Below are 106870 nucleotides of genomic sequence, written 5' to 3' on the forward strand. Positions count from 1 at the left end.
ATGGAACCATGTTTGGGGTCATGGAACCATGTCTGGAGTCAAGGAACCACGCCTGGGGTCATGGAACCATGTCTGGGGTCATGGAACCATGTCTGGAGTCACAGAACCATGTCTGGGGTCATGGAACCATGTCTGGAGTCACAGAACCATGTCTGGGGGTCACAGAACCATGTCTGGGGTCATGGAACCATGTCTGGAGTCAAGGAACCACATCTGGGGTCATGGAACCATGTCTGGGGTGATACCACGTCTGGGGTGATAGAACCACATCTGGGGTAACAGAACCACATCTGGGGTGACAGAACAACCCCCTGGGGTGACGGAACTGAAGAGAAGCTGCCAAATTAACGTATACTGTGTTGAAGTTGCAAAGGACGTACCCATCGTTAACCAACAGACATGGTAAATGCTTCCTGCCTGCCTGCCAAACGAAGGGATGTTTTCCAAGCCTTAGATTCTCTTGCATGACGAGCTAGAGACACGAGATGAAGGGATATATTGTTTAGAAGCAGAGCACTTGGCTTATGTGTAACTAGAAATTAATAGGTGCATTTGAAGTAAGAAACTAATCAATTACTTATGTAAGTGAGCACTAATTGCACTTGTGCGAAGAGCTGTCAACGTGGAGAAGTCAATGAGCACACCTCAGAGACCCCCAGAAACCCCCGAAAGAGCCTGTGGTACCGGTCAAAGGACGTGAGATGGCAGCAAAGACTATGAAATAACTCTCTCCATCTGATGTTTATGTAATCATTGCCTGGTACAGGTGTGTTGCGTGGTAAAGATTCCCCAAAATTGTAATGAATATGCAATAATTGTGTGGATAGAAGCAACGCAAGAGCATCCAGGTGCTGGAGCACTTAGAATGGATGATCCCTAGAGCTCCCCAGCGCTGTCAAATAAAGGATGAGCTTAACAGTAGAACTGACTCTGCTGTTCTTTCTCTGTTTCAGAACCATGTCTGGGGTGACAGAACCACATCTGGGGTGATGGAGCCATGTCTGGGGTGACAGAACCACATCTGGGGTGACAATCCCAGCTGTGACCTCAGCAACTCCCGGCCTGTTCCCGAGCACCAGACCCACCGCAGCCGCCCCATGACGGCTTCTCCGAGACGATTTCCCAAGGAATGCGGCGCCGGTGCCGGCGCTGCAGCCGTGCCCTCTTTTTCGGTCAGGGGTAAACGCCTGAAGCGTTTCAGGATTTCTTGCTGCAAATTCGGCGTTAAATTAAAGCTCCTGCACTTTGAAACACTGAAGCACGTGCTCAGCTGGATGCCGGTAGCACCACGCTGGCTCGTAACACAAGGTTCAGTGTCCTGGGGTGGTGGAGGGGACAATAGGAGCGGAGGGGACAGCGGGAGCAGAAGGGACAGCAGGAGCGGAGGGGACAGCAGGAGCGGAGGGGACAGAGTAGTAGAGGGGACAGTGGGAGTGGAGGGGACAGTGGGAGCAGAAGGGACAACGGGAGCGGAGGGGACAGGGGAGTAGATGGGAGAGCGGGAGCGGAGGGGACAGCAGGAACAGAGGGGACAACAGGAGCAGAGGGGACAGGGGAGCCAAGGGGACAGCAGGAGCGGAGGGGACAGCGGGAGCGGAGGGGACAACAGGAGCAGAGGGGACAGTGGGGGGACAGGGGAGCCAAGGGGACAGGGGAGCAGAAGGGACAGCGGGAGCGGAGGGGACAGGGGAGTAGAGGGGACAGCGGGAGCGGAGGGGACAACAGGAGCAGAGGGGACACTGGGAGCAGAGGGGACAACAGGAGCAGAGGGGACAACAGGAGCAGAGGGGACAACAGGAGGAGAGGGGATAGGGGAGCCGAGGGGACAGCTGGAGCAGAGGGGACAGCGGGAGCGGAGGGGACAACAGGAGCAGAGGGGACAACAGGAGGAGAGGGGACAGCAGGAGCAGAGGGGACAGTGGGAGCACAGGGGACAGGGGAGCCAAGGGGACAGGGGAGCAGAAGGGACAGCGGGAGCAGAAGGCACAGCGGGAGCAGAGGGGACAGCAGGGGTGGAGGGGTCAGCCGGTGCCCCAGCCCCGCTGTCCCCTGGTTGTCCCAGCACTTGGTCCCTCACCGCGGGCTCAACCAACGCTCCCCGGCCTGGGCACGGAGCCCGTGACCCCGTCCGTGCTTCCCTGTCTGTGGAGACGTTGGGACGGATGCTCGGGTACCCGACAGCTGGAAAACACCCAGAATTATCACCGCTGGGTCCTGCCAGGGCCACCGCCACCGATTCCAGCCACGGGGCCCAGGACACCGGGGAGCAGCACCGTCCTCTCCACGGCGTTTTTCCGTAACTCCAAACAACCAGCTTTTTATCCCAAGCGCGCAGCACCGAACCCACCTCGCTCCCAGCTTTCCGGCAGCGAGACAACACGGCAAACGGTTCTGAGGCCGAATCCGCAGCGCGGGGACAGCCGGGGCCGCTGCCAAAAGCCACTTTCTGTGTCACCAAACAGACGGGCACTGAGCGAACGGGTCACCGGGCGACACCGACGCGCTCGTTCATGTGCAGGAACACAGATTCTCCTCTTTTCCCTCTCAAGGTCTGACTTCCCGAGTTTAGAGATTGCTTCTTTTTATGAAGCGATTGTTCTTGTCACTGAAGAGCAATTCGCACGCAGAAAGGCACAGTCAGCACCGACTGACTCTATGACACTAAACAAGGTCAAATATATATATTCAAACACCCCTCTCCGCTCGCTCACGGGTTCTGCTGGAAGAAAAGAAGCCGTCTCACTCAGACTGGAGTAATCCACTGGATTTAATAGGGTTTTTTCTTCCAAAACCAGAGAATGACAACACAAACCCGAGTTCCGGTCAGTATTTTTTGCCCAAAAGTCCCTTCTGAAGGTTTATTCCGGACGTTAAACCAAAGCGAGAGAGCATTTTAAGGTAATGCACGGATCGTTTCTTTGATAGGAAAAATCAAGCCTGATGCTTTGGAACTGAAAACACAGCCAGGAACATGTAGAGCTTGAACAGACATTGTCTACCAACAACAAACACTCAGAGAAAATGTGCACTTGATACACAATTAAAATGAAAAGCAACAAGTAGTAATAGAAACAGCTCCATTACTTTGTATTTTCGGAATGATTTCAGCGCTGGGATGGGGATATTCTACACACTCTGCTCACTAATGAGAGGATTCTTATTTTTATGTGGGCAAAAGCCGGCAGGACTGACCTGAGATGGTAATTTAAGCGGGTGATGGGTTAGGTTGTTAATTGGGAAAGGGCTGATGCGAACGAACTGGGTTTCTTTGAAGCCACTTGTAGAAAATTGCTGCGGTTTGCCCGGGGAGCAGAGAGGGGACGGGATTTTCACTTCTTGCTGTCCCAAAGCACCGTGAAGGATCCAGAGCAACGTGACCCCCAGGGAAACTGTGACCGATGGGGACAGTGGGAGAGGAGGGGACAACAGGAGCAGAGGGGACAGGGGAGTAGAGGGGACAGTGGGAGGAGTGGGGAGAGTGGGAGGAGAAGGGAGAGTGGGAGCGGAGGGGACAACAGGAGCAGAGGGGACAGGGGAACAGAGGGGACGGGGAGCAGAGGGGACAGCAGGGGTGGAGGGGACAGGGGAACAGAGGGGACAGCGGGAGTGGAAGGGACAGTGGGAGCGGAGGGGACAGTGGGAGCGGAGGGGACAGGGGAGCAGAGGGGACGGGGAATAGAGGGGACAGGGGAGCAGAGGGGACAGCAGAGGTGGAGGGGACAGGGGAGCAGAGGGGACGGGAGCAGAGGAGACAGGGGAATAGAGGGGACAGGAGAGCAGAGGGGACAGTCAGGGGTGGAGGGGACAGGGGAGCAGAGGGGACAGTCAGGGGTGGAGGGGACAGCCGGTGCCCCAGCCCCGCTGTACCCTGGTTGTCCCAGCACCGCGACCGGATCCTGCGGCTCCCAACACCCCGCGCCCTGGCACTCTCAGACACCTTCTCCACCCATTTCTCCATCGCACCCCCAGCTTTCTGCCAGCAAAGCCCACTCGCTTTTCTCTCCCGACTGCTGTTTAATTAGAGCAGCGCTGTTAATCAACTCCCTCTCACCCCATCTCACTAGTGAGCTGTCCCTGCCCTCCAGCTTTTAAAAAATCACTATTTACACACTGCGCTACTTAAACTGACCCCACGGACGGCACCCTCAAACTTCTCTGGGTAAAACAAAGAGGTCGCTCCCCTCCCGAGCGGCTGCCACGAGTTCCTGCTGAACAAAAACCACAAACTTGGTTCGCAAGCTGGAGACGAAGCGGAGAAGCTGGGGCTCAAAAGGGCAGGTTTGGGTCTCTAAAGCAGAGCTGGGATCACACCTGGGGTCCCAGAGCAAAACCACACTGCGAACAATGCAACAGAACCCCTTGCTTGCAACGGCAAGAGCGCGCTCGCATCCGCTTGGTTTAAATTTAAGGTCAAGCCTGGGCTTAGGAAAGAGTAGGGTTCACCTGTGTGCTCCTCAATCCCGCTCCCGAGCCGGCGAGGGCACCAAGGACTGAGGTAGCCTCGGAAATGAACAGTCCCGCTTCCAACAGGCCCTCCGAAAGAGATTAAAATGCATGAAAGCCTAAAAAAATAAAGAGAGCGGAGCAAGGTCCTGAATAGATTATAAATAGTAGCAAAACATACCCAGTTCTCAGCATCTCTCGAACATTAATGCGCGTCCCTGCCAAGAAGACGCCGCCAAAGGCAGTAAATACCGCGTTCTCCTGTTCTAATTATAAATTCAAGTTTAATGCCAAAACCACAGAATGCCAAATCGGAGCGGTCTCTCAAGCAGAAATCTAAATTATACATATTGCTCTGTCTGAAGGAAATTCCTCGGACATAATGGAAGGGAGAGGGGTCTGGAATAAGGCGATTTCAGTGATATTCGGCGAGGGCTTGGCGAAAACTCTTCCAGACAGCTCGTGTGTCCTGGCTGGGGGGAGGAAGGTTCTTCCTCCAGTGGAACAAACTCACCGTGACTCCATCGCAGCGGATTATTTTGGAAAAGACAGCAATCTTCTCCAAAAGGTACGGGAACGGCGCCGTGCCCTCGGGGAGCGGGGCGTTATGTAACGACAGGCCTCAAAAAACAGACACCGCATACATCTGCGGAATTACCGAAGCCAGTAGTTTCCGTTTACTCTTTGTTTCTGGGTGTTTTACAAGAGTTTGAAGTCTCTTTTCCCTCCTGTTGCATAAAGCTTGCAGGGAGGTCTGAGCCCTCCCCGCGTTACGCTGGTTCTCTGAACACAAATCATCTCACAAATGTATGTTTTTCCTGGAAATAATTTTCCACACGGGGGGAAAATAACCCTGTAATGCATATTAGCTATAGTACGACACTTGCATTTGATAAGGAGCACGTCATTTTTGTAAAAGACAGAGTCAAGAGCAGCGCTCACAGATGGTTTCCAACGCTCTTCAGCGACCGGAGTCTCCTCTGTGCTGTGTGTTCAAGGCACTTTGGAAACGCAGCATCGAAAACGAGGGAGAACAAGGACGGAACTGCGGAGCACAGTAATAAAACTAGCAAAACGCTACCAGCTACCCATTGCTTTCTCCTCCTGAATATAAAAAAGTGGAACATCAGAGATCCAGTGTACAAATACAAAAGAATTGTGCATAATAAATGTACTAGAATACTGTACATACAGCATAAACCGTTCAATGAGAATGATTTAAATATACCTATTTGTCTCCTGACTTGGAAGGCAGAAGAATCAAGTTCTCTAATCCCAGAATACGCGTATAAACCCTTTTCTGAGAGGTCGAATCACTAGCCAACGGTATCCCTGAAAATAAGCAGAGTCAAATATTTACTGAATGGAAGCCATTATTCAAGGGGTTGCTGGTTACGATAAACTAGGAGCAAAAAAAAACCCCACAACATCTCAACTGAGCCAACGTTAAATCCAGACAGAGTTCTTGCCGTCCCCGGACTTGCTGCTGGCGCTGCTTTTGTTGGAACCCGCTTTGGATTTCTTCTCTCTGGCAGCGCCGGGGTTGTTTTGGTTGTTGTACGCCTGGATCGCCATGTCCAGGCGCTCCTGAGCCACTTTGATTTCCCTCTGCAGGTTTTCCAGGTCGGCGGGGATGTTTTCTTCGTTGCTGCCGTACTGCTGTTCCTGAGCGATGTTGGCTTTGTTCTGCTTGTAGGCCATTTTGGCGTTGGATAATTCAGTGTATTGCATTTGCTCCGGCTTCACCGCGATGTTGTAGCCGGGAGGAGCGGACGGTGTGTTCCAAGTGAAAGGGTAGTTGTAGGTACCCGAGTCTTCCAGCTCTTTCCTCTTGTTGTTCAACGTGTCCCGGATTGTGCCGAAGCCCAAATGGAGCATCTCCCAGACATTCAAAAGTAAACACATGCAGCTCACCCCGTACATGATCAGCAGGAAAATGGTCTTTTCGGTCGGCCTGGAAATGAAACAATTGATTTTGTGCGGGCACGGCCTCCTGCTGCACACGAACACGGGGCTGACCTCAAAGCCGTACAACAGATACTGACCCACCAGAAAGCCGATTTCAAACGTGGTCCTCGCCAGGAGCTGCAGGACGTAAATCTTCATGAGCCCGTCCTCGCGGATGCGCCGCCTGCCGTCGTGCTTGGCCTTGGCCGCGGGCTGCTGCTCTTTGTTCTCCCGCTCGCTCTCCAGCTCTATTTCGGGGTACATCATGGGGTCCTCCTCGTGGTCCTCCTCGGTCTCCTCCAAGCCGCGGTGTTGTTTCCAGCGCGTGGAAAAGCTTTTGCTTCGGATTCTTCTATCGGCTTCGCTGTGTTCCACCATCCGGGCGATTTTATGAATGGCGTAGCCTAAATACATGACGGACGGAGTGGCAACCAGGATGATCTGGAACACCCAAAACCTGACGTGCGAAAGGGGAGCGAAAGCATCGTAACAGACGTTCTCGCAGCCGGGCTGCTCCGTGTTGCACACAAACTTGCTTTGTTCGTCGTAATAAATGGATTCTCCTCCCACGGCGGTCAGGACGATGCGAAACACAATCAACACCGTCAGCCAGATTTTGCCAACAAAGGTTGAGTGATTGTGGATCTCCTCTAACAGACGGGTCAGAAAACTCCAACTCATGGTGGTCAAATAATTTTAGCTGGAAAACAAACCAAACCCCCAAAGATTTGTGAGTTTATCAGCTTGAGCCCAAATGTGCACATGTCAATCAGAAAACTCTAGTGTTTTACAACCAACACACCACTGTGTTCATAGCGTTACCTGTTATCGGGAAACTCCAGCAGCCAGAATTTGCTTGAAGATGCGACGTCTCTTCCGCAGGCTTTGGAGAAGTCTGCTGCAAAAAAAAGCAGCAGTTAAATGCCATTTCACAAAAAAAAACCACGTTCCCAAAGCTGCTCCCAAGCAGAAGAGAAAGATGCAGTTGCTCTGTATTCCAAATGTTAATAAAGATATTTACACTCAAGCCATGACCATGAGCCAGCACGGGGCCCTTGTGGCCAGGAAGCCAATGGTACCTGGGGTGGGTTAGAAGGGGGTGGTCAGTAGGTCAGAGAGGTTCTCCTGCCCCTCTGCTCTGCCCTGGGGAGACCACACCTGGAATCTTGTGTCCAGTTGTGGCCCCTCAGTTCCAGCAGGACAGGGAACTGCTGCAGAGAGTCCAGCGCAGCCACCAAGATGCTGCAGGGAGTGGAGCATCTCCCGTGTGAGGAAAGGCTGAGGGAGCTGGGGCTCTGGAGCTGGACAAGAGGAGACTGAGGGGGGACTCATTCCTGGGGATCAAGATGGAAAGGGGGAGTGTCAGGAGGATGGAGCCAGGCTCTTCTGGTGACAACCAGTGACAGGACAAGGGGCAATGGGTGCAAACTGGAACACAGGAGGTTCCACTTAAACTGGAGAAGCAACTTGTTCCCGGTGAGGGTGGCAGAGCCTGGCCCAGGCTGCCCAGGGGGGTTGTGGAGTCTCCTTCTCTGCAGACATTCCAACCCGCCTGGACACCTTCCTGTGTAACCTCATCTGGGTGTTTCTGCTCCATGGGGGGATTGCACTGGATGAGCTTTCCAGGGCCCTTCAACCCCCGACATTCTGGGATTCTCTGTGATTCTGTGAGGCTGAAGTCTCCAAAACAGAGAGGCTGAAAACTAAACTCCTTAAGATTTTATGGGCACTGTTGGCCACGTCCCGCCGCTAAAAACAAGATTTATTTTAACTGCACCGGGGAGGCCAAGCCCTGGTAAAGCCCGAAGCTCCAACTGTTCTGTGCATTCAGTCTCTTCGGGAAGCTAAAAATCTCCCTTCTGGGATCAGAAAAGCCTTTAGTATGCATTTCATGGTGGTTTTTTTTGGAGAGAAGGGAAATCTAGTTTAAAAAAGTTACCTGTCAAACATCTGAGAGGAGAGATTAGATGGAAATCAATATACATTTGCAATCGTAACAGTGAAAAACCCATCCCAGGGCTGGCAAGGCTGTGAGGTGTTGGAGTGAAGGGAAGCAAGCAATGCTATGGGCCCACCTGGAGCAAAATATTGAGCACAGAACTGCTTGATGTTTTTATAGCGCAGGAGATCAGACATTTTCCAGTCCTCTGATAACGTCAAACATGCGCTAGTAATAAAGATTTGTACAGAGTAACGTGTGGTCAAAGGTCTCTGACCAGAACTGGACGAATCTCTCGCACTCTGACCTGAAAAGTGATTTATTCTTCACCTGGAGGAGTTCCAGGAGGACGAAGGAAAAGAGGTATTTGCAACTATTTGGCTTTTCCACACAACTCCAGAGCTGTTCGCAGGGAAAATAATGAAATTTGGCTGGATGCAATCAATACAGAATTAAAGGATCTAAATGTAATCTCCTCCTGGTGAAATTCAATGTTTCATTGAAAAGGCAACAGCACACACAATGTGGATGGGCCGCGTAGGACATTTGATTTATTACTTCATGAAAAAAAAGAGCGCAGCGGAGTATTAAAAAAGCCCATGTTAAGTGAATGAAAAGTAACAAAGATCTTGACAAATGATTCGCATATTAAAGCAATTGGATGTAATGACAGCAGGTTCTGCGAGGCCCAGGGACGGGCCTGGTGACGGGGCCGCGTTCTCCCCGGACGGATGGAAAACGGCTGCGGCCAAAACCTGCGAAGGGCACAGAAGTTTGCGGCCAAATAAAGATCAGAGACACAGATTGCTCGAGAGGCTGCGTCCAGCACAACAACCCACAGCTTCAACTGAGCTTCGTACAAGAAAAGCAGCCTTTACTTTGTGTATTAAGGACAGAGCAAGGAGACCGATCTTACCTCCTCGTTAGCAACACAGCACTCGGCGCCCGCATCCTTCACAACTTGCTTAAACATCCGACGGGGAATCTATTTGTCTCAAAACCAGCCGAAGAACGGGGAAGATGCCTAAAAGTGAGAGATTGAGAGTTCAGTTTGTTTAGCTGGGAAACATGGGATGAAAAGGAAGGATGATGGGTCCATCAATCAATCTAGCGGCTGTGAACCGAGCAGGCAATCAATCCAAGGCTTACGGTCAAAGCTGTTCTTTCTATGCAATCGTAACATTGTGCTGTAAACAGGATTGGCTGAAAAAAGACTTATTTTAACAGGAAAAAAGGCCAGAGGGTTCCAGTCTGCACACAGCACGTGGCTTCGCGCTCTGAACCCCCATTTCCAAAAGGCACCCGAGTCCAGCTCTGCACCCCCGAGTTCTGCACTGAGACGACAGACGGAGCTTCAGACGCTTGTGTGTTCGGTGTTTGCGGGGGGTCCCTGAGACGAGCCTGGGGTGCCCTGTGCGCCTACAGGCTCCGAAACGCCGAACGAAAGAGGCAAGTAAAGCCCAAACCCGGGTCACACCAAGCTGAGCCACCTGTCCCATCGCCAACCGCAGGCGGGTAACGGGACACACGGTGTAACTCATCAGTTAATAACGAGACAAAACCCGCATGAGCTTAAGAAGGGGTTAATTCTCACCCACTGGATACATTAGGGGTGAACTCCTTTCTAAAAGTAAACTACGGAGTAAAACTGAAATTAATTCGCTACCGTGGCCAGTGTGAATTTGGAACAAAGGCAGGAACCAGCCTTTACATTTTCAGATTCTATCCGTGTTTATTCATTCACAGTTCACAACAGAGAAGCCCCAAATCAGCGCCAGTTTCAATAAGAGAGGGGACAGGAAATCTCTACTTTTAGACGAGCTGCTGCCTTGACATCTAATCTCATAAATACCATTTTCCGTTGTGTTTATCAGCTTCTCAAGGTGTGTTTTCTACCTGCACCCGCACACCGGTGCCTGGCACATACCGAACTTCGCCGCCCGTACCGAGGGAGACGTGGGGGGCTCAGAGCGGGATATGGGGAAACGTGGCCAGTTTTGGACCCGGCTTCGGGAGAAAGACAGAAACACACACCCTGATTGCACCGGTTATATAAATACAAGCATGACAAACCCACGGACAGACGCTGGCCGCACCGTCACACGCATTTGGGTTAATCACAGCCTTCAGACGCAGCAGACGGCGTTATCAGACACGTGCTGGAGAACCAAGGCTTCTGTCAATTAGAGAGTTCCGGCTGCGGAGATAAGTTGCTGAAAAGCTCTGATTCTCTTCAATGAGAAAGTGTCACTTATTCTAAATTTAGTTTCAGCCCGGAGCGGAGCTACAGACACAAATATGGGCGAATTCACCGGCAGAAGAACTTGTCTTTAAGGAAATGTTTTGGCTCAACCTGCCATCAAACCTTTATTTCGCTGGGAATGTCCAGCCCATCCAAATGAAACACAATAGGAAAGCAGAAAGTTCCAGGCAGAATTATTGAAGTGGTGATATCCCTCAGTTGGGTACGATGACCCAAGGTTAGAGGCCGCACGTTTCTGCCTTTACAACACACGTACCGCAGGACGCAGACACCGAGTCACCTTCACCCAACGTACACTCGGCGGCTCCCGGAGTTGTTGTTCCGGCAACATTTAACTCAATAATTTTCCATTGTTTGAAATAAAAGCCTATGGACACTGACACGCGTCTGAGAAAGGCAAAATGTCAGCAATTTCAGCTAATTTAAGTCATGCCAGGAAGTGCATTTGAAACTTTCATTCCTTGTATTTGTCATAAGTTCATCCCGGCACTTCCAGCCGAGGAGGCTCCTGTGGGAAATCTCTCGAGTTATTTGAACGTGGCTGTTGTTCACATACCCACACAGCGGACAGTTTCTCACACGTGGGGCTTCCCCACTCCAGCCTGTGTGTGGGTCTGAATGTGAATTTAAACAGGGGACTAATCTCACCTCGTTTCGGTTTTCCCATGTAGGCGTGATGGGCAGTCGGGGAGGGAAGAACCGCACCTCGGAGGAGCTGTTTGCTGCAGCAGCCTTCAAATCCTGCCCCGGGATGAGACGGTGGCAGCGTGAGAGGGACAGACAGCGGGACAGGATCAACGGGAGCGGCTGGAACCTGGTGAAATGTGCCCAGCAATGTCTTTACTCAGAGATGTACGGCACCTATAGGGCAGCGCAGCGTGCAATCACCGAGTTTTAAGAGCAGCCTCACTCCATCTGTCGAATCTCAAAAGACTTTGGAATGTACGACATCGGGACTCGTTTCACATCATTCCATCAATGATATGACCAGCGGTGCTGAGCGCAGCCTCAGTGAGTTTAGGGGTGACACTGAGCTCAAGGGTGCGGCTGATACAAGGGAAGAGACACCGTCCAGAGGGATCTCCAGGGGCTGGAGGAGCAGGACGTGAAATCCATGAGGTACAACAAGGCCAACTGCAACCCCAACATCAGCAGAGTGGGGATGGATGGAGCGGCAGCAGCCTCGTGGAGAAGGACTCGGGGTACCAGAGCTTGAAGAACTGGACAAGACGTTCACTTGCAGCCCAGAAAGTCAGTCCTGCCATGGGCCAGGTGGAGGGAGCGGATTCTGTGGGGTCCCCAGCACAGGACACACATGGAGCTGCTGGAGAGGGGCCAGAGGAGCCCCAGGAATGATCCGAGGCTGGAACAGCTCTGCTGGGGGACAGGTGAGAGAGTTGGGGTGTTCAGCTGAGAAAAGAAGCTCCAGGGGGACCTTAGTGCGGCCTTTCTGGACTTAAAAGGGGCCCATAAGAAAGATGGGGACGGACTTGTGAGCAGGGCCTGTTGCCATAGGGCAAGGGGTGATGGTTTGAAACGAAAGGAGGGAGATTCAGGCTGGCCATGAGGAAGGAATTGTTGTCGCTGAGGGTGGTGAGAGCCTGGCCCAGGTTGGCCAGAGAGGTGGTGGCTGAACCATCCCTGGAGACATCCCAGGCCAGGCTGGACGGGGCTCTGAGCACCCTGAGCTGGTGAAGATGTCCCTGCTCATGGCAGGGGGGGCACTGGGGGCACTGGGAACGTCCCTTCAACACAAACCATCCTGTGCTGTCCCTCCGGCTCGCAGGACTCTCCAAGTGACCTCCCCAGCACAGCTCACTGGTCACCCCCTGCCCAGCTCAGCCCTGGGGGGTTTGTGCTCCAGCCCCAGCCGAGCTGTCCCTGACCAGCAGCGCCCGGCGGCGCCGCAGCCGGAGCTCTCGCCTGTCTGAATTTCCACAGTTCACCAGCACTTCCTGTGTCAAACAGCATATGTAGGAGAAAGACCTTGTAGCCAAAAGGCAGCCCCTAAGGGGAATATATTTACATGAAGGCTTGTTTTCCTCCTTCAGAGATATCCTACTGTGTCATGCTAATGAAATTTGATTAATTTATTAATGATCTCTTTGTTTTGTTTTTAAGCAGTTTAAAGAGATGTTTGCCGAGCAGAAAAAAAACCAATTCAAGAATACATGGCAATTCTGTTGATAATCAAAAGAGGTTTCATGCTGCGTGAAACTGAAATTGGGCCCACAGGCTAATTAAAATAGGATTTAAATTAGGATGAATGAATAATCAGCATTATTCATTCCAGTCTCATTTACATTGAAATGTAAGAAAGTGCATGATTTTCAATTATTTTTGAGGAAGCACAGGGCTTGTTTTCAGTATTTTTTAACCTGAAATAATGAGTGAGACTTTAGTGCTCAAGACAGAAGGTTGTGGCCAGAGCCAGGATCAGCGCGGATCCTGAGCACCGTGCCGCAGGAATTCCAGCGTCCGACCTCTCAACAAGAGAAAAAGGACGCGGGATCTTCCCGAACACGACAACTCATTGCTCCCACCTTTCCGTCCTTGGGGATGGCGGTGGGTTCAATCACCACCAACTTCATTCTGCTTTTCAGAAGTGCTTACAGCAGCTGGGACTTTCTGGATGACACGCAGCGCTTTTTCAAGGAAATATTCCATCATCCGGCATTTCTCACGTGGCAAACAGCACAGAGTGGTTCTGAAAAAGCCCCTGCGTCAGTGTCAATTTGGAAACAATCTCTGAACGGTGCATTCAAATACCAGGCTGGCTAATGAGGTTCTGCTGATCCCCCCGAGTCTAAAAAACCCTTGTTGAATTATGAGACCGCAGATCCTGTGCAGCATATAAATAGAACTCTAAAAAATACGGGTAAGAGGTAGAGAAATAATAAGATTCTTGCGCTGTCAAAAAAATACAGATGTCAAATACGTATGTTTTTGAAAATCAACATACATATACCCACCCGAGCATCCAGCTCCAAGATAAACTGGAATTTGTAGATAAGACACGAACCTCCAGCAGCCTCAGCGTGCCCTCTAGGTAACGCTAACATGGAAAGCCAAGTGACAATTTTAGCAACACTCCCCCGCAGTGACACGATTCAAATGAAATCGCGGCGTTTCGTGCTGGCCAGAACCGGCGTTTACTGCACCTCCAGCAATGCTGCTCCCGCACGAAGCGTCGTCCCCAGGGCAGACACCCCGGAGCTCGTGAGACCCCGACTTCGGAGGGGCAGCGACCGTGGGGACAGCGCGGACACCCCGAGGACACGAGGAGCTGCAGGGTGACGCGGGTTCGTCTGCGAGCCTGAGCTTGTAGAGACAAGAGGCTGGGCCGGAGAGTCTCTGTTAGCTCAGGAGATTTTGGGAGCCCTGCTTTGGGGTCTGTGTCAGCCCGAATCCCTTTGTACACGCTCAGCAGTCAGGATCCCTTCGGATCACTGGAATGAGGTGTACCAGCTCGGAGGCTGGTACCGAGTGCCCGAGTTTGGCATTTCTGGAGTGACTCCTTCTCTGCAGACATTCCAACCCATCTGGACACCTTCCTGTGTAACCTCATCTGGGTGTTCCTGCTCCATGGGGGGATTGCACTGGATGAGCTTTCCAGGGCCCTTCAACCCCTGACGTTCTGGGATTCTGTGACTCGCGACAGAGCTGTCAGACGCTCAGCAAACCTGAGCAGGCTGCTCTTCAGCCCTGTCCTACAGACGTGAGGTACAGAATTACAGAATCCCACCCTGGTTGGGTTGCAGGATCCCTGTAGATCCCCAGCCCTGCTCACGCAGGGTCACAGAGCAGATCACACAGGTGGGCCCAGGGGGTTTGAATGTCTCAGAGAAGGAGACTCCACACCCGCTCTGGGCAGCCTGGGCCAGGCTCTGGCACCGCAAAGGGAAGAAGTTTCTCCTCGAGAAGCAGAAGCCGCAGGTGATGCCTGTGCTGGTGATGTGAAATGTAATGATGGAGAAAATAAAGCGGTCAGCAGATCACAGGGTGAGACGCGGTGTGCTGTTTGACAGTCTTTGCAATGAAACCCTCGATCCTCAGGGTGGCAAACAGCCTCAAACTCCACCAAACCTCGGTGGTACCAGCACAGAACTGGGACTCCTGTTTTGTGGCACAAATGATCCCTGACCCTTCACAGCTCAACCTGTGGGGTGGGAATAACCCACCCAGTGAGGAGCTGCTACCCTAGAGCTCAAAACCAACCTGTGAGTTAACTGTGCCCAGGATCTGCAGCCCATTCCCTCTCCCATCTCCCTTTTCTGAAGCCTCACACACCTCAAAGTATTTCTCTACAATGTAGTTTGACCCTGCTAAGCCCAGATGGTTTGAGAAGCCCTGGTACAAACTGATCTTATCCAGCACGACTCACCAACCCAGCATCGCTGCACTTGTTCCTCGCTACGCAAGAGCCGGTAACGTACAGCAAAACTCCTTCCTCACGTAATTTAGCCGGACACTGAAAACAAGGAATTACACAGTAGGTATATGGCAATGTATTTTTTTTTTTGCAAAGAGTTTGCATCTGAACTTCAAGTCATACTAGAGAAACCATGCAACACGGCTGTTTAGAGACCAAGGCCATGTGTTTAACCAAAACCTGAGCTCTCAGCTTGTCAGCCCAAGCTGTGTGCAGCCAGCACGGCCAGGGACTGCTATCTGTACCCTTAAAAAATAAAGAGCAGGAGGGTATCCTCGAGAAAGACTGTTCCTACCAGGTGCAGCGACCATCAGACTGGGGGAGCGCGGTGTCCACAAACCCCTCCCGACGGTGAGCTGTCAATTCTCTCTTCCACTCCGAGCGGATCCCGCAGGCTTTTCCACGAGGTGATCGTACACGTACATCTCCCAAACACCAAGGAGTTCTCTCTCTTATCCATCTGATAAGACACCGTGTGCTCCTTAGCTCGGGGCTACTAAACCCTGGTTCAGACACACTAAGTGTCACCGCTTGCCAAAATACCATGGAGATCGAACACACCAGACGCCCAACAAGTCCCATGCTGTGACAGCATCACCCATTTACTTCAGTCACTTATTTATATTTTGAAGATTCTTAACCTCTAGGTACCCTAAGAAACGTAGAATATTTTGCCAATCGGTAGCTTAAACTAGGCCAAAGTACCAATTCTCTCTCCTGCAGGTTGGCAGCTCCATGTCCAGCTGGGTTTTAATACCTCTGAGGACAGAGACTCCGCAGCTCTCCAGGTAACCTGCTCCTGCGTCTGACCACACTCACACTAAACCAAGTTTTTCTTCTGTTTAAGTGGAATTTCCTGTGTTTTAGTCTGTGCTCACCACAATTCCCTGGGTACGACTGAGAAGAGTCTGGGACAACAGCAGCAAAGCGATTTCTCCTCTAAGAACGAACATAATAGAGGGGGGACAGGTTACAAGGAGTTGAAAGACATGGAGACCTGAGATCCTGCATGTTCACAGCACGGGACGACTGCCCGAAACAGTGCGGGCTGCTGCGGGGTACTCACCCTCCCACTAACATCGGCATGATATAAACACAATATATTATTAAACTATTAAAAATGTTGTACTGTCAACTATCGCATCTGTGTTCTCAGCAGTGATTTTAACAACTGTGGGCAACGGAAGGGTAAAGACGGAAAAAATACAGTGACGATGACAGCAAAAAGCAGGTTATTAAGTGACCAGCACCACTGCGAAGTGACGGAGCGCGATGGAGAGCGGGGCCGGGGTTACTGCACACACGTACCAACAAGTCCCACCGATCCGGCTCATTTCAGGCTTTTCAGGCTTGCAGACAGCAAAGGGACAGGAACCCACTATCATATTATGACAGTCAAAAGAAACTACGATAGTGTTTGCTTCACAGATAAGCCTCCAAAACGAACATGAATGGCTTGTAAATGAAACAGATACCACGCACCATGACACGCTCTGCCACAACGTCCCCACTCACCCATTCTGCAGGACGGTGTCCGGCTTCAAACTCTGCAACACCTGAGACACGGGGGACAGCACAGCCCGGGCACAGAACAACCCGTGCACTCTAAGGCACCCGCAGCGCGATGCCCGCCCTGATGCCCCAGACACACGGACGGGGACATCTGCACCGAGACCCGGAGCACGGCAGCAAGAAAAGAAGGAAAAACCCTATTTTCCCAGCCAGACCTAAAAGGCCTCCGGTGCAAACCGCAGGACACACAAGCACTATTGTGGGTGACACGCACAGCAAAGCGGAGGAACACGTGCTCCTGGAGAGCAGCCGCCGAGCGCTCGGGCGCTTACCTGGGTCCCCGTCTCTCGCAGCGAGTCTCGGCGAGGCCGTCTTCCCTCGCGCGCCGTTGCAGTCAAGCAGCAGAGATTTCCCTGTCTTGACGCGATTAGCGATTTGAATAACCACAACACCCCTTTAACTACTCCTGACTCCACTGCAGCCAACAGCACCTCGGCGCTTCCCCATCGGGCTCCTCCTATGTGCTCAGAGGGATGAGCATCAAAAGAAAATGACACTCCGGAGGCAGCTGACCCAAATATCACTCTCGTGGCCATTTCGGGAAAGGAGAGAGAAGCCAAAAGAGAGCAATTCTGTCGGCTCCTGTACATCAAAATGCTCTCACTCGGCTGAGCTGGATACAATCTAATGGAGATGAACACCTAATTCACCCACCACCATATTATGACAGTCAAAAGAAACTATGATAGTGTTTGCTTCACAGATAAGCCTCCAAAACGAACATGAATGGCTTGTAAATGAAACAGATACCATGCACCATGACACGCTCTGCCACAACATCCCCACTCACCCATTCTGCAACGTGGCAGTCGTTTCACTGTGACCCGAATTCAAAAAGACTTTTATTTCCCAGCTCTGTGATCTGGTCTAATAGAAGACACTGCCTCACCTTACAATTATAGCAAATTCATATAATCTTTTCTTCAAATGAATGTAACCTTTTCTTCTCCTGCAAGGACAGCCTGAGAGAGTTGGGGTGTTCAGCTGGAGAACAGAACCTCCAGGGAGACCTTAGTGTGGCCTTTCCGGACTTAAAAGGGGCCCATAAGAAAGATGGGGACAGACTTTTGAGCAGGGCCTGTTGCCATAGGACAAGGGGCGATGGTTTGAAACGAAAGGAGGGAGATTCAGGCTGGACATGAGGAAGAAACTGTTGGCCCTGAGGGTGGTGAGAGCCTGGCCCAGGTTGGCCAGAGAGGTGGTGGCTGAAGCATCCCTGGAGACATCCCAGGCCAGGCTGGATGGGGCTCTGAGCAACCTGAGCTGGTGAAGATGTCCCTGCTCATGGCAGGGGGGGGCACTGGGGGCGCTGGGAAGGTCCCTTCCACACAAACCATCCTGTGATTCTCTGATCTGAACACAGCCCAGGGTTTCCAAAGCTCAGCTGATGTCCTGTGGTTTGAGGAGTGCCGCCTCCAGAGGTGCCAAATGGTGCAATAGCAGCAATGAGGCCGGGAGCCAACACACGCGGTGCGGCAGCTCCTTGTCTGCGTAGGGAAGATCTCCGATCCCTAACATAGAACCCACCTGCTGAGATATGCAGGAGCAGAACACTTTGCAGACCCCTGGGACTTTACACAACTCCGCATTTCTTTAGGAGGAGAGCACTGAACTCAGGAGGACAACGGCTGCAACATCTCACCGCCGGTTACCTGTACGGCACAACAGCCTGTGAGGACGGCGCTGGGAACACCGACAGCCAAGGACAAGTGTCTCGCCATCGGAACCACTCTGGCGGTGACAGCGCACACGGCCACACGCTGCAGACACTTGTTCCAGGGGCAAGGGGTCCGCTACAACACGAGAGCCGCGAACGGGAGCGTGCCAGGCGAGCGCTCGCTCTCCTGCTGCTTCAGCTCCTCTCGAGTGCCACTAAACTGCGGAAATAATTGAAGAGTTTCGTTTCAGTAAAGCGGTTTTAGGTACAATTTGTGTTGAGAAAGGGAGCGTAGTAAATCAGAGCAGACTGCTACACTGGCATGAAAATGTGACTCCAGCTTGAGTTCAACAGACTTAACAGCTTTATTTTGCCCAAGATAGAATTTAGAATATAAATACTCACGTAAATTCACTAAGTTAATTATTTGCTGAAAAAAGAAAAATGATTTCCTAGAGTGAAATAAGAAACTCAAAATGGTGATTTTCTGAAAGACGTGAATAGTTTTCTCGCTGACTGAACTCCCTCCGCTCCGCCGCACAGCTGGGAGGACACACAACCAACGGGGGTTTTGCCTTCTGAGAATTGCTGCAAATAATTCTGTTTTATGAGAGGAAGCTGCAAGGCCTTTTCCCACCACGCCTCACGGCACAGGGCACCGCACACTTCACCAAGCACAACGCAGCAGCAGGGTCGGCTTTTGCCACCTCACTGCTTTCCATGGCCATGGATTTGGGACTTATTATCAACATAGATTATTAAAATGAGCAACAAATTGAAGGAAATTAGTCTCCAAAATGCATATAAACTGCTTAAGCCAGGCATGCGACTTGATATGAGGGTACAAAGGGACGGGGCGACGGTACATACGGCTCTTTGGTCCTGCTGAAGATGGAAAGAAACACACCGAGATACTCCAGGGACAACTCTGGGCAACGTGACAGAGCCAAGTTCCCTCGGGTTCTTATTTCCCAGCTTTCAAGATTTTAGGAGGGTGGTCACATTTTGTCTGTCACCAAATACTTTCACGCTTGTTCTGTGCGTGTTCTCTTCAAGCTCCAAACAGAGGGTCACCACCATTTAGCACGACCACGGGAAAATCACGACTCACTGTCTCGACACGAAGCGGGAATTGGTATAAATGGGATCACAAAGCGCTGGCCAGGTCAGTGGTAAGGCCTTCAAATATCTTACTTAGAAAAACGGCTAGAACACCAAAGATTGTAAAAAAAGTCTTATATAACAGAACCTGCATGAACAAAATCTCCTTCCAGGGAGCAACTGGTGGCCTCTGCTGGCTTTGGACAACCCAGTTCGGTCCCAAGCCTGGCGAAGGCCATGCTGCGAGTTTGGATACAAGTGATTTCCCACCTGCATTACCAGAATAAAACATTCATGGGAAAATGCAAACTAGAGACAAAAAAACGTTAACGGTCTAGATTGCATTAGTGCCAAATGCAGACAGAGCACATATTCAAAGATAATCACCGACTGTCGCTTCACCAGTTCTCTGATGGGTTAAGTCACTGGTATGTGGAAGGCGCTTGAGCATTTTCTAAGGGAGAGGTGAGTAGGTCTGCTTGCAAAAATACTCTTAACACAAAAGATACTAAAGCATCTGCTGTATGGCATCACATTCAGAGAAAGAAAAGCAAGGTAGTTCCTACCAGGGAAGCACTGATTGATTGGGGGATTCCCTCACTAAGGCAACTCGTGAATTCTGCGCAGTTCACAGTCACAGGATGGTTGGGGTTGGAAGGGACCTCAAAGCCCATCCAGTCCAAGCCCCACCATGAGGAGGGACATGCGTCACTAGACCAGGCTGCTCAGAGCCGCATCCAGCCCGAACCTGGACACGTCCAGAGATGGGGCGTCCACAGCTTCTCTGGGCAGCCTGTGCCAGTGTCTCACCATCCTCGGGGTAAAAGGTTTCCACCCAATGTCCAGTCTAAACCTGTTATGTGTCTGTTTCAAACCACCACCCCTTGTCCTGTCACAACAGGCCCTGCTCAAAAGTCTGTCCCCATCTTTCTTATGGGCCCTTTGAAGTCCAGAAAGGCCGTACTAAGGTGTCCCTGGAGCTTCTCTTCTCAGCTGAACAGCCCAACTCTCTCACCTGTCCCCCAGCAGAGCTGTTCCAGCCTCGGATCATTCCTGGGGCTCCTCTGGCCCCTCTCCAGCAGCTCCATGTGTGTCCTGTGCTGAGGACCCAGAGCTGGACCAGCACTGCAAGGGGGTCCCACCAGAGCGGGGCAGAGGGGCAGGATCCCACCAAACCTGCTGCCATTTGTCCCATGACTAAAATAGTTTCTCCCCATCACTCTGTTACCACTTCAGATACTGTTAAGTGAAGATTTTTACCCACAAGTTTCTTACTCGCACCTTGAGGGAGCCTCCCTGCAGAAAGTCACCACCAGGAGCACGTTCATTTCTTAAAGCTACTAAAAGAGATGACAATGCCACGCAGGAAAAATTAATTGACTTCTTTAAACACCTACTCACAGAACCAGAGACAGGCCGGCTGCCTTGCCCGCCCATCCGTCTGGGGACTCGGTGACACTGGCTGACACTGAAGTGACCAGAGAGAAGGTGACAGGACAGAGAGCCAAAGGAACTGTAACGGGTTAGCAGGTGCGGGTGACATTAACCAAAGAGGTTAACGGAGCTCAGAGGTGAACAGCCAACCTGGTTATAGCCGTTCTTAAAATCGCTTTGATACAGGGAGGCAAGAGTGATGCCAAAACTACAATAAGGGTTGCGAAAAAAACCTGGTAAACTGCAGGCTCCAAACTCAGCAATCACAAAGGGCTAATTAGACAACATCATACAGACTAGAATTAGCGGACAATTGATATATCTGTATAAACACGATATACTAGGGAAGAAAAGAGACTTCCAGCCTCATAAAAGGCACCAGACTGCCCGGACTTCTAGATTTGACAGTCTCTCTCATCAAACGCTTCTTGTAGGGACACCAAAGGGTGGTACACAGACCACACCGGAAAAGGGACTGTCCCTGCACAGATAAACTGGGTGAAAGATAACGAAGAGTGGGAGTAAATGGTCATTTCCTGCGAGGGAGGGACCGAGGGACATCCCAGCGGAGTTTCACAGGCCGGGACCTGCGCTGGACCAGGACGGCGTTTGAGTAAAATGCAACAGGGAGGTGAGTGGGACGTGCCCATGGGTCTGGATGGGAATACTCAAGGCAAAGAAGATAAACAACCGTCAAGAACAGGTGAAGGACCTTACGGATCCAAGTAACCTGGTAATAAAATGGCAGATGAAATTCCACATAGATAAAGTGATGCAAACATTGAATTAAAAAAAAAAATAATCTTGATTTCACACTAAAAAAATGTGTCCTGAGATGGCCTCAGCAAGCAGGGGATCTCGGGGCTGTCAGCTGCTCTGTGAAAGCTCCAGCACCGCTCGGCATGGGCCAGAAAGCCAAGAGCATTTAAGCAGCGTTAGAGCAGGACAAGCGCATGAACAGCACCTGCTGCTCTGACACCGCGGCTCAACCGCATCCCGGCCACGGCGCATGGCTCCGGTCATCATCACCATCTCCTGTCACGGAAAAAGAACAGAACTCTGTGGAGAAGACATCTGGGCTGGCTCGTGTGGGAAGAACAGTGGAAAAACACAAAGGCTGAGAGGGGGAAGAGATCAGGGAGCTGTAAAATCTGGAGAAGCACAGAGAAGGAAAGCCCCTTAAAAACTGAAATAAAGACACAGTGCCTCACCCGATGGGTAAGTCACAGAATCCCTGAATGTCAGGGGTTGGAAGGGCCCTGGAAAGCTCATCCAGTGCAATCCCCCCATGGAGCAGGAACACCCAGATGAGGTTACACAGGAAGGTGTCCAGGCGGGTTGGAATGTCTGCACAGAAGGAGACTCCACAACCCCCCTGGGCAGCCTGGGCCAGGCTCTGCCACCCTCACCAGGAACAAGTTGCTTCTCATCTTTAAGTGGAACCTTTTGTGTTCCAATTTGCACCCATTGCCCCTTGTCCTGTCACTGGTTGTCACCAGAAGAGCCTGGCTCCATCCTCCTGACACTCCCCCTTTCCATATTGATCCCCATGAATGAGTCCCCCCTCAGTCTCCTCTTGTCCAGCTCCAGAGCCCCAGCTCCCTCAGCCTTTCCTCACCCGGGAGATGCTCCACTCCCTCCAGCATCTTGGTGGCTGCGCTGGACTCTCTGCAGCAGTTCCCTGTCCTGCTGGAACTGAGGGGCCACAACTGGACACAAGATTCCAGGTGTGGTCTCCCCAGGGCAGAGCAGAGGGGCAGGAGAACCTCTCTGACCTACTGACCACCCCCTTCTAACCCACCCCAGGTCCCATTGGCTTCCTGGCCACAAGGGCCCAGTGCTGGCTCATGGTCAAAATGCTGAGAGGGGTTTCAAACGTGCTTCTGTGTCAGAAACAGGACTGGGAGCAGGTGGACGCCCAGCCCGAACCCGTGCGGCTGTTCTCACGGAGCGGGAGCGTCTCCCCAGGGCTGCAGTACAAGCCCGTCGATGAATCAGCTAACAGAGACGCTGGCGGGAGCCGAAAGGGAAAGAAATCGATACCTCAGGTTCTTGATCGGTGGCAGTCACAGCCAAGCGGTAAGCAGTGTTTACTTGTTGGACAAACCTCTCCCAATTGCACACCTGAAGGGCAGAAACGATTTATTTCTGCCGATGACTCTCCAGCACAATCCTCAGGGAATCGGCTTTTGCAGACGCCCGGATCGATAAGGTTTAGCCACGGATTGTAAAGAGAGCAAGAGCAGACTGAGAATATAAATCAAGCTGGGTATGTGCAGGAGAGGACATGCCAAGTGAACTCCAGAAGAAGCAAAGACTTTATAGGAATCAAGAATAATTTCCATACGGCTACATGGACTATCACGGCATCCTTCCTTCCAAACACTTCAATTTTATTGTTTTAATATCACAGTTTCCACTATGAAAATTCTTCTCCTTTTAAAAATAGTTTTAATAGTTTTAAAATGAATTTGAGCATCAGCTGAGTAACTCTCATGAATAAATGTCTGTTGTAACTAAAATTCAGTCATTTCTCAACTAAAATCATTTTACCGTGAAAATCAGATGTTTCAGTTTTTAGGAGGAGATGGTGGATGCAAGGCAGCACACCTGCAAGACACACATTAAGAACCTTAATTATTTTTACGCCAATTAAGAATATATTAACACTGGGAGCAGCCCTTGCCTGCCTAGAGGTTCCTCTAAGCTCAGTCCGTGGATTACACGGTGTTACTTGTCAGCGCTGAATCCGTAACCGAACCAAGACTTCCAGGAGTTAACTCACCCTTGAGGTAGCATGGAAACCATCTACACACAAGAAATACAATCGCCCTTCCAGGCTCTCTGCTATTTCAGGCACGAGAGAGATACAGAACTTTACAGATAATACTCGTTAGAGTTGAGTGTGCAGGAGCAGGAGACAATGCCCTGATGCCGCAAGCAGCATCGCTCATCCCATAAACCGCGTATTCCCAAGGCCAGACCCAAGTTTAGACCCAGAAGTCATTAGGTTTAGACCCAGTAGTTATTTTTCCACATTCCTTCATCAGTTGAGCTCAATCAGAAAGTGGAAACCGGCTCCGACGCATTGTATTTTTTGGGAGGGCTTTGGGGATTTTTAAAAGAGACGCGCTACACACAGGCACCTATGAGGCAAAGAAAACACCCCCAGGAAAGCGGATTAGGGGATGAGCGGAACCCAGCAACGGGTGCTCAAAGGAAAAGCACAAAATGCGATTTTTAGCCACCGATCCAGCTTCGCTGAACGCGACATTCGGACTAAAAAGAACAGTCGGCGCGATCTGCCGGTCATCCATCTGGATGTCTGCTCTCGGTACTGCAACAGGATCTCAAACCAGGTCAGGCACACACACTCAATTGTTTCCTGACAAATTTGTAACCAAAAAGGTGGAACTAATAACCGTAAGAGGCGAAAGCCGGTATCATGTCCTTATTTAGGCAAAAAAGCTGGCTGACTCCAACGATTTTCATCCAAGCAAGGTAACGGGGAGAAATCCTTCACTCCTGTGTAAAAATGTAAATCCCAGCTCAGTGAGGCATTTAAGCACATGCCTAATGTAAAGCTGGAAAGAAATCCTGCTAATAACCCTGCTGCTTGCATATTCACAGTTAGGCACGGGCTTAAGTACCTGGATGATCTGGAAATACCCCGTAGCCCCCGGAAAAGAGACTAAACCAGGCTGGTTCGTGAATTAATCACAGTGGCATGAACAGAACTGCTAATATTAAACTGGGATTGTATATGTGTGTGTGTGTGTGTGTGTCGAAGCATCTGTTCAAGTTTAGGCACATAAAACATTTTTCAGCCCAATGACTCCACGGGGAAATGCCTCATACATCAGCTCATCTGACTCAATTTTTCCATCACATTTCCCTTGATACAGTTTTATCCATAAATACACTATTAGGGTTTTTTTTCTTCCAAATATAGCTTTTTATTTATAGAGTCAGAAAACCTTGTCACTTGGGTTATTACTTCGAGCCTCGGGTTTTTCTTTGCAATGTAATCATTAAGGAATTATTAACTAATAGTGAGGTAGGGATCTGAGTCACCTACACTTGCAGAAATACCCGTAGCATCGTAACCGCCCAGCCGTACGTTGCCGTATGTCAATTTAGCCCAGAGCACATCCAGGAACCTTCACATTCAAACCTTTGACACAAAAGACAGCCAAGTTTGTAAAAATCCAAGCCAGAACTTCCAGACAGTCCACAATTTGGGGACAACTGTGCGTCACTGCCCGAGCGGAGCTAACGATTTATATTTATGGTATGAGGAGGTCAAATCTAACGTTGCCTTCTTCTTCCCCTCTAAGGAGCATTTTGAAGATAAATTCATTTTTGTGGCTTTTAACGGAAAGAAAGCAGCTACCAAAACTGTGACGAAGAGCGGACAGTGCATAATTTAGATATTTTTAAAGTATGGGTTTTTTTCAGAGGGAGAATTTAGACACTGAGCAATGCTGAACGGAGCAAGTGAAACGTGGTTTAATAGAATTTGACCATTATTAACCACAACGTGAGCCAACAAAAAAATAAAGCCCAGCACGTTATTACACGACACAAATACAGGACAGTGGGATTCCAGTCCTGCTGCTCGCGGGAAGCACGACGACCAGCTGGAAAGACCGATAACAACGTGGGGTCCTGCAATAAAAAATGGACTCACACAGCACGGCAAATGGGATCGTTTCCCTGCACGGCCGGGGCTGATCGGGCTGTGATCCAGGGGGTGTTTTTGGAGACGCATCCGTAATTCCGGGAGCCTGTGCTGGGCAGGGATGCTGGGACGGAACGCGCTTCTCCGTAAACATCAGCAGCGTTAAGGAAAAGCAATAGGGAATATTAATGGAACTTTTTTCATGGGAATAATTGACTTCCTATTGACCACATTAAAAGTAAATAAATCTGGAGCACAAAGCACAAAAACAAAAGCTGGAAACAGGGTGGGAAGAGAGGATCACCTTCCTCCTAACGAGCCAGCCAGCCCGTCCCCTGGGCCAGACAACAAAGGGCTCCATTATCTGCCCCGGATTTTACTCCAATTATTTAATGATTGTTGCTCTTGTCCAAATTTATGCGGCTCTGTAGAGATTCCTGGCTGAGCAATAAGGCTCAGGCACAACCGCCGCACCTCGCTGTGCGCTGCCGGCGTTTAAAAAGGTGTGAAAATCTGAAGTGGAAATTAGGAATTAGTGAATTAGGAAAGAGCCACAACATTGTCCCCCTCTGCCCAGTTCGATGTCAAAAGTGAAGCCACCAATTGATTTGGGGACTTTTCTCAGCCACACGACCCCTCACAGGTACTAAGGAGGGGAACACTGGCAAATCAGGTCGGTGCTTTCAGCATTAAATGACTCCCCACAGCGATTCTGGGTTGGTTGTTGGTCCTACACACAAATTCAGAAGCGCTCCGGGGCTCATCCTCAGCAAAAAGCGACGGAGTAAGAGAGATTAGGGTTCTGTTCTAGACTTACAAAAGTCGCTGCCAGTCAGTAAGTTACCAAGTCAACAAGTCTGTGTTAGAATTCATCACAAACTTTCCATCAGCGATTAGATTTCCCAGTTTCTAAGACTGTTTTTCCTCTCAAATCTTGTCCTTGTCGGTTATAAACCACACAGATTAAAGCCAGAAAAAGACCTTCTAGTAAGATAAAGTTTCACCTACACAAGTTTCCAAACCAATTACCTTTTGAGCCACAGAAAATTCTTTAGAAAAACCTGTGGCTACAATCAAAACTGCACAGTATTAAAATCTTCACTAAATTCTTAAAATTGGTCTAAACTTGCCTTGCTCCACCTTTGTCCTCACAAAAATAAGCTGTGATCGAGTTTTCTTTTAACCTTTGTCAGGAGACGGACGGGACCACAAGTCCTCACCGTCAGCACGGCTCCCGACCCTTCCGGGGCTCTTCTATAAGAGTCTGTGACTCCGATTTTGCAGTTATTTACAGATATTGGCATCACTTGCAGGTTATCTGTGCTGACTTGGACACCTGCTTCAAAATAACAGGGAAAAATAACCACTAATGAAGGGCTATGAATATAGATAGCAGGTATTTAATGACAATTTGTCATTTATACTGGTGTATTCAGACCTAGGAGTTGCTTAACAAAAGCAAAAAACAATGTTGTTGCATCAACTAAAGGAATAGATTTTTTTAAAGAAAATGTTGTCTATTAGCAATAATTCGATACTCTGATGCATCAGCAATAATACAAACTTGCAATTCTAGTCTTAGAAGCACTAAAGGTAGTCGCGTTGATAAGGGTACAGGCAGTAATTCAGATTTTAATAACCTTTCACCATTCTGAGTGAACTGAAATGTGATGAAGGCGGTTTTAGAAGCCGCTGCGAGGAGGAGAAGCTGGAGCCACAACAGCAGCACCACAGGTGAAATAAAAACAAAGAGGGTCTTGTAAAACAAGTTTAACTTTGATCTGAAACACAAACCTTCCAAAATCTGGGTCAAAGCGTGGTAACGTACGTCCCTTGCTGTTTTGTCCCCTTTCAGTTCAGACAAATCACTCAAGTCACCGTTTTCCCCTCGCTCCGGGTCCCATCCTCTTACCTCGCCCGCAGACATGGGCAGAAGCGTCCGGGATCCGCTCAAACCACCCGGCGTCTCTGTCGGGAGCTTCTGCCGCTGCCCAGGGGAGGAGGAGGACGGACAACCGGCAGCCCAAACGTCACACGCCGAAACCCGCACCGGTCACCCCACCCACCGCCGAGCTCCCGCCAGAGGGACAACCACCCGCGTCCCCCCTGCGCCTGCGGAACCGCAGGAGCTAACGTGGGCACTGCTGGAAATAGGGGACTTCCAGCTGTTCGCAGGCGCACGGGCAGAATAAGGAACAGCACAAGGCGGCTCAAATTACCTGTGTGTTTGGACATTCGTTTTCTTACATATCCCACTTTGTAGACTGGACTTGACTTGTTCCCCCAAGAAAGCACAAGCGTAACTTTAGAATATACTTGGAAAGAATAGAAAACAAGAGAAAAGGGCACTGTTCATTTTCCTAATCACAAGTCCTGACAGAAAACAGCAGCTTACCCCTCCTAAATGGCCTGAAGAGAGGTGGGGTTTGGTAACCAGACTGGGTTGCTGAACACAACCATGAAATAGATTCAAACAGAAAGGGGCAGATTTGTTTTCTACCAATTATCCACAACTTGCAGTTGGCAGAAGACATGGAAATAATAACAAGAATAATGAGCTGTCTGTCAAATGTGAAGTTTTTGTTCTTCCTCTTGTTTCTAAATACCAACTGAAAATGCTGAGCCCGGAGTTACCAACTGTTGCTCGAGAATCCATAGGGTACATCCATGCCCTAATTAAACCTCTGTGCGCCATCTCCTATTTGCAAACAAGCTGACGGTGGAACAAAACCAGCACTTCCCTGGGACACAAGGTCGCAATGACCAGAGAGACTCAGAACTAACTCCTGCCAGTAGAAAAGAGAATTGGCTAAAAAAAAAAAAAAACAAACAGTAAAAATAACTGTAATAAATGTCGTTCTTGTGAAAGTTTGGCCCAACGGAGCCAAAACTTTCGTTATCCAGTAACAGGGTGGATTTTTCCTCTTCGTGCTCTGCATTGCGATGGAGCACACGGACACGCCGAGTAGCACCTGACGCGGTTAACTCAGGTTACCAACAGCTTTGTAACTGTTTATCTGTTCAAGGAGAGCAAGATGGTGTTTATTTCTTTGGTTGTGTTGGTGCTGCCGTCACCAACGCTCAGGGACCTGCCGGGGCGAGGAGCGGGGACGGCTGAGCCGCCTGTGCCAGGAGCGCTCACAGCGAGGGGACACGCGGCTGGTGTCCCTCAAAGTAAAAAAATACCTGTTACTCGGAACTACGATCACAGAAAAAAGCAATATTTCCCACCGAAGGCTGCACGCTCCCAGCATGCTCATCCCTAATGGCAGAAAGCTGCGACCGGGGTTTGCATTGCTGTACTTGGGGAGGGCACATCAGCAACGCCCGCCCCACAATGGGGACCCAGCGGGAGCGCGGGTGCCCCTGCCCGCGGGGTGTCCCTGCCCCACGGGGTGCCCCTGCCCCACGGGGTGTCCCTGCCCCACGGGGTGTCCCTGAACCATGGGGTGCCCCTGCCCCAGGGGGTGTCCCTGCCCCACGGGGTGCCCCTGCCCCGCAGGGTGTCCCTGCCCCACGGGGTGTCCCTGCCCCGCGGGGTGTCCCTGCCCCGCGGGGTGTCCCTGCCCCGCGGGGTGCCCCTGCCCCGCGGGGTGCCCCTGCCCGCGGGGTGTCCCTGCCCGCGGGGTGTCCCTGCCCGCGGGGTGTCCCTGCCCGCGGGGTGTCCCTGCCCCACGGGGTGTCCCTGCCCCACGGGGTGCCCCTGCCCCACGGGGTGTCCCTGCCCCACGGGGTGTCCCTGCCCCACGGGGTGTCCCTGCCCCACGGGGTGCCCCTGCCCCGCGGGGTGCCCCTGCCCGCGGGGTGTCCCTGCCCCGCGGGGTGCCCCTGCCCCACGGGGTGTCCCTGCCCGCGGGGTGTCCCTGCCCCGCGGGGTGTCCCTGCCCCACGGGGTGTCCCTGCCCGCGGGGTGCCCCTGCCCCACGGGGTGTCCCTGCCCGCGGGGTGCCCCTGCCCCACGGGGTGCCCCTGCCCGCGGGAACCGCCGGGGGCTCTGGGGCTGCGACGGTGGCGGCTCCTCGGCCCCTCGGAGCTCCCGCCTCCCCCAGCCCCGCGGGTTCCCGCCTCCTCCCACAGCGCCCGGCGCCCCCCGGGCTCGGTCCCTCCAGTGACCCCGGAGCCCGCGGCTCCTCAGCGCTCCCGCCTCCCTCAGCCCCGCGGGCCGCTCGGGATCCCGCCTCCCTCAGCGCCGCGGGTCGGTGTCCTCAGCCCCCCCGGCTCCACTCGGGTCCCGCCTCCTCCCAGAGCACCCGGTTCCCTCAGCCCCGCCGCTCGGTGCCCGCGGAGCTCCCGCCTCCCTCAGCCCCGCGGGCGCTCGGTCCCTCCCGCTCACCCCGCGGCTCCACTCGGGGTCCCCGCGGAGCTCCCGCCTCTCCTCAGGCCCCCGAGCCCCCGGCGGTTCGGTCCCCTCAGCCCCGCGGCTCCCCTGAGAGCTCCCGGCCCCCCCGAGCCCCCTGCGGCCCCTCAGCCCGCGGGCGCCCGGTCCCTCAGAGTTCCCGCCTCCCCTCAGCCGCGCGACTCCGCTGCCCCTCAGGAGCCCCCGGGCCGCTCAGCCCCCGCCTCCCCCACCCCGCGGCCGCCCGCTCCGTCCCGCCCGCTCCGTCCCGCCCGCTCTGTCCCCACTCACGCCGCCGCCCCGCGCGGCTCCGGCCCATGGTCGCCGGGGGCCCCTCGGCCGCCCCCGCACCCGCCGCCGCGCCGGGGCCGCCGAGCCCGGGCGGGGGGCGCGCGGCGCATGCGCGGAGCCGCCTCCCCCCCCCCCCCCCCGCGAGCCCACCCACCCGCCACGTGCCGCCCGGGGGGGGGACGGGACACGCGTGGGAGGCCTGGAAATGGGGGAGGGGCGGGAACAGCCGCGCGTGGGGCTGGGGAAGGGGACGGGGACACGGCTGTGACACCGAGCGGTGGCCTCACGGAGCGGGGGAGAGGGGTCACCTCCGGAACAGGGACGTGGGACACGGTGGGGATGGGGGCACTGGGAGCAGGACATGGATGGGGACACTCGGGCAGGGACAGCGGGAGCGTTATGGGGGTGGGGACATCAGGAGCAAGACAGGGACAAGGACACCAGGAGCAGGACAGGGACACCAGGGTTGGGATGGGGACACTGGCAGCGGGACAGGGGCAAGGAGACTGCAAGCAGGATGGGGACAGGGACATGGGGAGCAGGACAGGGACAGGGGCTCTGGGAGCAGGGCTGTGGGACAGGGACACCAGGAGTGGGGTGGGAATGGGGGACATAGGGAGCAGAGCAAGTACAGGGACACTGGGAGCACAATGGGGACAAGGACACTGGGAGCAGGATGAGGACTGGGGACATAGGGAGCAGGATGGGCACATTGGGAGCAGAACAAGGATGAGGACACCAGGAGCAGGATGGGGACAAGGACACCAGGACCAGGGCAGCGCGTCCCCTCAGGGACTGTGAAACCAGTGGGGATGGTGACAAAGGGGAACAAGCGAGGGGTCGGTGCAGTGTCACTCCTTGCTTGTCACCCCACTGGGGACGGGGTATTTGCTCCCTTGGCGGGTCCTGGTGCTGATCCCCAATGAACTCACGCCAAGGATGGAGCCGGCAGGTCCCCGTGCCGCCGTGCCTCAGTTTACCTACCCCCCCGGGGCACCCAGCACGGGTCCTTTGCCTGGGAAGGGGTCGGGGTCCGGCCCCGTTCCCATGGAATTGCTGCTTCCGCGGAAAATTCCCATCCCGCGCGCAGGGCCGGGGTTCGGGCTCCACCGCGGGTCAGCGTTTTCCAGCTGCTGGAACAGCTGCGTGAGAACCGGCTCCTTCCCACGCCCGCCCCGCGTGTCCCGCCACCCAGGGGTGCTCGGAGCCGCGGGGAACCCCGGGCAGCGCACCCGCCGTTCTGTTCATCTGCAACCGGTGGGGATGCCCGTGGGTGCCCCCACGGGACACTCCAGCCCCGGAGAGCCTGGGGTTGAGATCAGAGCCACCCCAGGACAATGACACGTGTCCCCATCCTGGGACAAAACCCCTCGCTGCAATGGGACGGAGCAGCCGAGCGCTTGTCCCCGGGGTCGCATCCCCGAGCGTGGGGACGTGCTGTGCGGCACTGAGCGCTGCCGGCCCCGCGGGCGCCGGCCCGCTGCAGCAATTCGGGGCTTGTGCAGCTCCCAGGGGTGCCTGGCCTGGTCCCCAGGGGCCCAGTTTGGCACTGGGATCTACTGGGGGGTGAAAAGCAGCCCTGACGAGGCTGGGGGGGGCTGGGGGGTACAGCAGCTCTTCCCGGCGCCAGGCAGGGCTTGAACCCGCTGCACCCCAGGGCATGGGGGACACGCTGCCGGTGACACTGTGGTGCCGGGACGGATGTGGGGTGTGATGGGGACCCCCCACAGCCCTGTGTGCAGGAAAGGCCAAGCCCAGAGATAGGGCTGGAACCCCCAGCCCCACGCACCCTCCCACCGGGACACAGGGGTGACGTTGTGTCCCTGCAGCAGCAGGAAATCCTGTCCCCTCCCCAGTTTCCAAGCCCCACCAGTGGGTAGGGGCCCCAAATGATCCCCCCGCGATATCAAGTTTCCACAGACCCGCTTCGCCACGGGACGGCTGGACACGCTTTCCTGGTGCTGCTTCCTATCCCCCAATGCCTACGTCAGCGCAGTGCCTCCCAGTTTCCACCGCTGGCTGGGAGGTTTAGGGGGGCATCTCAGCTTTACCTTCTGCTCCTGGGGTGCTGTGTGTCCCCACGAGCCGTCCTGAGCCCCTGTGAGCGCGGGGATGCTCGGGGGCAGGTTCCCAGAGGTGAATCTGGGCTGGACCAGGCAGCTGTGGCCAAATTCAGCACAGTGGCCTCAGAGCAAGCCCAGGGACATCTCAGAGCAGCAGAGCAGGGCCAGGGGACAGAGAGGGTGTAAACGTCCCCAGATGTGAACCAGCCCTGGTTTCACAGCTCGGGAGGGACATGGAGCTGAGTCCCGAGGCAGAACAGGGAGCACAAAAACCTTCCAGAGCACGAGCAGCTGGTGAGAGCCCTGAAAACACGGTCAGAGCCCCAGAGAAAGGAAGAAAATCTCAGTGTGGGACAGGAGTGTCCTGGGCTGGTGGGACTGGGATGGCTGGGGAACACGGAGCCCTTGGCGGGGGGGACGCGGAATGGGGACAGCGTGTGCTCTGAGCACCGGTGACAGCAGAGCCTCTCCCAGCACTGCTTTTTCCTGGCGCAATCAGACAAAGCTCCATCTGGAATTTTGTATTAAACGTTTACAAGGGTGCATGAAAAAAGGAAAAAAGCCACATTTGCCTCTCCCCCCGCTCCAGCATCTCCCTCAGCTGCCCAAAGATTGCTTTGCCCAAGGCAAAACAGCCCGGGCAAAGCTGAAATGCTTGATGCACATTTAGGCTCAGTCCTTAGTAATCCTGACATTATATTCACGCTGCTCTGCTGCAGCTGGGGATAACCCATGTGCCTGGGAGAGCAAAAGGGAAAATCTCCTCGCTGGAGGCCACAGCAGCTGAAAACTAATAACACAAAACGTATCAGCGCTTGGGGCTGCTCCCTGTAGGCAGCAGGCACTGAGTGCACAGCCCAAAAATGCCCGGGGACTTCTAGAGCCGTGAAGGAGCGGTTCCCTGCGTGCCCCGAGCTCCAGGAGCCAGGGCTGGGTGACCAGGGGTGGGAAGGACAGACAGACACCGGACAGGACTCGGGTCAGCCCGCATGGCGCAGCAGCACGTTCACATGGGGTAGTTGAGGACGACGTCCTGCTTGGCCAACTCCAGCAACATGGGGTCATCGAAGAACTTGCTGATGCTCACGTCCTCGCTCAGGCCCTGCAGGGTAAGCACAAAACCAGAGGTTATTGCTCCGGCTGCACATCAGCCATTGCGGCTGAGATCCCACAAAAAGCGCTGCTGTCCCACACTGGAAGAAATGTTCAGGTTTCAGAGGGAGGTAGGAGAATTTGCAAGGGATCAGGCATTGATCACTGGCTTGAATCACAGAACAGTTTGGGTTGAAGGAACCTTCAGAGTCCACCCAGTGCCCCCCCTGCCATGAGCAGGGACATCTTCACCAGCTCAGGGTGCTCAGAGCCCCGTCCAGCCTGGCCTGGGATGTCTCCAGGGATGGTTCAGCCACCACCTCTCTGGCCAACCTGGGCCAGGCTCTCACCACCCTCAGGGACAACAATTCCTTCCTCAAGTCCAGCCTGAATCTCCCTCCTTTACTTTCAAACCATCACCCCTTGTCCTATCGCAACAGGCCCTGCTCAAAAGTCTGTCCCCATCTTTCTTATGGACCCCTTTTAAGTCCGGAAAGGCCGCACTAAGGTCTCCCTGGAGCTTCTTTTCTCAGCTGAACACCCCAACTCTCTCACCTGTCCCCCAGCAGAGCTGTTCCAGCCTCGGATCATTCCTGGGGCTCCTCTGGCCCCTCTCCAGCAGCTCCATGTGTGTCCTGTGCTGAGGACCCAGAGCTGGACCAGCACTGCAGGGGGGTCTCACCAGAGGAGCAGAATCCCCCCAAACCTGCTGCCCGTGGGGCTGGGGATGCAGCCCAGTCTCTCAGGTTAAGCTGCCATCTGTGGGTGCTGCTGCTGAGCACATGTACCAGCTCCCTGCCCTCCCAATGGGGAGCCTGATACCCAGAAAGGGCTCTGGGGCATTGGAACAGGCTGCCCAGGGCAGTGCTGGAGTCACCATCCCTGGAGGGTTGGACAGACGGACATGAGGTTCTCAGGGACACGGGGCAGTGCCAGGGGTGGGTAACAGCTGGACTCGATGACCTCAAGGGTCTTTTCCAACCAAAATGATTCTTTAATTCACAGGACAATCTCAGGCACCAACGGGCAGCACTGGGGGGATCAAGAGCGAGGGAAGTCCCGGTGCACAAAGGACATTGGTCCACTCTGTGAACACAGAGGGGACGTGGCACGCCCAAGGGACAACACTGCAACAGCGCAGCTGCTGGTATGGGTGGACAGACGGACACCACAGGGATCACTCCCAGAACGTACCTTCCTGCGCCTGGTCTTGATCATGAACTCTCTGGCCAGATGTGGGGCTGGCTGGGGCTCCAGGGGCCGGATGACGATGCTCTTGTCCAAGGGGTCACCAGGCACAATCTGAAATACAGCGCCAGGATGTGAGAGCGATGCTGGGGGACGGTTCAACCTCCTGGAGACCCTGAACTGCAGCGGGAAACACCCCATGGCACTGCAGACACCCCCAGCTTCAGCGTGACAGCCCCGACACCTCATCTGCTCTCCTGGCACAGAAAAACTGTCATGTCACTACTGGTGTTCGTGCCTGCGAGAAGTCACTAATACAGCGTTGCTAACCCAAGCCAAGAGCACATCCCACCTTCCCCACGTGCTGCTGTATTGAGACCTCTAAAAACCTGCTGTCCTGGTTTTGTTAAAAACAAGTTTCTCTTTCAGTGATTTTGCCTGTCAGCTAAAGCCTTCATATTAACTGCATTTTCCTGGAGAACCGGACACATGTTTTGGTAAACCTAGCAATGGGATGCAAACTTATTGATAAGCATGGATGGACATCTCGCCAGAGGGGCAACGAGAAACCGGTGACCAAGAAACTGACCAACTGTGTATAACATTCCATTCACGTGAATACTTCATATAAAAGTGGGAGATCACAAGGATCTCGTCCCTTTTCGCTTTTGCCTTTGCTTTTTCCCTTCTGCTTATGGCGACATTAGCAGAGGACCTTGCGAGTCGTCCCTGTGAACTGAGGCCAGTGACAGACTGAATCCAGCTCCGGTTGGCTGCAGAGTCCAGTCCAGGACTTCGGGTGCCGGCTCTGCAGTTGCTGAGACTTTCAAGATTGGTTTTGTATATTTTGTATTATTTTCTCTATTCTTATTAGTAGCATTAGTAAAACATTGTTAATTTTTCCAACTCTCTTCTCTCTGTCCTTCTTTCCCTCCTGATCGCCTGTGCTGAGTGGGAAGGGGGGAGAGGGAGGGGCAAAAGGGAGAAGTGGGGGGGAGAGGGGGTTAACAATACATCTGCCAGGGTTTTATTGTCACCCCGCAATCTAAAACTTCGACACCTGCTAAGCAAACAGCCCACGCGGGTCGCAGTCAGCGCAGCTCTCTCGAGAAGTCGGGTGTGTTGATGCCCTCGGAGCCAAGCCTCCGGCTTTTCTATCCCGACCTTTACGCCTGCTCTGGGGGCTGAGTCGCTGCTGCTGCTCCCCCCTGGTGCACCACGAGCAGCTGTGCACCTCGCAGCGGCAGCTCCGCAGGACTCAACCTGCCTGAGTCAGGGAAGAAACCGGAGGATAAAGTTCCATCCCAAACCCTGTTTTCCACAGGTTTAAAAAAAGCCTTGTCTGAGAGGCAACGCCAAAGTGTGGAAAAGCATCTCTCCAACCCTGCTCCAAGCACAGCTCCCCAGGCTGCAGAGCACGGGGTGCACCCAACAGCTTCCCCTCTCCCAGACAAGGATGTCCCCTCTCCAGGCACCAAAGGACCCTTATGCTCAGCAAGCAGCAGCGTTCAGCACTCCCTCGTTAGGACAAAGGGTGATGTGAGGCAGAACAAAGCTCCTGGCTTCTGGCAGACACTTAACAGCCAGCGTACAAATCTCCCCAACTTGAGACCTTTGGGGATGCTCCCCAGAGGAGTTGTCCTGTCCTGTGAGCTGCAGCACTGAGCTCTGCCTCATCCTACCGCATCCCTCTTCTCGTCTCACTAGGGCACAGACTCACCTGCCAGTGGTGGAAGACGGAGAGCGAGAAAGCTTGTCCCTGTGTGTGGGTCCTCAAGTCTGTCTCAAACCCAAACGAATCGATGGCTGGGATGAAGGCTTTGATGGTGTAGAGAGGAGAGCCCGGGATCGGAGCGTCCTGTGTCACGTGGCCTCTGTCAACACATCAAGAGATTAGTCTGCCTGTGTGTCACTGAGCCCCAGAATGGTTTGGGTTGAAGGGACCTAAAGATCATGAGCAGGGACATCTTCAGCAGCTCAGGGTGCTCAGAGCCCCGTCCAGCCTGGCCTGGGATGTCTCCAGGGATGGTTCAGCCACCACCTCTCTGGCCAACCTGGGCCAGGCTCTCACCACCCTCAGGGCAACAATTCCTTCCTCATGTCCAGCCTGAATCTCCCTCCTTTACTTTCAAACCATTGTCCCTTGTTGTATCACAACAGGCCCTGCTCAAAAGTCTGTCCCCATCCTTCCGATCAGCCCCTTTTAAGTCCAGAAAGGCCGCACTAAGGTCTCCCCAGAGCTTCTCTTCTCAGCTGAGCACCCCAACTCTCTCACCTGTCCCCCAGCAGAGCTGTTCCAGCCTCAGATCATTTCTGTGGCTCCTCTGGCCCCTCTGCAGCAGGTCCATGTGTGCCCTGTGCTGGGGACCCCAGAGCTGAACACAGCGCTCCCGTGGGGTCTCATATCCCTTTATATCTTCCCTGCTCTGACACTCGGCAAGAACCAGGCGCAAACCGAAGGCTGCGTGTGACCCTGGGCATCCCCCTCTCCATGGGCTGGGATCAGTGGGGGAAGCCCTGAGCGGTCACTTCTCACAGATTTTCCCCTCTCCCCTCACTTCCCAAGCAACGCCAGGACTGTGAGTGTCTGTGGCAGCTCCAGCTCACCTCCGCCTGGCCAGCACCGTGTACACCGCAGACACGCAGTCGGCAGGAGCCTGCACCTCCACAAAGTAGTAGGGCTCCATCAAGCGAGGGGTGGCCTGTAGGGACAAAGGGACATGAGCCACTGAGCCTCCAGCAGCGCAAACACCGTTGGGTTCAATTAAGAGTCAGGGACTGGTGTGTTCTGGTCAGACGCGGTGCCTGACTGGGGATGAAAGGGCTCCTGCAGCCCCACAGCTGCCCAAACCGACGTCAAACCAACGCTGAAAGGAGCTTTTCTCCTTCTGGCCATGAGTCATATGCTTCCCTTTCCCGCACGCCCACCCTTCCCAGCAAGCTGAACAGCAGCAAAAAGGGGAGACAGAGCAGATGCACACAAGTTTGCAGCCCGGCTGGAACGTGACAGCGTGGAAAACCCATCTGCCAGCCCACAAGGGCACTGGAAACATTAATGGATGAATGAATCACAGAATCCCAGAATGTCAGGGGTTGAAGGGCCCTGGAAAGCTCATCCAGTGCAATCCCCCCATGGAGCAGGAACACCCAGATGAGGTTACACAGGAAGGTGTCCAGGCGGGTTGGAATGTCTGCAGAGAAGGAGACTCCACAACCTCCCTGGGCAGCCTGGGCCAGGCTCTGCCACCCTCACCAGGAACAAGTTGCTTCTCATCTTTCAATGGAACCTCCTGTGTTCCAGTTTGCACCCATTGCCCCTTGTCCTGTCACTGGTTGTCACCAGAAGAGCCTGGCTCCATCCTCCTGACACTCCCCCTTTCCATCTTGATCCCCAGGAATGAGTCCCCCCTCAGTCTCCTCTTGTCCAGCTCCAGAGCCCCAGCTCCCTCAGCCTTTCCTCACACGGGAGATGCTCCACTCCCTGCAGCATCTTGGTGGCTGCGCTGGACTCTCTGCAGCAGTTCCCTGTCCTGCTGGAACTGAGGGGCCACAGCTGGACACAAGATTCCAGGTGTGGTCTCCCCAGGGCAGAGCAGAGGGGCAGGAGAACCTCTCTCAACCTACTAAATGAGTCAGTTTAAACTGACGTCTTTGGGGCAGATACGGCAGCACACGTGCCACCCGCACTCCTTGGGGCCCGCAGGAGCCAGCGCAGTGTGAGCGTCGGTCTCCGTCATGCACAGCGCGATCCTCACCATCAGGAACGCGGAGTAGACCACTCTCCGGGCTGTTGGGATGATCTGTCCGCCGCCCCGGTGCAAGGGCTCCTGAGCAATCACAGCATCCAGGATCTTGAACTTCACATTGCGGATCACTGCGGAAGGGCAGAAACGACAGTAAGTGACTCGAGAAGGATGTTCTCTGCCACACCAGCACCAACCGTGCATCCCCAGAGACACAGCAAACATCCAGAAAAAGACCTGGAGCCACACAAGGTCTCCTAAATTTAATTCCAGCGGGGAAAGTATGATCATGTCCTAACTGTGCATATCAAACGTGAACAATTCAGCAGCGCATCTTGCAGGGTGCTCAGTGATCTGCACCTGAATTACATGAGGAGCAGAGGCGAGGTCTGGGAGCCAGCTTGTCAGCTATCAGGCCCTGGCTTGCAGGCAGACGGCAAGTGCCAGTGTCTGGGTGGCAACTGCAGCCAGGAAAAACAGGGAGGTTCTTACATCTCCCTCGTCACCCATTCCCAGTGCTGTCCCTGGCTGTGGCGTGGGAAGGGAACTGGTGAAGGGGCCAGAGGAGCCACAGGAATGATCTGGGGCTGGAACAGCTCTGCTGGGGGACAGGCTGAGAGAGTTGGGCTGTTCAGCTGGAGAAGCTCTGGGGAAACCTTAGTGCGGCCTTTCTGGACTTAAAAGAGGCCAAGAAGAAAGATGGGGATGGATTTTTGAGCAGGGCCTGTTGCCATAGGACAAGGGGTGATGGTTTGAAAGTAAAGGAGGGAGATTCAGGCTGGACATGAGGAAGGAATTGTTGTCCCTGAGGGTGGTGAGAGCCTGGCCCAGGTTGGCCAGAGAGGTGGTGGCTGAACCATCCCTGGAGACATCCCAGGCCAGGCTGGACGGGGCTCTGAGCAACCTGAGCTGGTGAAGATGTCCCTGTCATGGCAGGGGGGGCACTGGGTGGGCTGGGAACGTCCCTTCAACACAAACCATCCTGTGATTCTACGACTGAGGGACCACACCAGCAAAATCACTTCAACACTTAAGAGACAGAAGAATTTAAAGTATATTATTAGCTCCACTTCCCCCCAGGTCGTACTTACGTTCATCACAGAGAGGCCCTTCCCTGGTTCCCCACTGAAACCCCTGCACAATGCTGTCCTTCACAGAGCCCAGCAGCGACTTGTCCACCTACAGACAGACAGCCAGCTTCAGAGACCACACCTGCATCGGGCGGCAGCAACGGACAGCCCCTGCTGTTTAATAGCCCATTCCTAGAAGAGCAGCAGTGACGTCCCACACCCCCAGCGTCCATCCCTCCCTCTCACAGCTCAGGAGCATCATCTGCAGAGCTCAGCACCTACGCCACAAATTAAACGAGTCCATATTTCGGTAATTGTTAGGGAACGGACTGCCTTAGCTTATTGAATTATTCTTAGAAACTCCTGATATAAAATTCCCTTAGTGTAAGTAAGTTCGTTTAGACTGCAAGCTGTAAACTTTTGAACTTCCTGCTTCATTAAGCAAAAAAGGCCTGGTTCAAGTTCGAAGATAAGGGGAGACACGTCCCCGGAGAGAAGTAAAGCAACAGAACAGCGTCTAAAAAAAGACAAACCAGAATGTTTTGGTTGCTGCCAATAACTTATTATTCTCCAGCTGCAGGTGCAAAGTAGCAGCTGGAGGTCAGGCCTTGGACTCCCTGCCTGGTGAAAACGAAGAGATTAATGAAGAACAGGGAGATTCCAGACTCTAACTTTGCAATTGGCCTGGAGTGACACACAAGGGGGCGGGAGGTTTGGATTGGAGGGGTATAATTGCATAAGCTTCTGTTTATTTGAGGTCCCAGCTTGAGCTACCTTGCAAATAAATGATTTATTTTGGGAGAGTTTCTTGAACCCCTGCCCAAGTCTCTAAATTGGGAAACCTAGGGAAAATAACTTCCGAAACAGTAATCCTGAAAGGAAGGACCTTGCTGCAGGTTCTGGAAGGAGCAGGACAAACGTCTCCCTCAAACACACCCCCCTGCCCGTGTTTCTCACCTCCGAGGGCAGCGTATCATCTACCAAGATGTTGGGGCCAGTGGCGTCCGGCCCAAAGGCCCAGATGGAACGGGCAGCCAGCAAATCCCAGTCGTATTTGGTCTGAAAGAATTCACCCAGCTTCTTTCTGTAGAAGAAAAAGAGAAGAAACTTTAGAAAACAAGTATCTGACCTGCACTCACAACATATTTACATCCCTGTTCCCTTCAGCCATAAAACGCTTCAGCTTTTTATGTGGAGCAAATAATTTGCTGGGGAGGGATGATCCCGGAATACCTGGTAGGAATATTGGACCAGGACTCCTGCCCAGAGCTGTTGGCTGGTACCGAGCACCTTGCAGACGCCACATTCCCTTTTTATCCCCCCAAGTTATTTGCTTGTAGGATTCCTGCCCTCCCCAGAGCGGTCGCACCTGTTCCACGTTATCTGGACCACTTCATTTTCAATGTCCTCCGCCAGCCCCTTCTCCAGCGGCTCAGCGATCATCGTGATCTTGTTCCTGAGAAGAGAGACAGTCGCAATTAGTCTGCGGGATGACGGGAATGGGAGTAATTGGCAGGACCTGGGGGACAGCGAGGGAGGGGAAGCCACCCGTGTCCTTCGCTGTTACCATCTTGCATGCAAAGACAGCCCGGGCGCTTAACAACTGCTCTCTGAAGCCTGTTCGGCTCCAGATCGCTGAGGGACAGTGCGGTTCTGTCCCTCCTGTCCCGTGTCCAGCGCCCGCCTGGGCTGCACGAGGGAGCCCGTGGGCCAGCAATATGTTTCTATCAGGGCCAGCCCTTGCTGTGTCCCACACGCCTTGGAGACCCCACCAATGCGAGGAACCACCCCCCGGAGCAGCTCACTCCATGTGTCCAACAGTTCAAAGCCTGACATGGAACTGGAACCATTCTGCTCCCTTAAATTAGGCCGCAAACATGGAGAGAGTGTGTCGGAATAGAGGAGGGTGAGAACCAGAAACCATGGGGGAACACAGGAAAGCCACCTTCAGCATATGGCAGAGACCCTCAGGATCAACGAGTCCAACCACAACCCAACTCTAGCACTAAACTACCTCCCTAAGAACCTCATCTAAACGCCTTTTAAACCCCTCCAGGGATGGTGACTCCAGCACTGCCCTGGGCAGCCTGTTCCAATGCCCCACAGCCCTTTGGGATAGAAATTGTTCCCCACATCCAACCTCAACCTCCCCTGGCGCAACTTGAGGCCGTTTCCTCTGCTCCTGGCGCTTGTTCCTGGGGAGGAGACCAACCCGCTCCATGCTCCAACCTCCTGTGCCCCCAGATTTCACCCTGGTTATTCAGCCCACCTTCCCTTCCAGGTCTCCCTCTTTCAAACACATTCAACTCGTCACGCTTTGCTGGGGGAGGAAGAACCCCAGCGCACCACCAGGAAGGAACAAATTCATTTCAAGATTAAGTATGGATAAGAGAAGGCAAAGTTTTTGCTCATGAAAAGTTTGGGGAGGGGGTAAAGTCCCATCCCCACTGCACTCTGCCCATCTCCACCGCCCAGCTCGCCCACGGGCTCTTACTTCTTGTTGGGTGTCTCCGCAAAGCACTTCAGGGAGGACGTTTCCACCACTGTCTCGCAGAATGTCACCACTGGATCGGCAACCTGCATTAACGACAACACACCTGTGAGGCTGTCAAGCCCTTTTTTGTTTTGAAGAGACTGTTTGAAACCTTTAAACACCTACGGGAAAATCTGGTTCATCTGCCAGGGTTTTAATCGGCCCCGTGTGTGACCCACTGAGGCCTGCACAGACACATTTACTTATTCCTTCATTCGAACAAGACAGGAACGTTTAAAACTAATTCCAAGTATGAAAAATTATGCTTAATTTATTTATTTGATGCCAGCCAGGCAATGGCTGAAGCACAGGCAAAGCTGGAACATGCTCACGCACTCCTGTCCCAGCCATTTTGCAGGCTCAGTCACACTGGTCTGATAGAGTCAGGCTGTAAAGTTACCCTTCCTAAGATCAGAGATTCATTTTGGTTTGAAAACACTGAAAATCATTGAGTCTGAACATTACCCACCCCAGGCACTGCCCCATGTCCTGAGAACCTCATCTCCACGTCTGTCCAGCCCTCCAGGGATGGTGACTCCAGCACTGCCCTGGGCAGCCTGTTCCAATGCCCCACAGCCCTTTGGGGAAGAAATTGTTCCCACATCCAACCTCAACCTCCCCTGGCGCAACTTGAGGCCGTTTCCTCTGCTCCTGGCGCTTGTTCCTGGGGAGCAGAGCCCGACCCCCCTGGCTCCAAGCTCCTTTCAGGCAGTTCAGAGATCAGAAGGTCTCCCCTCAGCTCCTGTTCTCCAGCTGAACCCCCCAGCTCCCTCAGCCGCTCCCATCACACTTGTGCTCCAGCCCCTCACCAGCTCCATTCCCTTCTCTCAACTCGCTCCAGCACCTCAAGGGTTTTCTTGGCATGAGGGGCCCAGAACTGTCCCCAGGATTGGCGGTTTGGCCTCCCCAGGTCCCAGCACAGGGACGGTCACTGCCCTGGGCCTGCTGGCCACACCAGTGCTGGTACAAACAGCCCTTGCATCCTAACGGCCCTTTTTCTCCTTTTAAAGAGACCTGAAAATATTCATATGGTATGTTCAGCTCGGTTTATTTTCTCCTTCTTCTGAGATAGGGGCACAAAACCCACTCCCCAGCTGTGAAAACCTCTCTCACCTTGATATCAATCTCTGAATACATCTTGCGCAGATCATGCATCACGCAGTCCAGGTAGAGCTCCCCGGTCCCCAGGATCACGTGCTCCCCAGACTCTTCCACCTGCAAGACAAGCGAGGGTTTCACTGAGAAAGTCACTGCTCACGGGCCCTTCCAGGCTCCTACATAAGCCCCAGGAAGGATCAGCTTTAAATAAACTGGTTGGGATCAGAGCGACCCCAAAGAAACCTCCCACAGCCTTTTCCAGCAGGAAGTGCTGATGTGCTCCCTGGCACAGCACGGTGTGTGGTTTTCTGCTACATTTACCGTTTTCTGCTATTTCCACATGATTATGAGATCAACCACAACAGCATGAAAATACCCACAACAAAGAAAACAAGCCACAGTAAATAAACATTTACTTTAAAGATCGGGCTACAAGGCAGCCCACAGCACGAGCTGCAAACAGCCACAAGTACACCAGCAATACCTTGGTGGTAAGCGAGGGGTAACTCTTGTTGACTTTGCGGAGACCATCTAACATTTTGGGGAGCTCCGAGGGGTTGACGGGCTCTACAGCAATTTTGATGACAGATGTGGTGTTGAACTTCAAAGGACGGAAGATCTGAGCCTGAAACCAGACAAGGACAAACAGCTGTGTCTCTGCATCGATCGCTGGCCGCTGGAGTCAGACGCAGCGGTTGAAGCTGTTCTCTTTGGTGGCTCCTACGCCCTCGCTCCTCCCAGATAAGGTTTCTTTAACCTCACTACTGGAGCTTTTGGGCTGTGCTCCATCACCCCGGCTCCGTAAGCCCCACACGGTACCTCCTCATTGCCCCGCGGCTCCGTGACCGTCGCGGTCTTCACAATGGGCTGGTCCACCCCTTCAATCAGCACCCAGTTGCCAGCAGGAACCCGGTTGACTTCAATGTGGTACCTAAAAAGCCGGAGACCGTCACTGCAGCACTTGCTGCTGCCAGCTCCAGGCCCTTGCAGCACTGTCCTTGTCCCTGTCCCCAGCAGGAACTCCTCTCCCAATGGAACAAGTCACCGGAGCTTTCTCTACCTCGCAACTGAGATCCAGAGGCGTCCGACGGTGCAGATCTGGGAATCCTCCTCATCTTCCAGGGTGTAGTTTTCCCCGAGGACCTTCACGGGCTGCCCGGCGTGGATGGTACCGCTGAGCACTCTGCCAAAGGCGTGGAACTGAACGCCGTCGTCGGTGCTGTACATTTTCGTTGTGTGACACATCAGCGGACCCTTTTTGGGAAAAAGAGAGAGAAATAAGCCTCTTTCAAAATACAGCTGGTCAAGAAAACAGACACAGACCTGGTAGGGCTCATGGATACAAAAGGATTAAAAGGCTGAATTTAGAAATACTCCTTTTGACTTGCAAAGTCCTGTGTTTCCTTTCACTGGAAGCCTTACCCGGCACGGAGACCCCAGAATGGCTTTGGTGGACTTTTCTGGAGCTCCCCTCCCTCTTGTGGAACAGAAAACAGTGGTTGGGACAAGACCAGGAGAAGAAATGTCACCTGCTGGGCTGCAAACCAGCTCAGGGCAGAGCACCCGAGCCGCCGCAGATCGTAGCTCTATGTCCCATAAGGTCACTCCACAACCGGCGATCTGGTGACAGTCACCACTGTTCAGTTTTACATGAGTAATCCCAACTCATTAAAATAAGAGATTCATTTTGTCTCCAGACATTAGAGCAAAAGGCAGGGGCACGTTCCTCGCTGAGCTGCTGGCTGGCGTTGGTGGCTCGAGACAACTCTGACAGCTCAGCACAAGCTGTTTGAGGAGGTTTTCGCAAGGCTTTGATGCGAAAGGTGCTGACTAACTAACGTGGGGCTATTTTTAATCAGGAGAGTTCAGATCCATTCTCTCAGAGTTTGGAGAGAGAATCAAACTTCAATGAAAACGGACAAAAAGGCAGCAAAAGGACACAAAATCACCCCACAGTTCCCACGTGCTCTGAAGTCCTGACCTAGCGCAGCTCCCCTCCGAACGCTGTGAAACAATTCTCTCTCTCAAGGCTGCCCTGGCAGGCAGCGCAAGTTTCTCAGAGCAAAGAGATTTGTTTCAGTATCGGATGAGAGGTTTCGAAACGCTGGCAGTCAAATGTGTGCGGATGGCTGCTGGGAGGCAGCTGCCCTGTCAGGGCAACGCGAGGAGGGCGTATTTGCCACGCTCTGGGACACGCGGAGCAAAGCAGAAGAGTTGCCTTACGTCAGGGTCGCATTCGCTCATGGCCTCCCCTAGATCAGAGTCCACGCCACCGGTGTATGTATGTTCGATTTTCGTCTTGGCTCCCACCTTCGGGGAAGGGATGTGCTGCACACACATGTCCACAAAGCCTGGAAAAGTAATAATGCTGCATGAGAACACGAGTAAGCAGCGTAAAGGAAAGAAACAGACGCAAATAAACATAAGACAAAGCCACTCGGACGGCAGCGCGCACACAGCAATGGGGAAGATGTCAGCAGTGTCTCGAGCTGTGCTTTGGGCAAGTCACAGAATCACAGAATGGACTGGGTTGGAAAAGCCCTCAGAGATCATCCAGTCCAAGCCTTGGTCCAACTCCAGCCCATTGACTAGATCATGGCACTAAGTGCCATGTCCAATCTCAGTTTAAAAATCTCCAGGGCCGGTGAGTCCAGCACCTCCCTGGGCAGCCATTCCAATCCTGACCACTCTCTCTGCACAGAATTGCTTTCTAATCTCCAGCCTCAATTTCCCCTGGCAGAGTTGAAGCCCAAGCCCCCTTGTCCTATTGCTGATGCCTGGGAGAAGAGCCCAATCCCCACCTGGCTAGAACTGCCCTTCAGGTAGTTCTAGAGAGTGCTGAGCTCAGCTCTAAGCCTCCTCTTCTCCAGACTAAACAAGCCCAGCTCCCTCAGCCTCTCCCCATAGCTCTTGTGTTCAAGTCCCTTCCCCAGTCTTGTTGCTCTTCTCTGGACCCGCTCCAGCACTTCAATCTCTTTCCTGACCTGAGGGGCCCAGAACTGACCACAACACTCCAGGTGTGGCCTCCCCAATGCAGAGCACAGGGCAGGATCACTGCCCTTGTCCTGCTGACCACACTGGTTTGGATACAGGACAGGACACCATTGGCCTTCTTGGCCACCTGGGCACACTGTTGGCTCATGTTGAGCTTCCTGTCAATTAGTCAATTGGTTTAGTATTTTGATATTGGTTTAGTATTTTAGATTTGGAAAGCTGAGAAGGGGTCTGTAGAAATGAGCCCTCCCTGGCTGTAACACACCATGCTGGTTTGGCTGAAAATGAGTTAATTTTCTTCGTGCAGTTAGAAACCTTCTTATTTCCTAGCTAGCGCGGTCATTGTTGGACTTTGAGAACAAGAGATAACAGCCCAGCACAGAGTTAATGTGTTTAATTGCTCCGGTCTGAGAGCCAAGGACACTCTGAGCTCTGCTCACAGGTGTGAGGCAGCGAGGAAGGGGATGGACGGACAGAGCTGGACTGACACCCAGACTGAGCGATCAGAGTGTTCCAGCCCGTTCGCATCAGGCTTCATATTTAAGGAGAGTCAGGACCTTTCGGTCTCTCTCTCTCTTGCTTCTTCATTCTTTTTGTCGGATCTGGGGGAGTTCTGCTCAGTATGTTTAGTTCAGCCTTTTGCCATTTTGCAGAGGCCTCTGGGCCTTTCTGCCTTTATTTTTCGCTCTCTCTTTGGGATTAGCAGCTCAGGACCAGGCGCTGCTTCCTGGCACTGGCTGGAGGTCATGAGGAATTGCATTGAGTATCTTTTTTTTATATTCTATTTCTATTATATATCTATTTACTAGTAGCGTATTACTATTTTATTATTTTATTAAACTGTGTTCTCTCAATCCAAGTTTCTCCCTTCCCTTCCGATTCTCTCCCCTATTTGAGGGCTGGGGAGGGAGTGGGTGAGCGGCTGTATTGAAGCTCGGGTTAAACCACAGCCCTGAGCTCTGCTGATGTGAGACGAGGGTATTGCGAAGATGGCAGAGGGGAAGACCAACAGCATTTACCTGTGAATTCCCCAAAGAACTTCTTGCAGACGAGCCGCAGGAGGGGCCGAATGTTCAGTTTCAATTCCTCTTTGGTCAGGTGGATGCCAAGTTCATCCAGCGTCCTGGGCAGGGTCGTGTCCACGTCCCCCACCACCTGCAAGACAAGCAGCACCACGCTCAGCATCACTGGGAGTGTCAGAGCCAACAACTCCCAGGTGCAGCTTCACCAGCATCACCCTCGCGGCTCCTGACCTGCCCTGGTTCAGCGCTCACACAAAAACCAGTTGGGTCAAACTACTGGAGAATCATTTTGGTTGGAAGAGACCCTTAAGATCATCTTTGAGACCATTAAGATCATCGTTATCACTCGGCTGATATTAAGGCACACTAAGAAAAGCAAAGGCAGCTCTAACTGTGCAATATAAGGATATATTTGCAAGAAGCAGCTGTTACAGGCTTGCTCGTCGTTGGTCTGCTCTCCAAATCCAGAAATCTGTGAAGATCACACTATATAACAGGACGGGTGAGTCCCATGGGCACCGGCCACACCATTGCATCGTGTCCAGCCCTTGGCTGCTCCTACCGGGAGCTGCGGGAAGAAGGAACCAGCACACACCTGAGCCAAGATCTTGTACAGGGGCTCCAGAATGAACTCCACGAAGCTGCGCTGGGAGCTGCTCGTTGGGGCCTTTTTGGTGAACTTGCGGCTGTTGGGGGAAACAAGGAGAGATATGAGGAGCAAGAACTACTGCAAACATGGCCCCTGCTCTCCCCAGGTCACCTTCTCCCTCCCAACACCCCCCCGGGAAGCATTCACGGACATGGGAGTCGCATGTGCTCCAAAAAAAAGCCAGAGCAGGCTCTGCTCCCGCTTATGGATTCAAAAGAACCACGTGGATTCACACCAAGCAGGAGCCTCACTCAACCATTCCCAGATATTACTCCATCACAGGACAACTAAGGCCGGAAGGGACCTTGGGTGGGCATCTTGCCCACGTTTTACAGGGAAAGGAAGAAAAAAACCAGCAATAAAGTAACAGACATTTAAACAGGCTTCTTACGTCTTCGGGTTGAAGTAGATGTCACCCCAGAGCCGCTTCGCAAACTCCTGGTAATTGATGTCTCCTAAAGGGAAAAAGCAAATGACAAAAGTCTATCAGATGGCTCTGGATTTCTCTCATCTTGGAAATCTTTGGGTTTAGGCTTTTAAAACAACCCTGAGGATCTGATTTAATGGACCGATGCTGGTCCTAATTCTGAATAAATGATTAAGCCCTGAGCAGGTGGGCAGAAAACAGCCCAGCGAGGCCAGTTCACACACTGACTTCTCAGGAACATTTTGACTGTTAATTACACCCAAGGTTAGAGCCGAGAAGCACGGGGCCGCCAGACACCGCGCTGCAGGAACCCGGCTACATCTGCTGCGTTTTCCTGCCGCTCACGCCGCAGTGCCAAGGTGCAGCGCCGGCTCACACCCCATCTGCCCCACAGGCTCATCGCGAGCGTTTTCTGCCTTGCTGAACATCTCCAGGTTCTCTTCTCTTTTTCGGCTGATGCGCTAAGCACACGGCCAAACACCCAAGCGCTGAAGGAACAGGGCAGCGCTCAGCTGTCACGGTAGATTTACAAAGAAGAAGACAGCGGTGATAATTTACAGCAGTTCCCAAACAAGCTTTTGCTTTGGGCAGATGTGCAAGCGTAAGAAATTTCACGGTGGCTGCGGTTTTGACAGTTAAACTCCTATAACTCATGTTAGCTGAAGTGTGGTGGCTGCACATAAAATCCCTGGTGGCCACGTCGAACGTTACTGATTTCAAGCACCCGTTCGGCTCGTGTCTGCCCCACGCGGGTCACGTCTCCTCCCGACTGCGCCTGCATCTTTATCAGCCCCGCAAAGGGGCTTTACCCTCGCAGTTAACACTGCAACAACCAGGGAGCTCATTTATTTCTCCAGACTCACGAGGACGCGCGATAGCCCTGACACGTCAGTCCCTGACCTCTACAACTTCATCCCCCTCAGGCTCGTTCCTCTGCCAGAGCTAAACCAGCTGCTTTGCAACATCCTCCTTCCCCTGCTCGCGGCTGCGGCAGATCACCCCAAATTCCCTGGTGTGAGACTTCAAAAGCCTGGGCCGCGCAGCTGGGTTACGCCAGCGCAAGGCCGCGCTTTTCCAAGCGGCAGATTGCCCTGAGCAGGCACCTGGGGAACGGGAAATTAAGTCAAAGCCAGCAAAAGACAGTTTCTTAAAAAAGAAAGAGGGCAAGAGTGCAAAACCTTGTGGGCCAAGCTTGCACCCGGCTGCAGCTGAGTCTCAGGCTCCGGAGGCTTTTGTGAAAAGGCAGGTTGAGCTTAACCGCTTCGCTCCTGAGCTGCTCGGGGCAGGAGGGAAAGCACGACACATCCACTTGCCTTCAACAGCCACAGCAGGACTTGTTTTGCTGCTTAAGGGTATGTATAAAACATTGGCTTCTGACTCAAGAAACATTTATCAGGAGAAACTAGCTAGTTAAAAGCAACAGTATTTTTGCTTTTTACCACCCAGGGCTCAGATCTGCAGCACCTCTCAACTCCTAGAAATTCAAGAGTGCACATACTGGCCACGTTTGTGCAGCTGAAAGGCTCAGAAAGCCTCACCAGAAAAAGGTTGGGAAACGAGATGTTAAAGTGTAGAAGGTTTCTGGATAATCCTCACCATATGTGTCTGCATAAATCTTTGCAAAAGATCCCAGCGTGAAGCAGATGCTGTACTGTGAGCTGGAGAAACACACGTTGCCCAGAAGGGGAGACAGAACGAGGTTCTCGTCGGTGGAATACATGCTGAGAGGAGACAGGTGTCAGAGACAAGAAAGAGAAACAAAATCAATGTTACGAACCAAGGAAGACACTTAAATCCACTTCCCACACCGGTATGTGATAGTCAAGGCTTCTACATTGCCAAATAGCATCTTAAAACCAGCTGCAGTTTACTCGCCATTGGAATTTCAGGGTCAGTATAAACCTCTAAGCATTGGTGTGCAAAGAAATATTTAAAGACCTAGAGCTAATAAGTTACCAGCACAAGTGCTTTGTGTTTTTTGCTAGGTCAGAGTTTTTCTTCCCCTAAAAAATAGGCAGCAAAGTTGGTCAATCAAGCAAGAAAAAAGATGATCCAAGGCAAATAATGTAGGGATAGAACTGAAACAGTTTTAATGAGTTCAACGGGCTGCCCGGGGCAGTGGTGGAGTCACCATCTCTGGAGACATGTGGATGAGGTTCTCAGGGACACGGGTTAGTGTGGAGTTGGGTTATGGTTGGACTCGATTATCTCAAGGGTCTTTTCCAACCGAAATAAGAGTCACAGCCAAAATAAGGACACAGCCTGGACAATCTCAGTGTATTTGAGACATCTGGGAGCACAGAATCTCCGCACCCCGGTCATACGTCCCCTTTCCCTACTTTTTAATGGGGGGAGAAAGAGCCAATCCCGAGAAGTTTGTCAGAATTCAGGCAGGATCAGCTCTTCCTGTATAATTCAATATTTTGGCTAAGATGGATTTCTGGTTGTTCTTCTGCCCTGTTTTCTATAATTCAACACATCAAGAGATAAACTTGTGGGGTTTTAGGCAAAGAAACACAGCTACAAAAGAACAGAGCCAGCAAACCCTAAGGAAGCATCATCCCCACCAGCCGTACCTGATCAGGCCGTTCACTTCGTCGACGATGTGTCGCAGTTTGTAATACGCATCGGTGGGCGGCAGCTTGAGCTCCAGGATCAGCCGGTCTATCTTGTTGATGCAGACGGTGACCGCCAGCCTCTCCTGCACCGCGTGCTTGATCAGCCTCTCCGTGTTCAGCATCACCTGCGGGGACAACCAGCACCAACACCGCTGGGAAAAGCCCTCCGCAAAACGCCATCTGGGGTGTCACAGGCAGAGCAGCGACCCTTACGCTGCATGGGGGTGGAAAAGCCTGAACTCGGCTCAGATAGTCCTCCAGAAAGAGAGAAATAGGTGCTAACCCAACCAAATTCCTTGAATTCTACCCCTTGGATATCCCTGATGTAAATAACCTGCTCGATTTTAGGTGTCCTGGGGATGGAGACGCAAATGAGTTAGATAATGGGTGTACAGGTTGTCACGTCAGCCCTGGATGCAGAAGCGTGACTCGCTGTTTTGGCTGGAAAACACTCTCGCTTCCCAAACCGTCCTCCAAAATCCCTTCAGCGTGGAAAGCTGAACCCATCGAGGTGGGATCAAAGACCCCAGAGGAAGAGATGTGGATGTTAACCCAGGAGACGCCGGCACTCACCCCCTCAGCCGCATCGATGAAGAGCACGACGCCGTCCGAAATGCGAAGGCCGGCTGTCACCTCATCGGAAAAATTGACGTGACCTTCGAAAACACGAAACAATGATGAGAACCAGAGTAAGTCCTGATGCCGGCAGCGCAGAGGGGTGGGGATCCGCTTCAGCTTTCATGCTATTTTTTGAGAATAAACACAACAACTCCTTCAACAGGCACATTTGTTACTGTTTTTCTCACAGCTCTGTGCAAGTACTTCAGGGAAAGGAGGGAGATGACTTTGCACCAAAGAACAACAGATGCCTCTCCCTCCAGCCTCCTCCTGCGCTCTAACCTCCCGCATCTCGAGCTGCGACTCAACAGATGTGTCTCAAGACCCGCTTTCCTAAAGTTTGGCCTTAGTTTCTTAAAACAAGTTGACCCATGATTATTTTCCCCCCGCAGAAGCTTGTCAGAGGCTGGAGGGAACTTGCTGAGTTTCACTCTGGGGCAAGAAAAGCTCCGTTCCCGCTGTGTGTGATGATACCTGGAAAATCCAGCTCCTTGTATACTTGAGCAAAACACATTTTCAGCCTCATTAGCTCTCAATTAGGTCAGCTAATCGGAGACATAAGCCTGACTAAGAGCCAGCTGCACAGTCCTTACAGCTGGGAGTGATTTTGGAAGAAGGAATTTAGCTGCAGGCTCAGGACTAGGCTGGGATCGTCTATAAAACACACAAAATGTGTGTTCACACCTGCGAATAAAAACGTCTCAGGGTTTCATGGCACCCAAGTGACATTTCCAGCCGAATCCCTGACGTTTCAGGGTCCAGATTCTTTGCTTTTCTGAGAGCCAACACTACACAAACCCGCAACCTGAGACAAAGCTCTTTGAAACCCTCATTAACCATCCCTGTTTGCGTTTGTCCTGTTCAGCACCGTCCAGCGGACCGAAGGGGTTTATTAATGAGAAATCTGGGTTCGTATGGTCACGTATCCACCCCACATGTGGCGCTGCCTTCAGCGGGATTACACAATCACCTGGGGTGTCGATGATGTTGAAGAGAAAAGACTTTCCTTTGGTGTCCGGCAGCACAATAGTCACTGGTGTGCTCTTGATCCCCACTCCCCTCTGCAAGGCAGGAAATCGGGATTATCCGTTAAAAGAAAAAACACATCACCATGTAAAGATGTAGAAGATGGCCGAGGAAAAATGAGAGAGATGGAAAACGGAACATCCACCCAACCCAACCTCCCGCACCCAGGGAGGGAGGAACAACCTCCGGTCCCCGGTCCTGCTCCTCCACCCATACTGGTTCAGAGTGGGGAGCACAATCCCCGCCTCATTTCAGCTCAGGAAGTATGAGACACAACCCCAGAGACAGCAAACGCTTGTTTTTCCTGTGCTTTCGCCCTCCTGCTGTTATCAAGTTTCACCACAAAGCAGCAGATTTGACCCCCCCGGAGTATGAAGTAAAGCGTTAAAAGAACAAAATGCTTCATAGGATTGTTCTGGTCATGACGATATTTAGCGAGTAGGACAAAATAAGATTCCCAACCACACGGAGGCAGAGCTAAGAGTTCCCATCGAAGGAAACGAGGAGAAATATGTTTATTTTGAAATCATACTTCTTCTCTTCAGCCTCTAATGCTGCCAACCCCTTCCACTTCTTTCTCTCCAAGAAAATAAGAGTTACCCATATGCTGGGGTAACTCTGCTATAGATTTTCAACATCACAAAGGTTGTCCTGATAAAGAAAGCTGGACCAGGGATCTTACTGGTCCAACTACTTATCCTTTTATTGATAAAGCAAATAATCAAAATGTGGAAAGCACAAGATGATGCTAAAATGGAAGAGGAATCTGCCAGCAGTAACTAACTATGAGTAAAGCATGAGACAACTGGATAAAAGTCACTGCTTATTGTACAGAACTCACTCACCTCTTGCTCTGTGAACAATATATCAGTGTAGCAAAGCTGCAAAGACAAAACAAAAGACGGTATATCACATTTTGGTAGCAAATATTGAGTTTGAAGCAGAACACAATAACTCTTTACACAGGGTGAAGGTGGCAGGTGACAGAGACAGAATCAGGACTGAGCTCTGGCTTCCCCACCCTATGTTCTTATCACTAAACCTCGTTTTCCCCATGTACAATCCTGCACCCTCCGAGTGTAAAACACAACCCGTGTTCCAGAGCAGGAACACGCACAGCTCACTTACGTCCTGGTCGTAGCGCTTGCGGATTTCTGGGTGTGTCTGTTCTATCAGGCAGTCAACAAAACATGTCTGAAAAATCCAAAACCACGTGAGAAAGGAGGTGAGTGTGTCCAGAAAACACAGGTACAACCCTGTCCCTCCAGCAGCAGGACAAAGAAAGTCGGGCATGTTATTATTTCCACGTGGATGAAAGAAAACCTGCAAACGGACCTTCAGAGGAGCTGGGGATGGAGGAGTGGAGAGCAGTCACATGGACAAGGACCTGGGGTGTTGGTTGAGGAGAAGTTCAACATGAGCCGGCTGTGTGCTCACAGCCCAGCAGGTCAGTTGTCCCCTGGGCTGCATCCCCAGTCCCACAGGCAGCAGGTTTGGGGGGATCCTGCCCCTCTGCCCCGCTCTGATGAGACCCCCCTGCAGTGCTGGTCCAGCTCTGGGTCCTCAGCACAGGACACACATGGAGCTGCTGGAGAGGGGCCAGAGGAGCCCCAGGAATGATCCGAGGCTGGAACAGCTCTGCTGGGGGACAGGTGAGAGAGTTGGGGTGTTCAGCTGAGAAGAGAAGCTGCGGGGAGACCTTAGTGCGGCCTTTCCGGACTTAAAAGGGGCCCATAAGAAAGATGGGGACAGACTTTTGAGCAGGGCCTGTTGTGATACAACAAGGGGCGATGGTTTGAAAGTAAAGGAGGGAGATTCAGGCTGGACATGAGGAAGGAATTGTTGGCCCTGAGGGTGGTGAGAGCCTGGCCCAGGTTGGCCAGAGAGGTGGTGGCTGAACCATCCCTGGAGACATCCCAGGCCAGGCTGGACGGGGCTCTGAGCACCCTGAGCTGGTGAAGATGTCCCTGCTCATGGCAGGGGGCACTGGGGGAGCTGGGAACGTCCCTTCAACCCAAAATATTCTATGATTCTATGAAATAAAAGCAAGCGGAGTGGACAGTGAGCACTGCTGAGAGCTGGAGGGCTCAGGAGCGACAGTCTGAGCACCAAACCAATGGTTAAAACCACCCGATCCCCACGGGATCCTCCCGCTACCTTGCCGTGGTGAAGGTGCCCGCACAGCGTCACGTTCCGAATCAGCTCCGAGTTGTCCATCAGATCTGCCAGGAAACTGGAGGAACGAAACACAAAAGACTGTTGGAGGCTTCTGCCGCGTCTAAGAAAAGCAGGTGCCATTTCAGCTCTGCTTTCTCTCCAAGGTGCCCCCTGAATACTCTCCAAACTTTCATTCCGGCGCTGCCCTGCGGAGGACGAATCCCACCTTCCAGATGGGAAGGACGAGAGAGTTGGAGTCCCAGACAGATGGCAGTGGGTGGGAGGATACGGAGCTGGTAAAACTGCCAGCAAGGGAATATTATTGAAGATTTTTCATCTCTTCTAGTCAGTATTAGAGCAAAAGTCACATCCACATACTCAGATGATGAAATACTTCCACTCAAATAGTGGCAGGTCATCAAGTTAATCAGAGAGCTGGATAACGAGCACCCCACGCAGTTTTAAAAAGTGGCCACGGGGCTCCGCGGGCCATTAATTCTGCTTTTCAGGTGTTAAAACAGTGATGTTCGCAGGGACTCGAGGGAACAGGAACAGAATGTAAACCTTTTTAGAGCTATAACTGAGCTGGGAAATGAGGAGCCGGTCACTTCTGCCTGGATCCCGGCCAAAATATAATTGAGATCCTAAATTACCAACGCCTCGAAACAATAACGGGAGGCTATAAAACACGTGTATATTGCTGTGGGTCCGCACAAAATAAGCGCTGTCAAATCATCTCCTGTTTAAAAAGATTTCATTTTCACCAATGCTGCAGACTCCTTAACGCACAGCATTTTGATTAAGAGCTAAAAAATAAAAAAATCAATGATAATACTGATTAAAAGCTTGCTTATTGGTCTTAAAAGAAGGCTAAATGGGAAATCAATACCGAGCTTGCAGGTTTCTGGCTACGTCCCACAGGGAATTTCTCTTGGCCCCATCTGAACCATTTATAGCGACGAACAGGACGAGGAGGAATTAATTAGAGATGGAATGAGCAGAGGACACGGGGATCAGGAAGGCGGCAGATAACGAAGAGAAGAGGTCACTAAGAGCAAAAGGGGCTGCTGAGAAAAATCAGCCCCAGGGGCTCTGTGGTTTAAATCTGGCCAGATCGAAAAGTCTCTGATCGATGAACATGACCCCGAGGAGAAAAAGGTCCTGGGCATCCGAGTGACGGAACACGAACTCCAGCAAAATTTTATTGCTGGAAAATAAGAGGATCCTCGGTGACTGCGCACGCCGGGGTGTGTTCGGCACACGGGTCTGGGGTCTACACCTGAAAACGACTGTTAAAAATGGGAGAAAAGCTCTGCCGAGCCCCAAAGTGGCGTGTGGAAAGCTGAGCCTGACGAGACGCTCACGCAGCTCAATCTGTTCATCCTCAAATAGACAACGTACAGAACGGCGGCGCACGCGAGGTTACGGAGCCCTCTGCCCGTCGACAAAAAGCCGGCATTGAGATTATATTTGTAATAGAGAAAGTAAACAAGCATTTTTATTCCTTACCAAAGTTGTGCGAGATGTCAACAAGACTGGGGAAGGGACTTGAACACAAGCCCTATGGGGAGAGGCTGAGGGAGCTGGGCTTGTTTAGTCTGGAGAAGAGGAGGCTCAGAGCTGAGCTCAGCACTCTCTAGAACTACCTGAAGGGCAGTTCTAGCCAGGTGGGGATTGGGCTCTTCTCCCAGGCATCAGCAATAGGACAAGGGGCCATGGGCTTCAACTCTGCCAGGGGAAATTGAGGCTGGAGATCAGAAAGCAATTCTGTGCAGAGAGAGTGGTCAGGATTGGAATGGCTGCCCAGGGAGGTGCTGGACTCACCGGCCCTGGAGGTTTTTAAACTGAGATTGGACATGGCACTTAGTGCCATGATCTAGTGAATGGACTGGAGTTGGACCAAGGGTTGAACTGGATGATCTCTGAGGGCTTTTCCAACCCAGTCCATTCTGTGAATTTGAAATTCATTTTGATTTATTCCCAGGTTTGCTCCCAACCCTGGTGGGACACAACCCAAAGGGACCGTTGGGCACAGTTTCGCTGCAGCGTCGTGCTGATCTATGCACGGCTGTACGTACAACCAGCGGCGCGAAAATTCCCCCCGGAAACTCCTCTGGGGTAAATGGGAATTAATTTAAGGCAGCAGTGACTGGGATCGACCCAAAATGCCCCAACACGCGCCACACGCCGACTGTATAAATATTCTTGAGCCAGTCAAGAAAATTGAACTTCAGCAAATCCGCACCATGAGGGTTTTGATTATCAAGCTCTAAATCAGCCGTCGAGGAAAGAGCTACGTTCTCTTTCATAAAAATAAGCCCTGTGCTGCAGCTGTGGAGGGAAAATATCTGTAAAACGGTTGGTCTTGTACTGTCTTCCTCTTGTTTTTCATTTAAAGTCTGGGAAACAGCTGCACTCGCAGTTCTGTGCTGGTGTTGGTAAGAAACAAAGCAAATGCCCCCAAATCTGCCTCCCCCACGCAGCACACACCCTCTGCCCCCCAAAATCCGCCTGCGAACAACAGCCAGCGAGGAAATCACAGCACAGATGGCCCGAGCCAACAGCCACGCGTCTTCCCCCCCGTCCAACTTACTCCATCTCGTAGACGGTGACCGGTAACGTCTGTTCCATCAAAGAGAACTTTTTCGTTTTCACGGGTTTAATAATTGGCTCTGAAAACAAGAGAAAGAACAATAAACAGCTGTTTCCAGAGACCCTGAGCCGGGCAGGAACGGTCACAGACACTTTTGCAGACAAAAACACGATTTTCAAGCTGACAGATTCTCTCAGTTTTTTTATAAAAGCAGTTGTACCAGATGATTGTTGCAGGTCCCTTCCAACTGAACCAGTTTATGCTCTTACAGAGGGGTCAAATGAGACGATTTCGACACATTTTTATTTCTCCTCAAGCATCTTTAAAGCATTTTTCAATATCTGTTGTTCAAAAGACAGTTTGTTTGGCATTTGTAAGAGTTCTGAGTGCCCTAATCTGCGCACTGCTGGACAGACAAGAGTCGGAGAGGGAATACGGAAGGGGCATTAAAACAGAATGAAACACTATTTTCCCTTTCCTAAGGATCCATTGAGAGTCTTCTCCTCCCTCCAGCACTCACCAGTGAGGGGCTGTGTGTCTTCCTCTTGTACGATGGTCTCTACTTCGGGTCCATACACCTCCTCGGCGGTGGGGTAGTATTTCTTATCCTCGTGCAGCACCACCTCCATCCCCGGGTGGTCTTCGTCGTGGTCCCCCATGTCATCATCATCGTCATCATCCTCCAGCTGCAACCAACGCTCACATTGAGCTGCCACCAGCACCAAAGCGCTTTACAAACACCAGGCATCCCAGGAAGGGCAGGTTTGGTGTTGTACAGGGAAAGAAACACAAACCCAGCCGGGGAACCAAGGCGGCCCCGCACCTCCCACCCAGCCCAGAGTGGTTTGCAGAGGTTCCTCTGCAAGGAACACACCCATTCCTGCCAAATTTTAGCAGCACCTTGAAAACGAACAGCAAGAAAATCCACAGAGAGGCCTGCACAGGCAACAACTCCCACCCCTTGCTCACCCACATGACAAAACCCCAAGGAACTGCAGCAACAGGACATGAGATGGGGCTTCCTCGGTGCTTGATGCTCCCGCAGTGTGATGGAGCAGCCTCTGCTGCCCTCCCCACTCTACTCTAGAGCCTGTGGGGTCTTGTTCTACCATCACACCAAGAAGCTGAGCTCCCTGCAATTCTGCTGTGCTGTTGAGTGTGTTACTAAAGGCTTGAAGAGCTCACGGAATGGATACGGATCCTCCATTCACACAAATAAAAACACCAAATGCAGCTCCCAGTTCTAATCATGACTCAAGCCAAAATTTTGTTTCCCGTCCCTGGGGACAGACTTTTGAGCAGGGCCTGTTGTGATAGGACAAGGGGTGATGGTTTGAAAGTAAAGGAGGGAGATTCAGGCTGGACATGAGGAAGGAATTGTTGGCCCTGAGGGTGGTGAGAGCCTGGCCCAGGTTGGCCAGAGAGGTGGTGGACGAACCATCCCTGGAGACATCCCAGGCCAGGCTGGACGGGGCTCTGAGCACCCTGAGCTGGTGAAGATGTCCCTGCTCATGGCAGGGGGGCACTGGGGGAGATGGGAACGTCCCTTCAACACAAACTGATCTGCTGAATCCTTTAAACACCAAACCCACCCTGATCCTCAGGAGCCAAAGTCAACCACCGAACAAAACCTCAAAGCAGAATCTGCGCCCAGCACGGGGAAGGAATCACCGGCAGCTTGTGCAGCCCGCGCTGCTCACCCCGCGGGGGTCCCGGGCAGGACGAGGCTCCCCCGGGACGCTCAGTCCCCCCCGCTCACCTCGTCCAGGTCCTTGGACTCTCTTCCCAAGTCGTCATCATCATCGTCCGAGTCCAGCTCGGGCCCGATGTAGTTCCCGAACTCGTCGTACAGGTCGGTGTCCATGCTGGGGCACAGGGGAGGGTCAGACGGCGCACCCGGGGCTTCCCCGGGGCTCCCCCAGCACCCGCCGCCTCACCGGCCTCGCACCGTGCGCCCCCCCCGGGCCCGCCCGCCGCTCCCCGGAGCCCCGCACAGCCCCCCGGGCCCGGCCTGCCCGCCAAGCGCCCTCCGCTCCACCGCCCCCCCCCCCCGGCTCCCCCGGCTCACCCGGCCCGGGCCCGCCCGCCGCTCCCCGGAGCCCCGCACGGCCCCCCGGGCCCGGCCTGCCCGCCAAGCGCCCTCCGCTCCACCGCCCCCCCCCCCCGGCTCCCCCGGCTCACCCGGCCCGGGCCCGCCCGCCGCTCCCCGGAGCCCCGCACGGCCCCCCGGGCCCGGCCTGCCCGCCAAGCGCCCTCCGCTCCACCGCCCCCCCCCGGCTCACCCGGCCCGGGCCCGCTCCCGCTCTCTCCCGCCGCGCTGCCCTCGCCGCCGGCGCCACCGACACCGCCGTAGAAGGCCCCCGGGCTGCCCGAGCCGCCTGTCGTGACACAGCCCTACGCTCCCGCCTTTTCCGCCTGGGAAGAGCCGGACGGGACGGACGAGGCCGGGAACAGTGTCCGCGGGTCTCGGTGGCCTCGGGCCGGGCAGAGCCGCTCGGGGCGGCGGGGCCGATTCTGTCAGGCACTGCCGGGGCAGCCCCGCCGGGGCCTCGGCCACGCTGCCCGGTCGCTATGGCGACGGGAGGAGCCCGCGCGGCGGCGGGAGCTCGGCGGGGGCGGCGGCGATATCGCGATAGAGGGAGAGCCCGGGGCCCTGTCGCGATCAGGGAGGGTCCCCTGGGGCGGGCGGCGGGCGTGGCCCTGTCCCGAGGCAGGGAGGGTTCCCCGGGGCCGGCGCGGGCCTGGCCCGGCGGCGCTGTCGCGATAGGAGCAGGTTTCCCTGTTGCCATCTGTATGTGCAGCTCGGCCGGGCTGTTGTGACAGGAGCGCGGGTCCCTGGGGCTGGGGATGTGTGTGGCCTGCCAGGGCTGTCGCGATAAGGGTGGGGTCCCTAAGGCCAGCGCTGGCAGGACTATCGTGATAATTGCAGGAGCGGGATCCCCAGGGCCAGCCTCAGCAGGACTATCGTGACATGAGTGGAGTCCCTGGGGCCAGCCCCGGAAGGCCTGTCATGATAATTGCAGGGTTGTCACGATAGGAGCAGGATCCCCAGGACTGTCGTGATAAGTGCGGGGTTATCGCAATAGGAGCGGGATCCCCAGGGCCAACCCCGCAGGACTATTGACATGAGTGGGGACCCTGGGGCCACTGCTGGCAGGACTATCGTGATATTTACAGGGCTGTCATGACAGTAGCGGTGTCCCCACACACCCAGCGTGACCCTGTCCCCGTGTCCCCACAGGTCCCTGCGGGTCCCGCTGGGTGACGATGGCGGCCGGCGCCCCCGACCCCGTGGCGCTGGCGCGGGAGCTGCGGGCGGCCGTGGAGGCCGACGAGCGGCAGGAGCGGGAGAACGCGGCCAAGCTGCGGGCGCTGCACCAGCGCGTCCCCTCCTATGAGGACTTCAGGTGACACGGGGGACAGGGCAGGAAGGGGAGGCTGGGTGGTCCGGGTGTCACACCAACCACGGGGCCAACCCACCTCACGGGCAGGTGTTGGGGCTGGTTCTGTTGGAGCGCGGATTCTGCAAACTGCAGGGCAGGTGGTCACACTGGGGAACAGCGGTGACATGGCTCACTGTCCCCTCTGCAGCGTGTGGTCCCCTCCCCAGTAAGTAGGACAAAACTATTAACCTCTTCATTAATCACAGAATGGTTTGTGTTGAAGGGACCTTCCCAGCTCCCCCAGTGCCCCCCCTGCCATGACAGGGACATCTTCACCAGCTCAGGGTGCTCAGAGCCCCGTCCAGCCTGGCCTGGGATGTCTCCAGGGATGGTTCAGCCACCACCTCTCTGGCCAACCTGGGCCAGGCTCTCACCACCCTCAGGGACAACAATTCCTTCCTCATGTCCAGCCTGAATCTCCCTCCTTTACTTTCAAACCATTGCCCCTTGTCCTATCACAACAGGCCCTGCTCAAAAGTCTGTCCCCATCTTTCTTATGGGCCCCTTTTAAGTCCGGAAAGGCCGCACTAAGGTCTCCCCGCAGCTTCTCTTCTCAGCTGAACACCCCAACTCTCTCACCTGTCCCCCAGCAGAGCTGTTCCAGCCTCGGATCATTCCTGGGGCTCCTCTGGCCCCTCTCCAGCAGCTCCATGTGTGTCCTGTGCTGAGGACCCAGAGCTGGACCAGCACTGCAGGGGGGTCTCACCAGAGTGGGGCAGAGGGGCAGGATCCCCCCAAACCTGCTGCCTGTGGGGCTGGGGATGCAGCCCAGGGGATGATCGACCTGCTGGGCTGTGAGCACACAGCTGGCTCATGTTGAGCTTCTCCTCAACCAACACCCCCAGGTCCTTCTCCACATGGCTGCTCTCCATCCCTCCATCCCCAGCCTGTGCGGATACCAGGGGATGCCATGACCTTGCACTTGGCCTTGTTCAGTTCTGGAGCACGAGTCTGATGAGGAGTGGTTGAGGGAACTGGGGCTGTTCAGCCTGGAGAACAGGAGCTGAGGGGAGATGTTATTGCTGACTACAGCTACCTGAGAGGAGGTTGTGGCATGGAGGGCGTTGGTGTCTTCTCCCAAGTAGCAAGTGATAGGATGAGAGGAAATGGCCTCAAGTTGCACCAGGGGAGGTTGAGGTTGGATCTGGGAACAATTTCTTCCCCAAAGGGCTGTGGGGCATTGGAACAGGCTGCCCAGGGCAGTGCTGGAGTCACCATCCCTGGAGGGGTTGAAAAGGCGTTCAGACGAGGTTCTCAGGGACATGGGTTAGTGCTGAAGTTGGGTTATGGTTGGACTCTGATCCTGAGGGTCTCATCCAACTGAAATGATTCTATAAGTTCACGATGTTCACAGGGACACCTCCAGCCCGCCCAGGTCCCTCTGGATGATACATAAAGCCCAAACTCAGAAATTGCCGCAGAGAAAAAGCTCAAAGCCTCAAACTATTTGCTGTTGCTGAGGCCCCCATCCCCTCTCGCTGCCCGCAGGAACATCGTGCTGGCCTCGCACCTGAAGCCCCTGGAGAAAAAGGACAAGATTGGCGAGAGGAGGAACGTGCTGTGGAACCCCCGTGCAGCCCGCGGCAAGGACCCGCAAGCCAGCGACGTGGAGATACCCCAGGTGAGGGAGATGCTTTCCGGGACTTTATCCACGTCTAAAAATCACTCCAGAATAAGTTGGGTATTATTTTAAAACTATTCAAAACTATATCTCCATGTGAGCAAACCCTCCGAGTCCCCAGCGACGCTGGTGTTTAGAGAACCACAGGGCTCCATCTTGGCCCCTACTTTGCATCTGATAGCAGCAGCACCAGCTGCTTCACCAGGAGTTTGCTTCACCCCGTGGGATTCTGAGCCCAGCTGCACGGCGCCGGAGCAGATCTCCCAGCACCCGGCTCTGACGGTGGCCAGCAGCAGATTCTTGGAGAAGAGCACCCTCCCGTGAGCGCGCTTTTCCAGCTGGCCGCGGTTCAGAGCCCGGGAGCCAGGGCTGTGCATCTGGAGCACCGTGTTTAAGAGCCACGGGCCGCGGATCTGCTGCGAACGCAGCCGGTTCTTTTTCACCCTGCGGTTTAATTATGTATGATTTGGAAAAGTGCTGTTTTGTTTGCAACCTGCTGCCTGGATGCTCCTTCACAGAATCACAGAGTCCCAGAATCCCAGAATGTCAGGGGTTGGAAGGGCCCTGGAAAGCTCATCCAGTGCAATCCCCCCATGGAGCAGGAACACCCAGATGAGGTGACACAGGAAGGTGTCCAGGCGGGTTGGAATGTCTGCACAGAAGGAGACTCCACAACCCCCCTGGGCAGCCTGGGCCAGGCTCTGTCACCCTCACCAGGAACAAGTTGCTTCTCATCTTTAAGTGGAACCTCCTGTGTTCCAGTTTGCACCCATTGCCCCTTGTCCTGTCACTGGTTGTCACCAGAAGAGCCTGGCTGCATCCTCCTGACACTCCCCCTTTCCATCTTGATCCCCATGAATGAGTCCCCCCTCAGTCTCCTCTTGTCCAGCTCCAGAGCCCCAGCTCCCTCAGCCTTTCCTCACACGGGAGATGCTCCACTCCCTGCAGCATCTTGGTGGCTGCGCTGGACTCTCTCCAGCAGTTCCCTGTCCTGCTGGAACTGAGGGGCCACAACTGGACACAAGATTCCAGGTGTGGTCTCCCCAGGGCAGAGCAGAGGGGCAGGAGAACCTCTCTGACCTACTGACCACCCCCTTCTAACCCACCCCAGGTCCCATTGGCTTCCTGGCCACAAGGGCCCAGTGCTGGCTCATGGTCACCCTGCTGTCCCCAGGACCCCCAGGTCCCTTTCCCCTACGCTGCTCTCTAATAGGTCATTCCCCAACTTACACTGGAACCTGGGGTTGTTCCTGCCCAGATTCAAGACTCTACACTTGCCCTTGTTCTATTTCATTACATTTTCCCTGCCCAACTCTCCAGCCTGTCCAGGTCTCGCTTCAGTTGTGGGAAATAGTGACTAAACATTTTCTATCCAGGTCCTTTGTGAGTCCAGTCACATCCATCCCGTCCTCTCCCATGGGCTTTGCCCACGTTGGAGGGTCCGGGGCGTTGGACATGTAGCCAGGGATGTTTTCCCATAGATGTTTCTCACGGATTTTTTGGCACTGAGTTTAATTTTGCTGTTTATTAGGAGATCTTTTTGCAGCTCTTCCAGGCAGCTCAGCATTTGCTTGGGCTGAGTCGTGATCTCCCCAGAGCAAATCCTGTTCCTAATCCCGTTAGCGCTCAGGCTGTGATCTCCAGGGCTTCTCCGTTTCGTGTTTAGACACAGCCTGATGTTGCCGTGCCTTGTTCTCGCTATCTGTATAAAAGCCTCAACATTTTAATCCTCCTTCAGTCTGTTTTGCAGTTAAGTCGGCGGTGATGAGTTCAGCAGTTCAATTACATATTATATGAAACAGGATTTCCTTTTATCTGGAGACGCCACATTGAGCTCGGCTCTGCTAGCAGAGCGTATGGATGCCGTGCGTTAGGAGACGCCGTGTCGGGGCCAGCTGCGTATTTTCTGGCTTTTACATCTCATCTGTTTTATCTCCTCACCCCTTTGATTTACTTCATGGTGCTTGAGATGGAGCAGAAGTTTTCTCTGAGCCTCCAGATCCCTTCCCGAGCGGATCCACACTGGGGCTGGTTAGAACTGGGATTCCCCCCGCGTTTATCCACGTTGGGTTTCATATCTCATCATTCTTCCATTATTTTCCCCTCGAGTTCTCTGGTTTCTATGAGGAACCTGATATTTCTTCGTCTTTTTCTATATCTTGCACCTCACAAGCTTTGTGCAGCCCCTTTGGGCTGTCACATCCCATATTAGAAACATCACCATTCACAGGCTGGTCGGAGGGGGGGTGATAAAAACCTTTAAGTGGCAACAAAACAAAAGGAACTGAGTAACTATTTTTTCCTTCAGGAACTGGATCAACTGCCCAGAACCTCTGCTGAGTTTTACAGAGATTGGCGCCGATGCTTAAAAAGCGGGAAAGACAAATACCGGCTTTTGCTGGAGCTCGGAGGGGAGGCCCTGGGTAGAATCTTCCAGGCTGACTTGGGCTTCGGCCTCCTGGGCGAATTCCTCGTGGTGCTGGCGGAGAACGTCTGTCGTGAAGACCGAGGCGCCGTCCTTCAGATCTTACGGAGCCTTTCGGGCACCAAGCGCTTCGGGTTGAACGTGGATCTCCTGAGCGAGCCGGAGCGGGAGAGCAGCAGGGAGCTGTTCGGGAAGCTGCGGCGCGCGAGCGGGGATGGTCGGGTGTTCCCCGCCGGCTGCGGAACGGACAGCGAAACCCACCTCACCGACACCAGCCTGCAGAAGGAAACCGAGGAGAGGATGCTGATGGAGCTGATGAAGAGCTACCGGGTCAACTAAGGAGCAAAAGCACCCAGGTTGTACAGAAATGGAGCAAAGAAGAGGCTCAAAGCTTGACTTTGGCATCAGATATTGCATAAGAGAGGTAAATTAGATGCTTGTGGAGCGTTGCTGCGTGTTTCTCTGTACCTGGGAGCCACCCCGAGCAACAAATAAAGGTTGGTTACGGAGAGGAGCGTGTTGTGATCGCTGGGGCAGGGTGTCCTCACGGAACAGCTCTGTCAGGATCTCCTACAGGAGGAGAACAAGCGAGGGAAAGGAAAAGAGAAACCAACCCTCAAATAGTCCCTTCCCTTTTGTGTCCCTGTCCATTGTCACTCTGGGGCTTTAAGAAGTGCCATCGGTGACAGTTGGTGTTTGACCATGCAGAACAGGGGTGGAAATGCCGGGACTGATCCAACCAGCTCTTTATTCCTTATTCTACCCCAGCCATGGGGCAAACCTCTGAGATCATGTCCCCTTATGGTCCTGTGATCTCAGACAGCACCTGATTTGCTGAAATGCCACAGAAATTGAGATTTAGAAAGAGCTGATGGGCATCAGTCCAACAAAGGGACTCCAGGACGGCCTAATACTGGGTCTAAGTTGAGCAACCTGGCTGGTTTGGCCGCACAGACCATCATATGGTGCAGCTCAGCACCTTCCCACCAAGCTCTCCTGCAGTCCTGGGCTGGGAGGATCCTCAGGTTTCTCCCAAGTGTGCTGAGGAGCCCAATGCACGTTACAGTGCTCACACTGCCCTGAATTCAGCTTAAAAACAACTGCCAGGTCCATTTTGTTGCAAAACCCAGCTAGAGGAGCAAAAGCTCAAGTCCCCTGGGCAGATTATGACCATCCTCTCCCACCTTCTCTGTAGAAACCACTGGGCACCTCTGGCGCTTGCATGTTGGGCTTTGTGGCATCAATCTTGGGGACACCCGTGTCCCTGCAATCTGTTGTGGTGCCGTTCCTCTGGCCTTTGCATAACACCAGCAGAAAGCTGAGAGATGAAGCCTTGAACAAACCAACCAAGATCCTGGAGCTTCCCAGGGTCAGGATGGGGGGTGTCAGTGCAGGAACAGCCCTGGCATGACTGTTCAGCTCTGGCGGGAGCAGACACCCTGTGTTCAGCCATCCCGAGGCTCAGGGTCTGTTCTCACATCGAGTGTGGAGGGCGGGAGCCGCCTGCTGCATCCCCATCGCTTGGGGATGGGCAAGATCCCCGTGGTTTGGTGAGAAGGCTCAGGAGAAATGAAGTACAGGAATGTGTGTGAACGTTTACAGGAGGACAAGCTGTTGGACCAGCTGCGATGAGTTTCCCAATGGTCTGAGCTGAGCATCTGCTCAAGAAGGGCCAAAAGCTGAGCTGAAAGTCCAGCCAGGGGAGTGAACAGCTCATCTCTGGTGTAGGAGAGACGTGCTGAAGGTCTCCAGGGCTGGTCCCAGGCGAGGGTGATGTGAACAACACACTTCGCTCAACCACTCTAGAGAGGAGGAATCTCAAACTGTGCAGAGGGTCTTCAGCACACAAACCCTTGGAAAGCCAACGGGGAGGGTGGAGAAGCCTAAATACCGTGTTTGAAACCTCTTGTGGGCTACAGAGGTCGGCTGCTGTCAGAGCAGGGTCTTCTCGGACCCATTGTGTTCGGAGAAATAATTAACACTCACTGCACATGAGTCTTTCGAGACGTCAGCGGTTCCCTTGTTCCCACCATCGCTGCATCTCCCCTCTGCCAGCTCATTGTCCAGAGCACACACAGCAATGTTCTAGAGCAGCAGGAGGTTCTAGAGCCCGTGTCCCGGGGCACAGCCTGCCCGGGGAGGACACAGTCCCTCCCAGCGAGGATTTGGCCGGGATGGGATATTGCAGCCGCTGTTTGATCCCCGCTGTCACCCACGTGCGCTGCGGGCAGGGGGTCGTTTGCAAACCCCGTCTTTGGTGTGTGCGTGGTCCCTGCTCAGCGCCGGCGCTGCCGACCCCACGCGTGGGCTCCTGCCGTCCCCGCTGAGGACGCGGTGGCTTCTTGGTTCTGCTGGCTGCAGAGAGCACCCGGTGCCATGCTGGCAAAGCTGCCGGGAGCCACCATTCTCCTCTGCATGGTAGACGTTCTCCATGCCTTTGCGATTGAAGAGAAAAACACGTTCGCCAGGATGGCGTGTCCCTCCTACCTGATGTTCGACAACGCCGCCTACTTGGCCGACATGACCTTCGAGCTCCCCTGCAACTGCAAACCCGATTCGGTCTCTTCTGTCGTCTGGTACTTCCAGAAGAACATGGGCGGCCACGAAACCTCAGTCCTGACGGACTTTTCCGGCACCGTGGTTGTCGACTCGGGCCACGTCCGCTCGGGCAGCAGCATGCTGAACCGGTTCAGTATCCGCATGTTCAGCCTCATCGTCTTCCGAGCCCAGGAGAAAGACTCTGGCCACTACCTGTGCGGCACAGAGAGAGGGGACTACTTCTACGGCTACGACGTGGACGTGCAGCCCACCTGGGGCATCATGGTGGCTTTTGTGGACAGAGGCCAGCACGTCCAGGACGACAGCACGGAGGACGTCCTCACCCTCTTCACCACCTTCTGGGACTGGACCAGGTGCGACCGCTGCGGGGTGAGAGGCGAGCAGCGGCGGATCGGGCTCTGCTACCTGCAGAGCGCCCTGCTGCACCCTCGCTACCGCACCGCTGTCCCCAACGTCACCTCCTGCGGCTCCGGGGCTGTCCCCTGGCATTTGCGGCCCCGCAGCCACCAGCGGAGACCCGAGGTGGTCATCCGGAGCTGCCTGACCTCCTGCCAAAAGAAGAAGGTCCCCAAGGAAGGCGTGCAGACCATCTCCAACATCATTTCCAAGATGGGCGAGAAGCCCTGGGTGCCCCGCGTCCCCACGCAGTTCCACAAGCAGCCCGCTGGGACTAAACTGATCCTGGGGTGCCCGGGGGCCCGGCCGGAGCACGCCGTGGCCTGGGACAAGAACTCCGTCCGGCTCTACCGTTCCCGCTTCCTCATCGGGGTCAACGGCACCATGAGGATCTTCATCGACCACGGGAACCAGCTGCACATCCAGCGGGTCAAGATCACCGACAGAGGCACCTACTTCTGCTGGCGAGAGGGCACCATGGTGGCCGGGTTCCGGCTCAGCGTCTTCTACCGGCGCTGGCGCCGGCGGACGCTCTACGACCCGGAGACGACCTACGCGGCCGACATCATCGGCAAGAGCTACTTGGTCATCAGCGCCGTCTTCGTCGCCATCCACCTCGGCTGCTGCTGCTGGCGGAGGTGCCGGCGCCGTGCCGCGACGTAGCGTCCCCACCGCTGGTCGCTCTGACGCCTCGGACCATCCTCCCGTTGGGAATTCCCAATGTTCTGACCACTCGAAATGAAAATGCCACCAGCACCCGCTCATCCTGCTTTAGGGTTGAGAGTGGGACAGCGAGGACGGACGTGGGGACGTCTCCGTGCTGCAGGTTGGTGCAGTTCGGAGGGACAGACGGACGTTCCGCACCCCGCGGCCGTTCCCGCTGGCTTGGGGAGGGGTTTTAGCTCAATACAGTCCTTTCCAAAAGAACACTTGGAGCTGTTACAAGATCTTCTGGCCGAGCTCTACAGAGTTCCCCAACCGCATCAGTGATTTATTAGAGCTGTTTTTCTAAGGGGCTGCTAAAAAAGATCCACCAAACGATTTTAATCCAATTAATTCTTGCTTTTCTTACCCCTTTATTTTACTTTCTTTCATTGCTGAGAACTTAGCGTGCCAGCGTTTCAAAACATTCAGTGTTCCTTTGAACTCCTTAGCTGGAGCAAATCCATCTTTTAAAATGATGGTTTAACCATTTTTTTCTCTGTTTTTTGGGTGTTTTTTTTTACCTCAAGTGACTCAACACAGACTTGTGAGTCAATATTTATGCCTCATAGAATTATTATGCACATCCTCCAAAGAGGATGGCGTCTCTGCAGGGTTTAGGTGGTCACTTGCTCCTCAGCATGGAGCAGAACTTCCCCATGAGGCTCCTCTCCGCTCCTATTTCCACGGACTTGGGGATTTCAGCTTTCCCAAGAGAAACCCTGATCTCTGCAGGGGCAGCATTGGGGGTCCCAGCGCTGCTCTGGCATTGAACCACGTCGATGATGCATCTGGGGGCAGTTCTGGGCCCCTCACACCAAGAAAACCCTTGAGGTGCTGGAGCGAGTTGAGAGAAGGGAACGGAGCTGGTGAGGGGCTGGAGCACAAGTGTGATGGGAGCGGCTGAGAGACCTGGGGGGTTCAGCTGGAGAACAGGAGCTGAGGGGAGACCTTCTGATCTCTGAACTGCCTGAAAGGAGCTTGGAGCCAGGGGGGTCGGGCTCTGCTCCCCAGGAACAAGCGCCAGGAGCAGAGGAAACGGCCTCAAGTTGCGCCAGGGGAGGTTGAGGTTGGATGTGGGGAACAATTTCTTCCCCAAAGGGCTGTGGGGCATTGGAACAGGCTGCCCAGGGCAGTGCTGGAGTCACCATCCCTGGAGGGTTGGACAGACGGACATGAGGTTCTCAGGACATGGGGCAGTGCCAGGGGTGGGTTAATGGTTGGACTCAATCTTGAGGGGCTTTTCCAACCCAAATGATTCTGTGAAGTGCCAGATCTCACATCCACCCTCAGCCCTGGCAGCGCAGCCCGTCCCGGGAGCTTCCCCAGCCCCACAACCCGGGTTCCTGTGGGGCAGGGGCTGTGTTTGGGGCTGAACACCCCGAGCAGATCCCTCTCTCCCGGGAAGGCGTCTCTCCCACCCGCTGCCCGGCTGCCGGCTCTGGGGGGATATTCCTGCGCCCCCAAACCCTGTCGGGTGTTGACCCACGGAGCGCTGGCTGTGCCCTGGGGTACAGCTGTGACACTGGCGACTTTGAGCTCAGTTTGTGCTCCCGAGGCGCCTCGCCACCCCGGCTGATCCCAAAAAACCCGCCGGACCGGCTGCAAGAGGCGATTTCAGGCACGGCCGTGGGAGCACAGCGCTTGCGTTAGCTTTATTGCTCATCTCGCGCTGCCGCAGGCGTTAGTGTGTTAATTGAGCAGCGACGTGGGCTGCAAAGCCCCAGCCAGGGGCTGCTAGTGGGGAACTGGGCTCCCCGGAGCTCTGGGTGCCAAACCTGGGCAGCACCCGCGTCTCCTGCCCCAGGAACAGCCCTTCTGGGGTCAGCAAGGGGTGACGAGGGCGGTGACATCCGAGTGGCACCCGTGTGCTCACCCCAAAGGGTTTACAGGGTATGAGAAGCTGCTGGGTGGTTGCTGCTATGTTTTGGGGTATCAGGGCAGGTTTCGCTCATGGTCAGTAGCTAAATGGAAGGTGGGGACGGGGCTGTGGGGACCCCCGGCTGGGCAGTGGCGCTGGGGGGGTGGTGGCATGTGCTGGTCTGGGGGACAAATGGGGGGACAGGGCTACGTGTAGCCCAGGGACAAGGGTTCTCTTCTGACCCCATCCCGAATGCCCAAGGGGGAGCTCGGGCTCCGTGCGTGGATTGTGATGGGGCAGCCCTGGTCCCTGTCCCCCCGGCTGCTGCTGTGAGCCTGGGGGCTCAGGCAGGACCGGGATGGTCCCTCTGTCCTCCCCGTCACTGCTGGGTCACAGGAGGCACCGTCAGCCGTGAGAGCACCCGCGGGTTCCCCAGCACCCTCCTCCTCCTCCGCACTCTCCTCCTCTCCATCTCCACCTGCATGGGACCCCCCAGGCAAGGGGTCTGGCCGCGTGTTCCCTCACCGTGAGCACCTCCGTGCCAGGAGAAGCCCTTGAGGCCGCCCGGCCTGCTGGGCCCCGCTCTGCTCCCACCCCACACCCCCCCCCCCCAACACCCCAGTGTCCCCATGGCCACTCGTTATCCCATTTTGTCACCTTTGGCACATCCTGACACCACCCTGCCTCTCCATCCTCCCTGTGCCTCTCGCCTGAGCCCACCCAGCGCTCGGTGACAGGGACACGTCCCTCACCAGCCAGGAGCCTGCACCCTGCAGCCGCCCACACATGGGTGCTCAGGGCCTGGGTGCACTGGGGACATTCAGGGACCAGAGGGTGGGCAGCGAGGTGGGATGCGGGCAGAGATGCTCTTGGCACCGTCATCTTGTCCAGCTGGTGCACGGGCATTGAACCAGGATGGACTCTCCCACTGGTGAGCCGGAGATGTGGGGTGAGCGTGGGTACAGCCCCAAACCCTTCGTCCCCTCCGTGCCGTGGGGACAGGCAGCATCGTGGCGGGGGACAGGGCTCTGCCAGCCCCAAGCAGGGCGCCCACAGCGCCCAGAGCTCAGAGGGACGTGGGAGAGGTGACGGGTGGGCAGGAGATCCCCCCAAGCACCGTGCCCGGCCGGGGGGCTCCTGTGCGGCGTTGACGGGACCTACGGAGCTGCGGCTACAAGCGTGCGGTGCTGCGGCTCGGCCGCCCTACGGCAGCTCCTTCTGCTCCTGCTTGGACTCCTTGATCACCTGGAGGGGACGGAGAGGGACCGTCACCCAGCCGGGCCTCCCTGGGCTCTGAGCGAGCTTGGGGACAGGGACAGGGACGGTGTTCTCCATGAGCCGCCAGGCTCAGCCCCACTGTGTGCAGCCCCAGCTCGTGCCGCGCTGGCCGGGCGCTGGGATCGCTGGTTCCCTGCCCGAGCTGCTCCTGGGGCTGAGGGTGGTGGCCCCAAGGGCACAACGAGTGACCCCACGGGGAGGTGATGGGGAGGGGGGCAGCGTGGGTGACACAGATGAGGACTTCCCACCTCTCCATCCCTGGTCTCCACGGTTTTGACCACGATGCTCCTCTTCACATGGGCTTCTGACACAGACTTAGTGTCCAGGCTGGTCTCTAGGGGACATGGGCAGGACATGGCGGTGACACAGTGACTGGCATACAGCCCCTCCATCCATTGGAAGGGCCCAAGGGGAACAGTTTGGCCTGGAAAGCCCTGACCCATGGGAGATGGTGGCCCTGGGGACATGGCCAGCGTCAGGGACACTGCTGGCCTCAGAGACATGGTTGGTCTTTGGATGGGGTTGGAGACATGGTTGGCCTTGGGGATGGGTCTGCCTTTGGGAAGTGATTAGTCTTGGGGACACAGTTGGCACAGGACTGGCCATGGAGATACGGGTGGCTTTGGGGATGTGACGGCGCTTGGGGACAGGGCTGTCCATGGGGACACAGTTGGCACTGGGGACACTATTGCCCTTGGAGATGTCATTGGCTTTGGGCATGTGTTTGGCAGTGGGGACATGGTGATGTGGTCAAGCTTAGGGACATCGTTGGCCTTGGGGACACACCCGGTTTTGGGGATGTAGCCTTGACACACTCATCCCCCCATCTTGGGAGAACCCAAGTCCTTGTTTCTTGACATTCAGAAAGAAACCGCCTGGTCCTACTGGGTGGTGCAGGGACAGCTAAGGTGGTGTCCCCAGAAGCCACCCTGGCTTGTGCCACCACCCCGGCTCCCCAGCCCACGCGTGGCCGTGGCCTCACCTCGGATCTGCAGGTTGGAGAAGCTCTGCACGGGGATGGTGATCCTGCAGGAGCGATGGGGCGTTGGGACAAGTGGGGGCTCCTGCTGCCCACCCCCAGCTCCACCTGCCCAGGGCTGGGCCAGGAGGGCTGCAGGACGGTCCCCAAGCAGGTCGGACACCCCAGAGGGACCACAAGGACACGGCTGGGGATGGGCGAGGAGCAGGATGGAGCCCCGCTCTGCCATCACCTGCTCTCCTCGCCCTCCAGCAGCTTGCGGTAGGTGGTGATCTCCATGTCGAGGGCCAGCTTGACGTTGAGCAGGTCCTGGTAGTCGCGCAGGTGCCGGGCCATCTCCTCCTTCAGCCCGCGGATGTCCTCCTCCAGCCGCAGCACCGTGTCCTGGTAGCCGGCCGTCTCCAGCGCGTAGCGCTCCTCCAGCTCCCGCAGCTGCCGCTCCAGCGACTCGTTCTGGGGGGACACGGGGGGACGTGACGCCCCCCACAGCCACCTTCTCCCAGGAGCTCAGGGCTCTCCATGACAGCTCTCCATCGCCCGTCCTCGGGGACCAGCCATTCCCCCAGCTCGAGTTGGTGGCCCCACTGCTATGCCAGGGTGGTGGCTGCTCCCCAAGGCCGTGTCCCCCCCTGCGCCCCACAACCATCACCTACCGAAGCGCGCAGGCTCTCCAGGTCGCAGGTGAGGGCCTGGAGCTGCCGCCGGTACTCGCTGGCCTCCTGCCGGGCCGCGCGCAGGGCCTCCGCGTGCCGGGCGGCCGCGTCCGTCAGGTCTGCGAACTGCGGGGGACGCGTGTGCCGCGGGATGTGACCACACGGCAGCGATGTGTCCCGGTGGCACGTGGCGTGGGGACACGACCCTGCTCTGCTCCACGGGGCAGACGTGGCCCCGGTAACACACGATGTGGAGAAACGCCCCTGCTGCTGCAAGGTGGGGGGACAGTGCACGTGGGACGTGTCCCCGGTGCTGGGTGTCCCGGGGGGACACGTCCCTGCTCCTGTGGCAGGAGGGGGTGATGCACGTGGGACATGCACTTGGTGTGGCACTGGGGACGTGTCCCTGTTGCTGCAGTAGGAAGGGACACATGGGACATCCCCAAAGAGACATGTCCTGGGGACACATCCAGGTCCTGTGAGAGGAAGGGACAGCACACAGGGGACATGACTCCAATGTCACGTGGATGTGTCCCTGCTCCTGTGGGTGGAATGGACAGTGCCCTTGGGCTGTGTGGCACGAGTCATGGAGGAATGTCCCCGCTCCCCTGGGGTGACAGGGCAGTGGCCATAGGACACATCCCTGGTGGCAGGGGACATGTTCCTGCTTTGAGAGTGAGATGGACACCAGGACATGGGACATAGCAGGGACACCAAACCCAAGAAGAACCACCCAACCATGGGGTAGCCAACCCCCACCCCAAGACGATGACAACCCACGAGGGGACAACCACCGCCACACAGAGCCACCCAACCCCAGCCCTGAGGTGACATCCCAGGAGGGGACATCGAGCCACCCGCCCCGCACCTTGGACTTGTACCACTGCTCAGTCTCCTGGGCGTTGCTGGTGGCCATGGCCTCGTAGCGGCTGCGGATGTCGCGCAGGGCGGCCGTCAGGTCGGGTTTGCTGGTGTCCACGTCCACGTGCACCTGCTGCCGCGCCAGCTGCTCCTGCAGCTCCCGCAGCTCCTGGGGACACAGCGGGGTCAGCCTGGCCCCCCCGCGCCCCGGGACCCCCCCTCGGCGTTACCTCCTCGTGGGCCTTGTGCAGGAAGGCGATCTCGTCCTGCAGCGTCCTCACCCGCCGCTCCAGGTCCAGGCGGGACAAGGCGGCGGCGTCCACGTCCTGACACCGCGGGGGGACAGGAGGGACCGTCCCCAGGGCTGCCCATGTGGCGGTGGCCCCTCCTGAGCTGCCTGTCCCTGCCTATCCCTGCCCATCTCTGCCTCGTCCCTGCCCCATCCCTGCCCATCCCTGCCCATCCTTCCCCATCCCTGCCCATCCTTCTCCATCCCTGCCCATCCTTCTCCATCCTTCCCCATCTCTACCCATCCTTCCCCATCCTTCCCCATCCTTCCCCATCCCCACCTGTCCCCACCAAGGCACTGACCCCCACCCGCCCCCCACTGCAGGGGTGCAGGATCGGGCCCTGCCCTCACCTGCCTGCAGGCAGCCAGGCTGCCCTCGGCCTCCAGCCGCCGCGTCACCTCCTCCTGCAGCCTGGGCACAGACACCCACTCTCGTTAGGCACCAGCACTCGTTAAGCCACCACCCATACTGTTCTGGGTCCCTGTCACCACCCTGGTCCCCACCAGTGTCTGGTCCCCAGGGCTACCACTGTCCTGGTGGCCTCCCTGATCCCCAGGGACACCTCAGCCCCCATCCTGGTCCCTGGGGTCACCTTGGTCCTTGCCACCACCATGGTCCCCATCACCACTCTGGTCCCCAGGACAACCCTGACACCATTCTGGTGGCCATCCTGGTCCCTGCTGCCCCTCTGGTCCCAATGGCCACCCTGGTGCTGGTAGTCATCCTGAGAACCATCCCAGTGGCCACCCTCATTCCTGTCCTGGTGGCCACCTTGGTCCCTGGGGCCATCATGCTCCTGGTGACCAGCCCAGTCCTGATCATCACCCTGGTCCCCATCACCACCCTGAACCTGGTGGCCACCCTGGTCTCCAGACTCCCCCATGCAGGACAGTCCCTTACTTTTGTTGGAGGCCACCAAGGTCCTCTGCCAGGTTGTCCCTCTCGATCTCCAGCCGCGCCTTGGCAGTGCCCAACTGCTCCAGGCGCAGCCGCAGCTCCCGCAGCTCCTCCTGGTAGATGTCGGCCAGACGCGAGGGCTCCTGGTCCCGCGACCGGTTCAGCTCCACCACCAGCACCTTGTTCTGCTGCTCCAGCAGCCGCACCTTCTCGATGTAGCTGGCGAAGCGATCGTTGAGCTCCATCATCTCCACCTTCTCGTTGGTGCGCGTCTCCCTGAACTCCGAGTTGAGCGCCGTGGCCAGCGAGAAGTCCATCCTGCCCGAGCCCGTGCGGGGACCCAGCTGGATGCTGCGGGCGACCCGGAGCCGGGCCGGGGGGCTGGCGGGGAGCACCCGGTACAGCGGGGCGGCGGGGCCGAAGCGGCGGCCGTAGGAGGAGAGCCGCTGGCTCTCCATGCCGAGGGGTGGGCGTGATGCGCCCAGCCCGGGGGGTTTTATGGATCCCGGGGGCTCCTGGCCCAGTGGCCGCCCCAGCGCTGGCCATGGGCCACCGAGCCGGGGGCCACACAAAGGCCGGGCTGAGTGGCGCCCGGCAGGGATGGATGGACCTGGCAGCCAGCCCGGGCACTGCGGCGTGGGACTGTCCCGCCGCCACCCCCCGTGGGGCTGGGGGGGACGGGGGGGGCCTGGGGCACACGCTGGGGCGGGAGGGAGACCCACGGATGTGGCAACCCACAGGGCAGCCAGCGGGGGGATGCTGGGTGTGGGGCACTGCCCTGTGCACACACCCTGCCATGCACACCCCCTGTGCACTCCCACCCATGCACAGCCCCTGCGCACACCCACCCATGCACACCCCCTGTGCACACCCACCCATGCACACCCCCCTGCGCACACCCACCCATGCACACCCCCTGCGCACACCCACCCATGCACACCCTCCTGCGCACACCCACCCATGCACACCCCCTGCGCACACCCACCCATGCACACCCCCTGTGCACACCCACCCATGCACACCCTCCTGCGCACACCCACCCATGCACACCCCCTGCGCACACCCACCCATGCACACGGCTGGTACAGCCCCGTGCACACACGCATCCCCCCATCCTGTGCACACAGCCACAGGAGACATCCCCACGCGTGCACATCCGCGCACACACGTGCGCTCCTACAGCAACGCACACGCGTGTCTGCCGTGTCCACACGCACATCCACCCCTCCCTACCCACGTGCACACACATGTCACATGCAGTGTACACATGGATTTCTACACTTGTATGCACACGTGTACACAGGTGTGCACGCACATGCTGCCTGCCCTGAACACGTGTGTGTGTGCACGCAGCCGCACACCCAGCCCGGTGCACACCCACAGCACCACGACGTGCACGGGCACAGACACCCTGCTGTGCACACACAACATCCGCACACACCCCCGCATGCACAGACACCCCCACGCTCCCCACATCGCGCCCCCCACCACGCTCAGCACCAGCCGCCAAACCCCAGCGGGCCGAGGCGCTCGCAGCAGCCTGGCAGCTGCTAATGAAGGCAGACTGCTAACGAAGGCAGGCTGCTAATTAGGCAGCTGAAGCCTCCCCAGTCCTCTCCAGCCTGGTGGGTCCGTTCAGCGCTGGTTGGTCCCAGGACACCACGTCCCTTCCCAGCCCGGGGGACCTGATCCTGCCACAGCTGGGGGGCTGTGTCACCGCTCACACGTGCGCTGAGTTTGGGGGGACTTTGCCCTGTGTTGGCCCGTGGGGGCGGATAAGAGCCAGGACCCCCCCGCAGGGGCGGCTGCCAGGGCCTTTCCCGGCAGCTGAAAGGGGCTTTGTGCGGGGCCGGCACAGCCGCGGTGGCTTCGTGCCGGGGCAGCTTTGTGCCGGGGCACCGCGCTGCCGGGAAAGGCTGGGGACAGATCCAGGGGTGGTGACAGCCATGGGCACGGGGCCACCACCAGCCCTGTCCCCTCCAGGCCACGGTGTCACAGCCACTAAACGGGGCCACGGCCAGGCTTTGGGGACACCCCAGAGAGGGGTGTTCTGGGGACATAAAGAACACATGGCGGCACTGGGTTGGGTGCCCCAAGAGGCTGCTGGGACAAAACCAGGGGACAGGGGGTCCCTGGGGTGCTGGTGGGGACACTATGGGGACAGGGCTCACAAGCTGGCAGCTAGATGGCAGCCGATGGCTGGGAAAGGCTCCCAGCTTGCTCAGGGACAGGGATACAACCGGACCCCACTGGACCACGGCCACCATCAGCAGGCGGCCAAGGAGGGTTGTGGTGACAGTATTGTCCCCAAGGGCATAACCTGTGGGGACTCAGAGCCACTGTAGGTCACAGTGGTGGGACTGGTGGCTCAGGGACAGCCTCTTGCTGCCACATCCCCCTTTAATTTCCAGAAGCTCCTTGTCCCCTGCCAGCCCTGTCCCCCCAGCTGTCCTGGGCCAGTGTCACCAGCAGCAAGCAGCGGTTTTGCCCACAGAAACGCTGGGTTTTGGGGCACCTCTGTAGCCCTTATATGATGCTTGGTGTCCCCAGCCCCCCAGAACAGTGACATCCCTGGGGACAGGAGCTGTGTGACAGCCCAGGGTGACAGGGGACCGCCCTCCCTATAGATGCTCTAAAGCCCCCTGGGGGACGCAGCCCTTGCTGGGTGCAGGGGACAAAGGGGGACACGGGGACTGCAGGAGCCCCCGCGCCGCTCCCCCGAGATTTCATTCCTCCAGCTCCCACGCAGCGGCTCAGAGGGGACAGAGCTGTCACTCTGGCTCTGGGCTCCCCCCGTCCTCCTCCTCCTTCCCGACCCCCCCTTAATGAGCCAAACGAACCAGGAGCAGCCTGGAAGTTTTAATTAGAAGCTTCCAGCCTCCGAGAAGACAAAGGCGAGATGTGGCGCTGCCAGGCGGGAAAGTGGGGCAGGAGGAGCTGGTGACCCCAGTCCCAGGGGACAGCAGCGCCCAGAGCGGGGTCACTCCCACCTCCTGCTCCTGCCACACTTGGTGACCTCAGGGGGGGCTGCGAGGGGCTGGTGCAGATGTAGCAGCGCCCAGATGTGCCCAGGGAGGGGAGCATGGGGGGGTTGGGATGCTCAGAGCTCCCTGCCCAGGATGGGGGGGTCACAGACAGGTGCAGGGACCCCAGGGGGACAAGGAGATGGGTGGACATCCATCACCCTCACCCCGGGATCCCACCCAAGCAAAGGGGGCAGAAGGCACCACAGGGCCCCAGTGATGCTGGGAGATGGGGGGTGAAGAGGGGGGACTAGGCTTGAGCCCCCCCAGGAGCAAAGGCCTTTTCCAGGCCTGCTCAGGCAGGAGCTGCTGCCCAAGCCGAGCTCCTGCGCCAGGGGGAGGCGAGAAGAACCAGCCGCACGTCTCCCCTCTGGTTGGAAACGAAAGGATTTATTAAAAGCACATGTTATTTCTTAGCATAACCCATCTGTTAGAACTCGACACCCGGCGCTGATTCGAGAGGGGCTGAGAGGGAACAGCAATAACCCATCTGCTGCAAAAATAACACAGGGCTGCGCCGGGGGGGCGGGAAAAATAACAACAGGGGAATGAGTGGGGATAGAGGGTGACTCTGGGGTTGAACGACAGTTTGAGAAGAACCTTGTGGGGCTGCAGGAAGGAGGGGATGGGGGTCCCCAAAAAAAGGAAGAAGTTTGGGATGTGGGTTTGGACCTGGGGAGGATCCTGGACGGTGGAGCCATCAGCATAAGAGCTTCCTCAGCCGGGGGGTGCGAGTCGGGAGGGCCCCGGCAGAGGCCACTGGGTCTTTGGTGCTCCTGGTCCTGCCTTTGCGGGGCAGAGTGGCTGGAGGATGAGCTGGGGAGGGAAAGAGAAAGAAATGAAGCAGCTCCAGAGGCAAAGCAGCAAAGTCAGGTCCCCCAACATCCCCCTCCTGCCCCCACCGCCCTGCCCCGAGGATGCGGGTGCAGCGAACCCCAAACAGCACCTTCCGCCAGCACTTCCCGTCTCAGTTCCAGGTATTTGACCCCCTGAAGTGGGACGGGGCTGGCACAGCACCAGTTTGGTGCGTGTCCCGAGGCAGGGAGCCCCCGGAGCCCGGTGTGCTGGGGGATCCCCGGTTTGGGGGTGCGTGGCTCACCTGGGATGCGGGATGGCTGCGCACATCTCCGGCGTGTGCTCGGGAGGTTGGTGCTGTGGCTCTGGAGCGCCCCCAGAGAGGGGGGAGCAGTGCTGGGAACGAGAAAAAGGGCCATTTGAAACCCCTGAGGTCCCCAACCATCCCCAGATGGCAGGGGCAGGGACGGGGAGCGCTCTGGGGACAGGGTGCTGGCACCGTCTCACCTCTCCACTCGCCTCCGCTTCTGCGCGGGGGCTTTGGGGACCGAGGAGGGTTTGGGGATGGATGAAGCCTTCACGCTGCGCGCTGGGATGCAGGTTCTGCAGGCAGGAGAAGAGTGTTAGTGCCGGGCCAGAGCTTGAGCGCCCGCTCCGTGGGGCTGGGAAACAGCTGCGCTGACACCGTCACCCCACAGGGACCAGCCACAGGAACTCTGCTTGTTTTTTTGGGGAAAAAACAAAAGACTCAAACAGGACTAAAGCCTGAGGAGGTGGCTGCAACCCAGGTGCTGCTGCCCCCTAAGGTGGCCAGGGTCTTCCCCTCTGCCTCAGTTTCCCCAGTTACCCACTATAGGAACTATTTCCTACAGCGAGAGGAGAATGGGAGACCCAAGGGTGTCCTGCACTACAGGGATGGTCACAAAAATTCACACAGCTCTGTAAAAGCCAGAGCCTTTTGGAAGCACCAGCAATAAAATTAAAGAAACCACGTCAATCCCCTCCACTGTGCAGTTCCAGCCCTTGCTCCAGCCTCTCTGGGACAAGGTGATGTCCCCAATGTCCCCTTCGTCCCCCTCAGCGATCCAGTGGCTGTCTAGAGGCTGCTCCTCTGTGTCCAAAAGGAAAAGGAGATTTTCTCAGAGTGCTTTTTGTGTCTTTGTGAGCACTTCACAGACCAGCTCAGCCCGCTGGCTGCAGCAACCCAGAAATGATTCACCCAGCCAGAGCATGAGGGGGGTTCCTCACAACCGGGGGTACCCCAGGCAGGGCCACACTCACCTGGGCACGAAGGGACCATCCTGCTTGTTGAGGAGGCTCTGGACATTCTCCCAGATGGAGATCTCGGGGCCACTGAAGGCAGCCGGGTCGGCCGCACCAGGTGAGCCGCTGTACTCACAGACGTCAAACGTCACGTTGAGTTTGTGGGCAGGTGCAGCAGGCGTAGCATGGCAGTTCTGGGCGGCCGACACCGTCAGGGGCACGCGGTTTTTGGGGACTGTCAGCGGGCAGATTTTGGGGGTGCAATATAATGGCAGTGGGGAGACAAGGGGCGCCTGAGCTGCTGCTGCCAGACAGGGGCTGCCAGGGCTCAGCATCACCCCAGGAGTCTCTGCTGCGCTCCCGCTGCTCCGCTGGCGTTTCACCCGCCTTTTGAGGCTGCGAGGAGTTTCCACTTGGAAAGTGCTGTTCAATGCGGGGCTGTGCATCTCGGCACTGCACATCTCAGCACTGCTCGTCTCAGCACTGCTCAACGTGGTGCTGTGCATTTCAGCGCTGTGCATCACGGCGCTGCACATCACAGCGTCGTTCGTAGCACCGCGCATCTCGGTACTGTCCATAGCGCTGTGCATTTCGGTACTGTGCATCACGGCGCTGCACATCACGGCATCGTTCATAGCACTGCGCATCTCGGTACTGTCCATAGCGCCGTGCATTTCGGCGCTGCGCATAGCACTGCGCATCCCAGCACTGCTCCCGGTGCTGTGCATTTCAGCATTGCTCCTCTTGGCACTGTGCATTCTGGCGCTGTGCATTTTGGCACTGCTCAACGCAGAGCCGTGCATCTCAGCACTCTTCACAGCGCTGTGCATCTCGGCGCTGTTCCTCTTAGCACTGTGCATTTCAGCGCTGCTCAACACAGAGCCGTGCATCTCAGCACTGTTCCTCTTGGCACTGTGCATTGCAGCGCTGTTTCTCCCAGTGTTCCTCCTCTTCCGAATTGGGCTGGGAGCCGTCGGCACAGGGCTGGCAAGCGGGGAGAGCTGCTTCAGGCATTGCAGGGCGACGCTGGTCGCAGGGGCATTGGGCACAGGGACAGACGCCTCTGCTAAAGAAGCAAAGATACAGAGTCATCTTCTCCCTGTCTGCAGGTCCTAGGCTCCCCCAAACCCCAGGGTGCGCCCCCCTGCCCCCATCAGCCACAGCAGCCATTTGCCAGTGGCTGTTTCCATCAAACCGCTTTAAACTGCCAGCACAAATAATCCTGTGCTTTGCCAGCCTAAAGGCACCAGCCCGGTCCCACAGCAAGCACCCTGTGGCAACACCAGGTCTGTCCCTGGAAAATGGGACCCGCAGAGCCCACAGCTTCGCTGCCGGGTTTGTGTGCTGAGGATGAGCTCAGCCCCAGGCAGGCGCAGGCTGACAGCTGGGAGGCTACAGCCGGGCTGATTTGGGCAACTGTACCACGGAGGAGTAAACAAGACAAGGAAAAATGAGGATCAGAAGTGCTACTTTGGTCTCCTGGAGCAGGAGTGTGCAAGTCAGCTCAAATACACACTGAGCTCTCCAGGGACAAGGGCTGCTCACGGCTCCTGCCATGCCCCAGGCTGCTGGAATCGCTCTACAAAGTGAGGCTGGAGCTGCTCTCAGCACAACCCACTGGGCACCACGTCAGGAGAAACTCATCTCTCTGCCTTGTGCCCATGGCTGGAAACTGTGACCCCCCCCACCACTGGCTCCTCCAGTGCACGCTGAGACAAAGGAGAGGGGACAAATCCAACCCCAGGTCCTCACCGTCACAGCCTGGGGCAGCGCTGGCCCCGGTGACGTCCGCAGCTCTGCTCGGGGCCGAGGTTTGCTCCAGGGTCACACCAGCGTCCTGACAGACCAGGCGCTCCAGCTCCTCAAATTCAGACACCATGTCAGGAGTGAGGAGGTTGGCGTCCCGCAGGAGGGAGTACTGCTTGCGGGCCACACTCAGGATGGCAGCTATGAGCCTGGGACAGACAGACAGACACAAGAACCGCTTAGATGGGAGACTGAGCCAGCATCACCAGTAACAGATGCTCAGCACCACCAGCATCACCTCTGAGACACCTCCTCCAGTGGGGCAGGCCCTGGCGGCAGAGTTTTGGGAGAAGAGGGGCAAACTTTGGAGCTGCGAGATGCTCAGGTTGTAAATCTCTTACTGGAGAACTTGATCTGCAAGTTGTATGTTGATCCCAAGGGATCAAACAGCCTCCACAGACTTTTTGCCAGGTTTCAGACACTCGTTAGCCCGGCTGGAGGCAGATGTCAAGGCACACAGAGGCCGGCCTCCCGCAGAGACCGTTCTGAAGAGGCTTGTTCTGCTGAGGTGACTGCAGCAGATGGAGCCACGGGAGCCCTGCCAGGAGCCGTGGCAGGAGCAAAGACTTCACAGAGGTAATTTCAGGACTAACAACACGCACTTAAGGCTCACACGGATGCTGTGCCTGGAAACCTTCATCACTGGCATTTCCAGGATGGATTATCCCACGGGATTAGATCCCCAGGAGCCAAATTCCTTATTTTACAGGGCAGGCAGTGATCTGCCAGCAGAGACCCAGCCCCACATCCATCCAGACCACCCCTAGGATGGCTACACACAACAGGAACAGGGACAACCTGACCTCCATGGGCAGACAGGAGGACACGACACACAAAGACAGCACAGGGACGCTCACTTCTCTGTCCAGCTGCCAGACAAGCCCTGTAGAAAGTGGCTCGGTTCCTTCGGCTCCAGCTGGTGGGTTGCTCTGGCGCTGCTGTGCAGCATTTCCTCTGGGACCTGGAGCAATCAGTTAAAAATCCTTATTGACCTCACTCAGGATTAACCCATATTTGAGTTGTTTGGCCCCCAAACTCCCTGTGAGCTGGGAAGTTAAGGGGTTTCGCTGGCAATCCACAGCCCAGCACACAATAACCCCACAGACCAGCTGAGCTCGTGCCCCCTCCCGGTGTGTCCCACCCGGGTATTTGAGCCCCACTCCTCATGCCAAGCCCCCCGTGCTGCCCACTGCTCTCTCACCTCCTCTGGCTCCAGCTGCAGCTGGACAGGCCACCCAGCTCCCAGATCCTGCTGCTCGCTGTCACCACCCAGGGCTGAGTGTGGCTTTGGGACAGATTCCTCCAACCTACAGGAGCCAGAGAATCATGGAATCACTTTGGTTGGAAAAGCCCCTCAAGATCATAGAGTTCAACCATTCCCCCACCCCTGGCACCACCCCATGTCCCTGAGAACCTCATTTCTGCATCTGTTCAACCCCTCTAGGGATGGTGACTCCACCACTGCCCTGGGTAGCCTGTTCCAACAAAGTCTTGTCCCAACAAAGGGACAAGAAGAAGCAATTGAGGCACAGAAGATCCTCTGGGGAAGCCACTGTGTTAGTGAAGTAGTTCTGGGATGGATCAAAGAAGACTTGACCTTTGCAACCCTTGGTGCTTGCACGCTGTGGTCCATCAGGCTCATAACTACACCTGACCACCGCTCAGATGGTGCTGCACACCCGCAGAGTGGCTCAGCCACTTTCTGACAGACACTTGGGCTCTGAGCAGCACTAAAACCTCACAGACACCTTGACATGGGGACACCAGGAGGTGACACCAACCTCTGTCCCTCCTCCCCACCAGCCTCACCTGTGCAGTCCCGCTGGGCTCACACCAAGGGGAGCCACCGGTGCCGAGTTTTTGGCCTCTTGGGCAGCATCCTCGTAGGCACGGAGCTTTGCCCGCAGATCTGCCACCTGCGAGAGAGGATCATCCATTGCTCAGAGGGTTCCATGACCCCCAGCAGCTTGGAGCTCCACGTCCCAAGGAAACCACAGCTAAAGCCAGAGCCATGCACTCCTGGCCAGCATCTCACCTCTGCTTGCAGCTGCTCGCAGACCACGGCGTATTTGCTAATGTGGCAGTCGACGCTGAGCACGTTGCTCTTCAGCTGCAGAGACAGGGACAGGTTACAGCAGTGCTGGAGCAGCACATTCCCCTCTCCCGATGCTGGAGCAGCTGCTCAGCCTCCTCCAGGGTCCCCAGGAGCCCCAGGGAACATGATCTGCGCTCAGGGACCTGCTGCTACATTTACAACCCTTCCTGCGCTCTGGGCTGGGGGGCTTTAGCAAAGTCCAGGCAGAGTATATCAGCAGTTTCACCAGCTGCTTTCTGCCCAAACCAGCATCCCCAGGGCTGGAAAACTTGAGCTTGAGAAGGGAAGGACCCACTAACCCACCCCAGGCTCCTTCCCACCCATCCCTAGCAGCTCCCAAACACCCAGCAGCTTCTCACCGACAGCTTGATCTCCTTGGCACGGCTGGCATACTTGAGCGTGTTGTAGGTGTCCTCGTAGGCCAGTGCAGAGGGGCTCACGGCAGCGATCATGACGGTGCGGCAGTTGCCACCAATGGAGTCCTTCAGCAGGCGTGTGAGCTTGCTGTCCCGGTATGGGATGTGGGTTTTCTTGCTCTGTACCAAGACATCAAGGGTCTGCTCAGCTTTTGGGTGCACAGGCTCCAAATCCTGTGTTGCAAGGGGATGGCCATGCTCATCCCGTGGCGCTTCTTGGAGCCCAGTGTGGCCACACGAACAGCATTACCTTGGTGTCAGCCAGCGCGTTGATGACATTGATGAGGGCCAGCAGTGAACGGTTGATGTTGGCGCCTTCACGGAGCCGCTCTCCCTTGGCGTTGGTGACCGAAGCTCGCTCCGAGCCTGCCAGGTCAATCAAACTCATCTTGGACACTTGCAGATCCCGAGTGAGGCCACCAATGCGATCCTGCTGCTTCACGCAGATCTGTGAGGACAGAGATCATAGAATCGTTTTGGTTGGAAAAGACCCTCAAGATCATCAAGTCCAAGTGTTACCCCACATCTGGCACTACCCCATGTCCCTGAGAACCTCATCTCCATCTGTCCAACCCTCCAGGGATGGTGACTCCAGCACTGCCCTGGGCAGCCTGTTCCAATGCCCCACAGCCCTTGGGGAAGAAAGTGTTCCCAAGATCCAACCTCAGCCTCCCCTGGCTCCAAGCTCCTTTCAGGCAGTTCTAAGAGCAGAAGGTCTCCCCCCAGCTCCTGGTCTCCAGCTGAACCCCCCAGGTCCCTGGGATAAGGTTGTGGCTCCACAAGACACAGGGGGTTGTTGGTTGGATCCAGCATCTCCAGTTCCAGTGTTTATAAAGGAAGGTGAAGTGGATTACAGAGGCCATGAGGTTGAGCAGGGGGAAGAGAGGAGCTCAGCACACCAAGACACAAGTGAAACACTTGATGACACGAGGAGCAAAGCCACAGAAAGATCTCGCAGGGAGTGACAGAGCTACAGAAAATCAGCATCTCCTGCGCTTGCTGAGCGAGAGGGTTCAGCTGGTCGGTCTCCCAGGGACAACATGGCAACCCAGAGGCCAGCGTGACCCAGGAGGTGCACACACACAGCGCAGCCCCAGCCCTGACTCCAGCTGGGGATTGTACCAGCAAACTCAGACACAACCTGGGGGCAGCATCCAGCTGGGGTTTTGGTGCCAATCCCAGCTCCCAGCTGGCACAGGGACACAGAGATGAGACTCACCTGGCTGCATCACCCAAAACTTCCCCATCTGCACCCCTAAACATCTCCCAGGAGAAACAAACACATCCCCCAACACCCCCTAAGCCCCCTCAGCCCCCCAGAGTTCCCCTGCACAGTCTGGAGGTGCCACAGAGATGCCGGAAACTGGTCCCACATCCTCCCCAGGCTGCAGTTCGGCTGTCGGGAGGCAGAGGCAGCAGCAGGAAGGGCAGATTTCCAGCACGACTAATGGATTCAGGCAGGCAGGGATCCAGCACCCACTGAGCGGCCCAGCTGGGAAAGTGTCCAGACACCTGGATTTCCCCCTGCGCGCAGCAGCGGGCACGGCACCAGCTTCAGACCCAGACGACAGTCAGAGCCCCGCGTCTCCCCGCGCAGCCGTGACGGCCCTGCTGATTCGGGGAAGGGCCTCGCTGGAATGGAAATCAGCTGGTGGGTGTGTGCAGGACAGTGCTGAGAAACCGGGGGGACAATTTATGGACCCCTAGGGAGTGTAATTTCTGTCTCAGTGCCAAGGGGACATGATGTAGGATGCTGCTCACAACACCAGGGGTGGCACAAGCAGAAGCCAGTGAGGATCATCACCTTTTGCTCCGGGTCAGGTTTTGGGTACAGCTCCCACAAGTCAACTCAACAAGAGTCAAAAGCACAAGGTGAAATTTCAGCTCTTGAGAGACATAACAGCAGGCTGGGAGCAGGGGGATGTCCGGGAGATGTTGCCACCAGTGTGACCAGTACGTGCTGCCCCACTGCAGCACATGGCCTGCCCAGCCCCGTATCTCTCTGTTCAGAGCAACAACCTCTCCAGTTGTCCCTGTGTCACCCCAGCAGCAGCCACAGGAACCCCGTGACACTGGTCCCGACACGAGCTGGCTCCCCAGCCCCTCTCCAGCTCAGCTCCTGAGCAAAACCACAACCAGCGGCCTCACCTGGAACACTGCGTGGGAGCGGGAGGAGGTGGCGTTGGCATCTGTGGGATGCTGCGTGCGGTTCCTGTTTCCTTGGGCCAGCATTTCCAGGAGGTGTTTGGCAGAGCTGGGCTGGGGGAGACGGAGCAGAGAGGAGGTGTCAGCATGTCCTGCACGCAGGCACTGAGACAACCCGACAGCGAGCAGCCACGGCGGCTCAGCCGGGAGATCCCGCAGCTCGGGGGGCTCGTTTCAGCTTGGGGTCACGTTTGCTGCCAGTCAGGGGACACACAGACGGTACCTCTGTGTCCTCACACCCCACCCCTTGTCGTCACACACCCCTCCATGTCCCCAGGACACAGATCCGCTTCCAGACCTGGTGTGGGTGCAGCGTTGCCCAGAGCTTGTGCCTGTTTTTACACCCACCTGGTGGAAGGAGAGGCCCTGAATAATGACCCCTTTGTCAGGGTCTTCTCTGATGTTGAGTGGCCCCTTGGGCTCCAGCAGGTCGTATATCTGCTCATTGTACACCTGAAACAGGGAACACAATGTGAGGTTGAGGTTTAGTTTTGCGGCAGCTTTGCACCCAAGGTCACACACAACCTGGTGTCACCCCCAGCACCACTTCTGGGACCTCTTCCCAGAGTCACACTGGGAGCAGGGAGGTGCTTTAAATGCAGAGGGTAGATCAGAAGGATCACCAGCAGGTCATAGAGCTACAGAATAGTTTGGGTTGGAAAAGACACTCAAGACCATCAAGTCCAACCGTTCCCCCACCCCCAGCACTGCCCCATGTCCCTAAGAACCTCATCTCCACATCTGTTCAACCCTCACAGGGATGGTGATTCCACCACTGCCCTAGGCAGCCTGTTCCAGTGCCCAACAGCCCTTTGGGGAAGAAATTGTTTCCAAGATCCAACCACAACCTGGTAGCACAGCAGGTACCCCAAGTGTGGCACTATGGGGTTCAGATCAACCCCAAACCTTAGTGACGGTGACCTGGAGGTGGGAGAGGACACGGTTCAGGCACAACGTACCTCCTGGTAGGAAACAAGAACCTCGCAGCTCTTCTCTTTCCTGGCCTCGATCTTTTCATATAGGCCCACCATGGTGAGGTACATTATGCCAGGGCTGTTCTCAGACCCCACCATGGTATAGGTTTTTCCTGCTCCGGTTGCGCCGTAGGCAAACACTGGAAGCAGAAAGGGTGGAGGGTTGAAACAATTGTTAATTAACGGAAGCAGCAGAATGCAGTTCTTCATGGGAGAGAGGATCTGGCAGCAACCCCTGGGGCAGGGGTTGCTCATGCACTTTGCAGAGATGAGGTAAAGCTAATTACCCTCTGTCCTAGCCATGCTGTCCTTCAGTGCAATTTTTTTTCCTCATTTCAGTCTCTCTAATTTAGCAGAAACAGAACGAGTCCACAAACCACCACCTGCTCAGTTGCTCAAGTCACCCCTGAACCTTCCCTGTAATGAGCCAAGCAGCCCCATTCCCCCTTCTCACCGGGTTTTTCTTCTTCCACACCTTGTAATTCATCTCATTTTCCTCCCATCTTTCAACACCCTCTTTGAGCATCACCATCAGAGCAGGACACACTAATCCACAGAGCCTCAGCCCATCTCCCCATCAGCAGCACCCAGCGCTTCACAACTCTCTCATTTGAGGCTCCTGAAGTTATTTTATGCAGATACAGACACGAGACGTGCCTGCCAGGTGGGCACGTTGACAGAGCAGCCTTCAACGGCTCGCAGAGCGTGCGGAGAGCCAGGAATAGCATCCTGCGATCCCTGTGCCCAGCCCATGATGATACAGGAGAGCAGTCGTCTCCTGCTCGCTGCCTCGCGCAGCTGATGTGCTTGTTAAGCCACTCAGCTGCTGACAGCCTGCGAACAGCACGAGGGGCCGCGGCAGCGGGCGAGGAGCTTCCAGACCCAGCAAGGAGCTTCCAGACCCGGCTTTACAGCACAGCAGCCCCCAAAGCACCTCAAGATGTGTCTGCTTCACCCCAAATCCTACTCCAAAACACAGCATCTGCTCCCCCGTCACGCAGATCCCGGCCTGTACTGGGTGCTGGGTTATCCCACCCCAGCCACAGAACTTTGCAGTCCAGTGTTAAGCCTCACACTCTTCTTCCTCACCGGCTCTTCCAGCCCAGCCATCTCTCTCCCCACCTGCTCCTCAAACCCTCTGCCCACCCTCCCGCTCCCCGCCAGGATGCTGCATCCAGCTCAGGGGTCCCCAGTACAAGACAGACAGGGACCTGTCAGAGGGGATCCCAAAAATGATCTGAGGCTGAAACAGCTCTGCTGGGAGGACAGGCTGAGAGAGTTGGGGTGTTCAGCCCGGAAAAGATAAGCTCTGGGGAGACCTTAGTGCATCCTTTCAATGTGTATAAATGGGGCTTACGAGAAAGTAATTTTTTACCAGGGCCTGCGGTGGCAGGACAAGGGACAACTGTTTTAAACTGACAGAGGACAGATTTAGATTGGACATTGGAAAGATATGTAATAGCCTGAGGGTGGTGAGAGCCTGGCCTGGTTGGCCAGAGAGGTGGTGGATGAACCATCCCTGGAGACATCCCAGGTCAGGCTGGACGGGGCTCTGAGCAACCTGAGCTGGTGAAGATGTCCCTGCTCATGGCAGGGGGGGCACTGGATGGGCTATGAAGGTCCCTCCAGCCCAAGCCATCTGTGATTCTACAAGAGCACCACGTTTCACTTCCCCTAATTCACCTGCTGAGATGACAGTCCCATGTCAGGAATGTCCCCATTCTGACCACACTTGCAATCACGCCAGCTTGGTGCCACCAACAACTTTAAGGTTCTATGTTTATAGAATCACAGATTCATTTTGGTTGGAAAAGACTCTCAAGATCGAGTCTAACCAATCCCCCAGCCTGGCACTGCCCCATGTCCCTGAGAACCTCATCTCCACATCTGTCCAACCCTCCAGGGATGGTGACTCCAGCACTGCCCTGGGCAGCCTGTTCCAATACATAAATCTACAGCTATAGGAGTGGATGGGGCAGGAGCTCCTGCAATGACCAACGGTGTTTCTTACCGGAGCAGTTGTAACCATTGAGTACGGTGTCTAGCAGCTCACAGGTGGTGTGCTGGAACACCTCGTCCTGTGTGGCCCCCTCCCCAAACACCCGGTCAAAGACAAACTTAATGTCTTTGCCCGGGTGTTTGGGCGCGCGGGTGGTCAGCGCACTGCCGAGGGGGCCACTGGGCATGTCGGGGTTGAAGACAATCAGGTTGTCATCCACAACATGCAGGACGGGGTGCGCAGCCCGCTCCCGCTCACAGGGGGCGGGGGGCCGCACGCGGACCACTACGGACACCGTTCCCTCCTCTGGAGGGGAGCCCAGGGCCATGGCGGAAGGAGATACTGGCACACAGCACTGCCTGGAGAACACCACTCTTGCCTCGAACGTCCAGGAAACCTCACGCACTCTGGGCAGAGAAAATGGGTCAGCTGGGCGCTGAAGCAGTGGAGGGGTAGCCTGAGGCTTTGTAACGCCCCCCCCATCCCCATCCTAACACCCGCTGGGTCCCTACAGCAGCCCTTATAATCCCCATGGCACTGGGACCCCCTTCAGGCCCCCACAACACACCCAGTGACCCTACAAATCCCTACAGGGCCCCCCCCAATGACCCCACACCCCACTTTAGGACTCCCCAATGATCGCACGCTCCCCTTCAGGCGTCCCCAGGGAACCCACATCCCCCCTGGGCCCCTGCACAACAACCTCATGCCCTGCTTCAGGACCCCTCAACGACCCCACAACACCCTTTGGACGCCCCCCACTACCCTACATCCCCCTTCAGGCCCCCATAGCCGCCCCCTCAGTTCTGCCCCCGCTTTAAAACCACTATAGCCCCCCTCTCCTCACAGCCCAACTCAACCCACTCAGGCCCCTACAGACATCATTCACCCCTAACTCCCTCCGTCAGGCCGTTACAGTCCCTTCACACCCACACCCCCCTATAGCCGTCTCCCCTCCCGCCCTTTTCCAACCCCTCGGGCCCCCACACCCCTTCCAGGGCCACCATCCCGCCACGCCCCGGGCCGGTCCAACCGCCCCAGACCACCACAGCCCCTCTTCCCGAACACTGCTCCACTCCGCCAGCCCCCGCAGAGAATGCCCATTCCCTGCCCACACCCCAGAGCCCCCGCAGCCCCATCCCAGTCCCCATTGCCGCCCGAAAATCGCCCGCAGGCCCCGCCCGGAGACGCCGCCGCCACTCACCAGCTGCAACCACCGCTCGACCTTTCAAACGGCCGACAGGTCCCGCCCTCCGCCCCGATTGGTCGTTCCTCCCGGCTCCCCCTCCCATTGGCTGCTCCGCCCGCCCACGGCGCGAGCCCCGCCCGCCCTCGGCGCGAGCCCCGCCCGCCCTCGGCGCGAGCCCCGCCCGCCCTCGGCGCGAGCCCCGCCCGCCCCGCGCGGTGCCCCGGCAGTTGTAGTCCCGCCGTGCTGCGCTGGCGCCATCTTGCCCCGCTGCCCCATCCCCATGTCCCTGAGGGGACACCCCCACCCTGCGCTCTGGGGACAGGGACACGGCCGTGGTGGCACCCCCAGCGTCCCCACTGCAGGTGGCGGAGGGGACAGGGGAACCCCTCGTTGCACCCCACGGCTTGGCCGATGTGCGAAGCCACGCGGGGTGGGTTGTGGGGGTGGCAGGAGGACCCTGTCCCCGGGGTGGGGGACAAGGGGACACAGACAGCGCACAGGGACAGGTCACAGCTCTGCTTTACCATGGAGTCGCCCCGGGGTCGGGCAGCGAGGGCGGCTCCCCCCGCCCAGCGCAGCCCCAGAGCGGGGCGGGGGAACCGTATAGACACGTGTGTGTCCTGTCCATATATACACGGGGACCCGGCACCGCCCGCGGGGAGCAGCGGGAGCCGTGGGGCCAAGCGGGTGCACGGCCAGGGGTGGTGCAGGGGGCAGCACAAGGGGGTCCCCAACATCTCGACAGCCCCACAGCCCCCCAACCCCGAATTAGCAGCTGTGGGGTGAGCGGTGGGGAAAGGGGGGTTGGGGACCCCATAGATGGTCTGAGTAGCATGAGGGGAGGTTGTGGGGCTGGGGGCCCATGGGGTGATGCCGTGGGGCTGTAGGGCTATTCCGTGGGTCCAGGCTCAGTCCGAGCAGATGATGAAGCCGGAGAAGGTGCTGCACTTGTTGCTGTTGCCCCCGTGGGCTTTGCCCCCGTCCAGCTTGATGGAGACCTCGTGCCCCGGTCCAGGTGCAGGATGACGCTGCTGCTGGCGCAGTCGCAGTTCTGGTCGGCGTCCTGCGCGATGGCGCTGGCCGCACTGCGCAGGGGACACCGCGGCACCCGCCTCAGGGGACACCCAGGGGACAGACCCCCGGGAGTAATTCCTGGCTCAGTGCTGAGGGGAAAATGGCAGAGGACGCTGCTCACGGCACCAGGGGAGGCATGAGCAGGAGCCGGTGATGATCACCCCCCTTCGCGCCCCGTCAGGTTTTGGGTGCAGCTCCCACAAGTCAAGTCAACAAGAGTCAAAAGCACAAGGTGAAATTTCAGCTCTTGGGAGACGTAACAGCAGGCTGGGAGCAGGGGGACGTCCAGGAGATGTTGCCACCAGTATGACCAGTACGTGCTGTCCCACTGCAGCACATGGCCTGCCCAGCCCCGTATCTCTCTGTTCGGAGCAACAACCACTCCAGTTGTCCCCATGTCACCGCAGCAGCAGCCACAGGAACCCTATGACGCTGGTCCTGGCACGAGCTGGCTCCCCAGCCCCTTTCCAGTTCAGCTCCCGAGCAAAACCACATCCAGCACCTCACCTGGAACACCGCGTGGGAGCGGGAGGAGGCGGCGTTGGCATCCGTGGGATGCTGCGTGCGGTTCCTGTTTTCTTTGGCCAACATCTCCAGGAGGTGTTCGGCAGAGCTGGGCTGGGGGAGACGGAGCAGAGAGGAGGTGTCAGCGCGTCCCGTGTGCAGGCGCCGAGACAACCCGACAGCGAGCGGCCACGGCGGCTCAGCCGGGAGATCCCGCAGCTCGGGGGGCTCGTTTCAGCTTGGGGTCACGTTTGCTGCCAGTCAGGGGACACACAGACGGTACCTCTGTGTGCTCACACCCCACCCCTTGTCCTCACACCCCCCCGTGTCCCCAGGACACAGAGCCGCTTCCAGACCTGGTGTGGGTGCAGCGTTGCCCAGAGCTTGTGCCTGTTTTTACCCCCACCTGGTGGAAGGAGAGGCCCTGAACGATGAGCCCTTTGTCAGGGTTTTCTCTGATGTTGAGCGGCCCCTTGGGCTCCAGCAGGTCGTGGATCTGCTCGTTGTGCACTTGGAGCAGGGAACACAATGTGAATCTCTCACAACTGATGTGCTCGATAAGCTGCTCGGCTGCTGCCGGAGCACCATTCGAGGGGCTGCGGGCGAGGGGCTTCAGACCCAGCGAGGAGCTTCAGACCCAGCGAGGAGCTCCCAGACCCGGCTTTACGGCACTGCCAGCCCGGGAGAGCTCGCAGGGGGCGCAGCAGCCCCCAAAACACCCACAGCTACGGGAGCGGATGGGGCAGGAGCTCCTGCACGGCCCCCGGTGTTTCTTACCGGAGCAGTTGTAGCACTGAGCACAGTGTCCAGCAGCCCAGGGGCTGTGCGGGAACAGCTCGTCCTGCGTGGCCCCCTCCCCAAACACCCGCTCAAACACAAACTTCATGTCCGTGCCGGGTGCTGGGGTGCGCGGGTGGGCAGCGCTGCCGGGGGCACCGGGCACCGCGGGGTCAAGGACGATCATGTTTACTCCACGACGTGCAGGACGGGGTGCGCGGCCCGATCTCGGTCACAGGGGACGGGGCCGCCCGTGGAGCAGCACAGACACGGTGCCTGGGGAGGGAGCCCAGCGCCATGGGGGCGGGGGACACTGGGACTGGGACGGTGCTGGCGGGAGGACACGGCGCTGGGCCGGACGTGCGAGAAGAGCCCGTGGAGCACACGGCTCTGGGCGCAGTGTCCAGGAGCCTCCCGCGCGGTGCCGGCAGTTGTGGTCCCGCCTGCTGCGCTGCCGCCATCTTTCCGCTGCCCCATCCCATGGCGGCCGTGGGCACCGGGCCGGGGCGGCCCCTGGGGGCGGGAGAAGCGGCGGTTCCCGCGGTGTCTGCTGGAGAGGAACCAGCCGAGGGCCCGGGGGGGCTGAGGGGCCCGGAGTCCCCCCAGTGCCAGCCGGGGGGGCGGCGGCAGCCACAGCGGCCTTAATGGCGGCGTCTCCTCAGAGCTGGGGCCGACAGCCCCGCCGGCCGCGGCCACAACGAGCCCCCGCTCCCCGGCGGCTCCTCCTCCCGTTCATTAGCGCTGAGGAACCAGCGCTGAGGACCCGCCGGGTGCTGGGGGTGACACCTGCACCCTGTCCCCAGGGCCCCTCGCGTGTCCCCAATGGCTCCCGCCCTCTGACCCCAGTGCAGCCACAGCAGTGGCCGGTGGCCCCAGGCACCCGCTGTCACCTCTAATTGGGACACGTCCTGTCGGCGCCGAGGCAGCGGTGACGGGTGCGTGTGCCGGAGGGTCCCAGGGCCCCGCCTGCCCAACCCCCTCGTGGTGGGGACGCCGTGTCCCCGAGGGGACACCCCCCACCCACCTGCGCTCTGGGGACAGGGACACGGCCGTGGTGGCACCCCCAGCGTCCCCACTGCAGGTGGCGGAGGGGACAGGGGAACCCCTCGTTGCACCCCACGGCTGGGCCGATGTGCGAAGCCACGCGGGGTGGGTTGTGGGGGTGGCAGGAGGACCCTGTCCCCGGGGTGGGGGACAAGGGGACACAGACAGCGCACAGGGACAGGTCACAGCTCTGCTTTACCATGGAGTCGCCCCGGGGTCGGGCAGCGAGGGCGGCTCCCCCCGCCCAGCGCAGCCCCAGAGCGGGGCGGGGGAGCCGTATAGACACGTGTGTGTCCTGTCCATATATACACGGGGACCCGGCACCGCCCGCGGGGAGCAGCGGGAGCCGTGGGGCCAAGCGGGTGCACGGCCAGGGATGGTGCAGGGGGCAGCACAAGGGGGTCCCCAACATCTTGACAGCCCCACAGCCCCCCAACCCTAAATTAGCAGCTGTGGGGTGACCGGTGGTGAAAGGGAGGTTGGAGACCCCATAGATGGTCTGAGCAGCACGAGGGGATGTTGTGGGGCTGGGGGCTCTGTGGGGCGATGCCGTGGGTCCAGGCTCAGTCCGAGTAGATGATGAAGCCCGAGAAGGTGCTGTACTTGTTGTACGGGGGGGCAGCACAGGGGGGTCCCCAATCTCTACAGTCTCCCCAGCCCCCCAGCCCCGAATTAGCAGCCATGGGGTAAGTGAAGGGGAAAGGGGGCTGGGGACCCCATAGATGGCCTGGAGCAGCATGACGGGATGTTATGTGGTCGGAGGGGCCGTGGGGCGCTGTGGGTTTAGGGGGCCGTGGTGTGATGTGCTGGAGTTGAGTGGGCCGCAGGGCGATGCCGTGGGGCTAGAATGTGATGCCACAGGGCTGGATGGTTGCAGGGGACAGCTATAGGGCTGGACGTCTGTGGGGCGCTGCTGTGGAGTTTGGGGAGGCTGTGGGGTGATGCCGTGGGTCCAGGCTCAGTCCGAGTAGATGATGAAGCCAGAGAAGGTGCTGTACTTGTTGTTGTTGCCGCCGTGGGCTTTGCCCCCGTCCAGCTTGATGAAGACCTCGTCCCCCGCGTCCAGGTGCAGGATGACGCTGTTGCTGGCGTAGTCGTAGTTCTGGTCGGCGTCCTGCGCGATGGCGCTGGCCCGCACCTGCGCAGGGGACACCGCGGCACCCGCCTCAGGGGACACCCAGGGGACCGGCTCATCCGCAGCCAGCAGGGCCGCCCGCAGCCCCGATGGCTCAGGGTGTCCCTGGTCCCCACCCGTGGGTCACAAATGGAGGTGGCTTCTCCGAGCATCGCTCAGAGCCTTTCCCCGGGCGGCACCCTCAGGCGCGGGACCACGGGTCTGGGTTGGGATGTGGGACACTATCACCCGATTTGAGTGCGGGACCACGGCCCCAACATGGGACCGCAGCTCCAAATTCAGACACAGGACCACAGCCCAGGCACAGGACCCCATCTCCAGATTCGGATGTGGGTCCACAGCTTAGACCCAGGACCTCATCTCTGGATTCGGGTGCAGGACCATGGCTCAGATATGGGACCCCATCTCTGGATTCGGGTGCAGGACCATGGCTCAGATATGGGACCCCATCTCTGGATTCGGGTGCAGGACCACGTCTCAGACATGGGACCCTGTCTCCCAGTTTGGATGCAGGACCACAGCTCAGACCCAGGACCCTGGCTCTGGGTTCAGATGCAGAACCACATCTCAGACACAGACCTCAACTCCAGATTCGGGTGCAGAACCACGTCTCGAACACAGGACCCCATCTCCCGGCCCAGCCCCAAACTAATTTGCTGAACCCGGCGCATCCCCACACGTCTTCACGGGCATCACACGGGTGGCAAGGGCTGAGCTCAAACTCCCAAAACCAAACCTCACCGCTCACCCGGATCGCAACCCGCTGTGGGGCGGGATGCTCCCCCCATAAACATTTCCTCGGTGCCAGAGGACAAGGCCAGGAGGAGCCGGCAGAGCCAGAGGTGCCGTAACCGCCAGGCAAAGCAGCTCCGCGGTGGAGCCGGCTGCCGCGGCTGAATTATTTGGATAATCAAATCTCCGCCGGCGCCTTGCGGGGAGATCACGCGGCGCTGGGTGACAGTGACAAGCCGGCAGGTAAAATCCCCAGTGAAATGCGAAAGCGATGCACAGGGGAGAAGAGGCTCCTAATTACAGCTGACGAGAATGGGCTCTTAATTGGCTGGTGCCGGGGAGGCAGCGCTGAGCGGCTGCGGGGTCCCGGGCCAGGGGGGCAGGAGGGGTGTCCCCATGGATTCCTGTGCTTTGGTCCCAGGACGGGGGCCCCAGGGGTCCCCTCCCCCTCGGGAATGCAGCTGCGTCTCCCCGAGCCCACAGGCAGCTGGTGAGGGCGTGGTCAGACACTGTTAACTCTGGAACCTACTGATGGCCCAACAGGTGGTCCCATAGGGCTCGCTCTTGCCCATGCAGCCATATCCCTTGTGCCACCATCAGCGCTGTCACCCTGTTAAAAGTCACCCTGTGCCTACCCCACCACCACGAGGGTCCCCGTCCCCACGGGGGGACAGTGAACATCAGTCGGTCACAGCGCCCCAGTCCCAGGGGATGCTGCCTCGGCGGGGTCTTGCCAAGGAAAAGGAGTTGGGGACGAAGCAGAGCGGAAGGAGAATCAGGAGAAGCCATTTGGTGCCGGGCTCTGCTGCCATTGCCCCCCCCCCCCCGCCGCAGCCAGAGCCGCCCAGTGTCATCCGTCTTCCCTCGTTAAGGAGCTGCCTCGTCACCGCGCGCCCGCCAGCCCTTGGCACTAACCAGGGAAGATAAATGGCAGCACCGGGGCCGGGCTGAGCCGCTCCCGGCACCGCAGCGGCACAGGGGGTGGGGGCTGCCACCGCGTCCCCCTCCCATGGCCTTGTCCCCCTCGTCCTGCTCCGTGCCTCAGTTTCCCCCGTCCACGGCCACACACAGCCCCTGGAGGTGGGAACTGTGGGGAACACGGCCCCCAGCAGCCGCTGTCACTGACCCCAGTGACAATGCTGGGGTGATGTCACCCGCCCTGGGCACACCGTGGGCTGGGGATGGTCCCTGACGTGGCTGCACCCAAGGGGGGGACACGGGCAGAGGGGGGAGCACCCGTGTCCAGGCTGAGCCACTCACAGTGACACTCAGCACCTTGGGGACACCAAGTGTCCCGGCCACCGCAGCCCAGGACCCCCACGCGTGGCAGCGGGTGTCCCCCAAACCCCAAGTGCAGCAGCGGGTGCCAGCCCAGACCCCCAGGCACGGTGCTGGATGTGCCCCCAGTGCACCCCTGAGTCCCCACAGTCCGCTTGGGGACCATCCCCAGGCCCCCACCCACAGGGACACCCCGGGGCTGTGTCCCCCCGAGCCGCAGTGCGGCCACAGCTTTGGTACATGGGACAGCGGGGACAGAACACCCACCCCCCGCCACAGGGACCCCAAAACCACTCGGCTCCATCCCCCCCCATCCGCCCATCCAGCATCTCCCCCCAGTCCCACTGCCCCACTCCAGGCTAATACAAATACGAATAATTAATGCTAATTAACCCCCAGGAGCAGCTCCCCTGGCTCTCATTAACTCCAGCCCTGACGCAGGGGTGATGGGCTGCGCCCCAAACCAGCAGCGCCGGAGGAAAGTGGGGAGCTGGGGGGGTCCCCAAGTTCTAATTCCATCGGGATCGACCCCTATTGCCTGGGGGCACCCCCAGTTCTGCCGGGATGGGGGATTTCCCATAATAAACCCCTTATTAACCCCTTTTTTTGAGAATTTGGGGGTATCTTTTTTAAACTCTCCCGCCAGTGCACTCCCCTGCCTTCCAAACCGCTTCTTTATAAATATTGGAGTGGCGATACCTCATTAGTAATTAACAAGCGGTTAATTAAGCTGCATCGTGCGCCCGCCCGAGCACGGCTCCTCTCGACGAGGGCTCCGTAGCTTCTGGAAACTCATCCGGTAGCGCCCAGGAGCATCGATCCTGCACCGAGCAGTGGGGATCGGGGCTCGGGGGGGTGGGAAGAGGTGAGAAGGTTTTGGGGGGGGTCCCCAAAAATATTTTGGGGGTGGGATTTTGGCAGAGGAAAAAAGGGGTGAGGTGGGTTTTTATGGGGATGCTCAGACCAGAGTTATACAGATGCTGCTTGGGAGAAAGAGGCAGCGGTGCCAAGCGCTGCTGGGACCCCCCAAAATTTGGGGATGGGGGGGGGGGGGAAAGACCAAAAAAAAGATGCAATAAAATATAAAATTAAACTGTTTGGATGGAGAAAAAATGGCAAGTGGCTCCTGTGTCGACTGCGCTCCCAGCTCAGAGGTTTTCGGAGCCGAGGGGTGACGCATGGTGGTTGTGCCAGGGCTCCTGCTCCCCCCACCCCCGGCTTTTTTTGGGGTTGATACTGAGTTTGGGGTCATTTGGTGTCACACGTCCCCAGGACGGGGATGCGCCGCGGGGCTCGATGCCGGGAGAACAGGATGGGAAGCGGGAGCAGGATGAATCCCGGCGAGGACACCGGCTGCGGTGACACTGAGGGGATGGAGCCCGGGTGACATTCCGGGGGTCGCAGCCACGTCTCAAGTCACGGCCGGGGGGACACGGTGTGGGAAAGGGGCAGCACCCGAAAACCGCGGGGCTGGAGGGGCCGTGTGGGGGTCGGGAGGATTTGGGGATGGTGGGGCTGGGAGGGATGGGGGGACAGGGATGGAGCAGCCCGGGGGTGTCCCCCCCGTGGTGTCCCCACACCGCCCGGCTGGGGAAGGGGACATCTCTGCTGAGACAGCGGCGGCAGAGCTGGCTCCGGGCTGGGTGCAGCACCCAGCAGTGGGGCAGGCGCTGTCCCCTCCGGGCCACCACAGACACTGTCCCCCTGGAGAGTGACAACAGTGGGGAGGGCAGGACACCCTGGGGACACGGCGGGGACACCCTGAGGCACCCCAGAGGCACAGCGGAGCCGAGGAAAGGACCGAAGGGACACATCAGGGCAGCACGGCTGTGGTGGCAGTGCATGTCCCCAGCACTGAGAAGGGGACAGAGCACCCAGGGGAGCCTCTCTGGGGATGGGAGAAGGATGGGGGTCCTGGAGGTGCACCCAGAGCCCATTATTGTCACCAGGAGAAGGATGGGGGGCCCTGGGAACGCACCCAGCGCTCATTGTTGTCACCAGGAGAAGGATGTGGCACCCCGGGGGTGCACCCAGAGCCCAGCATCACTACCGGGAGGAGGACGGAACATCCCAGGGTTGCGTCTCCAGGGCAGGGAGAGGGATGAGACACCCCGAGGATGTTTCTCTGGAGCCGGGAGCAGGACGAGGCGTCCTGGGGATGCATCCGGAGACCATCGTGTCACTGGGAGAAGGATGGAGCACCCTCGGGGTGCAGCTCTGCGGCTGGGAGAAGGATGTGACACCCCAGGGATGCACCCAGAGCTCATCATCGCCACCGCAAAAAGGATGGAGCACCCCGGGGGTGCATCTCTGAGACTGGGAAAAGGATGGGGCACCCTAGGGATGCACCCAGAGCCCCCCACTGTCACTGGGAGGATGCGGGTCCCTGGGGACGCATCTCCAGGGCTGGGAAGAGGATGGGGCACCTCAGGGATGCACCCACAGCCTGTTATCACCCCTCGGAAAAGGATGGAGCACCCATGGAAGCACCCAGGGCCTTTCTCCAGTGCGTGGGGGGCAGCGGCAGCTCCGGTCCCGCCGTGGGGCTGGGAGCCGGGGTGGGCAGCCCTTACCTGCCCGTTCTTGCAGAGGTCGGCCCACATGCTGGTGCCGTCGCCGCCGCGCATGAGGACGTGGTAGGTGAAGAAGTAGGTGCCGGGGATGGCGCAGGTGAACTTGCCGGAGGCGGCGTCGTAGCTGTTGCCCAGGTTGGTGACCACGTCGTCGAACTTGAGGACCTCGTAGCCCTCGTGGGGGTTCTTGAGGCCGGCGTAGAAGGCGACGCGCGGCACCGTGCTGTAGGTCGCCGCGCTCACCGCACCCGTAGCCCCCGGTCCCGGTAATCCCGGGGGTCCCGGTCGTCCCGCTTCACCGCGCGCCCCCGCCGGTCCCGGCGGTCCTGGTTCTCCGGGCGGTCCCGGCGGTCCCGGTTTCCCCGGTCGCCCCGGTTTGCCCTGGGGACCTTGCACCAGGGTGGAGGGCGGCGGGAGGGGGCCGCGTTCGGCCGGTTGCGGCGGGGGGGCAGCGGCGGGGCCATAGGGCTCGCAGACCATCCGGCAGGTCCCCAGCATCTCGTACCGGCCGTCGGTACCGGCGGAGCTCACCAGCACCGGGATGAGCACCACCAGCACCAGCACCATCACCACCCCCGCCGCGGCCGCCAGCAAAGTTTTCCGGCCCAGGCTGAGCCGCCGCCCGGCCGGGGCGCGTTGTCGCCCGGGGGTGGCAATGGTGCCGGTGGAGGGGAGCAGGGCGGCGGCGGCGGGGGGGGCTCGGGGGTGGCGGCGGCCGCTCCGCTCCGCTGCGCTCCGCTGGCTCCGGTGCGCCCCGCACCGCCCAGGCCACGCCCACCCGCTCGGGACACGCCCACCTCCCCGCCCACCGCCGCCCTGGCCCCGCCCACACAACGCACTGGGCGGGGGGACACGCCCCGGCCACGCCCACCCCTGCGCCCCCCCCCCGCCCCGCCCCACCCGCGACCCCCGCGTTCTCCGTCGGACCCGGTCCCGCCACCGCTGGGGACCCCTCGGTCACCCCGAGCCACGCCCTGTCCCCACGGGGCGGTGCCACCCGGGGACCCGGCTGCCGCGACCCCACGGGGGCTGGAGCTCAGGTCACCTCCGTGCCCAGGAGCTGGGGACACCCCCTGGGACCTGTCACCTGTGTCCCCACAGGGGCAAACCCACGGGTGACAATTCCCACAGCATCCCCCACCTCTCTGCCTCAGTTTCCCCGGGTCTCAGGGGACCCACGCTGTGGGACAGCTCAGGTGACCCAAGCACCCATTGGGGTCAACCATGGGGTGGTGAGACGGGATGCCACCACCAGCGGTAAAGGCTGCTGTGACAACCATGCACACGCAAGTGCCACCACGGGGACAGCCAGGCCGTGCTCGGGGGTGACGGCCACGCCAAAGAGCCGTCCCCGGCGGGGCTGAGCACCGGCGGGCCCGTGACACGGGGACAACGCAGCTGCGCCCGCTCCGTCGCCTGCCATCTCCATCAGCCTCAGCGGGGACAGCGGGACGCGATGGCAAGTGACAGGCGCCGCCAGCGCCGGGGGTGAGCGAAGGACGCGGGGCCGGGGGGGACACACGCGGTGGGGATGGGGTGGGGGGGACACAGGCGTAGTGCAGCCCCGGGGCTGCTCCCAGAGCCGCGGTGGTTTGGTGGCCTTGGGTGACAAGGCCAAGGTGGCATCAACCCCAGTGGTGCCCATGGATGGCCTTCCCAGCGGGTGCGTCCTCATCGTAACACCCCCCAAAAACCCACCCTGGGGGTGCGTCCCCTTCCAGTGCCACTCCCAGGCGATGTCCCCAAACCCCAGGGGACACGTGGGGGACAGATCCCAGCCCCCCAACCCAAAAGGGGGAGGGACCAAGGGGACACTTGGCAGCACATCGATCGTCCCCGCGTCCCCCTCAGCTCCCGCAGAGGCTTTAATTTAATCAGCGTGCGAAAATCAATTAGTCGCCTTTAAGGAGGCAATTATTCCTGGGGGTTTAACGAGGCTTGGGGGGGGGGGCAGAGTGTTTTCGGGTGGGTGTGCTGCCAGCCCCATGTCCCCCCGAGCTGTCACCATCATGTCACCAGCTCCTTCCCTGGTTCTTTTCTCAACTGTTGTCCCCCACTCCCACCTCATTATCCTTCTTTTTTAACGAGCGCCTAAAAATACGCCTCGGCGAGGTCACAGGCTGCGTGAGTCACCCGCCAGCGCGATGGCGCGGTGGCCCGGGTGGGCAGGGGGATCCGCGTGGGGACGGGGTGGCCGTGGTGGGGACACAGGGGACACGGGCGTGCCCTGGTTGTGTCAAGGGATCGTCTCACCCGGAGGGTTGGGGACATCTCTGGTCCTGGTCACTGTGTCCTCATGCTGGGGCCACAGCCCCTGGTCTCCTCAATGCCATGGGTCATTGTGTCCCCATGGCATGGCCGCCACCCCAGGGCAGCTCACCGCCAAGAGTCACCGTGTCCCCATGGCATGGACACCATGGCCCCAGGCTGTGTCCCTACAGCCTGGTGGCAGAGCTGGGATGGCTTCAGTGCCACCGTGGGGCAGCAGCACCCTATGGATGGGGACAACACCCCAGAGTGCTCCCTGTCCCTGTCCCCAACCCCTGCATGGGGGTGCAGCGCAGCCCCCGAGCTGGCTCCATCCCCATGGGGACAGACACTGCTGGGCCACGGCTGGGAAACGGGACACAGCTGGGAGGTGACAGCAGTGGCAGCAGTGGTGGCAGTGGCAGCAGTGGCTACAGTGACTGCAGTGGCAGCAGTGGCGGCTGCGGTGGCCGCTGTGGCTGCGATGGCTGCAGTGACAGCAGTGGTTGTGGTGGCTTGCAGTGGTTGTGGCGATAGTGGTGGCAGCAGTAACAGTGGTGGCTGCAGTGGTTGCAGTGGCTGATATGGCTGCAGTGGCTGTGGCAACAGCAGTGGCTGTGGTGGTTACAGTGGCTGCGGTGACAATGGTGACAGTGGTGGTTGTAGTGGCTGCGGTGGTTACAGTGGCTGAGGTGACAGTGGTGGCAGCGGTGACAGCAGCGGCTATCGTGGCTGCGGTGGTTACAGTGGCTGCGGTGACAGTGGTGGCTGTAGTGGCTGCGATGGTCACAGTGGCTGCGGTGGCAGCGGTGACAGCGGTGGCCGCGGTGACAGCGGTGGCTGCGGTGACAGCTCACTCGCGGCAGCTCCTCCGCAAAGGTTAAGCAAACAGCAGCTCCCGCGATCGATGCGCCCGGCCCGGGGCTGTTTGCTCTGCCTGGTGACGCGGGGATGGGGGTGGGTGACGCCGGGGGGGACGCTGGTGGCCGGGGGGGCTGATCGATGCTCGGGGGCGCAGGCTCGGCCTGGGGGTGGCTGAGCCCCGCAACCCCCCACTGCTCACTGGGGAGCTCGTTAAGGGGGTTTGGGGAAGGGCGAGTGCAGCTGGGGCGGGACAGGGGCTGGGGGGTCGGTGCTGCGCTGTGCCTCAGTTTCCCCTCCCGGTGCTGCAGCCAGAGGAAGCTGCTGCTGCCCATAGGACCACGCGTGGCCAGGGGGACACGGACCCTGCACTCGTGGCACTGTGTCCCCGCTGCCGTGGTCACCCCAGGCACGCAACGCTCATGGCTCAGCACTAATTAGCACCCAGAGGCAGAACTAACGACCCCGATGTCAGGCCGTGCTGACGAACCTGGGGACAGGGCTGCAGGATGGAGGCGACGGCACGGCGGGTCCCAGCGCTGGACGGGGCAGAGCGTGCTCCTGGCTGGCTGGTGGCCAGATGGCTCGTTGGCTGGTTGCATACTTGGCTAGAGAGCTGGCCAGTTGGCTACCTGGCTAGCCACACAGCTGAGTGGCTGGTTGGCAGGTAGAAGACTGACCAACTGCTGGTTGGCCAACTGGCTACTTGGTTTGAAGGCCACCTAGATGGCTGTTTGGCTAGCCAGCTGGCTAGTTAGTTGGCCAGTTGGTTGATTGGGTGGCTGGTAGCTGATTGGCTAGCTGGCAGGTCTAGTCTGGCCAACTATGTGGTTGGTAGATGACTAGCCAGTTGTCTGGCTGGCTAGATGGCTACTTGGTGCGTTGGCTGGCTAGCTGGTTGGTTGGCTAGCTGGCCAGTTGGCTGCTTGATTGTCTGGCTGGCCAGTTGAGCAACAGGCTGGCTGGCTAGTTGACAGGCAAACTGGCCAACAGGTTGGTTCGCTGGCTGGTTGGCTGGCCATCTGGCTGGTTGGCAGGCTGACTAGTTGGCTACCTAGTTAGCCAACAGGTTGGTTGGCTAACTGGTTGCTTAGCTAACTGGTCAGCTGGCTACCCAGCTGGTTGGCTAGTTGATTGGCCAGGTTGGTTGGCTGCCCTGGCCCTGGGGACAAGGATGTGCCACACGGCCCAGCCCAGCGCTGGCACCGTCCCTTGTCCCGTGCAGGAGCCCAGCTGCAGGTAGGGGGACAAGGTAGGGGTGGCACGTCCCCCGCCCGTCCCTGTCCCCGTCACTGCCTCTCATTATGGCTGCGGCGGGGCCGGCCACCCTCCCGCTGCGCGGCAATTAAGGGCTGCCAGCACCGCGGCTAATTAGCGCTGCTGAGTGACGGGAAGTGGCTGCTCGCCTGGCAGCAGGGAGGGCGGGTGGAGGGGACAGGATCGGGGACGGGTCCCCCAGGGGGACTTGGGCTGCTGGGACCTGCTGTGCTGTCCCCAGGGTGCCCCAGGGCTGGTGGGGACGGGGTGTGACACAGCCAGGGGTGTGCAGTGACATTGGGTGACAGCCCACAAGATGTGGGGGGGGTGGCACTGTGGAGTGTCCTGCACGGTATGTGACACCCCAGGCCATGCAGTGACGGTGACACTGGGTGACACCCCGTGGGCCACGCAGTGACAGCAACACTGGGTGATACACTGCGGGACAGCAGTGAAAGTGACACTGGGTGACACCCCGTGGGCCACGCAGTGACAGCAACACTGGGTGATACACTGCGGGACAGCAGTGACGGTGACACTGGGTGACACCCCGTGGGCCATGCAGTGACATAGCACTATGTGACATCCCATGGACCAGGCACTGACGGTGACTCTGTGTGACAACCCACGGGAGCTGCAGTGACACTGCATGGCACCCAGCGGCCCCGCAGTGACAGTGACACCCTGTGCACTGTGCGGTGACAGTGACACCATGTGACACCCCGGGGAGCAGCAGTGATGCTGTGCCGTACCGCAGGGCTGCATCGCAGCACCGTGTGACACGAGTGGGACTGAGCGGCCACGGTGACACCATGTGACAACCCAGGGGCTGTGCAGTGACAGTGACACTGTGCCATAACCCAGGACCGTGCAGTGACACTAGTGACACTGATGCCATGTGGTGACATCACACTCAACCCCTCCATCCGTCCCCCCCCTTGGGGTCCAATCCTCCCTGGGTATTGGGGACAGTCCCCACTGGGGGATGTCACCCTGTCCCTACAGCCCTGTGTCGGGGGACCTGCCAGCCCCGGGACATCTGCACCCCCACCTGCCTGGTGGGTGCCAGGGACAGGGTGCACTGGAAATGGGGTGCTCTGGGGAGGGGGTGCAGCGGGAGGGGGACACTGGGGACAGGGGGCAGTGGGAGGGCGGCCGCTCGTCTGTCACGAGTCCCCGTCAGCCGCAGCGCCATCGATCCCATTTGCAGCAGGTAAATATTTGGGGTGTGCGGCGCGGGGGGGTCGCTGCTCACACAGCCCCGATTGATGGCGGGAGGTGCGGCGAGCGGGGGCGGCCTCGGCGCGGGGACGGGGACACAGCGGGACGGGGAATGTGGGGATGCTGGGGACACCCTTGGGTCACCCCCAGCACCCTTGGGTCCCCCCAGCACCCACGTCACGAGCGCAAGGGGCTCAGCCAGGGCATCCCCCCCACGTTGGGACACGCGCTGCCCCCTCCACGGCCATCAATGGAGCTGCCGATGCCACCGCCACGGGGTGTCCTGCCAGCGTGTCCCCAAGGGTGGGGGTGGCTGGGAGTGGGACCTGGGAGGGTTTGGGGGTGCTGGGGTGATTCTGGGGCTGGTGTCACACAGCACCCATGAGGGACATCAGCACCCACAGGGGACACCAGCACCCACAGGGGGACTGTGTGTCCAAGCACCAGGCTCTGGGGTGGGTGCCAACGCGCAGCCCACCCAGGGGGCTCGACCCCCAGCACAGCCCCAGGCACCCGCCACCCCCAAAGCGGGCACCCCGAGGCCAGGCCAGCCCCGGTGACACCCTGCGCTTCGCCGTTGTCCCCCTGGAACCGTCCCCTGAGCCCCACTAAACTCATTAGCGGTGGCGAACGTCAGCAGGGCAGGAGCCGAGCGCCAAATGCAATTACGGTGCCCGTCTCGCTTTCTCTGTGTCCCCCGGCCTCATCGCAGCCCCATTTATCGCGGAGGCGGCGGGAGGGAGGGGGACGGTGACAGTCAGAGCTTATCTTGGGCTGAGCCCGTCCTGCTCCTGCGTTGATTTATGGCTGCGAGGGACTCCCAGCACCGCCACTGCAATTACGGGCTGTTCAAACCAGGGCAGGGGACGGGCGGAGGGTCAGTGCCTGCGCACGGCTCCGCCGGCACGGCCTAGGAAGTTGGGGTGCCCAAGGAGCACCCTGTGTCCCCAGGCAAGTGATACGGGACCCCCAGGCACAGGGCTGGGCTCAGAGGTGGTGGGATGGGTGCCTGGCCCCCAAGAGAGGTACAGGCAGGGCTGTGACACCTGGGAATGTCCCTGTGCCCAAAGGCTGGGGACAGCGAGGACGCTGCCCAGCTCCGCTGTGTCCCTGCTGGGACAACAAGCCCAGGTGGGCGGGAAGTGGGGGTCAGAGCCCAAGTGTCCCAGAGCACCCCGGGGACCTCTGCGCACAGGGGGTGGTGACACCCGCCTTGCTCAAAACATGGGGACAGGTGGTGGCAGCAGAACAGGGGGTGGCAGCGGGACAAGGTGGTGGCAGCAGGACAGGGGGGTGGCAGCAGGACAGGATGGTGATAGCAGGATGGGGGGTGGCAGCAGGACAAGGGGGCAGCAGGACAAGGGGTGGCAGCAGGACAAGGGGGTGACGGCGGGACAGGATGGTGGCAGCAGGATGGAGGGGTGATAGCAGAAGAGGGGGTGTCAGCAGG

At 57.1% G+C, this 106870-nt stretch overlaps 7 protein-coding genes and 1 long non-coding RNA gene across 16 annotated transcripts in view; 3 read left to right on the forward strand and 5 right to left on the reverse strand.

The window, feature by feature from the left end:
- LOC309448838 overlaps nucleotides 1–1258 on the forward strand; it is a 4314-nt gene extending 3056 nt beyond the window's left edge. Inside the window, exon 2 of the long non-coding RNA XR_014185860.1 lies at nucleotides 954–1258. This is a non-coding gene — a long non-coding RNA (uncharacterized lncRNA). The remainder of the gene's footprint in view (nucleotides 1–953) is intronic.
- Nucleotides 1259–4708: 3450 nt separating this feature from the next.
- GJC1 (gap junction protein gamma 1) lies at nucleotides 4709–30201 on the reverse strand. 6 transcript variants are annotated; one of them, XM_082071058.1, is made up of 5 exons: nucleotides 30097–30201; nucleotides 9246–9353; nucleotides 8330–8465; nucleotides 7213–7285; nucleotides 4709–7090 (listed from the first exon to the last, which is right to left on the reverse strand). In XM_082071058.1, the coding sequence occupies exon 5, from the start codon at nucleotides 7069–7071 to the stop codon at nucleotides 5890–5892; it is 1182 nt and encodes a 393-aa protein (XP_081927184.1). In that variant the 5' UTR covers nucleotides 7072–7090; nucleotides 7213–7285; nucleotides 8330–8465; nucleotides 9246–9353; nucleotides 30097–30201; the 3' UTR covers nucleotides 4709–5889. The 6 variants fall into 6 exon arrangements, with proteins under 6 accessions (XP_081927184.1, XP_081927183.1, XP_081927181.1 ...); XM_082071057.1 differs by having other exon boundaries at nucleotides 7213–7288; XM_082071055.1 differs by lacking the exon at nucleotides 8330–8465.
- Nucleotides 30202–32665: 2464 nt separating this feature from the next.
- Nucleotides 32666–59387, reverse strand: EFTUD2 (elongation factor Tu GTP binding domain containing 2). 2 transcript variants are annotated; one of them, XM_082071132.1, is made up of 28 exons: nucleotides 59270–59387; nucleotides 58747–58852; nucleotides 57508–57673; nucleotides 56988–57066; nucleotides 54395–54470; nucleotides 53366–53431; nucleotides 53083–53118; nucleotides 52182–52272; nucleotides 51167–51249; nucleotides 50552–50718; nucleotides 49572–49696; nucleotides 47940–48003; nucleotides 47495–47585; nucleotides 46897–47032; nucleotides 45107–45234; nucleotides 43944–44137; nucleotides 43703–43814; nucleotides 43368–43508; nucleotides 42899–43000; nucleotides 41747–41829; nucleotides 40622–40708; nucleotides 40210–40336; nucleotides 39274–39361; nucleotides 38195–38313; nucleotides 37047–37141; nucleotides 36160–36313; nucleotides 34446–34553; nucleotides 32666–33261 (listed from the first exon to the last, which is right to left on the reverse strand). In XM_082071132.1, the coding sequence occupies exons 2-28, from the start codon at nucleotides 58849–58851 to the stop codon at nucleotides 33166–33168; spliced, it is 2919 nt and encodes a 972-aa protein (XP_081927258.1). In that variant the 5' UTR covers nucleotide 58852; nucleotides 59270–59387; the 3' UTR covers nucleotides 32666–33165. The 2 variants fall into 2 exon arrangements, with proteins under 2 accessions (XP_081927258.1, XP_081927259.1); XM_082071133.1 differs by lacking the exon at nucleotides 59270–59387 and adding an exon at nucleotides 59056–59064.
- A 48-nt stretch (nucleotides 59388–59435) lies between these two features.
- DNAAF19 (dynein axonemal assembly factor 19) lies at nucleotides 59436–64974 on the forward strand. The gene is made up of 4 exons (XM_082071134.1): nucleotides 59436–59450; nucleotides 60229–60394; nucleotides 61919–62051; nucleotides 64360–64974. Exons 2-4 carry the CDS (start codon nucleotides 60255–60257, stop codon nucleotides 64813–64815), a joined length of 729 nt encoding a protein of 242 aa, XP_081927260.1. The 5' UTR covers nucleotides 59436–59450; nucleotides 60229–60254; the 3' UTR covers nucleotides 64816–64974.
- Nucleotides 64975–66852: 1878 nt separating this feature from the next.
- On the forward strand, nucleotides 66853–68094 carry FAM187A (family with sequence similarity 187 member A; the record flags this gene model as incomplete). Its single annotated transcript, XM_082070959.1, has 1 exon — nucleotides 66853–68094. The coding sequence occupies one exon, from the start codon at nucleotides 66853–66855 to the stop codon at nucleotides 68092–68094; it is 1242 nt and encodes a 413-aa protein (XP_081927085.1).
- A 3103-nt stretch (nucleotides 68095–71197) lies between these two features.
- On the reverse strand, nucleotides 71198–75410 carry GFAP (glial fibrillary acidic protein; the record flags this gene model as incomplete). Its single annotated transcript, XM_082070989.1, has 9 exons — nucleotides 71198–71239; nucleotides 71521–71606; nucleotides 72255–72298; nucleotides 72484–72704; nucleotides 72905–73030; nucleotides 73773–73934; nucleotides 73996–74091; nucleotides 74406–74466; nucleotides 74956–75410. 9 exons carry the CDS (start codon nucleotides 75408–75410, stop codon nucleotides 71198–71200), a joined length of 1293 nt encoding a protein of 430 aa, XP_081927115.1.
- A 2936-nt stretch (nucleotides 75411–78346) lies between these two features.
- Nucleotides 78347–90750, reverse strand: KIF18B (kinesin family member 18B). Of its 3 annotated transcripts, XM_082070648.1 has the most exons (16): nucleotides 90733–90750; nucleotides 89541–89935; nucleotides 87515–87669; nucleotides 86904–87008; nucleotides 86499–86609; nucleotides 84601–84798; nucleotides 84294–84470; nucleotides 83875–83949; nucleotides 83649–83755; nucleotides 83041–83146; nucleotides 82697–82800; nucleotides 81786–81988; nucleotides 80052–81099; nucleotides 79278–79373; nucleotides 79075–79166; nucleotides 78347–78791 (listed from the first exon to the last, which is right to left on the reverse strand). In XM_082070648.1, exons 2-16 carry the CDS (start codon nucleotides 89854–89856, stop codon nucleotides 78676–78678), a joined length of 3009 nt encoding a protein of 1002 aa, XP_081926774.1. In that variant the 5' UTR covers nucleotides 89857–89935; nucleotides 90733–90750; the 3' UTR covers nucleotides 78347–78675. The 3 variants fall into 3 exon arrangements, with proteins under 3 accessions (XP_081926774.1, XP_081926775.1, XP_081926773.1); XM_082070649.1 differs by lacking the exon at nucleotides 90733–90750 and having other exon boundaries at nucleotides 80052–81096; nucleotides 89541–90074; XM_082070647.1 differs by lacking the exon at nucleotides 90733–90750 and having other exon boundaries at nucleotides 89541–90074.
- A 4167-nt stretch (nucleotides 90751–94917) lies between these two features.
- On the reverse strand, nucleotides 94918–100416 carry C1QL1 (complement C1q like 1). The gene is made up of 2 exons (XM_082070651.1): nucleotides 99835–100416; nucleotides 94918–95254 (listed from the first exon to the last, which is right to left on the reverse strand). The coding sequence occupies exons 1-2, from the start codon at nucleotides 100399–100401 to the stop codon at nucleotides 95075–95077; spliced, it is 747 nt and encodes a 248-aa protein (XP_081926777.1). The 5' UTR covers nucleotides 100402–100416; the 3' UTR covers nucleotides 94918–95074.
- Nucleotides 100417–106870: the final 6454 nt, after the last annotated feature.

The sequence above is a fragment of the Streptopelia decaocto genome (genome assembly GCF_964273445.1).
Source record: "Streptopelia decaocto genome assembly, chromosome: 22".
Lineage (NCBI taxonomy): Eukaryota > Metazoa > Chordata > Aves > Columbiformes > Columbidae > Streptopelia > Streptopelia decaocto.

Excerpts from the sequence above, each read along its gene's own strand:
- GJC1 (XM_082071055.1), bottom strand. The coding sequence starts at position 7,071 with ATGAGTTGGAGTTTTCTGACCCGTCTGTTAGAGGAGATCCACAATCAC.
- EFTUD2 (XM_082071132.1), bottom strand. The coding sequence starts at position 58,851 with ATGGACACCGACCTGTACGACGAGTTCGGGAACTACATCGGGCCCGAG. Across the intron at positions 40,709-41,746 it reads GCGGAGACACCCAACAAGAA|GAACAAGATCACGATGATCG; the intron begins GTAAGAGCCCGT and ends CTCTCTTCTCAG. Across the intron at positions 37,142-38,194 it reads TCTACTCCGCGTTCCTGATG|GCCACCCCTCGCTTGATGGA; the intron begins GTGAGGATCGCG and ends TTGTCCCTACAG.
- DNAAF19 (XM_082071134.1), top strand. The coding sequence starts at position 60,255 with ATGGCGGCCGGCGCCCCCGACCCCGTGGCGCTGGCGCGGGAGCTGCGG. Across the intron at positions 60,395-61,918 it reads CCCTCCTATGAGGACTTCAG|GAACATCGTGCTGGCCTCGC; the intron begins GTGACACGGGGG and ends CGCTGCCCGCAG. Across the intron at positions 62,052-64,359 it reads GCGACGTGGAGATACCCCAG|GAACTGGATCAACTGCCCAG; the intron begins GTGAGGGAGATG and ends TTTTTCCTTCAG.
- KIF18B (XM_082070648.1), bottom strand. The coding sequence starts at position 89,856 with ATGGCCCTGGGCTCCCCTCCAGAGGAGGGAACGGTGTCCGTAGTGGTC. Across the intron at positions 81,989-82,696 it reads TCTGGCAGCTGGACAGAGAA|GCTCATAGCTGCCATCCTGA; the intron begins GTGAGCGTCCCT and ends TGTCTGTCCCAG. Across the intron at positions 79,167-79,277 it reads AAGCGGAGGCGAGTGGAGAG|CACTGCTCCCCCCTCTCTGG; the intron begins GTGAGACGGTGC and ends TCTCGTTCCCAG.
- C1QL1 (XM_082070651.1), bottom strand. The coding sequence starts at position 100,401 with ATGGTGCTGGTGCTGGTGGTGCTCATCCCGGTGCTGGTGAGCTCCGCC. Across the intron at positions 95,255-99,834 it reads ACCTCTGCAAGAACGGGCAG|GTGCGGGCCAGCGCCATCGC; the intron begins GTAAGGGCTGCC and ends TCCCCTGCGCAG.